This window comes from Callospermophilus lateralis, unplaced genomic scaffold, assembly GCF_048772815.1.
Source record: "Callospermophilus lateralis isolate mCalLat2 unplaced genomic scaffold, mCalLat2.hap1 Scaffold_63, whole genome shotgun sequence".
Lineage (NCBI taxonomy): Eukaryota > Metazoa > Chordata > Mammalia > Rodentia > Sciuridae > Callospermophilus > Callospermophilus lateralis.
In genome coordinates, this window is record NW_027514713.1 from 11,977,940 (window position 1) to 12,122,118 (window position 144,179).

General features: G+C 42.4%; 3 pseudogenes; 2 read left to right on the forward strand and 1 right to left on the reverse strand.

Moving 5' to 3' along the window:
* Positions 1–40,921: 40,921 nt before the first annotated feature.
* On the reverse strand, positions 40,922–58,560 carry LOC143389687 (dual specificity protein phosphatase 1 pseudogene; annotated as a pseudogene).
* Positions 58,561–60,741: 2,181 nt separating this feature from the next.
* Positions 60,742–102,063, forward strand: LOC143389686 (phosphatidylinositol 4,5-bisphosphate 3-kinase catalytic subunit delta isoform-like; annotated as a pseudogene).
* Positions 102,064–127,207: 25,144 nt separating this feature from the next.
* LOC143389685 (atypical chemokine receptor 3-like) lies at positions 127,208–128,365 on the forward strand (annotated as a pseudogene).
* Positions 128,366–144,179: the final 15,814 nt, after the last annotated feature.

Consider the following 144,179-nt stretch of genomic DNA (forward strand, 5'->3'; position numbering starts at 1 on the left):
TCACTCTCTCTTCTCTCCAGAGAAGTTTCAGTTGGGTTTTCTGCCACTTGCCATATCTTTCCATGAGTGCAGCCACGTTTCCTTTTTGGAACTTTCTAGTGTCTAGAAAGTCCTTTGCTTGGAAGGTGCCCTGCCTCTGTGAGCCAACCTGTGTCCTCTGTACTGCCATCTAGAGGCAAACAGGCAGTCCGCCTGACCAGTGTCACTGATGGAAGATCCCATCTAGAGCATCTGGTTAGCTCAGAATTCCAAACTTTGCCCAAAGTGTCTGGAAACAGTTTCATAATGAGAACAGAGAAAGGTAGTGGCAATGTATGGCTGGAGAGAGGCCTCTAGGGACAAATCGTAGAAGAATGTTTCAGGTACCAAGCTCCTGCAGAGTCTAAAAGTGTGCCACAATCCCTCCCTAGTCCCCAGAAAACTTTCTTGCTGGCTGCATCACTGAGCTTGCTGCCAGCCTTCCTGGCATTTTTCAAAGTAAGCCACATTCTGTATGCCTGTCCAGGAAAAACTGCCTGATTTATGAATTCAAGAACTCATGGCTATCTTTAATAGTTTCATCTCATAACTTGCATTCATGCATTACTGGATTTTTTTATTTTATATATATCACTCAGTCTTGGATGAATTCCTTAATTCCACTAGTAAGTATGAAGCCTGATTAAGTGCTAGGGATTGCAGGAGGTGCTGGGAATAGGGTGGTGATGGCCCTGACAGAGCTCACATTCCACAGGGAGACACTGGTCCACAAGTACATAGGCAGGGAAGCAGAGTGCCCACACTGGCCCAAATGTAGGGGAGGACAGTGCCACATGGCGCTGTCATGGAGAGTAGCTGGGGAGCAGGGACACCGCATATAGTAGGCTAGGAAAGACCCCCCATGGAGAGGACTTGGAGTGAGGGCCAGAGAGTGGAGGGGAGACGTGGTGGAGATGGGGGTCAAGGTCATGAGGGACCAAATCCTGCACATCCTGGAGAACAGGGCAGCACCTGGGTTTCTGCTCTTAGTGAGATGGGTGACCTAGGAGGGTTTTTTGGAAAAATCAATGATGGCATGTGACTTTCATCCAAGACAAAGCCACTGGCAGTGCTATGGAGGGACTGATGAGAATCAAGTCAAGGAGGGAGTGGGTGAGCATCAGTGAGTTTTCTTGACCCAGCAATGAACATCAAGCAGAATACAACATGCTCCCAAAAGGAAAAGGTTCAGGTGGAGAGGAGCCATGGATAGCCACAGGTTTGGGCCTGGGAGTTTGCAGGGCTGGTGGTCATTGCCTGCCCAGGGAAGCAGAGGGTGATACAGAGCCCTGGTGATGAGGCAAAAGGTGGTCCATCTCAGACAGATGAAATCTGAACTGCTGATTGACACCAGTAAAGACAGGTATGCCCCTGTCAGAGGCCAAGTGACCCAGTCCAGAACCCATGGGAGCCATCTGTGGGGTTGCAATGATTTAATCTGGGGCCAGCATGTGACAAATGGAGACCAATGGGAGCAGGTAAGATGGCCTAGACAGAGGGTCAAAGAAGGCCAGGGGCACCCCAGGACCAAGGGTGGCATCATTCCAGGATGAAACTTTAGCAATCCCTCCCTCCCAGGCCTCTGCCTTCCCAAGCTGACTGTTCTGTCCAAGCCTGACATTCAGAGAGCATCAGGGAAGTAGCAGAGCACAGACTCAGTTCCTCCCACCTCTTGGCCATTAGTTCCCAAAAGGCAGCTGAAGGACAGCAGAGATACTTGTGGGTCTCCATCGCAGGAAACCCTGTCATCCCTTCCAGTGTCCTGGAGTGTCCCTGTTGGCTGTTCTTTCTCTAGCCCAAGGCTAAGGAACATGTTGGGGTCTGATCTGGGCCCTGCAGAGGCAGCAAAGTAATTTCCACAAACATCTTAAGGAACACACTGTGGCCCACGGGCCTCACTGCCAGGAGCAGGAATGCTTCTGTGCCTTCTGAGGGAGGGCAAGTAGGGGCATACCCCACAACTGAAGATCCTTCCTCCAGCTGAAGCTGCAACCATTGACTGCCCCTCTAGGCTGATAGTCCCACTGGCTTGTGGCCTGCTGAGCCCAGGATGCCTGAGGGATTCCCTTTCTTTATCCTAAAGCTCTGCCAGGGCTCTGGGCCAGAACCTTCCCAGTCTGGTAGACTCTACTGCTTTTCCCTGGCCATCTCAAATGTGACTAACTGACCAGGCAGCGCTGACCAGCCTCTGCTGATGTAAAGACAGGCTTTGGGACCTTCAGTAACACATCCTGGGCAATGGCTTTCCAGGGGAACACATGAGTCACTGCAGGCATAGTGGACAGGCACTGAGAGAAAGAAGTGAAGTTGTGTCCTGCCCATTTGTGTGACAAACATCTCCCTGAGGGAACCCCAGGCTATGTGTGCCATCTTCCCTCCACGTCGACTATGGAGTATCCATGAGCTGCTCAAGCACAGGAGCCATGCCTATGAGACTGAATCTAATGACAAGATATCATCTCCCTTCTGGATACCAGAGCCAAAATTCACAACCCAACTAACCTGAGAAAGGTGCCTTTCTCACAGAAACCTCGAGAAGGCAGAAATGCACACAGTCCAAGTGTCTACCCCAAACCCAACCTGGGAGGATACAAGACCAACAGCCTCCTAAACCAAGGAGAAAGAGAAAACCTGCAGAGGTACTTGTGAGGTACGTGACCCACGATCGCAGAGGCCAGCCTGTTGCACCATGCTGAGCCAGCAGTGTCTGGGCTTGGCTCCTTGACCTGGGTTCAATATATAGATGCCCTTCTTAACTGAAATTGACACATTTCCCATTGTCCAACCTCTGTGTACAAGTGAGTGGGCACTTCAGGGTCAGAAGGAGCTCTGCCAGGGGGCCCAGTTCCCAACAGAATTCCTAGATACTCGACAGGAAGGTCCCAGAAACTTCCATCTGGCTCTGTCTATCACAAAAAGCACAAAGACCCTTCAACCACCACAGCCTCCTGGAGACCCCAGGAGTAGCGGGATGGAGGAGGCCCTCTCCTTGGCCCAGTTCTTCCGCAGGCATTTCTGTGAGCACCTTCTTGTTTCCCACTAGGTACTGCACAGGCACCACCCCTTCTCCTAGAGAAGTTGTAGTCTAATAGAAACAGACAAATTTTAAAAGGAAGGAAATGAATAAACAAGATAATTTCAAAGAAGAAAATGCCTAGAATGTGGAAAAGAGAATGGGTTGGCAGCAGACGGTCATCAGAGGAGGTTACACTGAATAGGTGAGGCCCTGATGAGAGACAAGCTAACAAAGACCCAAGACACGGGAGTAACCATAGGGTTCCAGGCAGCAGGATGGGAGTGCAAAGGCCCCAAGACAGGTGACTGGGAACAGGGAGATGATAGCAAGCGTGTGATTCTGCAGGGCCCTGGTGCCACAGCCAGGATTCCAGGCTGTGCTATAACTGCAACGGGAGCCCATGGGAGGATTTTAGGCAGGGGTCAGACTTGGTCTTATGGATAATTATATATATTTACATATATATATAATTATATATATATATATATATATATATATATATATGTATATATACAAAATTTCCACTAGAAAATTTACTAAAATAGTGCCTGAAACATAAAAAATAGTTATTTTTAAATTATAAGTTTAAATTCCACCCTCATGATACCCTCCATCATATATCATCTCTGCCATCCTGTTTTAAATTACAGGCAGCATCCAGGCAGTGTTTTCCTTCCAGTGACTTCAATGATTCTATGTAGAATCAACTTTGCACTCTTCATTCTACCACCTCCATCTTCCCATTCCCAATGTATTGGATTCTCTCCAACTGTCCTAAATGTTCTCCAGTATTATGCATCTTCAAGTGCAAAATCTCAATAGTTCCCTACTACCTACCTACCACAGGATTAGGGGATCCTTTTCCATCCAGAGAAAATGGCCACAAGGAAGTTCCCACAAAGCCACAAAGTTTGAAGGAGAAGATAGAGTTTAACCTATTATTTGAGGGAAGGGTAATAATGCAACAGGGAGAAATTCAGAGAAAAAGGCAAAGTAAATGCCATGAGAAAAAGGGCAGTGTATTCCACATCACTTCATGGGTATTGACAAGTAAAAAATAAATAGGAATACTGATTATAACCAACTAAAGGGGATGTGGAAAAAGGAATGAGTGAAAAGAGAGGGAGAGAAACACAGGATACAGAAAAAAAGAAATTTAAATAGATACAAAGGGAGAATGGGTGACTAAAAATGCCAAAATGAAATTAGAAAAGTGGACAAGAAAAAACAAGATATATACATAAACAAGGATCTTCCCAATTTTTTTATATTGTTCTTTTTGCAGAAATGGGGATTGAATCAAGGAGTGCTGTACCACTTAGATACATCTCCAACCTTTGTTGTTGTTGTTGTTGTTATTTTGTTTTACATTGAGACAGGGTCTTGATAAATTGCACAGGCTGGCCTCAAACTAGCGATTCTCCTGTTTTCCTGAATCACTGTGATAACAAGCATGTACCTCCATACTCAATAGAATTGCCACCTTGTTTGCAAAATTTTAGATGAACAGAAGTACTCCTTAATGTTTTGCTTACCAGATAATGACATCAAGGTGCACAGCCAGTAGGCAGATTTGAGATTTTTAAACTCCAGATTTGAATATCAATAAAACTAAAAGACCTGATATTTCAGAAAAGAGTCCTTTATTCATTCTGACTTAAAAATACTGTATCACCCACTAATTCCTCCCCAAGTCTTAGCTCCAGGAATTGCTCCAGCAAACAGCAAGTTATTCCCCCTCACCCTGTTCCCAAAGGACTCACCAGCACTCTAAGCTCAATCATCTCCTATGCTGAACATGATCACACCTTTTCACAAGAGCATCACTTTCCAAATAACTGCAAATTTCTGACAACCATGACTGCTTCATGTGTCATTTCTCTCTCTAAATGACGTTAGGGTACTAGTAAAGCAAAATGAGCTCTCTAAAATACTTGCTAAATGAGATTACCTCAGCTCTTCAAACCTGATCCTAGGTAGATGCCTACAGATATGATTAAACTATGATGCATCCTTCTCCATAACTGAGAATCTTCAAATACTTATTGACTAAGAGTAGGAACAGCAGTTATGATAAACCATACATTCAGTCCTACACATGATAAAGGACATAGAGCAGGTTTTATATGGGAAAATCACTAAGTATAAGGTGATTCTGAATTATTTCAATGATATTAAGATTGTGGAAATTGTGCCTAAAATAATTGAGTTTTGTTATAAATGATGAAAATTCAAATTATGTAATTAAAACAACTTTAGAAAACACATTACTGAATATTAGCTCAATTTAAAATTTGTCAAGTTTGATTACTGAAGACATTTGTGTATATATGTAAGCACTTGATCAATTACACTGATGCATAATTATTAAAAATACTAGGGATGAGTTAAAGAAGAAAAACAGGTTTTTGGTTTCAAATTAAATCATACCTGACATACAAGAAAATGGCAGTTTATGTTGCTGCTAAAATGCGAAAGATTATGAATCTTTCATAATAAAGGTGGTGACAATCCCAGCTTACACTTGTAATTAACCATGTGTCAAGCACTATTGACTGAGAATTAACCCGTTTTCTTACTGCAATATGATATATTTTATATCTCATAAGGTTGTATGAAGATTAAACCAGAAATGCAAAACTTCAGGAGTTGCAATAGGTAAGTGATCAATAAATGGTTCCTACTGTTACAATTTGGGACAGTGCAACCAGGTACCCAGGTTTATTGTGACAACCCTGAATAAGATTGAGGCTGGTAGAGAGAGAAGCTTCAAGGACAAGACCCACTACTTGTGCAGGGAACGAACACAAGAGTGTATTTGACCTTATGACCTTAGGGCTTTGTTATTAAGAGCCCACATTCTCAATTCATAGGTATTAGATACAAAATTCAATTTTATAGTCAAATAAAAATGTGACCTTGACTTTGAAAGAAAAATAGAAAGTACCTAGGGCTATGGTGAATGAGAAAACCCAAGTTCCAACTTAAGGTCCTATTACTATTATGCCCTTATTCTGAAGCTTGGTGAGTTGCAAATGATGGCATGGCCAATATCTTATTTGACCAGAGTGTTATAAGACTTCTCAAAAACAACTTAAATACTAATCTGGAGACCAGAGCACAAAAATAGAAAAGAGAAATAGGGAGAGGATGATGTATCCAACGTCCCTTAGAGCAATGCAAACAACACAAACAAGGAATGAGTTGTATACATAACCAGGGAATCTGCTTTGGTGGTCACTGTATGCTGAGCTTCCATCAGAGAGATGATAAGTGAATTGGGCTTAAGTAGCTGTGGCTAATTTAAGTAGATGTAGAACATTATGTCTTCAAAATGTAATGAAAGGTTTGGAGCATATAATGTGGAAAGAGGAGATTCAGATAACATAACCTTATAAATGACTAATCATTCTGTGAGTTATCCCTACCAAAGATGGCTATTTATCTTCACAATAGTCATGCTGCATCTTGAAAACAAAAAGAACTATTAATTAAGGATGATAACCGTCCATAATAGCAATCCTTAGAATAAATTTTTAAAGTTAGAAGAGCCTTTTCACATGAATAATCGCTCCTTAAAATCCCCTGGATTTTTCTACTACGATGTGGCCACATAAAGCCTCATTTTTTTTTTAATTTATCACTTTTAGAATTATATACAGCAGAATCAAATGTAAGTTGTTGGAAAAATTTTTAAAAAGTACCTTGGTCTATGGTAAATGAGGAAACCCAAGTTCCAACTTAAGGCAGCTACTACTATGCTGTAGAACTGCCACAGGGGTGGCTGGCCCAAGAAGGAGACCTATTAATATTAAAAGAAGCTAGAGACCTGCATTTTTATTTAAAAGTATTATTTCAAAACCTAACCCCCACATAAATATTAAGCAGGCTAAAAACAAACAAACAAACAAATAAAACTCTTGGCAAGTCATTTTCCAACACCCTGGATTTACAAATTCTATGCCCAACCACACTAGCAATTTAATGGCATTCATAATCTTCTCAGGTCCTAATTTTTCCCTAAAATTTTGCTTTCTGAAATTTGCCTCAGCTTATGGAACCAGAACAAATGAAGCATAAAAGTGTTAAAAAAATACACTTTCTGTATTTTCATTTTCTTGACCTGATTTAGAAGAAATTCCCAAAACAGGCACTGGAGAGTAAATCAAAGTAGTACTATACATAAAACTCAAACTCCTTAACAATAAGTTTTTTTTAATTAAAATATTTCTATAACAACTTCTGATCAGAAATACATTAACTGAAAATAACTCACTTGTAATGAAAAGCAGAGTGTTAAGGCTAGTAAATATTTTTCTTTATTTCTTTTCTTTTCATTTTTTTCCTGTTTTACCAGGGATTGAATCCAAAGTACTCAACCACTGGGCCACATCCCCAGCCCCCACCCCCCTCTATAAATTTTGAGACAGCATCTTGCGAAGTTGCAGAGGGTACTTTTGAAATTGTAATCCTCTCGATTCAGCCTCTTGAGCAGCTGGGATTACAGGTGTGTGCCACCCTGTGCAGCAATCCTTGCTTTTTACAAACCATTGTATCTTGTATTTTTAAAAGAATTCTTGAACCTTTAGAATCCTTAGCCAAGGACAATGAAGGAAAACACTATCGTATGGATTCTGATCAATGCTTTAATTTGGATTTAGCTCATCATCAGTGTAGTATATTTGTTATATTCTCCTTAATACCTCTTCTGATGTTATACTGACAGTTTGACCAAATAAGATAAAAAATATCCTGAAGTAATGTTTGACTGTATTTTATAAATTTACAATCACTAGTGCTTAACATATTGTTTATAATATTAGCTATTTTACAGGTCCCCATCTAAAACAATCTACTGATGGAAAAAACAAATACTGCCAATGGTTATACTTCCTCTCCTCCACAGCTTCAACTGTGCCTGAAGACTCCTTCCACCAAGTTGCAGATTATATGCATACTAAACATTTTTTCCTATCTTATTTTTGATGACTTGAAAGTCACTGACCCTGTCTTTTGGGTTGTCTTTTTGGCATGTCCACCCGCACTTGCCTCCTTAACTGCCAATTTACTTCATCCAGGTTCCATGAGTATTTGCCTGAGTATTAAAGACGCAGGTGTTCTAACAATCAATGCTTATTCTGGAGGCTCAAAGAAAGCTAGTATAGCAATAGCCGCATGGGTCAATTAAGGTATTTAGGCATTTGTTTCTCCTCTGTCTCATGGGATAATGCTATCATTATTGAATTAAGTACGATAATGTATTTAAAGAGTGCAATGCACAGACAATAGAGAATGCTATTGGCCAATACCGATTATCCGACTCCTATCAGTGATACTACCACCACCAACAACCATTTAGCATCTAAATCACAGACAGCTATTTCCTACTTCATCAGAAGGACTTTAAATCAAAATACCACACAAGACACACGAGTCTGTTTGAACTACTGCAACCCAGCTCTATTAGGAGTTTGTAATAACCATCGTAATAATTCATTCTATCTTTCAATGCAATATCACTTACAAAGTCTGAGGAGTCACAAAATCAAGGATCCTCTACAGTGTGAATACACAATGGAAAAATGAGATGCAGAAAGAGAATGTGAGGAGGGGGCACGCATATTTTAAAATAACCCTATTTCCACTTAGCATGTGCAACAACAACAAAATAAATCCCAAATTCCAGCAGCACAAACGGCTAGAGATTGTGCGGAAAGCTTAACGAAAGTAAGTCTGGATGTCTGTAAAGGATCATTCTCAAACAAACGCCATGGGAACTAGTAAGAGGCCACCCCATCCATTATTTCCGAATCCCAATCTCTCCCTGACAAAAAGTTCAGAGAGAATCCGACGCAGCACAGATCCTGTGGCACACCACAGCACTGGCAAAGAAACATGGGAACACAATGCAGAAGCAGCTTACTATTCCCAGGTGGGAAAACAGGAGGAGGCACCCAGGTGGCGGCAGCCCCCTGGGGAGCTGGGTGTCGGGAGGAATTGGGCGAAGCTCCGTGACTGGGAGGCAACATCGGGTGTGCGGGCTCATAGGAACCCCGGCCAGCGTCGCGAGACAAATGCCCCACACTCACAATTCTGCCATCCACGCTCCTTCCTGCAGCTCCCTCCAGCTCTCCTCAGTCGCTTCACCCCGTGGGTCCACGGAACCCGCCAAGCAACTGCACCCACACTGTCAAGGAAACCTCTAGAGTGCGCCTGGACCGCCTCATGTCCACCCTTGGGACAGAGCCGCGACCAGTCTTCTGCTCATGCGCACAGGGGTGCAGCGAGTGCACTCGACCAGCAGGATCCAGGTCGGAGCCAGGAGGGAATGAGGTAGCCCGCTAATCCCAGTGCGCAGGACTGAAAGGCAGTGCCTTACCCCGCCTGCGGTGTGGTGCGTCCAATCCACCGAAAAGTCCGAAACTGGGCATGGGCACTGCCTTACCCCGCCTGCGTGCAGCTGGTCCACCCCGCCAAAAGTCCGAAAGTCGGCGTGGGACGCTGCCTTACCCCCGCCTGCTTGCGGCTGGTCCAACACGAAAGTCGCAACCTGGGCGTGGATGGGCGGTGCCTTACCCCTGCCTGCGTGTGGCTGGTCTACCCTGTGAAAAGTCCTAACCTGGGCATGGGGCGGTGCCTTACCCCGCCTCCAGTGCGGGGAAAGTCTGAAAATGGGCGTGGGGCGGTGCCGCTCACCCAACCTGCAAAATGTCCCAACCTGGGCGTGGGGCGCTGCCTTACCCCTCTTGCAGTGCGGCAGGTCTACCCCGTGAAAACTACCAACCTGGGCGGGTGGCGGTGCCCTACCCCGCCTGCTGTGCTTTGGTCCACCCTGCCAAAAGTCCCAACCTTGGCGGGGGCGGTGCCTTAACCCTCCTGAGGCGCAGCTGGTCTGACACGGGAAAAGTCAGAAACTAGGCGTGGGGCGCTGCCTTACCCCGCCGGTGTGCTGCTGCTCCAACCTCCCCAAAAAGTCCGAAGCTGGCCATGAGGCGCAGTGGGACCCGCCTTCACTGAAAAATGGCTGGCACCAGGGTTTTATCGCCAGATGGTTGGCATTAACAATCGCTCAAGCTGATTGTTAAGATGATTCTTGCAATAAGTCTCTGTGTCCTGTTCTTCAATTCCTTGCATTTGCCATATGTCCCTCTTTGTTTTCGTGTTTCATTGATTTTTTTAAAAATATGTTTTTTAGTTGTAGATAGGCACAATGTGTTAGTTTGTTTTTTTAATTTATTTTTATGTGGTGCTCAGGATGGAACCCAGTGCCTCACGCATGCAAGGTAAGCCCTTTACCACTGAGCCAAAACATCAGCCCTGTTTCATTGATTTTGTTGTAATTAAAGGGAACAGATGTTGATAGCACTGATAATACTGATTGATCCTTCTGAGGGATAATAAAATGAGAAGGTGCAGAAGGAACATTATGGAGTACCCTTTCTGCTACCTAAAGCGTAGTCTTTGTCCTCATTGCCTATCCAATAAAGATGGCAGGGTTTGAGAAAAAATGGGGAAAAGAGTTTTATTGTTTTGCTAGCTAAGGAGAAACATGGCGAACTCCTGTCCCAGAGAGTGTGATTCTCTCTGCCTTGGGGAATAAAGGGCTGTTAAGAGGAAAACGGAGGCTAGCATTCAAATATGATGGGTAGATATAATTAGTGGGCATCTATTGGGTGTCCTTGACAGCTGTTGCTGGAATTCCTAGATTTGGGATAATGCAGCTTTTTATGGCTATTAGTTTTCATGTAAGCTACTACTTTTCTTGTAAGAACTGCTTCTGCTTTACTCCATAAGTTTTGCGACCTTGCATTTTTACTTTCATTTATTTCCAAGTTCTTTGCGATTTTTTTAGTTGAATTTCCTCGTTGAACATGGAAACCTACAAAAAAAAAAAAACTTATAAAAGAAAAGCACTCTCAACCCAATAATCTACCCTTCTAACTTACAAAAAAAGGAAAAGGCAAACCAGAAATCTAAGGAAAACAAAGGAAGGAAATAATAAAGTGAGAACAGACATTAATAAAATAGAAAATAGAACTTCAAAAAATATAGATAAAACCAAACATTTAAAAAAACCTTTTGAGAGGAACAATGAGTATCTAAATAATCAATATATCTAAGATGAAATCACTGGAAAAACACTGAGATAAATAAAAATGAAAATATTTAAATTACTAAGTTTAGAATGACTCATGACCAATGTTACAGAAGCACTCTACCACTGAGGGTGAAGGGTACCCCTTCACTTCGGTATTTTATTTTGACACCAGGTATTACTTGAGACCAGACTGGCATGGAGTTTGTGATCCTCCTGCCTGAGACTCTCAATGAGCTGAGACTACAGGCATATACCCACGTGCCCTGGAAAACCAATGTTATTTTCATACCAACCACCCCAAAAGACCTTTAATTATGGGGAAAAAGACTATCAACAAATGTGTTTTATAAATACTGTCTCAAAAAAATGGGGATAGCAAGTCTGGGGATATGGCTCAGTGGTTAGGTACCCCTGGGTTCAATCCTTGGTACCAAAAAAAAAAAAAAAAAACTAGCAAAAATAAACTAAAATGTTGAGTCACCACTGTATAAATGGAAGTTTAGTTCAGTACATACTGTACTCTTCTCCATTGCAACAGTGTATTATTTATTAAGATCTATCATTACTCCTAAACTAACATCTGGCTTTGTTTCAATTTTAGAGTGGCTGACCCTGTCTCTGACCCAGGGAGAACACGAGGCAATGAACTGGTACCTCAGCAGATGATAATTTGAAGGACGAGGTGTACTAGACATTTCTAAACCATAAAAAATGTATTATAAATATAAATTTTCTATCAGATAGTAGCAATTTGGCCAGATAGGTATGGCAATGGGAACCGATATTGCAGATATAGCATCAAAGCTAAGAGGGCAGGCTAAGGTTGGACAGACTTGGGTTAGATTTCAGCATTTTACTATTTCTGTGATCATGAGCACATTACCTAGTTATTCTAGATACTGTGGTATCCTGTACAGAATCCTCTCCTAAGGGCTACACATTCTTATTGCAGCTGCTGGGAATATCAGCTAGTGTTAGAATACACTAGGATTGTTCTTGGCATTAGTAAATTTCTTGCTGAAGGCTTTAGCATGCAGAAATTGGCTATGGACCCAGGGGGAAGTTTCTTAGTTCTGGTCACTTAAAATACAAGCTCTACTTCCAGCAATAGGCAGGCAACTTGAATATACTGATTTGCCATTGTATAGGGTCAATTGAAGCACAAATAAGAGTTCAAATTATTTTTTCACCTAAAACAATTGATATAATTAATGCTATAACTTTTAAATTTGTTTCATCATTGACTGGATATAATATGCCAAAGATCAAGAGGATGAGCATGCAGGAAAAGGGATGCCTTCAGCCTTCACAGAAACAACACTGTATTTCACATTTACCTTTGCTTGGTCCAAGATATACCCAATGAACGATGAACCTCTAATAGCCATGGAGGGAAGAGGCTTTCCAAAGCCCAGATACTAATGTAGCCTGATAAAATCTGGAGGACATCAAATTTGCAGAATACCTCAAGCATGACTTAAGATTTAAAGACTCTTAAAGAAGCACTTCAAATTATGCCACGTGGTGTATGCCCAGTTGCACTGAGAATGTTTCAGTTCTTAAGGAGAAAGGATATTAAGAGTTTCCGGCATGCCAATCAATAGATAATGTTTCATTCCTTCATATTCTATAATAAGTGTGTGTCATCCCAGCCTTTTTCTGACTGTAATTCATGCATTCTTAAAAACTTATTAGAATGCATTGAATGAGAGCACTGCAGACAACAAAAATAGAGACAACATTTGACAGCAAACCAAATAATGTTAGTTGTTTTTTTTTTGTATTTTTCCCCATGGCACATATAAATAAAATGTCAGACACCCATAAGTTTTTATGTAAAATTATTCATAAAGGGAGGTGATGTCTCAGGCTCTGGTAAGTTACTACCACAGCGAATTAACTCACTGCCACATGTTGCCTGTGAAGGGTTGTTTCTTCCCTAAGTGTCATGTCACATTAGCAAACATTTCAATACATATTGTTCACCATTAAACATGAGACTCATATAAATTGCCACAATTAAAATGCAGGTCTTTCACAGCAAAAATATTAAGCCTTTTCCATGGTCAACTTCATCTTTCCTCATGGGAAAAACATATGAGAGTAAGATGTAGGGTAATTGTCCTGGAAATTTGGAGGTTAGATCTTAGAGAATTATCAATCAATGAACAAGTCACATCTGTTGGATAAGGAGGGTGGAACATCACAATCTCCTAAAGAAGTTAGGAAAGACTATACAGGTTTCCCAATTATCTACAGATCCAAATAATAGAATGTTCATGTGAATTGAGGAGATGCTGGAGAGATGCAGAGGTGATACCTTGACTGCTTTCTCAATACTTGGAATTAGGGATTTTCCTTTTCGCTTCCAATTTTGAAGTAGAGTAACAATGATCAAGGACACAGCCAAATGTAGCCTGTTACAGGATATGTTTTCAATAACTAGTCTTATTTTCAGTCTATTCAAAAATAATGTCCTAATTATTGCCTTATTGTTTTTGTAGCAGGGATTGAACTCAGGGATCCTTAAGTTCATTGTCCTAGTATCTTAATATTACCAAAATTTTGAGGTAAAGTGAGAATTTAGTGTCAGTATTTGAAAAGTAAACTCTGTGTCCTTAAAACTAGTATTTAATTTGTACTTTAAAAAATAACAGTTCTAACTTTACTGGAACCCAAATCATACTGATTAAAAATGTATAAATGAAAATTGTAAATATATGATATAAAATAATTTATGTTCAATTTCCAAATTATTGGAAATTTTAGAGAGTGTTAATTCACTTGCTTCTGGGCTAATAATGATTTTCTCCAAATACAACAAAAGAAAAAGTCCCCCTTGCTTTTTTAAAACTCTTTAAAATACATTTATTTATTTATTTGTTTATTTATTTACTTATTAATTATGTGGTGCTGAGGCTTGAACCCAGGGCATCAAGTGTGCTAGGAGAGTACTCTATCACTGAGTCACAACCACAGCACTCTCCCTTACTTTTAGACTTCCAGTAAAATGGTACAAAATTTAACCAAGGAATACAGGGACAAATCTTCCTGTCTTAGACATACAATTTTGAGATTAGGATTTCATTGAGACTATAACTTTCAGAGATACTTTATCCACAACAAAAGTGTTTTATATATAATGGAACAAATGAAAGTTATAGTTAAAGTTATAGTTCCTAGTAAGGGAAATTAATTCTAAATATTTTAAGCAGTAATGAAATGTATCAAATGTTATTGGTAGCACAAGAGTCTTCAGGAGGAGCAGAACATCAGTTTTGAAGGTCATAAGGCCCAGAGATATGTGCAAATGCTACCAGAAGATGGGTCCCATTGGAGTCACCAAATGGCATCATCACGGCAGCTCACAGCTGACCCAGAAAGTTTTTTGGAAGCTTATCTTTGTTCTGAGGTGTTTCATGAGTGTGTCTTATTAGAATATCCTGTGTCACTCACTGGTTCCAATTTAAGTGGGAGGTAGGAGAAGGTGTCTGACTCTGTCACAGGAAGGCCTGGAATCAAAATTTGGAGAATTTTCCAGCACAGGAAGAGTGTTCAAAAAAGGCAGGTATCCCCAGTATGTTAACAATCTACCCCAGAGGGACTTGAATCAAGTGACTTTCCTCCTAACATCCCTATACCCTTTCCTTCTCTCTAAGAAGTGTAATGCCTGGTAATACTGAGATGATTTACCTCCAACAACTTAAGAATTTTTTAGAGTTCAATCACCTTTACAATTCTAGGTCACTTTTTAGACAGTGATTTAATAGGACAGAGCAAAGCCCATTTATCTGCAGAAGAAGAAATTAAAAACTTCAGGTATTCCAGACCTTTTAAGTGGAATATAAGCTCTTCTGCATCTGCCCCACCTAACTTTTTTTCCAAAACAGTTTTGCTTTTCTTCTTTTCATTTTTACTTAGGAGTTTAGTGATAATGGTCTACTAATAGTAATCTTTCATATCTCTTGTCAATTGATATTTCTATAATTCACAGAAAACATTTAAAAGAAAAATATGAGTGAAGGAACACTGAATTAGGTTAATATGCTTGTAAAAGTTATTTTAAAAAGTAAATGATAACAATTCTTGTTATTATAATACACAATAGAAATTATTAAAGCACAATAAAATGGAATTATTAACCAAATGGTCAGAAATTCAGAGATACTATGAATTGTATACAGTTGTATATGATAAATGAACTAGAAATTTGACGGCCTTAGTTTGGGTTCCCCACTGACAGACAAGGATTCAAATAAGAGCAAGAAGACAAGAGACAAGAAAGGTGTGGAGAGCAATGACAGAGAGTGGGAGAGCATTGACTGAGATTGGAGGTCTCTAATGACTTCATGTCTGTGGCATGTCTGCTGCCTGGTGATGGCCCACCCTGAGAGGCTCTGTGCAAGGGTCCTATCAGCTTTGACCTTATTCTCAGGTGCATAACTCCTAGGGATAGAGAAATTCTGAGCATCCAGGATAACCACAATATCTCACCAGTACTGCTACTCCTGAGCATGCCTGCTTAACCGTAACTTTAGACACTGGGCCTCTTGACTGCTGTCCAAAGCTCCTAATGTTGAACATTGCAACTGTGGTAAAGCTACATAGATGGTTCTTGTCCTGTAACTTTCTTGAGCACAAAGCATAATGCTTCTATAGTCTTTAACTTGATGAAGAGACATATATAAATAAAACTTGCTGGAAAAGCCATTTAGATACTGCTTCTTCATCAGGGAGAGGCACTCCACATGACCCCACTTATTTTTCTAAGCAGCTGAATTCACAATAGCTAAGCTATGGAACAAACCAAGGTGTACTTCAACAGATGAATGGATAAAGAAAATGTGTTTCATATATATGATGGAATATTATCCATTAATAAGAATTAAATTATGACATTTTCCAGTGAATGAATGGAACTGGAGACTATCATGCTAAGTAATAAGCCAACTCTAAAAAGCCAATGGCTGAATGCGCTATCTCTGATATGCAGATACTGACTCACAATAGGTGGCATGGAGGAGTGGAGGTCCACAGTATTGGACAGGGGGAAATGGGGAAAGAGTTGGGGATGGGAATGGGAAATACAGTATAATGAATCAGACATAACTTTCCTGCGTTCATATATGAATCCATGGCCAGTATAACTCTACATCATATAGAACCACAAAAATGGGAATTTGTACTCCATGTATATATGATATGTCAAAATGCATTCTACTATCATATATAACTAAAAAGAACAAATTTAAAAAAATAAAAATCTTGCATTCTATGCTTGGTTAACATTTCTCAGGGAGTTAATCTTCAATAACTGGAGGAACGTGGACCTGTTCCTGACATCCAAGACTGGCATAAAAACCATTGGCTTTGTCCATATGAGAGAGAGGTAGAAGGGCATGGCCAGGCAGGGCAAGATGCCAAGTGAAGAAGTCATGGGTGGGTGCAGACCAGAGGAGCATGGAGAAGGTCCTCCAGTGAGATCAACTTCTGGGTTGATGAAAAGTGCTTATGAGCACAAGAAGGGAACCTAGTCAGATAGTTACTTCCGTATTCATGCATCAAAGTGGGGTATCCAAGAAAACAACTGAAATAGAGGCATGGACAACTGTGAGGGCAAAAATGAACAAAAGAGAGAAAAGCATGGAGAGCAGAGAATATAAGAAAAGGAGAAAATCCAGAATCTATAAAAAGAATACTCCAAAATTTCTGACTCAAGACCGCTCTCTTCAGAGAAGTCTATTGCTGTTACTTGCAATAAGTCTCTGTGTCCTGTTCTTTAATTCCTTGCTGCACAGAGTCCATGAACCCAAGACTTTAAGGGAGTAACACATAGAGCACAGTAGTATCCTTTGGAAGGAGATAACTGGAGTGGAGTGAGTTTAGGGGGAAGTTGAGTTGAAAAATATAATCACAACTATTTTCCCTTAATTGGTGGAGACAGTGCACATTTTGGTGTGCATTTGTATTCCCAAATTTTTTTTTGGGGGAGTGTTACTTATTATTGTCCTACCAGTCTCATATCATTTTGAAATTCTAGTCTAGGATCTTTGTACCTACTCTATTTTTTGAGAGAAAACATATATCTGTAAGTGCACAAAATACACTGATTAAAAGTGCAGAACCATGGTTATTTACCTATGAATACACCTACTTAATCATGGTTTATACCAAGAAAAAAGGAAATATAGTTGGGATCATTTTCTGTTGATACACCTTAGGTGGCTTATTTCATTTTAATTTATTTATTTTTGGTAGCAGGGATTAAACCCACAGGTGCTTAATAACTGAGCAAAAATTCTGGCCCTTTTCATATTGAGACAGCTCTGGATAAATTGGTTAGGGCCCTTCATAGTTGCTGAGGCTGGCTTTGAGCCTGTCCTCCTGTCCTCAACATCTGCACCCACTGGAATTACAAGTATGTGCTACCATACGGGATCAGGTGGCTTATTTTAAAACTGACATGTTTTTTCCTTCTTCCAACTCTATCTTTAACACAAGGGAAACAAGATTACCATTTTCCCAGTCCCAGGCTAAGCTATCAGGCTATTCACTGTAAGATTGTCACTGCCCACAAGAAGAAAGAAAATCTCAACACTAGGAATTCCAGCAACAGCTGTCAAGGACACCCAATAGATGCCCATTAATTATATCTACCCATCATATTTGAAAGCTAGCCTCCATTTTCCTCTTAACAGCCCTGCATTCCCCAAGGCAGAGAGAATCACACTCTCTGGGACAGGAGACCACCATGTTTCTCCTTAGCTAACAAAACAATAAAACCCTTTTCCCCATTTTTCTCCAACTCTGCCATCATCCCTGGAGGGAGGAGTGATCCTCTGCCGTTGGTGCAGTGGGGAGCTCCTCCCTGACACCCAGGTCTTAGGGGCCTCCCCTCTGGAGGGGGAAGTGCCCCTCTGCCCTTGGTGCGCTGGGGAGCTCCCCCAACACTCAGGTCAGAGGGGCCTCTCCCCGGAGGGTGGAGTGCCTTCTCTGTCCTGGGTGTGCTGGGGAGCTCCCGGGACACGCAGGTCAGAGGGGCTTCCCCCCGGGAGGGGGGAGTGCCCCGATTCCCCTGGTGAGTTAGGGAGTTCCACCCCCCCACACCCAGACACCCAGGTCCAAGGGGCCTCCTCCATGGAGGGGGGAGTGCCCTCTCCCCTGAGTGCAGGGGGGAGCTCCCCCCTCCCACCCCGACACCCAGGTCCGAGGGGCCGCTCCCCCAAAGGGGGGAGTGCCCTCTCCCCTGGGTGCGGGGTGGGAGGGGGATAGCTCCCCCCCACCCCGACACCCAGGTCCTAGGGGCCTCCCCCTGGAGGGGGGAGTGCCCTCTCCCCTGGGTGCCAGGGGGGAGCTCCGACCCCCACCAAAACCCAGGTCCGAGGGGCCTCCCCCCTGGAAGGTGGAGTGCCTACTCCCCTGGGTGCCCCGGGGAACTCTCTCCAAACACCCAGGTCAAAGGGGCCTCCCCCCTGGAAGGGGGAGTGCCCCTCTGCCCTGGGTGCACTGGGGACCTCCACCAGACACCTAGGTTAGGGGGGCATCCCCATTGGTGGGGGGAGTGGCCCTCTGCTCTGGGTGCGCTGGGGAGCTCCACTGGACACCCAGGTTAGGGGGGCCTCCCCACTGGTGGGGGGAGTACCCCTCTGCCTTGGGTGCGTTGGGGAGCTTCCCCCAACAACCAGGCTGGGGGGCCTGGTTGGAAGTTCCCCCCTCCAACACCCAGGTTAGAGGGTCCTCCCCCGTGGAGGTGGGTGTGCAAGTCTGCCCTGGGTGCGGAGGTGCGGGGGAGCTCTTCGCCCCCACACACAAAGGTTCAGGGGGCCTTTCCCACCCATGGAGGAGTGTCCTCTCCCCTGGGTGCGGGGGGAGCTTCACACCCCACCAAAACCCAGGTCTGAGGAGCCTCCCCACTGGAGGGGGGAGTGCCCTCTTCCTTGGGTGCTGGTGCCGGGGGAGGGGGAGCTCTGCCCCCCCCACCAAAACTCAGGTTCCAGGGGCCTTCCCCCTGGAGTGGGGAGTGCTCTCTACCATGGGTGTGGGTGGGGGGTAGCTCCCCCCCCACATCCAGGTCAAAGGGGCCTTCCCCCTGTAGGGGGGAGTGCACCTCTATCCTGGGTGTGCTGGGTAGCACCCCAACACCCAGGTTAGAGGGCCCTCCCCCCTGGAGGGGGGAGTGCCCCTCTCCCTGGGTGAGCTGGGGAGATCCCCCCCCCCGACACTCAGGTTAGAGTGGGGGGAGTACCCCTCTGGCCAACGTGCTCTGGGGAGCTCCCCTCAAACCCTGGAGGGGGGAGTGCCCTCTGCCCTAGGTGTGCTGGGGAGCTCCTACACACACACACCCAGGTTAGAGGGGCCTCATCCCTGGAGGGGGGAGTGCCCTGTCCCCTGGTTGCGAATGGGGTGAGCCCCGCCCACACCCAGGTCCGAGGGGCCTCCCCCTGAGGGGGGAGTGCCCTCTCACTTGAGTGCGGAGGGGAGCTCCCCCCCATCCGGACACACAGGTCCGAGTGGCCTCCCCCCACCAGAGGGGAGTGCCTTCTCCCTTGGGTGCGCTCGGGAACTCCCCCCCAACACCCAGGTTAGAGGGCCCTCGCCCCTGGAGAGGGTAGTTCCCTCTCCCCTGGGTGCGGGGGGGAGCTCACCCCTCACCCCGATACCCAAGTCCAAGTGGCCTCCCCAAGGAGGGGGGAGTGTCCTCTCCCCTAGGTTCGGGGGGAGAGTTCCCCCACCCACCCCGACACCCAGGTCCAAGGGCGCTGCAGAGGAGTTAAGGTCTAGATGGCAGTCAACCAAGATGGGCCGTCCTCTCAGGTACTGTGCTGGCCCTGGGCCCGAGGATGGCAGGCCAGGCATGGCAGCAGCAAGTGTCTGGGGAGGAGTAGTAGCTGTGGCCCAAAAGGGGCTTTAGTAAAAGCAAGATAAAAGGTAAGTGATTCTAAGACATACTTATAATGGCAGAATCTCTTTAAAAAAACACTTAGAATTCCATGAATTTGAATATTTTGGATCATTCGTCTTATCTCTAGCTATGCTAAAAATACTCATTGCATTGAAGTAAGGTTGCTACACATTATGTCCTTCATTTAGGATGAATTAAATGAAATTACCTGGCACATCTGACACTGTGGTTTGAATGTGTTCTCTCCACAGGTAAGGAGTTAGTAGCATGATGGTCTTAGAAAAGGCTACATAGGCTGTGGATGTAGCTCAGTGGTGGAGCTCTTGCTTTGTGTATGTGCAGCCTAGCTTCAATCATCAGCCCAGGTTGGGCAAGCTGCACACTGTGTGAGAATGCAGCATCACCCCCCACCCCAACCCTCCTCCAGGGAAGAAGTTCTCTTTTCCAGGTTACCCAACCTGCCATCACCTGGCCTTAGACTTCCCAGCCTCTAGAACCAGGAGAAAATACATTTCTGTTGCTTATAAGTTATACATTTGTGGTATTCTGTTCTAGTAGCACAAGTGGAATAAGTCAGAGTCAGTTAATGAAGTGTTCTACACTTTATATTGAATTAATACACCTGGTGTATGGTGTAATTTTTCAAAAGTTCTTGAGCTAATCTAGTTCTTCTTTAAAGTGATTTCTTGCCCATCTTTCTCTTTTTGTATGTGTGACTTTATATTGAATGTGGTTTATACACAGCAGTCTCCCCTGCCCCTATCTGAGGTTTCACTTCCCATGGTTTCCTTTACCCCCGCCATGGTCAAGCTGTGGTTGAATTACCAGTATGTCTTCACTCTTTCCAGAAAGATTAGAGCATGTGAGAAAATCCTTTATTACAGCCTATTGTTGTGTTTCTTTATTGAGTTGTTATTAATTTCTTTTATTGAGTTATTATTGTTAATAAATAACTAATTTATAAGTTAAACTTTATCATAGGTATGCATATACAGGAAAAAACATAACATGTGTGGCATATGTGTGCACACCATGCTCTGGATAAATTTGACATAAATTTTAGATCTGCAATTTTGCTTATAATTCATATATATTTATAAATAATGCATATACATATTTATAATATATATATAAATAATATATATTTTATTATGTTTATTATACATATATATACACACACATATACATAAAAGGTAAGTTTTTAAAAACCCACTATCATTAGCTGATCTAAAATTGAATTATCATTCTTTAAACCAAAAAAGCCAATCAGTATTCAGTCTCCTTGCTTGTCTCTCTCAATGTTTCTTAACAAGTGTATGTTGCAGTTGGTTAAGATATCTGATAAGTCCCTTTTCTTCTATAGGTTTTTCATCCTTCTTGCTTTTTTAAGCCTTATCCCCTCCTTTGGTAAGTGAGGAAATTGAATGTTTTAATGTAGATTTTTTATCATTCTATATTTTGTTCATTGTGTCCCTGTGTGCTCATTCACCATGTTTCTTTTCCCTCTGAGTTTCCTGTAAACTATAAGTTAGATCTTGAGGCTTGATGAGACTTGGCTTATTTTGCAGGGTAGGAAGGTGAAATTGTTGGTGGTGTTTGGTTCTGTGGGGCATTTATTGGGAAAGTCTGGTTGTCCCTTTCTTATGTTAACCATTCATGATGGTCAGGATTTATTGATATCTGTGATTTGGTGTTGCTCCCATTGATTGTCTGAATAACTGAGTTACAGATATTTAAGACTTCTTTTAGTTTACATGACTAGACAGTACATGAGAATCATTTTAAGTATTCACAGTCAGAATTAAGTTTCATACTGTTTAGAATGTGTGTAATCATTCTAGAAAATTATAAAAAAAACATATTGATAAAATTTGTTTTCAAAATACCAGCATCTTCTGCTTTGTGTATATATTTTTTTTGTTTGTTTGCTTTGTTGTTATTTTCAGAAAAGATGTTAAGACCTCTCTAAGTTGCTGAGGCTGGCCTTGAACTTGCAATCGTTCTGTCTTGGCCTCCTAAACTGCTAGGATTACAGGCATGCCACTCTGCACCCAGAATTGTATATTATTTTTATCACACTAAAAGGAAGGTATTTTTGTTGTTTTCTTGCTTGGATTTTAATTTTATCCCTGCTAATTATTTTTGGTATACAGAATAATTAAGAGTTTTGTATTGTAACTTGAAGTTTGAGATTTTTTGAAGAGAGATGATCAGAATCATAAAACTAAATGAAGGACCTCTTATAGAAGGATTTATTTTCATTTTCTACATTACTAACAACCTTGAGAGAAATACAGAGTAAATATGACAGTTTCACCAAAAGTACTCAGTCTTACTGTGTTCGAATTGTGTTCCTTTCAATGAGAAATACGCCTGCCTGAGATTTGTACTCCTGGTGTATGGTGTAATTTTTCAAAAGTCCTTGAGCTAATCTAGTTCTTGTCTAAAGAGATTTCTTGCCCATCTTTCTCTTTTTGTGTATGTGATTTTGTGTAAGAGTTTGACAAAGCTTGGCTATTTGTGGTCAGATGCAGCAGATATCACATTTAATAAGTCATCATTGGGATAATGTTTGAATAGCATTCTTTTCTTTTTCCTTTTAAGACTTTTAAGAACCCAGTTTAAGTGATTCAGAAGAAAAGAAGGTTCAGAATGCAGAGAAGGGCTTAGAAAAGGGGTGGTGAGGAAGGAGTAGAGAGGCAAGAAAGCACACACACACACGAACATTTTCTCCCCACATATTAACTTAAAGGAAGGCATTCTTCCAACACACTGAAGGAAAAGACAAGCTATCTGCTGAACCTTCTATTTGTCCTTCAAACTAAGACTTGTTCTTCTGAGTCCCATCTGAGCTTTACACAGCTCAGATGACCTGAGGAATCATGGGCAGTGAGTGATTCTTCCACACTCTGTAGTTCACTTAGGTATCATTTGGACTGAGTGAATAGATGAGAACATTCGACTTGAAATGCAGAGTAGAGAGTCTCATCTCATCCTCCTTAGTCTAAATGTGTTCCCAATGTTTGTTTTTTAGGTGGTAGAGGTAAGCATGGAGGTCACTTTTAACATTTTCACCCTGCAGCAATCATGACAGTATATGGCAGGAGGATCTCAGGAGAATCATTTTATATCTAGCCTGTATTCCTAGGTAAGTTTTGTGAGGCTTTTCGCTGTCACTCTTTTCATAGTTCCAAGAGATGTGGCACTATGCTTTTATAAAATAGCCAGGTGGTAGCCGTGACCTTAAATGATCCTCATTTCCAATTTTCAGCTTGTGTAAAATATTCTGGGGGCCAGGACTAGAAATTAGGCAATGTGTTTTGATAGTGGATTTGGGAATCTCATTTACCTGAGACTTTATGATCCCAGTCACCTGAGTTAGAAATCCATCAGTCACCAGTGATATGTCCATCAACAAGACTTGGTGAAATGCATGGATAGAAATTGAGTGATGTTTTTGATTGTGCATTTCTGTTCTCATGCTGATATTCTGTTCTTTACAAACATTGTCTTCCTTATAGCATGAAGTTTGTGGGGGCAAAACAATCATCATTAGCTAATATCCTCTACATCAGCTTGGGAATCCCATTACATCTGAGACTCTGTTAATGATAGGAAAATTTTTCATGTGGATGCTGAAGAATGCCAGGAAATGTAATGCTGTATTTTCTGGAGAGCCTTGAAGTGGGGAGCATTGCATTGTAGGAACAGTTGTATGTGTAAACCTGAGGAGATTAGATTCTTCACTTTTACTCTAAGAACAAAGGAGATATCCCTCTCATTAAAAATCTTCATCTAGTTGTTCCAGGCATTTCTTGGAATAAAGAATACAAAAACATAGCCATGCCTGGACCAAGAGATTGGGTGTGACAGTTGGAGGCATGCTTTTCTGTAAAGAAAGGGGAACTCCTTGGGTTTCTTTATTCAGGAAACATGCAATCTGAAGAAGAGCATAGACGATGTCTTCAGTAGAGTGGGGAGGCATTTCTCGAGAGACTCAATTTGAACATGTGAAAGAAGACTTAGCAGAGGAGGAACTTGTGTAGATAGTAATGTTAAGGGATGCATTAAGCAGAAAAATAAGTGAAGTAGTCAATAAAAATGTAATGGGTTTTTATAAGTTGAGATAATTGTAACTGATCAGCCACAGTTGGTGGTTTGTGATGCTTCTCATCTGTTTAATGACACCAACCAAGGAAGACAACTATGCCCTTTAGTATCAAATGTTTGCAGTGGCTTATGGAGCTCTTGATGATTTAACCTGTTAAGGTTACTCTTGTACATTTCTATTAAATATCCTTCATGGGAAAACTATCACTGTATATCACCAGTGACTAAATAAATAGAGCCTCCTTACATATATGGAAAGCAGTTTCTCTTTTCTCGTATTCTGGTAATTCTTTGGACTGCTTAAACAGTGGAAATTATAGGTTAGGAAAAAGGGCTTATTAGTCATTTACTACTGACTATCATTTATAAATAATAATATAGTTGATATCTACCACTTCCTAAGTTCTTGCGTGCCGGATTCAGTGCTGTTGAAAAAGAAATAGCAAAATAAGGATGATCTTGAAAACAAACAAATCACAAACAACTTCTCTTGCCAACAAAAGTGGTACTATCCAGTTGGTTAATCAAAAATTAACGTTGAGGCTGGGGGTGTAGCTAGAGTGGTGGAACATGTTCTTACCATGCTCAAGGCCTTGGGTTCTACCCTAGCACCAAAATAGATGGATGAATGAGTGAATGTTAAATTTGATATCCATCTAGGTGATTTAAAAATATTTACATAATTGGAATGCTATGTATACCTTTGACAATTTCCTGTGTAGTTTTTAAATCTAAGCTGATAGAAAATATAAAAAATATTTTCTATTTCCTTAATCTCAAATAATTGGTTCAAGTAAATTTTGGATCAGTTAGATGAGCAACTTTAATAAAATAGCTTTGTGGAAAATTTTAAGCATACACACATTAGAATAGTGTAATAAGGACTCACTTAATTTGTAAATTCCTCTGAGACAGTGTGGAGCTCCCATCTCTACATGAGGAGGACCTGAGAATCTGACTGACTGACCTGTAACAATTGGTTTATCTGGATTGATTTCTCATATATGAAATGTGATAACTGTTTTAGTGAACTTTCTCACTGCTGTGACTAAAACAGCCAACAAGAACAAATTTAGATGAGGAAAAGTTTATTTGGAGCTCATAGTTTCACAGATATCTGTGCATTTCCAGCAGGCACCATTCCTTGGGAGTTTATGTGAGGCAAAACATTGGTGGGAGAATTGGTCAGAGGCCAGAAAGCACAGAACTAAGCCCAGCTCAAAAAGCATATATCCCAAAGGCACATCCCCAGAGACCCACCTCCTGCGGCCATACCGTACCTGCCTACAGTTACCAAACCATTAATCTCTATCAAGGGATTAATTCACTGATTGGGTTCAGGCTCTTATAACTGAATAATATAACACCTCTAAACTTTCTTGCATTGTCTCACACATGAGCTATTGAGGGACATCTAATATTGAAACTGTAACAGATACTGTACAATATAGCTTGGGGTCCCCTGTTTGTTGAGCAGGATTCTTCCTGCACACAGCACAGTGCCCCAGTGTAGGAACTGCTTCAGTAGTAGTATCATGATCTTCTCTCCTTTGTGCTCTCTTCCTTCATTCAGCCATGCTTTCTAGAAGCAGATTATGTTGATTTCTTCTATACACCTTCTAAAGTGTCTGTGTCCCATAGTCAAACGTAAGTGTGACCTGAGTAGCTCTGTGTTGTTTGAGGGCTATTATTAAAAAGAATAGTTAAGATTATAAATGATCAGTGTCTCTGTGCCAATAACTTAAAGAAAACTCAAATGTCCACTGTTACTGTGACAGGGAAAATCCCTATGTGCAATAGGCTGGTGTATAGGGAGGTGCTCATGCCACCTCAGGGAGCCAGAGAAAGCTTCCCTGATGAACCTAAGTCTGTCTTGGGTTCTAAACTGGATAAAAGGTATAAAATGTCATTTTGAATTTAAAAAATGTACCAGTTAAGAACTTCTACCTAGAAAGACACATGGTATCCAAAAGATACATTTTATCTGACATTTATCCATCTTACAGAAATCTATGACTAGAAATATAAAAATAGGGCAAATGGGTAGCAAAAAAAAATATCAACTAGGAACTCTTTGATTTTAAGCAGTCCATGTATGAGTGTGCATGTGCACATGTGTATGTTTAATTAGCACTTTGACAGCCCATGTTGAAGTTGAAGTGTGTTTGCCCCACATTCTCTCCTCATGCCCAGCTGGCTGCTGGGTCAATAACTTCCCTACTCTTCCTTTGAACACAGAAGTGCTCACCAGGTAAACTCATCTGCCTGCCTAGTGACTACCTGTGATTGCCCATGGTGAACAGGCCAGAGAAGGTTTATGGTGGGGTAGAAATATCTACTTCACAAATTCAGTTATCCTTGAAGGACTCTGCAATAAGGAACCCATAATAATGAGGAATAGGCCTTTTAACTGGCAGAAAAGCTTAGGGAGATCTTTTAGGTAAGTAACCTTGTACAAGTTTTTTTTTTCACTTTTGGAACTGGGGATTTAACTCAGGGGCACTTTTCCCTTTTCCACAGAGTTTTATGCCTAGTTGTTGTTTTTTTTTTTTTTTTTTGCTTATTTGTTTGATTTTGAGACAGGTCTTGCTTAATTGGTTAGGGCAGAAGTTGCTGAAGCTAGCCTTGATCTTGCAATCCTCCTATCTCAGCCTTGCCAGTTGCTGGGATGACTAAATCCACTATACCCAGCATAACTTGGTTTCTTAAAATGCGGATAAACAAAGTAGCAATCACATAGTACAAGGAAATGATAATAATTATAATAGCAGAAGCTAACACTAGAATGCTTACTATGGGTCATGAACAATCAGATGATATAAATCCCAGCAAATTCACAACATTTTTTGTCTCAGTGGTTTAATATAGAATAGCATTTCAATATAATTCCCTTTCAAACAAAATATCAAAACATAATCTTTATTTTGTAGAATTTGGCAAAGATTAAAATAGTTGGAAATGATTTAGCATAAATAGTTCTACTGCCCATCAACAGTGATGTCCAAAAGATCTCTCTCTAGACCTAGAATGACTCATAGTCTACCAGCTAGATCTGTTCCATGTATTAGTCCTCAACATGCATGAAAAACAACATAAAGATGTGGAAATGTTATGCTGCCTTTTCTTTATCTCATACAAAATGTATACACATCTGTTTGGTTTAATCAGCCTTTGTTCATTGCCCTAAATTCATAGACAAGTTCAAATAATTAAGTGACAATCTACATCATTCTTTATCAACTCTTTATGGTTTATAGCCAAAGAATAAAAACAGTTTTTAACAACAGAATTTAAAAGATAGGGTAAAGTCAACCAGATACACTAAATACCATAAAAGATTTAGGAGGATTGTAAGATTGAGTCCAGCCTAGGGAATTTTGTGAGACCTAGTATGAAAATAAAATTTAAAAAGGACTGATAATGGTGCAAAATTGTGAAAATACACCATGATCCACCTTTAGTTCAGCTCTGGTACAGTCCTTTTGTACATATTGGATCTTCAGCCCAAGTCAGGGCTGGCGCTCTCTCTCTCTCTCTCTCTCTCTCTCTCTCTCTCTCTCTCTCTCTCTCCTGCATTATTCCTTGGATGTGTATAGACCTTCCTAAAGAAGCCTTGGACAATGTCTTTTTAAAAGAAAAAGAAAATAACTGGGGGTATAGTCCTGAGTTCAATCCCCACCAACCCACCCCAAAAAGGCAAACGAAGTTCTGAAGTTGTGTGTGTAGGATGAAAGAGAAAAGCCTCATAATTGTGTATAAGAATGGCCTCAGAATTTCTTGCAAGATTTAGTCCCTACAAATAATAAGTCCCATCTTTAAGTGCCAAGCCGTCTATCACCTTAATACATTGTATTACAGAAATGTCCAACCCTATTAAAGGATTTTAGTTTTCATTATCAGCTTCATTGTGAAAATCACTGAGAATATACACAGCCAAATTCTAACCTATTTTAGCCTTCACACCCCTTTGAATCCACATATCCTTCACCATCCCTCACACAGCTGTCCCAAAAGACTCACACAGCTTGGAAGTCACATCCTCACTGAAGTCTTTCTTGGATTCTCCTAAAAGAGGTACTACATTGCCATCACTTTATTTGGATAGAATTTGTTACCTGTTATGGATTTCTTTTTCTCAAGCCTATAAGCTTCTAAAAGACAATAACTGTATCCCATTCATCTTTATCATCTCAATAAATAGTTGCTGAAGGAATGATGAGTTTATAGTTTATTTCATGGGAAATCCTTTTATAATGAGGATTTTGAAATTATTTTAGTAATATAGTATACATTGTTGGCATAATTCCAGATGATGAAAGCAAGTCAATATCTTTTACCTAAGGAATCACAAGGAAATTAAGGTCCAGAATTTATTGCCTACAAAATTTCCTTACAATGCCTCTGCTGAATTTCATCAGTAAGAAATATGTATTTTTTGTTTGCTTGAATACTTTACGTGTTTGCTGCTTCCTGAGAGTATACTTTTTCAAATGCTTTATTGATTACCTAAGAACAATTAATTAAAAGGCTCTGGAAAAGAATTGAGAGCCAACAGGTAGAAAGTGTATAGAGCCCATGAAAGAGTATTATTAATTTGTAAGTAAATCAGTATGGTAATCTCTATGTCAATGTGAAAAATTTGGAATACATTTTTCAAATATCTATAGAGTACTAGCTTGGAGATTTTTAAATTGATGTTTATGAAATATTACTTCTGAAAAATCAAAAATATTTTGCAAATTATTGGACAGAGTTTATGTCAGAGTTATGTTTTATGTACTAATATCAGTAGAAAAATCGCACTTTCTAATATCCTGATTTTTTTCTGCTTTACATCACATTGCATGAGAGCCCTTCTTTGCACTTATCCTTCCTGAATCTTTGATGTGGTCTTTTGACCCTGAACCTTTTGAGCACCTGCTTAACTTTTACTTCATTAGCCCATTAAATTGTGCAGGTAACTGATGTTCTTTGCCTCTCAGGATCTTAATAAACTCAACATCAGTTATATTCATCTCCTTTCTCTTTCTCATAACACAGTCTGTGTTTCTCAAAGCATGGCCCTTGGAATAGTAGCATAACCAACCTGGAATTGTGTTAGAAAGCCAAATTCTCAAGGTCCACCCTATTCAGTTTAAATATCAGACCTAACAGAAAGTAAAGCAGCAGTCTGGGCTTAACCAGGCTCTGCAGGTCATTCAGACACACTGAACTTTTAGATCTAACAGGACTAAGTATGGCCACACCATGGATCATGTACATCATCATCAGTTGGAAACTTTTTACTCCAAAATATCTCTTCTTCATTTTCTTGCCATCACTTATTTCCAGGCCCTTAAATTTGCTAAACTAATATTTGCTATGATCTAGAGGTTAGATTATCTACTGGCCTTGCCCTTATGCACTCTACATCCCTTCCATGATGCCTATTAGCTGGAAAATGTCACTTAGTTGGTTTTCTTCAACATAGACTTTTGGCAAAAATCTATTAGGTTGAGAAATTCAAGCTATTTTCTTTCTCTAGGCACTTGTTGCTTGTTTGTACATGAACTTTCTTTTTAAATTCCTAATATTCCTAACATCCACTCCCTTTTTTCAAGAGTGACATATCTACTTAATCTTTCACACTGTGGGCTGATGACCTTGTCTCTGGAAAAAGAACAAATTTACACAAACAAGTTCCCTCAATTTCCAACTGCTGGTCTTCAAACCACCTCTACAGAGACTTTGTCTAACATTAAGTAAAGGTGAGTTTTGTTCTGCAGGTGCTGATACCTTCCTTGTGACTACATTAACCTTCCTCCTCAGGTATAGCAGGGGAATGCAGGGTCCCTAGGAGGAGAAGTTAAAGGCCACATATTGACAGAGAGGGTAACACTATGAGTGATGACAATGTCATAAGTGAGAAATAGATCCATGGTGAGCCTGAAGAGAAGCTGTTTTGTGGTGGCTATTTGTAGATAACTGGATTTGGAAGAGAGGTGAGAAGGGAAAAATGAAAGTAGGGCATTAAGAAAATAGTAATAGGGATACAAGAGTGTGCCTGCTCCACAATTAAAAGAAATGTTTCTATGCAGCAGAGGATGCGAGTGGCAGACCACTGGTTCTTCACTGCCACCCTGTGTATATGGCTGATTTTCTCTTCTGTAAAGTCAAGCATAGGATAGATCCACTCCACAGGCTGCTCCTGGCACAAATTTTTCCAACATTTCCATCAGAACCAAAAGGATTTCTTCCCAGATCCAGTTCAATGCCATCAGGATTCTGATTGGTCCTGTCTGTTTTGTGTCCAGATCTAAGGCTACAGAAAGAGGGAGAAGACAGTCTTAAGATTGACAGTCCATAGGAAAAACACAGGATGGTTGAGAAGCTCTTCTTAACTCTCCCACAAAAGGTATGTACATTGAACTCTCTGGTTAGGAAGAACTCATATACAGGGACACAGAAACAGTATCACCTAAATGTAGTGAGTGTTGGATGGAAACCAAGGCATCTCTCTAACACTGTATATGTGAGTGTTTTATATATGTGTGTATACGCTATGTATTTTATATATATGTGTATGTATACATGTATCAAGGCATGCCTTGAGTGTGTATGCACATGTGTGGGTTTATATAGACATACAAGTGTGCTTACCTAGGTATGGGTAAATAGTTGTTGAAGTGTGTCATAGGCCACATACTCTGGAAGCAGAGGCTGAGATTGTCTGTGTATAACATGCTCATTGGTGATCTGCACTCATGATAGGAAGAGAAAAGAAGTTGTGTTTGGCAATGGAAGAAGTGAAATTTCAATGTAGCTTGACTGTGCCTGTATAAGACAGTAGAGAGTTCTGAAACAAGTGTCACTACTAAGTGTTATCTTACTCAGATGGAAATGTCTAGATCAAAGTGGCCAGGCCTTGATCTTCCTACTTCACTCACCACTGGATGTGGCCTGCCCAGAAAGGCATGATGCTGGGGGAAATGCTCTCTACAACTGAGGTAGAGACTGATGATAAAGGCTGCCATGCTGAGAGCCATAGCCAAGTAGGAATGACGCATGGCATTTTTGGGTTGAAAGGTGACCCTGCTCAGGTATTAGGGTGGCTCTGGGTTTAGGGTGGATTCTGCTGGGAATAGGGCAGCTCCAGGTTTAGGGTGGATCCTGCTGGGATTAGGGCATATCCTGCTGCCTCAGGCACCCCCTTCTTTGGAGTTCCTGTTGAGTTCTCATGGGGTTCTGAGAGTATTGGTATGCAGAGCCCGGTGGAGGGAGTGTATTTTCCCAGAATGTGCGTGTAGAGTGCTGGTGAGAGTTTGGGAATAAAGAATTGCTGTTTGAATCTAAAAGGCTGTGTGGTGGCTTGGTTATTTTGTGCCCAGCCAGACTGCGGCACTGCCATTTGCACTCCTTTGTACTAGGCAGCAAACCTCCTTGAAAGAGAAATAAAGAAGCTGCATCTGCATGGCTACAATACCTGAGTAGAGGAAGCAATTCTGTTGAATGCCTTCTCAGGCCACACTACCATGTGTCTGTTCCAGTCTGGAAGCAATAAATGTAAGCGGAGGATGTCGGGGCTCAGATTAGTCTCCAGTGACTCCAGGAAAAGTAAATTCCTAGTTCTAGTATGAGTAGGTATAATAAATTCAAAATGACTACATTTTAAAAATACATCTATCATCAAGAACTGCAGTGTGTATTGCCTTTCCCCGAATGCATTGGCCTTTGAGTGATTTGGTCTCTGGGTTATATCAGAAGTACTGTGGTAACTCTAGGTATGACTTCAAAAGTAATTACTCTCTAGAAGCATTGTGCTACTCACTATGTCCAACTGCACTGATGGAGAGATCACACAGAGGAACTCCAAGAGTACGGGGAGATGGAGAAGGACCCATGTGAGCCCAACCACCAGCCATCCTCACCAAGCTACCAGGCACGTGAGTGATGCCTACACACCAGCTAATTACCACCAGGTAAACAAGCTGATGCCCATTAGCCAAGCCCTGCTGAACACTGACAAAATGGGATGACATGATCAAATTCAGTTGTTTAATGTCCCTACATTTTCAGGTCACTACAGATATGCAGGAACAGATGACTATAAATGTGGGCAAAAACAGAGCCAAAGATGGACATGGAAAGTTCTGGATCAGTAAAGATGTAAGGGTCTCAGTGCAAGGACAGCCCAGTGAGGGTCAAGATGGGTATAAATTAATAAACAAGAAGTTGGTGGGTAGATTAGAGGGTACATATGGCACTTACCTGACTTCTGCTGAGAAGGACACCACTGGCTTCCAGACTCCTAGAGATGTAATGAATGAGATGAACAGCTGGCATTAGTAGCTGAGAGAAAATAAAACTGGCTTGGCAATGGAAAATTTGGAAAAACTAGAGCAATAATCCCAAGACAAATGAGAAACATGAATAACAGGGTCACCAAAATGAGCCCCTGAAAGTCAGATGGACAGGATTGTGACAGTCACATCACCAGCTTTCTGAGAGCCTCTGAAATGATTCTGTGACACTGGGCAGCAGATCTGGGATTGACACAGATACAGTAGGCACATCAGTCCAAAGAAGATTAACAAGAGATGTGCTAATACCGAAGACAGTGTGTAAAACCCACCAGTGCCCTCGGTTCAGCAAAACTGGTACACGAGAAAGTGGAGACCAGGGAGATCTTGGTAAAAGATGAAACCAGCCTCCCGCTCATTCATTCCTTCATTCAACAAATACTTATTGGACATCTAGTATATGACAGGAACAATTCAAAGTAACTCAGTTTCTGAGAGTGAACGAGAATGGGAAGAGATAAGTCCACTTAAGAAAAGTTGGAACCAATGGACAACTAACTCTTCTCCATTGTTTATGGAGAACAGATTTGTTTCCATTTCCATTAAGACTAAAGGGTTTACCATTTTCTAATTATATAAACATATTGTAAAAGGAGTGCTTGTAAAAATCCTGTCTGCTTCCAAACCTAGATTGCAATCTGAAATACATAAAAAAAATTAAAATATTTTTATAAATATTCTGGACTTAATATGGGCTATAAAGTATAGGAAATAAGTCCTCTATCCACTACTATAATGTAGGTTAAGTAACATAACCTTTCTGTGCTCCTATATCATTATCTCTGGCAGAGAGTTATCCTGACCATCCTGTTGTGAGTGCTTTCTGGCTTCATTCATTTGATAAATGCTTATTGAATACTCTAGTGTGTGCAAGATATTGGGCTTAGTCTCACAGAAACAGTGTCATTAACAGATATTGCTCACATCTGAGAATATTTTGGTACATATGAGAGATAGGCATATAATCAGTTAACTATAATACATGTGCCACAATTCTGAATATGTACAGTTTATTGTATTTGTGCTTCTCTCTCTCTCTTTCTCTTTCTCTCTCTCTCTCTCTCTCTCACACACACACATCAGGATTTCATCCTCTTCTGCTAAACATACATTAGATAGTCAAAAATATGCAAGTTATAACAAAAGTTAAGTACACATTTAACAAACCTATGTTCTCTAGAAGTATGTAATAGACATTAAGTGAGAGAAACCATACAAATGTAAAGAATGTGGCAAAGCATTTAATCATAGATCACACTTTACTAAACACCAAAAAATTCATAGTGGAATGAATGTGGCAAAGCTTTTAATGTTAGGCCAACCCCTATAGGGAATTAGAGAACTCACAATGGAGAGAATGTGGCAAACATTTTAATCAAATCTCAAACTTTATAATTCACCAGATAATTCATACTGGGGAAAACAAACAAACAAATATAAATATTGTGGCAAAATTTTGACTCAGACACAATACCTTTCTCAACATCAGAGAATTCACACTGAACAGATGTGATACAAATGTAAAGAATGTGGCAAATATTTTAATCAAATTTTATTTCTTGGTAAACACCAGAGAATTCATACTATAGAGAAACCATACAAATGTAAAGAATGTAGCAAAGGTTTTAATCAAATATCACATTTTATTCAACACCAGAGAAGTCATACTGGAGAGAAAACTTACAAATATAAAGAACATGACAAATATTTTAATGTTATGCACACTTATTGTGCACCAGAGAATTCACACTGGAGAGCAACCATAGAAATGTAAGGAATGTGGCAAAGAATTTACTGTTCAGTACACCTTTTATGTGCACCAAAGAAATCACACAAGAGAAAAACCAGACAAATGTAAAGAATGTGGCAAAAGTTTAGTGTTAGGCAAAGCCTTATTATTCTCAATAGAATTCATCATGGAGAGACAACATATAAATGTAAAGAATGTGACAAAGCTTTTAATGAAACATCATACCTTAATAAAATCAGAGAATTCATCCTGGAGAAAAGCCATAAAAATTTAAAGAATGTTTCAAGGCTTTATTTGAAGAGTAGGCCTTACTCAACACAGGGGAATTCACACTGGAAAAGTTGTACAAAGGTAAAGAATGTGGGGAAAATTCTATGTACAATTCAAGTGTTAGTCAAGCATGAGAGGATTCATACTTGAGCAAATCTTTACAAATCTAAAGAATGTAAAAAATCATTTATTGTGATATCATGACTTATTAATTAGTAGAAAATTCATACTGGGAAAATAGTACAAATTGCCAAAAAAAAGTGGCAAAGTTTTAATCAAAGCCAAATATTTTTAAAATGTCAAGAATATTACAGCAGTCATTAAGTCCTACAAATGTAAAGAATATGACAAAGTTTTTAAATGAAAGATCATACCTCACAAATCTCTATGGATTTAGAATTCAAGAGAAGTTTTGTACTTGCCAAGAATATTTAAGAACTTTATTCAATTTTTTTAAAAAAATCATAATCTATCCAATCCTAAGACTTATACTATCTGTAGTGAGAACCCTGTAACATGCATAACTTACATGGTAGCAAAATGTTTAGTATTGAGAAAAATGACCACATATGTGAAATACAGCAACATCATTATAGTCCATATATTTCTCAATATGAGAAATATCAGAGAGAATTTCTGTATTTATAGAGTCTGTGGCCTTCTTTTGAGCAGTTGCTTAAAATTTAATGGAGATTCTTAATTGGTGTGACAGAAATTTTTAAAAACGTACTCAAATATCAGCATAGTGCAGATAGCTCAGCCCTGAGAAGATACTTGTGTGTAACAAATCTCAAGTTAAAGAACAAAGTAAAAAAAAAAAATAGACTCAAGTCTTGAAGATTAGATGAAATATTTTTTCTCTAGGTAATGTTATCAATGTTATAGGAGTCATTTCTGAGAATTTTTAATCTGTATTTTTAGATTGACTTGGTGGAAGAGATTGAACCCAGGGATATTGCATGCTAGGCAAATTCTCTGCCACTGTGTCATATCTTCAGCCATTTTTTTCTATAGTGCATGTGTTTTAATCCTATGCAAAAGTGAATATTTCTCAATGTGTTTAACACTACCATGTATTGAATTAGATTTTCCTGAATTTTGTAGGTAACAAATAAAAAAGAATACTGTTTTGTTAATAGTTGGAGATTGCTCTTAATTCTTTAAGGCAGTGTAATTAAACTTTCAATTACTTGGATACTAATATTCCCCTAAATTTCAGTTTAATTATTTATATTTTTGTATCTACTAGGAAATGAAGACTGGCATAAAGAATATATATATATATATATATATATATATATATATATATATATATATTGCTCAGATTTCTAAATTTTTAATTACTATTTCAAAATTTTATTCTGTAATTTGTGGCTGTTTTGTTGACACCCCTTCATGTAGGATACATTGCTTTTGTTTGAAATTGATATGAATATGCACATTTTCCAATCAATGGTCCACTTTAGAACTAAGTATCATTGGAGCTTTAATTGTGCATGCATATGTGTGTTTATGTGTGAAAATGAATATGTATGCTTATGCCTCTCTTTAGAAGAAAGGGATTCACATAACTAAAAGAGAATTTTAAGATTTCTTAATGAATTACTCATATTCAATAAACGTTGAATATTATTAGCATAATTGCAGCCATCTTTCTTTTACCCATCCCTAATTCATAAATACTGTCTTTATTCCCAAGAAATATAATGTAGCCTGAGGTAAAACCTACCTGGCTGAAAATGTGCTGGTCTCTCCCTGTTCTCTCAGAGAGAGATTAGAGACAACTTGCCAGCCTCTGGTATGGAGACATACTAGTTTCCCTGTTCTCTCCTTGAGAAGACAAAACAGACATACCAGTTTCCCTATTCTTTCTCTGTGAGAAAGAAAAACTGCCAGCCTTGCTTGTTTCCTAAGAAATAAATTTGCCTTCCATAAGATCAAGGGATGCTTACTATATCAGTCAAGATTAAAACCACCCCTAGTGTGTGGCCATGTTTCTATCCTATAAAAGGAAACACGCAAGGGGGAGTTGGGTCTGATTTTCATCCTTGCTCGTTCTATTCCTCTCTTTTTGAAGAGCAGCCTTGTCACCTCCTGATAATACACCTGCTTCTTATCCCAGGTGTGTGTGTGATTATTCCTGCACAACTTTTCTTTCCCAAAATGTCCCCTTGAGGTACACTGAAAAATTTCTCCAAAATACATGCTTTCTGATTTAAAATCATGTTATTCTAATTGTGTAGTCTCTACTTTCTTGGTACTCATGGAACATATGAATTCCTCACTCATGGTTTATAACACATTGCTTTTATTACCTGTTCAGGGAATTTAAGAATAATTTTAATAAAAGAAACAGGTATTCAGAAATTAGTTTGATTTCACAGGAAAATAAATACAATGGATCAACAAACTTATGAAGAAAGATTCAATATCTTTAGCAATTAGAGTAATGCAAATCAAAACTACCCTAAAATTTTATCCCACTCCATTCAGAATGGCAATCATCAAGAATATAGGCAACAAAATATGTTGGCAAGTATGTGGGGGGATTGGTACACTCGTGCATTGGTATGGGACTTCAAATTGTTAGAAAAACTGTGAATAGCAGTATGCAGCTTTTGCAGAATACATGGAATGGAATCACCTTTACACCAAGCCATTTATCCTTGATTTAAAGCCAAAGGACTTAAAATCAGCATGCTACAGTGATGCAGTCATGTCAATGTTTATAGCAGCTCAATTCACTGTAGCTAAACTATGGAACCAAACTAGGTGTCCTTCAATAAATGAATGAATAAAGAAAATGTGGAATATATATATTTAATGGAGTATTACTCAGCTTAAAAGAAAAATGAAGTAATAATATTTGCTGATATATGGGTGGACATGGAGAATATTACCTTCAATGAAACAAACCAATCCCATGAAATCAAAATACAAATGTTTTCTCTAATATATAAATGCTAATTCCCAATAAGGTTGGGAGGCACTACAGAAGAATGTGGTTACTTCAGATGAGGTAGAGTAGAGTGGAGTAAGGTGAGAGGATATGGAGTAAGGAAGATTTGTATTATGTATCATGATTTATATATATATAATCTCATATATATGATTATATATTAATATTTATAATCTCATATTAATATTTATAATCTCATATATATATATGAGATTATACAACATGTAGAATCAGAAAAATAAGAAAATATAACCCATGTATGTATGATGTTTCAATCTGCATAAAAACATTCCACTGTCATGTATTACTAATTAAAACAAATAGCATATTTTTTTAGAAATACAAAAAAATAGTTTAAAATGGTTTGAAATGAGAATAACCTAAATTTTAAAAGTTCACATTCTTATTTTTTTTATCTATTGGAAAATCCTGTCATTTCAAATTGTTCCTTCAATTTATTGAGCATCTTATAATTTAGTCAACATATTGAGCCATCTTGTTTAGGTGAAACATGAATAGGCTTCAATAGTCAAAAGGTTTTTTAGTTTTATAAAATTAAAAAAAACAATTTAATGTATGTAATAGGTGGTCTTTAACTGAGAAAAAAAATGTTTTATAGAATAAGCTAATTGCTCCATGTGGGGAAAAGGAACCAGGTTATCCTTTCTAAGTCCCTACCATAAAGCTCTCTATTGAACGCTCCTATCCCTTAAAGATACAGTCAGAAGGCACCAGTGGTAAAGTCAAAGTGGAAATGAGTGTAAGTATTCACTCCCCCTGAAGAACCTTTGCATTATACAGAAGTAGCCCTCTGGATAGAAGAATTACCATTTTCTGAGAGAACAACTAAGAACCCACAGTGAGTGAAGTGCAGGTTATATTTCATCCTAAACTTATATCCCTTCAATAATGCTTCTTTGTTCAGAAACAGTCTATATGAGCATCCATAAGGACTTGCTGATTGTGTGGGTACTGTGTACTAGATGTTTTCTCCGAGCCTGTCTCTTCAGATGACTTAGACTGCTGGCTAGTCTGTTTTTCTGGTACTTAATGGACTGATCATAATTAAACCTCATTGAATTTGTAGTATTAAATAATAGCATATTTCAAACAAAGGCATTTTACCCATAGCCTTCCCATTTTATTTTTGTAACATCTGCTATATTTAAGAAAAGAAAAACATTCAAACAAAATTTTAATCAAATCAGATAGCTTTGGAAAGGAAACAAAATATCTAGATCCATGTCCTAAAATTAAATTATTTTAAAGAGCTTCATTTCCAACTGGACAAACTTGGCATACTTGTGTGTCAATGAGAAAGAATTACTGCTTTGTTGGTTTTATTATAGACTGTTTGGGCCACGCATGAGCCATGCAACAACAGTAGACCCTATTATCCCACTTACAATATATATTTCTGCCAAATGTGGTAAGTGTTGTGATTTAAAAGTCTTGGATTCTGTTGGTATGGTAGCATATTAAGTGCTTTTGGAATATTCTGAATTTAAAATATACTGCCAGGTTGTATTAATTGGATAATATATACAAGGTAATCATAAAAATAGAAAATTTTTGAGAAATATGTCTATTTTGATTGCCAGAACCTCATGCAAATAAAAGTTTAATTTTACATGTTAACTTTTTTTCTGGACAGTTTAGATGATTTGCTTACAAATAAAACTTAAGAGACTGGTAATCACATTACCCAACACTTAATGTTTGTAAGGCAATGTAGTAGGGTCTTTACTTGAATTCATTCCATGTAAAACAATGCTATGAGGTAGGTGTTCATCACCATCCTGATGTCCATTTTACAAATGGGGAACTGAAGTTTTAATGCACAGAATAACTTATTCATGATCCCTCAGATAGAAAATGGCACAGTGTCAACCATGAACTTGGGACTTGTCAGTCTTAGGATTTGAGCTCTCTACTACTTCTGGTATATTCCTTTCTTAATTAATGTTAACAATATTGTAAAGTAGATTCAAATTCTCAATTATACTAACTTAGTGATTTGTACAAAAACCAAAACTCCTCCTCCAGGATTCAAATTAGTGGAAATGAATAGTTGGGGCTAAACATGTGCAAATACACTTACATAAATATAAACAAATTACATTAAAAATAGTTTGGTTTGGCTAAATTTAAGCAACACATTGTATTTTTCCTTTAAGTTGAGATAAATTAATAATAGATCACTCCAAACATGGAATTATAAAAAAAATACTCATCTGTTAAGTCAAATGATGTTTAAACAGCAATTATATATTTAAATGCTTAATTTGATAGCCTTACATATCATGCATTCAAATGCATTTATTAACAAACTACACTAATTGGTATATACAATTTCATATGGCTATTCATTAATATAGAAATTGCAATACAAAGACATTGAAATCACAAAAAGTGAGCAAGAAAAGACACTGGGTGTTATAGGACATATTTCTATTTCTGCAAAATAAAAATCAAGATCTTGACCAGTGTTAATTCTTTAGAAGACATCCACTGTTCTTAGAAACCAAATTATTAATGATTTTATTATGGAAAAACTGAAGGAACTAAAAATAGGAAAATATTATTTCCATCTTGAATAAACATTTGAAAATCACAAATACCAGAGGCATGAGCTATGGGAATTTCCCTTCTGAAGGATGTGTCACTAGTTAATAAGATCAGCAGTCATAATCAGAGAGTGATGGTTTATAGTATAGTTCCACTATTGCCCATTCCTTCTCCTTATCTCTTTTCTATAATTGAAATAAAGATGCTCATGGCATTTGTTTTTTTGTTTTGTTTTGTTTTGTTTTGTTTAGAAATCACATAATTTATTCTGTTGTATAAAAAAAATTCATCCATATATAATAAAATGTCTTCTTAGAAGAAGAAATATATTATTTCAGGTCATAAATAACCAGCAAACACACAACTGTTGGCAACTAAATAAACCAACACTGGTGTTTTCCACCAATGGTAAGAACAGACCTGCTCAGATCTATTTACAAGATAGTACAGTACTGAACACAAAAATTGAGATATTTGGTTCTTCTAGGAGTAGACACATTTGTGAAGGCAGACCGCCTACGGGAAAATAAATAAGATATATTCTCATACATATATGTCATTGGGAATGTAATACTGGTAGGTATGTCAAGCATCAAGTTTCTAGAAAAAACTGAGGCAAGCAAAGAGAAAGCAGCTCACACACGAGTCCTTTCTCTTCTGCCCCGTTTTGTCAGAGGGACTTGATGTACCCACTGTATATTGGTCCGCAACGTGCTGAGTTCAGCAAAACGTCTTGACGCTGTCACCATGGCAAGTGCTCAGAACCCAGGGAACTTGGGTGAAATTAAATAAATAAGGACAAGCACCCACAAGCCCATCTCTGGAGTTACTGCCTCTCTTCTGGAGGAAGAGCCTGCAGTCCTGGAGGGATGGAAGCTCCTCCAGGATTTTTCAGTAGCTGGGGGAGGTGGTGATGGGGCTCTGAAGGTAGCTGAGGGCACTGTTCGTGGAGTGGACAGGGATGGAGCCGGGGAAGTTGAAGACGGTGGTGGCAGAGGTGCCCCGGTCTAGCACAGCCATGGCAGGGCTCCTGGCCTCGGCCGAGCAGTGCGGGGCCAGCACCTGGGACTCGAACTACAGCAGCTGGCCCATGAAGCTGAAATTGGGGGAGATGATGCTTCGCCTCTGCTTCACAAACTCAAAGGCCTCATCCAGCTTCACCCGGTTAGTTCTCATGAGGTAAGCGAGGCAGATGGTGGCTGACCGGGAAATGCCCGCCTGGCAGTGGACAAACACCCTTCCCCCTGCATTCTTGACGGAGTCTATGAAGTCTATGGCCTCGTTGAACCAGGAGCTGATGTCCGCCTTGTGGTTGTCCTCCACAGGAATGCTCTTGTACTGGTAGTGGCCCTCAAATTGGTTGGGGCAATTGGCCGAAACATTGATCAGGGCAGTGGTGCCCAAGGCATCCAGCATGTCCTTGCGGGAAGCATGGTAGGCACTGCCCAGGTACAAGAAGGGCAGGATCTCCAATGGGCCACCCTGGTCCTAAAGTGGGGTGCTGCAGGAACTGCATCCAGATTCTGCGCTGTCAGGGACACTAGTACTCAGGGGTAGGCTGAGCCCCATGGGGGTCGACTGTTTGCTACAGAGCTCCGGACAGAAAGCTGAAAAAGCTTCATACCCTCCTTTGAGGAAGAAGACTTGCGCGGCCCGCGCCTCGCGACAGAGTGCTCCAGCGGCCAGGGCCAAGGTGCTGTCGCACTTGGCGCCGTCCAGGGCAACACTGCGTTCGTCCAGCAGAAAGCCCGACCCTGGATCTCTGCGCCGAAACAGAGCCTGCTCTCAGACCTAGCAAGGGGTGCTAGCGGGACTCCGGGCCTCGCTCGCTCGCTACTATCCCATCTGCCCTGGGATCGGTCCACGGCGCCCGGCTGTCGTCTCGTCCTTCGCACTGCTGCTCGTGGCATTTGTAAATAGCAAAGATCTCAAACTGATGATGAGTACATTATATAAAATACCGATGATCCAAAATGGAAAGCTGGAAAAATAGGTTGGATCCAATAAAATAATTTTTTTAAAAAAAAGAAAGAAAACTGGTATTTACATTTAAGAAGTCAAGCAAAGTAAATCATGAAGATGTGTCTTAAAAGTAAGCACACTAAAAAAAAAAAAAAACTCAAAGAGTCAAATAACAACTACACATGAGTTCAAAAAGCCAAACACAATTTTATGTTTCTATAAATAAGTATGTATTATCTGAAAAAGGATACACTGAGTCATTTTCTATGAATACAATACTAAATAGAATACAGAAAGAAATATGTGAATTTTTTTTTTTTGTAATCAAATTGGTTGGTACAAACTCCAGGTTAATTTAAGTAGGTTTAATTTTAGCAGGAATACTCAGAGCCTCTATGGTACCTATTGCTTCTCAAATGTGTTTGACCTTGGAAAACTTCTTTTTGTAGAGAACTAATTGAGAATAGCATTAAAACCAACATCCTTGGAGAAACACTAAAAGGACAATGAATTTTGTAAATGGGACTCTGTATAAAAACAGAACATCAGAAAAGGGTCCATATAAACCCCAATTTTTCTGCTACCCTAGGAGTCTGTAGTGCATGATTACCTACATCTGATAGATAGTTCTAATTCCCCATGGTACCTTGAGCAGAGTTTCTGCTGAGCAAAATTTTGCTAAAGTACTACCATATGTGAGTTATTAGATGCCATACTCCAAGATTGGTGACCATGTTTTTAACACAGTGATAGGGTGTTGGAGGTTACTGAGCTCAGGAGCCACTCCAGTGCTGATCAGTCACTGGATTCTGTACATACATCAGAAAGGTGTATAGTGTTTTTAAAGGCTATTTGTCAAGCAATTTAAATTTCTAATAATATCACTATTTTAGGAAATTTCAGTTTGTGTTTTCACAATTAATTAGTCTTATAGTTGTGAAAATGCATCATATTACTGATATTTCATCATCACTTTAGCTTTCTTCTACTAAAATATAACACTAAAATCTTTAAAATATTTTAGGTGTAGTTGGACACAATATCTTTATTTTTTTATTTTTTATTTTTATGTGGTGCTCAGAATTGAACCCAGCCTCTCGCATGTATTAGGTGAGTTCTTTACCAATGAGCCACAACCCCAGCCCCGATATGACCTTTAAATTTTTTAATTGGACTAATTTCATATTTTCTTTGTTTTGTTGTTCCCTCAAATAACACCTTAAGCTCTGTTTAGCCCAATATTTAGAGAGTGCATCCATACATAACTATTTGTGGTATGTCCTGTGGTATGACATAATAAATAATTGAATGGATAAGTGTCAATGTTGAAATTTGCTTTTAAGTAGCATTAGCAGACAAATTGATATGCATTGTTCATTGCATTTAGTTAGGAATAACAAAATAAGGGAATATTGCCTAAACCTGTAGTAAAAACAACTGAATTTCATATTTGTGAGGTAAGCAATTTCAAGTATAAGGGCAACATCAAGGACCAGAAAAACATCATCCAAACAACTAGTAGCTTGTTCATCTCTATATCCTTAAAAATGGTGTGTAGACAATTTTGCTTAGAAAGCTGAAGTCAGGGTATTGTTCTGCAGGTCTGGCAATCAGAGAAAGTTATTACACACTATCTTTTGCCCAAGAAAATTGCTAATGAAATTTTTTATTCAATTCATGTATATAGTAACATTGATTATAGATTAATTAGGGACTAAAAACTAGTTGTACCAACGTTTTAATTCCATGTCAATGAAAGATTATAAATTAATTTATTTAAATGAAATACTGTAGTATATTGATTTACAAAATGGCTAATTAGCCCATCTAGAACTTGTAGGAGACCAATGGACTTCCCAATTAATATTTAAAGACATTAACAAATAAACAATCACCAAGAAGTTATTTCAAGAATGTAAACATTTATTTCAAGCCCTAATCAATACTGAAATAGATCTAATTTCAGTCTCAGTCCTTCCAAATCACTGCATAGCAGCCGAAAGCTCAGTACTTAATAAATAGTTCTGAGAGTTGCTTCATTTTCTTTAGTTGAGTAAAGAGCAAAAATTTTTTAAAGGATTGGGGATAGTTGTTTGCCTGTTTTCCATTGTCTATCCCAACCAGTACCCTAATCTCTGTTAAACAGATCTGGACAAAATCATTAACATACCCAAGGAGTTGCCATTAGAGAAATATTTTTTGTCTGAGGCATAAACTCATTTAGATGATGTACCTATTGTGTGAGAATTACCCTCTTTTATATATTGAAACCATTCTCTAAATGATGACCTTATATCTTTTCTGAATTGTACAACAGTAAAGAGATGGAAATACTTTTCAAGACATCAGTTATCAGAGAGTGAAGCTTGTAAATTGGGGCTCTAACAAAATAATCAGAATGACATCACATACCAGGAAGCAGTTCTGCCCTCTCCAGCAGTACCCCTCAGAGACTGAGTGGCCCCCAAAAAGCAGCTTCCAATGAATATGAATTCTATCAATCACATCCCCTCTTTTAGTGATACATTTCATGTGTCTAGAAGCCAAAGTTGACAAGAGTGCTTTATCATATCAGAAATTTTTCAATTGTTAATGAATCCTTGTATAAAATATTATCAGAGCCATAAACAACTCAAAAACAAAATCTAAGAAAACCACAGAAGCACTCATCACACTTCTGCAAATGGCATGACCCAGGATAACAAAACCACTGTGGACTTCAAAATTATTTTAAATAAACTTTTTGGAGTATTATACTCCATATCAATATTTATTACTTCAACTAATGACTGTTCAGGAATAAAGAAGGCAAAAAGCAATCTGTCTCAGTTCAATTGTGCAAGGTAATTACTTCCATGTTGAATATGGGATTTATTTCAACTTGGCTCACAAGGAAACCAGCTTACAATTTGCCAATGTACACATCTAATTAGAAGTCCTCTTCCTCTTTATCATAAATGTATCTCCACATTCAGATTGATATGTAGGATAGGCCTAGAGAGAGCTGGAATTAGCATACATAATATATTGTGTTATTTATTTTTTATTGAATTAATAAGTAGAATGATATGTAAACACTCTCAAAATTAAGGCATAAACTGAATATACATTAAAAGTTAACTTTACAAAGGGGGAAGTAGAAATATCTTGCCTCAGCTGATGACTTTGAAAAGCCAAGAAGAACCATGGAATCCTAAGAATTAGGTATTATATAGGCATATCGGCAGAATGAGGCCGAGTCACATTGGATTATGTTGTACCAATTTAAGGAATAGTAAAAGTAAAATGCAAGAAGCTCAGCTCCTGGCCTAAAGCCATAGAATCAAGGAAGGTTGAAATTTAGGATCAACACTCCAATATCTAGTCATAAAATATTTCTAGTCTTAACATTCCAAAATAGCACACCTGTTTTGGACTTTATACTACAATATACAATTTGATCAGTTCATAAATCTGACTATACCCAAAGTGCACAATACTTAGAAATAAAACTGTATGTGTTCTTGTGACCATTTCTGAACTGTTAGAGCTATGTGTTTGATTGTTTGCTTACATTTATTCTTAAAAGTCTAGGACTTAGCTTAATATATTTTTAGTAAATATTTTGTTTTCTAGGACTACTTTTTAGCCTCGTACTCTGAGTAATTTTGCAAAGTAGGCAATTTTCTGCTTGTGTGGCAGCTTTACTTTCAGAATGCAGTAATGTGAATTTAGTTTGTTTTATTTTAAACCCAAACTTATTATTTACTCTTTTTTAAATATTTATTTGTACAATTTAATTATAGAGAATAGTGGGTTTCATTGTGGAATATTTGTACATATGAATAAGGATTATTAGTTGAATATGATTAACAAGAATATTAAGCAAATTTGACTTATTTGTATACAATGATCATAAATTCCTAATTAGCAGCGGAGTCCACACAAGATCTCTCTATAGAAAACTCTGTCATTATAGTACTCGGAAAATGTTCTTTAGTACTAGGAAATCAATTCCCATCTTTAATACCAAATGTGTAGTGTTAACATAAGTATTCAATAAGCTAATTGTGTTACTCATCTTTTTTTCCACTGTGAACAAAATACCTGACATGTAAAAGTTAAAAGAAGAATAGTTTCTTTTGGCTCACAGTTTCAGAGGTTTCAATTAATTGTCAGCTCCCTCCATTGCTTTGGGCCCACGGTAAACAAAACATCAAGCTGGAATGGTATGGCAAAGAAAAGCTGCTCAACTGGACATCCAGGAAACAGGTATATGAACATCCAGGAAAGAGAGGGGAAGGGGTGGTAGAGAGAAGAGAGAGAGAAAGGAAAGGGACCATGGACCTGATACAGCATTCCAAGACATACCTCTAATTAGAACCCACATTCTATAGATTCAACCACCTTCTAATAATTCCATCAAATTATGAGCCCTGTCCTGGTTCAGTCATAGGACGAGTTTTTTTCCAATCTTACAGCTCTAAAACAGGTGTCACAAAAGGCCATGGCATGGTTCAGTCATGAGACTGAGCATGTCACATCTGACAGCTCTTAAACAGCTGGTACAGAATGCATGGCGTGGTTCTGTCATGGGAGCAATATTGTCTCATCTAGCAGCTCTAAAACAGGTAGCACCAGAGGCCCTGGTTTTGTTCAGTCATGGGACCAGGTATGTCCCATATTACAGCTCTAAAAAGGTAGCACAGGAAGCCATGGCCTGGTTTGGACATAGGACCAGGCTTGTCCCATGTTACAGCTATAAATCAGGTGGCACAGAAGGACCTGGTCTGTTTTGGTCATGGGATTAGTTCTGACATATCTTACAGCACTAAAATAGGTGATTCAGGAGGCTCTAGCTTGATTCAGTCATGAGACGAGGCTTGTCCCATCTTGCAGCTGTAAATCATGTGGCACAATTTGCCCTAGCCCAGTTCAATCATGGGACCAGGCTTTTCCAACTCACACCTCTACAACAGATGGCAGAGGAAGTCCAGGCCTAGTTTGGTCATGGGACTAGTTTTGTCCCATCTTACAGCTCTAAAACAGGTGGCAGGAGACCCTGGCCTGGTTCAGTAATGGGACCACATGCCTCCCATTGTAGAGCACTAATACAGCTGGAACAAGATGCTCTGGTTTATTTTGGTAATGGGAACATGCTTGTCCCATCTTACTGCTCTCAAGCAGGTGGCACAAGAGGCCCTGGCCTTGTTTGGTCATGGGACCAAGTTTGTCCCATCTTACAGCTCTGAAACAGTTGGCACAGGATGCCCTGGCCAAGATGGGTTATGTGACTAGATTTGTCTTAAGGTAGAGCTCTAAAACAGGTAGCACAGAAGGCCCTGGCCTGATTCATTTATGGGACCAGGTGTCTAAAACTTACAGCTCTAATACAGGTGGTACACAAGACTCTGGTCTATTTCATTATGGGTCCAGGCCTGTTCCATCTTATAGCTCTAAATCAGTTGGCACAGTAGGTCTTGGTCTAGTTTGGTCATGGGACAAGACTTCTTCACTCTTACAGCTCTAAAACAGGTGGAACAGGAGGCCCTGGTCTGGTTTGTTCATGAGACCAGGTTTGTCCCATCTTACATCTCTAAAACTGGTGTCAAAGAATGTCTTGACCTTGTTCAATCATGGAACGAGATTTGTCTCATTTTACAGCTCTAGGAGGTTCTGGCCTGGTTCAGTCATGAGACCAGGCTTGTCCCATCTTACAGCTCTAATACATGTAGCACAGTTGTCCCTGGTCTAGTTTGCTCATGGGACCATGTTTGTCTCATCTTACAGCTCTAAAACTGGTGGTATAGGAGGTCCTGGTCAGGAATCATCATTGGACCAGGTTTGTCCCATCTTACAGCTCTAAAACAGGTGGTATAGGAGGACCTGGTCTGGTTGGTCTTTGGACTAGGTTTGTCCCATCTTACAACTCTGATACAGGTGGTATAGGAGGCCCTGGTCTGATTCAGTGATGATACCAGGCTTGTCCCCTTTTATAGCTCTAAAACATGTGGTACAGTAGACCATGATCTGGTTTGGTCATGTTACAGGACTTTAGCATATCACAGTGCTAAATCAGGAAGGCCCTGTTCTGGTTTGGTCATGGCACCAGGCTTGTCTCATCCTATATCTCTAACACAGGTCATATAAGAAGTCCTGGTCTGGATTGGTCATGGTACCAGACTTGACACAACTTACAGCTCTAAATCATGTGGCATGAAACGATCCTGATCTGGTTTGGTCATGCAACCAGTTTTGTCTTATCTTACAGCTCTAAAACATGGGTACAGGAAGCCTTCATCTGCTGTGGTCATGGGAGGAGGCTTGTCACTTTTTATAGCTCTAAAATAGGTGTCACAGGAGGCCCTGGTCTGGTTCAGTCATGGGAACAGGCAAGTCTCAATTTACACTTCTAACATGGTGTGACAGGACACCTTGGCCTGGTTTGGTCATGGGACCAGGTTTGTTTCATTTTACAGCACTAAAATAGCAGGTACAGAAAGTTGTAGTCTGGTTTGATGATGGGACCAGGCATTTTCCCATCATGCAGCTCTAAAACAGGTGGTACAGCAGGCCCTGACCTAGTTTGGACATGGGACAAGGCTTGTCCAAACTTACAGCTCTAAAACAGGTGGCCCAGAAGCTGCTGCTTTTTTTGGCATTTGACCAGCTTGTTCCATCTTACAGCTCTAAACAAGTTGCACAGGAGGCCCTGGCCTTGTTCAGTCATGGAATCAGAGTTGTCACAACTTACAGCTCTAAATCAGGTGGCAGAGAAGGCCCTAGTCTGGTTTGGTTATGGCACCGGATTTTTTCCATCATGCAGCTCTAAAACAGATGGCACAAAAGGTCCAGGCCTGCTTCAATCATGGGATCAGGTTTGTTTTATATGACAGCTCTAAAATGGTACAGGAGGCACTGGCCTGGTTCAGTCATGGGACCAGGCATGTCCTATAATACAGCTCTAAAACAACAAATGGCATAGGTGGTCCTAAACTGATTTGGTCATGGGGCAAGTTTTGTCCCATCTGATAGCTCTAAAACAGGTGGCACAAGAGGACCTGACCTAGTTCTGTTATGAGACCAGGCTTTTCCCATCTTCAAGGTATAAAACAGGTGTCACAGAAGGCCCTTGTCTGGTTCGATCATGGGACCAAGTTTGTCCCATCTCACCCCTCTAAAATAGGTACCACAGATGTGCCTGCTCTTGTTTGTCATGGGAACAGACATATTCCATCTAGAGTGTGTTCCTAGTTGCTTCTTGATCCATGGTCATTCGGCTACCTTGTCGCAGGGGTAGAGATGTGGAATCAACACACAGACTCCGGGTAAGAGAACTGGCTGGAGACCTGCTAGTAGCTGCTAGCTGAGACTGAAACTTATTCCAACATTTTCTCCTTTTTTATTAAATTTGTTGCCAAAGGAAAACCATGAGGAGAGAAGAAAGGAAAAGGAAAAGCATAGAAAAAGAGGGAAGAAGCAAGAAAGAGAAAAGAGAAAACATCCAGACATGGCCCTTTCCTGTAGCTGCATTTGTTTCCTGCTGTTCTGAGAGGACAGCCACTGTTGACTAGATCTCTGTCTGTCCTTTGGGTTGCAATCTGAGCTGGGCATGGGGAGCAAAGCAGACATGGGGGCAAGAGACCTCTCTCAGAAGGGGTGAAGATTTAGACCTTTGCACAAGTTGGGGGGTTGAGGTTCTTTGCCTCACCTCTGTTGGTGCCCAAGCTTTCTCCTGATGGCCCCTCTGCAACTGTGCCTGTCTTAGGTTGTTCCTACCTTGAGGAATATTACCAGTCATTTGACTAATCAGTCATCCTCTGGGGCCAAACAGGGTGATGTGGAGTATTCAAGGCATTACTCCTGAGAGGACTGCTGCATAAAAAGGCCCTGGTTTGCTTAGGTCATGAGACCAGTCTTGTTCCATCTTACAGCACTGAAACATGAGGCCCTAATCTGATTCAGTCATGGGACCAGGCTTGTCCCATATTACAGCTCTTTAATCCTTAAGATGTAAGAAAATTACATTTTAAGGTAAGTTGCAATTCAAATGGTTTTCTGTTAAGATTCATAAGCATCTATCACATACAACAGATGCACTTGTCTTATGTACAGTCCAAAGAGATAATGCATCTGGGAGGTAAAGCATCTCTCAAGTCTTTCATGGGAGCATTACTCTCTGAAATTCTCCCCAGAGTAAAGAACCATTAAGAGTGCAGATTTGTGGCTGTCAGTCGATGCATAGAGTTTTCATTTGTGTATATTCTATGTGGCGCGAATGTGACCACTATTCTAGTCTGTGACTCTTTTCCTACTTATGACTCTATCATTTCCCTTTGCAGAGCATTATACTGCATGCAGGATCTAAGCTGACTGGACAGGTAGATCACCAACCAGAGAAGCTGTCCTCTCTCAAAGCATTTGTGTGTCCTTGAGATCTTTCCACTGAGATACAGTTATCTATACTGGGGTACATCCTCTGTTGTAGCCATGAACTGTGAACTATAATAAGAATTATAAATATCCTGCTATAGTTTTCAAAGGCTTTGGGGATAGTGTTTAGCTTTTCTTCTCTACTTTATATAAAAGTTCATTGAATACCAAGCAGAAAACTGCCTTGTGTATAGACTTCAACTTAATTTTGTCAGTTGTGTTCTACTAAATAACACATTTATTTTTTTTTTAATTTTTCTTTTTCTTTTTTTACTTTATTTGTCACTAGTAGTTTTTTAACAGCTGCTGACAAGAATGATCAGTTTTCATTTTACATGCATATTCAGCAAATTCCCTCAGGGATACAGCAACTGAAGCTCTCAACATCCGAGTAGAAGAAAACTACATGTCCACAATGGGGCTAAGGCAAGATGACCACAGCATCCCTCTAAGTAGCCACCCACATAGGGAGAAATTATAATATACACAAGAAAGTCCCTAGAAAGCCAATATCAGAGAATTGATATAGTATTGATAGTGGAATATCACATAGTAATAAAGGGAAAAATACAAGATCACCTAATAATATGGAAGAATTTCAACAGCATTATGTTCAGTAGAAAGTGCGGGTGAAAAGTTACATACTATCTGATTTCACATGTAAGTAGTTTCAAGGCAATGGAAAAGTATGCATGACATCCATCAAGTACCTGGAATGTGTGATGGTTTCAAAGCTCCAGTGAGGTGGCCTGCATGGTAGCAAGATTGACTACAAAAGGATTGCAGAAATTAGTATTAGTGATCTAGTTTTCTTCCATTTGGAAATACATAAATAAGCAAAGGCAGAACCTGTATAAACCCTATGGATTGGGCTAGAAGTGAAGGTATCATTTACACTTACTATACAGAGATCTATTTAGTATATATAGATGTGATAATTAGTTGTCCATTGCTGAAAGAAAAGACCTGATAAAACAACATCAAGGGGGAAGGAGTTAAACTGGCTCAGTCTCTAAGGTTTCAGTCCACAGTGATTTGGCCCTCTTGCTTTGGGCCTGTTGTCAGGCAAAACAGCTTGGTGGGAGGGCAAGTTGGAGCTGGGCTGCCCACTTCAGGAGGAGGGGAAAGCAGAGAGAGAGAGAGAGAGAGAGAGAGAAAGGGAAAGGGCTAGGGACAAGATGTTCTCTTTCAGGGCACATACCCTGGGACAAACTTTCTCCAACTAGTCACACCTCCTACAGATTTCTCAAACACCTAGCAATTCCTTTAGGTATGACCCCATCAAGTTGTTAAGCCACTGATGTGGTCAGAACCTTACACACATTCCTAAAGCCCCACCTCTAGCTATGGCTGCACATGGCACCATCCTGCAACACCTGAGCTTTGGGAAGCATCCCAGATCCAATGATGACCGTTGGTAAATGGGCGGAATGAGAAAGTGTATACATGTGGGTGTGGGGACAAGCACCAAGTGTCCCTAGACCTCTGTACATGGGTAGGGGAAGGAGACTAGCATGAATCCTCCCTGATCACATGCACTTGGGAAGGGGATGAGCTCACATTATACCTAAATTACAGATTCTAATTTTTATTCTCCAATGAAAGAAGCCAGTGTTCTTTGGAAAAGTAGCCATTTAAGGTACATATAACTGTACTGAGATTGAGGAAACATTTATAAAACAAATGGGAGAAGATAAAAGGTTATAGGAGCCAACTTGAAGGGAGTTTGTTGGCAAGTGAGGAAATCTGGAGTATCAGAAACAAAGACAGTAATCACTTATAAGCAACTGAAGGAAATGGGGATCCATGATACCATACTGCTTTAAATTTGTGAACACAGAAGTTGGCTTTTGCCAACTTTGGGTTAAATGCCATATACAGAGAATGGCAACATTAAAAAACAAACAAACAAAACAAAAACACTAGTTCAAAGCCATCATTGTAGTGTTATAGTTAAAGCTTCTTCCAGAGGTTTCATAAACTGACTTGCAGACCACTCACGTATAATCGAATCCAGCCTTTGTTGAAGCACACTAGTGGCGATTGACCAGAACATAAAGCAGTTCCCCTGATCATCCCGGAACAATTGAAAGGGTGCTCCTTATAAGCCTGAAAACTGCAAAAGGGATGTTCGGGGGTCTAGCCAACGCAAGCAAGCCAGGGTACAGAAGTGGGAGAATGCAGTCAAGCAGAAGGAAGCCTAACCAATCACAGCCCAATCACCCCAGTTACAGAAACAGAGCCCGTTACCCTAGTTACAGAAACAATGCCCCAGTAGGTAGTTCCATGTTCTTAAAGGCTTTATAGCAGAAGGAAAAGAACATCTTGCCCCAGTCATGACCCTTCTACTTGGCATGGTTGTTTTACAGGATGAAGTCATAAAACAAAATGGAGTCACATTTGCTTCTACTATCGCAGTAGTAATGGACCCAGATAAGAGAAAATAGAGGCTGCAACTAGGGGTGAAATTTGAACAAGATAAAGAGTGTCTACATAATTTCAAAGGAACTCTACAGATTTTTCTTAGTTAATAGATGAAAAATACTTATGAGTTAATTTTAGAGTGGAAAAAAAACTTATCAGACTCTTTAGAAACCAATCATAAAAGACAAAAATCTCTAAAAATGAGACACACCAACATCAGTTGCTTCTACATATAAATATTAGAATATAACAGAATTTTTGTGGCATTCCTGCCTTTATTCATTGGGATTCTCTAGAGGAACAGATCCAACAGGAGGTATAATTATACAAAGGGGATTTTTTGGTTGGCTTACAGGTCCAGAAGTTGGATCCTCCACAATAGCCATCTGCATGCTGGAGAGTTGCAGGAGCCAGGAGCTGCAAAGACCAAGATGCTGAAGCCTCAGAACAAAAGGGATCAGTGATGCTACCCCAGTCTGAAACCAAGGGCTTCTGTAAACTTCCTGGAGAATCCTTGGCAGAGTCTGCTTTGGAAGAGTGAGGATCTGATTACTCAAGTGATTGCAGCAGCAATCAAGAACCCATTCAAGATGAATTGAATCTTGCATCTGCACCTGCTGCGTTTTTATTGTCCCAATTTTTATTCCATCTCAGCCACCATCCTATTGATGGTAATGCCCACGTTTAGGAAGGATCTTGAATCAACACACATGCCAATCATTTCTAGGCACACCCTCACTGACACACCCAGAAGCCTCAAAATATTTTTCATCTCTTAATAAAATCATTTTGACAATTCAAACTAACTGTTATACAGCCTGAAATAAATAATGATTTAAAAATGTCCCAAAGCCCCATGTTGAGGGACCATGTGCTAAATTAGTGGCCTGTGTCTTAAAGAAGACTGCATCATGGTAGACAAGAAAAACTGACGTGCTGCTCAGACACAGACAGATGAGAGACACTTGACCAGTGTAGGCAGCACAGCTCTGAACTGGACTTGATGGAAAGGGTGATTGAAAAGGGCATTATCAGGGTCACTGAAAGAATTTGTAATGGTTTGGATGTGAGGGATCCCCCAAAAGCTCAAGTGTGAGATAATGAAAAAAAGGTTCAGGGGAGAAAAGAGTGGGTTGAGAGTTCTAACCCAAGTAGTGAGTTTATCCCCTAATATGGATTAATAAAATGTTACCTGAAGTGGTAAGTTGTGGTCCAACCAAGGATGCTCCAAGGATGTGGGCAATGGGGGTATGTATTGGAGTATTTATTTTTATCTGGTAAATGAAGACCTCTCGCTATGTTTCCTGATCATCATGTGAGCTGGTCCCCTCCCCCTACACTATTCTCCAATGATGTTCGGCCTCACCTGGAGCCCCAAGGAATGGAGCTGGCCTTCTATGGACTGAGGCCATCTAAAACCATTAGCCCTCTAATAATTTATTTCTTCCCTACAATTGTTCTATTTGAGTCCTTTTGGTCACAGCAGGAAAAAAAAACTGATTAAAACAAAATTCAAAACATTGTATAGCTGGGATGGTATTTTGGCATCAAGATTACTTTTCAACAGAAAATGTTACAGTGTAAACATTCTTGTCCTTTGAAGAAGTTTGCTGGGATTGGGCATCATGTCCACATTTACAGATGCTTCAAAACTCCACAGATGCTCATGTGGTGTGTAGGCATGTGTGCACATAAACAGTGGACATGCACAACACAGTATTTGGGGCACTGTAGTAAAGGCTTTATTTGGGTTTTTTTGTTTGTTTGTTGTGGGATTCAGTGAGAAAATCAGTTTATATTGCGCTTTTTGGGAGCAATTGCCTCACTTTAATGGACCTTTGGAAGACTCCCTCTCCCCTGTACTAGTGCTAAGATTTAATTGTGCTAAGAGTTAGCCAGAGTTGGGACTGTTCTTCATCACCTCGACCTCTGGTAAAAGAAGCTGTGTCTCCAACTTCTCAAGCTATGACAGTATTCATCTAACAGAAAACACTGCTCTATGTTGACATTGCTATCACAAAATTTGGTTCTAGAAGTCAATACAATTTTCCATTAAAAAATAAGTTGCTCAGAAAATATCATTCAAAATAGGCTATTCCAGAATTTCTTGTCAAGTAAAAGGAGAGCTACACTAATGATTTTTGAAAAATCTTCTTTTTCTGAAAAAAAAAAAGATTTCTGAAAAATGAGTTTTACCAGTAGTGAAGGAGGCACCTGGATCTTTTGGTGGCTGTGTAAAAGAAAAAATAAACAGAGTAGAATTTCCACATGATGCCCAACTTTCTAACACATTCTACTTAAAACTGCCTGCACTTCAGTTTCTACATCTGTGGAATGGAGACAGTGAGTGAGTCATCATTCTTCAGGTCATCTGGAAGGACTGAGTGACAATCTTCTCAAAGGACCCAGCATCAAGCTCCTGGCCATTCAGAGAAAGCTAAGATCTTTCTCTCTTTCCAGGACCTGGGAAAGTGGGCAACACTTGGTAATTTCTAAGTTTAAGAAACTGAATTGGTTTCTACTTGTACATACTTGGTCACCCTGCAAAACAAATATTCATCTTTATTTATATTTTCTTGCTTGGTTTTAAAGTATGGTTTTGTTCAATGAAATTGCAACCTGTTTGAAAATATTGTTAAAAAATTTTCACATGTGATACAATTTCTTCTCATCACCATTCCTGCTCTTACTGCTAATTTTCCCTGCAGAAGAAGCCTAAGTACATGTAAGAAGACAAGAAGGATGTGACTGTACTATGTAAACAAGCATAGATATAAAAAATAGTGCTCTATATGTGTAATATGGATTCTAATGTATTCTATTTTCATATGTAACAAATCAAAATATAAATTAATAAACAAATATAAGAAGAAGTCAATGATATACATTTTTAAATTATTTACACGTACCCAAAGCATTTTCTTTCTATGCCAGATTTGCTAAATCTCCCATTTGCCTCCCACCTTCTTCACTTCCTTACTGGGAAGAAATTGCTTCTGCCTTTTTCCAGGACATTCTCCTTAATTATCTAAATACTGGTTTTATTATAATTATTATTATTAAGAATAAAACTTGCATTTTCTCTAATAATCTTATATAAACATATACAGAAATTAATATTTAGCATTCTTTATATCATTATTTTATAAAATTGGAACCATTTAATACATATATTTCTGCTTCTTCAGAAAAATAACAAATATTTTTCTGTATTAGGACCGATTTTGTTCATTCAGCAAATTCTCAGGAAAATACCTGCAAGCCTGTTAAAAAAATGTTTTTTTTTCATTTTAAAAAGATTCATACTATTTCATTCACAGAGTATACAAATTATTTAGTAAATTTCTTACCATCAGACCATCCCTGGCCATTAATATATTTCTATCATGAAAATTGCTTTCCCTTTTTTCTTCGTCATAGGATAGATTTTTAGGAATGAGAGTACTAGGGTGAAAGTATAAAACATTTTTATAGAAAACATTATCCTATGTCTATCTAGGAAAACTGTAATGTTCCAAAATATACTATTCATGGAGGGAGGTGCTTTTTCCTTCATTTTCATCAGCAAACACTTTAATTCTCATCTTGAAAACTGAGAGTCTGAAGCTTTCCCATCAATACTTTAACATATCTTATTTCTATTTGATAATTCAATCATATCTTCTCATCTCTAACAGTCATTTGGATTTGCCATTCTGCAGCTTTCTTGAATTATATAAGTTGTCAGTTTTCTATTGGGATATTTTTGGGCTCTTCTTTTTTCTAAAGTTTATAAAACTTGTTTTTTTCTTTTTAATGAAAAACATTTTTTTTTCTAAATTTATCTATTTGGAAAATAAATTGAAATGAACCCTCATACTATCCAGTATAAAAATATATAATGCATTCTGGTTGAATTAAATATTATAAATAAATATTAAGATAATTGGAGACTCCTTCTGTTGTAGAAACCAAAGGCTTCTAGCCTCACCTCAGATGACACCTGAGAAAGTGAATCTGTGAAACAAAGAATTCCTTCCTCGTGGAAGGAAGCAGCTACAGAGAACTCAATGAAGAGTTTACAAATCCCAATCCACATCACAACTACAGATTGGATTTTTTGTTTGAAAAGGTATCTCAGTCCCATTGTCATTAATTTTGTATTAGAAGTTTAGGGTTCAGTCCCCAGAGAAGGCTTCCTTCATGCAAATCCAGGATGCCAGAGCAGTGTAGTGGTCGGAATGGCCTCTCCCCTGGGAGTGCCTAGCCAGTATAAAAGATGGGGAAGGGACTCTGCAGTGCAGTGCCAAGAGTTCTGCCACACAATACATACTGACAGGGAAAGTACCTGTTTCATGCTGAAAAATAGTCTGGAAAAGTTCTGTAAGGTTAGTACTGGATGCCTAAATACTGAGTGAGTGATGCCATCACAGCACACTCCAGCACCTGCAGAGCTGCCATGAAACCTGCCAGCTCTGAAAGGGAATGAATTGCTTCACTCTCACTGATGGGACCAGATAGCTGTTTTTTCACAGAGTTTCTACACAACTGAGAAGCTCAGGAGGATGTCATTTATCTGTGCAAATGAAGTGATCAGATTTCCCCCCCCTGGTACCATAGATTGAACCCTGGACATTCTGCATGCAAGGCAAGCATTCTACCAGCTGAACCATATCCCCAGCACTATCTGTGCAATTTAAATTAGTCCTATTGAAAGTAAGACTTCTTGAACATAAAATTAAATGGATCCACCACTAAAGCAAAAATCACTGGTAACCATAATACACTTCTTAAGTTATTCAATAAAATAACAGAGAAATTTCACTGTAATTTTCACATGTAAGAGAGTCGCTACTGTTCCACGTCCCATTTGTATTATCTTTATTTACTCGTTTTCTTGATACTCCTCTTGGGGGACTGGAGCCCTTATATATTGTAGACTATTCCCTATATTTGATCCCTTTCTGTGTGTTCTACAGAAGAGCTCCTTAAATTCAGCTATTAAAAGATGCTAAACCTCAATACACATAGAAAGAATGCATTCATAGGCCTGAAAAAAACAATAATTTCTATTCCTTTCTTTTTTGCATTTCTGACTGATATAGTGATGCTTCTTGCCTTGGTTTTCTTGCACAGGATTACTTGGTTATTCTAGGTTTCTCATTTTTCCAAATGAATTCATGTACTGATTGGGGTTTCATGGGAAGTACACTGAATCGATATATGGATTTTAGAAGTGTAGCCATTTGAGATATTAACTCTGCCTACCCAACCTAGGCTCTGCAAAGATGCCACTGGCTAAGGGGCTCAGCGATGCGGGGGAGGGGGTGTCATGACATCCACAGGCCTCCAGGTGGCACTCTGGTAACCACCACACTCCTCCCAGGGACGTTTAGGCAGCCCCTGTGCACCACCACACACTGGCCGAGAACGTGTCTCCTGGTGCCCCAGCCTCACGTGGGGAATGTATTGCATCAGTGGTGGCGACCTTACATGCCTGCTCCATCTAAGAGAGAACGCGCTGTGTAACTTACTGCAGGGTGTCAGCACAGGTGTATACCAGGATCCAGGAAAAGGACACAGGCGCCCCAGAGGAGTTAGGGCCTTGATAACAGTCAACCAAGAAGGGCTGTCGTCTCAGGTACTGCGCTGGCCCTGGGCCCGAGGATGGCAGGCCGGGCGTGGCAGCGGCAAGAGTCCAGGGAGGCATAGTAGCTGCGGCACAAAAGGGACTGCAGGGTGCTGGGAGCCATCCTGGCCCTTGTTCCTCAGCTCCCGGGGGAGGGAAGGGAAGGCCCTGGGTTGTTGCTGGTCGGAGCCTGCGATGCCCACAGGGCTTTCCCTTGTTCCTCCTGCAGGTGGAGCTTCAGGCTGAGGCTCCTTGCTGGGAAGCTGCGCCCTTCATGCTCCCGTGTGGGAGTCAGGGCAACTCAGGCTGGGCTGGTGGGATGGTCCCTGAGCTGAGAGGGAGGCCCCTCCACAGCCTTCTTCGGAAGTCCGGAGGCAGACTCTGGGGCAGATCTCGAGTTCCTCCTGATGGTTGGCAGTGGCCCCGGAGGGAACATCTACAGGTGAGGCTTTCGGACCAGTGTGGGCTGGGGAGTCCACGGATGTGAGGAATTCACTCTGCTGGAGGGACACAGGTTCCAGAGGGCAGGGAACTTTTTTTCCCCCTGTATTTTCTAAAGATGTGTTTGTTGAAATATCACTGACTTCACATATTTAGGAGTGTGCAGTTTGGTAATTTTGATATATGTATATACCCATGATTTATTTTGCCACAATTATAGTAAACCCCTCTCTTATTATTCCAAACATTTCTCTAGCCCTTTCCTAATGCCTTGCTAACCCCCCACTCCCCAGCCACCCACCCAAAGCAACCACTGGTCTCTTCTCTGTTGCCATACATTATTTTGTATTTTCTAGTGCTTTACCTAAATGAAACCCTACAGCATGCAGACATTGTGTGTAACTTCTATAACTTGGCATGATTATTATGATATTTTTCCAAGTTGGCCAGCACCACACCCTACATGGTAGGGGTTGGAGCTGTGCTGATGGTTGTGGAGGGGCCACAATCTTCTGTCCCAAGGTAGGGAGAACCTGTGTGGTCCCGCTCCACCATCATTTGCACCTGTGGATTCCCAGTGGTTTTCAGAGCCCTGACAGCCTCATTCTTGGTGGCAGGTGTTTTAATAAGGTGGCCTGCATTGCAGTCCCCCCAGTCGAAAGCTACATCATGGTTTTGTAGCTGGAAGAACCCAGGATCAACCTGAGTATAGTCACCGCTTTGCCTTAACTGCTTCTAAATTTCAGAGCTCTTAGGGGTTTTTCTGTTCCCTGAGCTTGGAATCATCAGCACAATCACAAGAGAAGTGTAGTTCGTGGGGAATGAATCTGAAGACCCCAGGATAACAACTGCTCTTCATGGGGAGGCCTCCTTCCCTTCCTGGACACTCCTTACTGCTGCAAATGTACCCACCTTCTTTCCCTCTGAGGTTTTGGGAGATCCTGTTCCTGAGAGGGCTTCTTACTTGCCTGGTATCATAATGCTCTTTGGAAACCAATTCAGGGTCTTTCCACAATTCCCTGACTGATCTGTGACTCTGCCCTAGGTGCGCTAGGGAGCTCCCCTCTACACCCATGTTAGAGGGGCTTTGCTCCTGGAGGGGGGAGTGCCCCTCTGCCCTGGGGGCACTGGGGAGTTCCACAGACACCTAGGTTATGGGGCCTCGCCCATGGAGAGAGGAGTGCCCTCTCCACTGGTTGCAGGGTGGGGGGGCAGGATCTCCCCCCCACCCAGACACCCAGGTCCAAGCAGCCTCCCCCCGAGGGGGGAGTGCCCTCTCCCCTTGGTGCGAGGGTTAGGGGGGAGCTCCTCTTCCCCACACACACACCCAGGTTCGAGGGGCCTCCCCCCCCAGAAAGGAGTGCCCTCTCCCCTGGGTGTAGCGGGGGGAATCGGCCCCCTCACCAAAACCCAGGTGCAAGGGCCCTCCACTCTGGAGGGGGGAGTGCCCTCTATGATGGGTGCACCGGGGAGCTCCCCCGACACCAAGGTCAGAGGGGCATCCCCTCTGGATGGAGTAGTGCCTCTCTGCCCTGGGTGAGGTAGGGAGCTCCCACAGATACGCAGGTTAGAGGGCCCTCCCCCCTGGAGGGGGGAGCCCCTCTGCCCTGTGTGTGCTGGGGAGCTCCCCCCCTACACCCAGGTTAGAGGGGCACTCCCCCCTGGAGAGGGGAGTGCCCCTCTGCCCTGGGTGCACTGGGGAGCTCCTCTGACACCCAGGTTAGAGGGGCCTCCACTCTGGAGGGGGGAGTGCCCCCCTTCCCTGGGTGTGCTGGGGAGCTCCTCAGGATACCCAGGTTAGAGGGTCCTCCCTACCTACCTAAAGTCCCTTTCACACTTGCAGTCTCCATTGGACCAAAGCAGAATGCTTGCAGAAGTCAGGTGAGCCCCAGCCTAGCCCCATGTGGAGCCAGGCCCTAAGCCCCCTCCCCCACCCTAAGCCCCCAACCGTGGAAGCCAACACTGCCCTCTGCCTGCAGTGTGGAAAGGTGCACCTTCATGGATTCCAAGATGAAAGCGCTGTGGATCATGTACAGCAGTGAGGAGGCAGGGAGTGCTGACAGCGTTGGCATCATCTTTAAGAATGGGGATGGTGAGCCAGGCTGGGCAGGGACATCCTGAGGCCTTGGCCTTCTCACCTAGGCCCATACTGCTCTATTGTAAGGCCCCAGGGGGTTCCCTGAGAAGACAGAGCTCAGATACTCTGAGCCTTCCATGGGTGTATGACCCAATAGAAACTCCTGCCCTTCCAGACCTCCGCCAGGACATGCTGACCCTGCAGGTGATCCAGCTCATGGACACCCTGTGGAAGCAGGAGGGTCTGGACCTAAGGTGGGGCCTCTGTCCATCACCTTTTTGTTTGGGTCTGTAACAGGCCTCAGAGCCTGCACCTCTGGAGGAGTTTCTGGTCTAAACTGACACCTCCATGTTGGCTATGAGAGGGGATCTTCTCAAAAGAGGGGTAGAGCAGCTGGAGGGGTTTGGGTAAGGCCATTCCTGGTGCTCAGCTCCTATTTCCTGGCTTCCTACCCCTTGGGGAGCAGTGCCACCTTCTTCCAAGCCTGCTGTCTCATTCTCTTCAGAGCAAACATGAGCCCAGCCAAGGTGTGTTCTTCATCTTGGGTGCCAGTTGTGTGTCTCTGAGGCACCTTCCCCAGGGCCCCACACCCCCCTCTCGCATCCTCAGGAACTTGAGCAGTGTCCCCTGTGATTTTGTTGGGCACCTCAATTTCCTAGAGTTCCAGTAGCCCCAGATAATGTCCTGAACCATAGTGTCTGCCTGTGCCTCCTCTCATGTGCTAGGATGACCTTCCCACTGGTGACTGCATGGGCCTCATTGAGGTGGTTCAGCACTCGGACACCATTGCCAACATTCAGCTGAACCAGAGCAACCTGGCTTCCATGGCTGCCTTCTACAAGGATGCCCTGCCCAACTGGCTCAAGGCCAAGAACCCTGGGTAGGCTTTCTTATTCTGGGAGAGGCTCGATAGAGTGAAAGGTGAGGGAAGGCCTGTGACAGTTTCCATGGTTGCTTGGCTCAGCTGAGCACTGGCCCACATCTGATATTGGGCAGCACAGAGAAGGTCACTGTTCCCATGTGTCCATTTTTCATGGCTGTGTTATGCTACTCAACACTTTGGGCGTTAAAACCACCACCGTGTTTAGTCAGAAATATGTAGCTTGAGTGGGTTCTGCTGAGTGTTTCTGCTGTGGTTTGAAATAGCTGGTGCTTTGGCTAGCATCTGTCATATTGCCTGAGCCCAGAGCATCTACCAAGGGCCCAGTCACACACCTAGGGATTTGGCTGTCAGTTGTGCCTCTTTATGCAGTCTCTCTTCATCTAACACATAGACCTTGGCTTCTCTGCATGGTATTGTGTGGAAGAAGGGGCAATTGCAAGCTGGGCATGGTGACCTATACTCCAGAATAATGCCCTCCTTGTTGATTATCACAAGACCAGATTCAAGAGGAGGGAAAATATAAGGAGCCCTGGTTTTCAATCTTCCCCACCCAGAGAAGCCCTGGATTGAGCCGTTGAGGAGTTCACCCTCTCCTGTGCCGGCTACTGTGTGGCCACATATGTGCTGGGCATTGGTGACCGGCACAGTGACAACACCATGATCCGTGAGAATGGGCAGGTAAGGGGCACTGTGTTCAGATGCCCAGTGAGCTTGTCCTACATCCCTGGCCCAGTGGCCTCTCTGCCCTGCCCGCAACCCCCAGAAGAGTGCCCCAAGTCCTGCTGACTTCCTCTAACCGGAACCTCCCTTTGTGAAGCCTATTCAGAAGCTGCCCTTCCCTCCCCTCAGCTATTTCATATTGACTTGGCCACTTTCTGGGGAACTTCAAGACCAAGTTTGGAATCAACCATGAGCAAGTCCCATTCATCCCCTCACCCATGACTTTGTCCATATGATTCAGCAGGGCAAGGCTAGTAATAATGAGAAGTTTGAAAGGTGAGGGTGCCCAGGGCCACAGTGAGGGGACAGTGTCCAGACAGGGGCAGGGATGGGGACATAACCCTCGTAACTCTTGCCTCCACCCTGGGGGTGCTGCCTTCTCTGCAGGAGCACCCCAACCCCTGAGTACACTGTTGGTCAGTGCAATCAGGAGGCCCATGGGAGGTGTAGGAGGCAGGCCCAGGCAGGGGAATTGGTTAGAGGATCTGGGTACACCCATAATATGACCAGGGGCAGACATTCAGGGGCAGGTGCTGATTGGATGCAGAACCCCTGCTGGTTTGGGGCTGGGGGTGGCTGGGAGGACCCAGGGCTTTATCTATGTCCTCCTCCTCTGCAGGTTTCAAGGCTACTGTGAACAGACCTACAGCATTCTGCGTCACCATGGGCTCCTCTTCCTCCAACTCTTTGCTCTGATGCAGGCAGCAAGCCTGCCTGAGCTCAGCTCCTTCAAAGACATCCAGTATCTGAAGGTATGCCAGCACAGGGCCACACCAGACTGGAGGCCAGTGTCCACCACATTATTCCCAAGGCCTGCCTGAACCTCTACAGCTGCAGAGAAGCCTGCCTGCCCTATGTATACTATAAAAAAATGAGCTTGGCAGAGCTCATCCTGCTCAGAGTGCATCTTGCCTGAACAGCTCAGGGACCTAGGAGATTCACCTCACAGATGGGGGCCCTCATGCCATCCCAGGACTAGCAGTCCAGTATGGTGGAAAGTACCCAGAGTGTTGCGCTTACTGAACCTAGTCCCACCCAGTTGAAGGTGAACTGTGATCTTGTTTGGTCATCTCATGTGTCCTCAGTGTCTTTCATGCATGAGATAAAGTCCCTTGTAGGTTTGCAAGACACTTTCCATTCCTGTCTTTTCAGTTGCTGAGAGGCAGAGTGGGAGGGGGTGTATTCCCTAAAGCTTCTCCTGCCCTTGGCTCAGCTAAGGTGAGGCCACCTGACCATCTGCTTGCAGTTTTTTTAGGAAGGAATTTCAACAACCTGAGGGGGCAGGAGTACAGGGAGGCAGAAGGGATTGCAGATGCAGCAGGGTCAGGACCCCTGAATGTTGATACAGTTGTGATGATTCTTTCCCAGTACACTCTGGCACTGGGGAAGATGGAGGAGGAGGGACTGAAGCACTTCCAGGGGAAATTCAATGAAGCCCTGAGGGAGAGCTGGAAGATCAAAGTGAACTGGCTGGCCCACAACCTGACCAAAGATAACCGGCAAGAGTGGCCACCACTGAGCTGCCACAGGCTGGCAAACCTGTTCTGAGGACAGCTACCCTTGGATGTCTTAGAAGGGGCGTCACACCTGAACTACACCTCATGGGAAAGAACAACACAATTGCCTTTATTTTACACTAGTTATTTAGACAGACAAGAAATGTTTAAATATGATGGGGGAATGTGATGGACATTATTATCCAAAGTAGATGTATGAAGACACAATTGGTGTAAATATACTTTGTATACAACAAGAGATATAAAAATTTTGTTTATTTGTTTAATAAGAATTTTAATATATTCTGCTGTCATATATATATATATATATATATATATATATATATATATATATATATATATATATATATATAGTCTAATAAAGAACCAAACACCAAACAGCCAGGTCTGGATTGTAAGCTTGTAAGCTCAGGAGTAGAGTGCTTGCCTCGCATGTGTGAGGCACTGGTTTTAATCTTCAGCACCACATAAAAATAAATTAAAAATAAAGGTATTTTTCCATCTACAAGTAAAAAATAACAAAAAGAACCAAACACCATAAATGCAAATGCATCCTCATGCAGAGGAGGGATGCCGCACTGTGTCCAAGCACTGTGAGTTGGGCACCTTGAGGTTGTACCTTGCTCTTGTTTTAGGATGGGCATTTCAGATTTTCTAGCTGGTGGATCTTGCCCAGCAAAGACTGACCTCCTCTTGGGGAAGGCTTGTTCGCAGGTTCCCCAACTAGCAGTTACTTGGCCTCCTGTCCACTTAGGAAACCTCAATCCCCAGTTCACCTTCTGCCACCTGTGTAGCCCACCCTGTGTGTTCTCCATTGACCAAGTCCTGGGCAGCTCCCAAAGAAGCCAGGGTACCCTGTAGCCACAGGGATGCTTGCTCTTCACTGCTAAAGTGACTCTCAGGTAGAGGATACCCTCACCTCTTTAACCTTCAGGTAAGAAAATAATACCACTCTATTTACTGAACCTCTACAGCTACAGTGGAGCATGCCTCCCCTATGTATAGTATAAAAAGTGAGCTTGGCAGAGCTCCTGCTGTCAGGGTGAAAGGTCAGAGAGGGTCTGTGTGGTGATGTGTGAATAGGTTGCCTGCTCTGGCAGATTTAAGGGAGGGATTGGGTTTGATGTCCTCGAGGGCTCACATTTGAGGAACCATCTGGGAATAATCTTGGACCATATCAGGCGGGGTCTTTCTCTCTGAGGGTACTTGCTCTGAGATAGTCCAAGCTTAGCCTCAGTAATCCCAAAGGGCTCGACAAGAGAAACTGTCCTGACTGCAGTTTCCTGTGCCTCTTTCAGCTTTCTGAAGCCCACTGTAGTGAAGCATCCAGTACTTGGGCTTTTAGAAACTCACAGTGGGCTGGGGCCAGAGCCCAGTCATAGAGCATGTGCTGAGTATGCATGAGGCCCTGGGTTTGATTTCTAGCAGTGTAAACAAAAAAATATGAAGAAGCCCCTGGTAATCCTGATGCACAGTTTGCTCACTCAGGACCTGCTTGGCTCACTGCTGATATCCCAGGTATCTCCCCAGACTCAGCAGAGCCATTGGAATCTGGCCCTTAGCAACAGAGGTGCACAGATTAAAGGAATTCCAGCTGCCAGCTCTCTCCTTTTTCAATAGCTGTTGTGCCACCAGAGCATCTGTCTTATATGCAGTAGCCATAGATGACACTTGTGTTCCCAAATAAATGCTGAATTTAATCAGGCCAACTTTCTCCTTTACAATATGAAAAACCACACACATGTCTATGTATTATGCTTCAAGGTGTGGGCTACAGACCTTGCACACCCTCAGCAAATTCTGGGTGTATTGTCTGTTGCCCAGTGAGAACAGCTTCTATCTGTTTTCAATCATTTCATGTTGCAAGTTAAATATCACTGATGTGGGTTGAGTCTGCAGTCTTTTGTCAAAAGACAGAAAGGCACATGGAAAGAAATTAAAGCCTTTCTATGATCTTATGTTCTTGGCTCAAAATTAAATCAAGGGAAAACAAAGTTTAAACAAGGCAGTAAACAGGCATTTCTCCAGCTGGAGTTAGAACCAAAAATTTACTGTAGTGTACTCACTTTCCCACCTAGCATTAATACATGCATCTGGGCAGGAACACCAAGGCACTACAGACAATATGAGAACATCCCTCTCTGTCAGCTTCTACCAGTGTCTAGATGGCATCTACACAGACTGCATGTGGATGGGCAGCCACACAACAGCACAGCCATCCTTAAGACTGGCAGTGAGGACACAGGGGCAGTGTGCAGTATGACCCCCAGATTCACAGTCTAGCATCTGACATGTACATGAAGAGCAAGGTTCTTTGTGGCTCTATCCCCAACTTCTATCTCTCCTTGACCTTCCCATGAATCAGAGCAGCAGGACTCCTGGCTACTGGAGTGAGGATCTGACCCCCATGCAGGGGAATTCTGCAGGAGCAATCCACAGGGGCTGGTTTGGGGTAGATGCAGACTGTTTTGGAACATTGTAGCCCTCAGCCTTCCTCTATTTATGAGTGCAAATCCCTTAGAAAACCACTGATATCTCCAAAACTAAGTGGTCAAGTGATCTGCACCACAGCTTTCAGTTTTAATGAACCACAGAGAACTTCACCAGCAGGAAAAATGTACATTTATGAAGCCTCAGTACAGGAACACAAAGCCTGGGTGACAGAAAAGGAAGTTTCTGGTCCTGAGAGGAGTGCATGAGAAGCCAAGGACCCCACAGCTTCCATCCCAAACATGATGCTAGAAGTGTGCAAAACCCCAAAGATGAATACCCATTTCCAGACTTCAAACTCAAACCACTACTCTGGTCTCAAACAGCATACCAAATCCTACATAGCCTCATGCCTAGACCAGAGTGAGTAGGCCTCCCCTCCTAGTTTCCAGAGGGAGAGGGAACAGAAGCAGGGTCACTGCACTTTGCATCCTAGTCCTGAGGACACTAGCAAAAAGGACACAGAGAATTACAACATATTTACAAAGCATTAAAAAGTCAGTTGATCATCTACATATTAACCCCATTCTATCACTTGTAAAAGCACTAGGTTGGAAAAAATAAATAAAGACCTTCAAAAATAAAAAGAAAAAAATGATTACCAATTTTTACTCTTTGTCAGCTAGTCTAGTCGCTGCAACTTTTCTGGAGGTGCAAGAGGTGGGAAACTCACTGGAAGGCAGGAGCCTGGAGTGCTGCAGCCCCTGAGCTGGAAAGACATGGAAGGGAGGGAAAAGTCAGCTCCCGGATTTTGGGAGAAAGAGATCCAGCAGGGGTGGGTAGATGGTGGGAGCCTACAGTCCCACACACTGGGCATGGGAGGATAATCAGCAATGGGGGTCTTCAGACCTGCTGGCTGAAAAGATTTTGTACATGGAGGACCCGCTGGCTGGGAGATGGGTAGCAGACATTCTGAGGTGGGGATGCAAGAGTCCAAATTGCACTCAATAGCTGACTGTGGAGCTTTCTTACTTCTGCTGCTGATGCTGGTTGAACTTCTGACTGTTGCTAGGGCCACCCTCCTTCTCTTCACAGCTCTCCCACTGGTCGATAGTGATGTCTTCCTCCTCCTCTTCTCCAGCCTCACACTGCTCTTCCTCTTCCTTTTCCTCCTCCTCACAACTGTGCGAGTCCTGGTAGGTCTGCAAAGAGAGGGAGGTGCGAGTCCAGCTCATGGGCAAGTCACCCAGTGTCCACCTTCCAGGAGCAGCAGCAGAAGAGAAATGTCCCCAGGTGAAGGAGACTGTCCACGAAAAGGGGCCTAGGCCTCCCTGGAAGTGGCCTCTCCATGGAGTCCAAGCATGCAGAGAGCTAATGGATGGGGATGCTCAGTACCCTCCTTGCAGCACAGTCTCTGCATAGAGTGGAAGGAGCACCAGCCTGGAGCCAGCTCATCTCTGCAGTTAGACTTACTAGGTTGTATGAACTTCAGTAAGACTTCACTGAGCCTCAGATTACCCCCCTGTATTTGAGGATCCTAGCTCACCAAGTTGTGTGGTTATAAGGTGCAGGCACATGAACACAGAGGAGCCTGGCCTTCAGTGCTCTGCAGCCTGGAGACCAGTCTGCTCCTACCTCCTTTTGGAGTTCATGGTGATGGTCAAGGCAGAGTCATTGCCATCCATCTCATTCTCCTTCACTGTGTCCTGGCCCTGTGAGGTTCACTGATGTGCAGCCCAGATATGAAACACCCCCAGGATGATTGTAAGCACCAGGAAGTAAATGCAAACAACAATCACCATGGTGGCAGGATTCAGGATGACTGTCAAGGGAGAAAATGGGCAAACAGGGCTGCAGAGAGGTCACACAGATTGAGGCTTCCCACCTGTCATTGGCTATCCTAGGTTGGCACACTCCACCTGAACTTCAGAGACTAGAAAGCACCAGGAACAGCTTTGCATAGCCTCAAACTTTCTGGGTCACTGTGGCTGTGGGCAGGCAATCATTTCCTCATGTGTGATGGGGAGTGGGAACGGTGCTTCCGTGCTCCCAGCCAGGTGGGACAGGATCATATGCCTAAACTCTGTGTGATGCTTAGTGTTTGCACCTAGGTGCCTCCCACCTCCTTTCTGTAAATGATTGAGAACTGAGCAGGTAGAGGCCTGACAGGTAAACAAAAAAGCATTGCTTAGGTTGAACAAACTGTGGTTGGGCAGCCATGTGACTGGCATGTTCCACAGGATTGGCAGCATGGATCATGTTCACCTGCAGTGGACAGGAAGAAAGAATCACTAGGGATGAGCATCCTGACTGTTTCCAAGAGGAGAAATGGGTCAGCAGCAGCTGTGAAAAAATGCTAGTCTGAGTAGCCCCTGGGCCCTGCTGTAAGAAAATGGTGCATGTGTCTGTGACCAGAAAAAAAAAAACTATTTTAAGCACTTAGATACCACTGTAAATCTGAGGTTGTTCCATGTTCAAGAAAGAGCACTTTTCTAATAATTCCTTTATAGTTAACTTTATAAAATAATCCATCCATGAAAGCAGAGTGGCAAAGCAATCTCAGGTCCTAGTCACTTGGGAAGTGGATGGTGTAGACATTTCCCCTGCTTTATCTGAAAACCTAGAAACAGGAAAGATGACACAATTCATAATCTTTTATTTCCTTTCATGGTAAAGATGGTGAGTTGCTAATAACAACCCTGGATCCAATTCCCCAGACCACAGAGCCCTTGAGCAACGAGAAAGCCCCAGAAGATGCTGATGAAGGCTTCAGAGCAGGGTGCTGTTCTCCCTGATGTTGTCTGACAGTGACCACTGCAAGCTAGGGCAGTGTTAGCCCTGTGTGTGGTGGGTCCCTGCATCAGTTCAAGGACCCAGCTTCACTGCCAACAGAGCCAGTGACCTGACACCACTATAAGGATCCTTTAGTTAACCAGCTGCTGTTCTTTATAGAAGAGCATCCTTGTGTCTCATGTGTGAAAACTTTAGCAACCACCTTGTTCCTTCCTGTGGTATTCCCTGACACTTGCTCTCTATCACCTCCCTCCAGGGTTCCTCAGGCTCTCACTCAGAATGCAGCAGATGGTGGAATGGAGAAGCAGCCCAACCTGTCAGTACAGACTGCACAGGTCTAAGCACAGCAGGCCAGGCTGAAGAAGGCCACCACTCCTGGGGTAAGCCTCATTTGCCATGATGAGTGTGCTAAAGTGTGTCTACAAACATCAGGGCCAAGAGACAGGGCCCTCTGTCACCACCACAGCTGGCTCTTCTGGGGAGGAGTCCTATACACACCTCCTCCTTAAGTTCATTGCTGAGATAGCAGCCATTTAGCTCAGAGCAGATGAGAATGAACTACCAGTTGGTCAGTTGAACTACCAGATGATCAATGAACTGCCAGATATGCCAGTTCCAGTAGCATAGGAATTACAAAGCCTTTTGGTAGCTGGCCATGGTGCCACACCTGCAGGGTTAAGAAAAGTACCAGGTGGCGCAAGATAGGAAGCTGGGTGGGGCCAGAGCAAGGGCCCCAGTGGCTAAAGGTAGGCACGTGGGTTGCTGAGCCAGCAGGTCAAATGCATGTGGTTTTCCAAATAGGGAGACAAATAGCATGCTTGGGGTTTTAGGGGCATATGCTAGTCCTTTGTAAGTTAGTGACACATGTCCCCTTCTTATTCAGAAGGGGGACACTGTGCAACAATGCTGCCTCTCCACAAGTTTGCAGATGGTGGGAGCCAGGTGGCCTCCAGCTGGCTCTGGCCTCTCACCTGTGAAAACCAAGCCCAGGTCTGCAGAAATGGCCCAACCAGATTTCACTGAGACTGTGGGGCCCACCAAAGCTGGTCATATCTAATGGACACCCAACTCAGGCTCAAGCTCACAAACGCCTTTTCAGGACAAGCAAGAGAGCTAAGGGAGAGTCAGATTCAAGAACTGGGGGCTACTGAGGGTGTAGCTCAGTGGTAGAGCATGTCCTTGGCACACACACAGCCCTGGGTTTGATCCCAGTGTGAAATAAACAAAGCAAACAAACAAATGAGAGCACTGCACAAATCCTGGGCAACAACAGCAGGAACACTGACCTCCTATAGAGTGAGGCTAAAGGCATATCTCAGAGCCACAGATCAGTCAGGGAAAGGTGGAAAGACCCTGAATTGGTTTCCAAAGAGCATGATGACACCAGGCAAGTAAGTGGCCCTCTCAGGGACAGGTCTCCCAAAACCTCATTGGGAAAGAAGGTGGGTACATCAGCAGCAGTAAGGAGTGTCCAAGAAGGGAAGGAGGCCTCCCCATGCAGAGCGACTGTTACCCTGGGGTCTTCAGATTCATCCCCCACGAGCTACACTTCTCATGTGATTTTGCTGATGATTCCAAGCTCAGGAAACAGGAAAACCCCTAAGAGCTCTGAAATTTAGAAGCAGTTCAGGCAAAGCAGTGACTCTACTCTGGTTGATCCTGGGTTCTTCCAGCTACAAAACCATGATGTAGCTTTCGACTGGGGGGACTGCAATGCAGGTCACCTTATTAAAAAATCTGCCACCAAGAATGAGGCTGTCAGGGCTCTGAAAAACCACTGGGAACCCACAGGTGCAAATGATGGTGGAGCGGGACCACACAGGTTCTCCCTACCTTAGGACAGAAGATTGTGGCCCCTCCAGGAACCACAGCCGTCAGCACAGCTCCAACCCCTACCATGTGGAGTGTGGTGCTGGCCAACTTGGAAAAATATCATAATAATCATGCCAAGTTACAGAAGTTACACACAATGTCTGCATGCTGTAGGCTTTCATTTAGGTAAAGCACTAGAAAATACAAAATAATGTATGGCAACAGAGAAGAGAGCAGTTGTTGCTTTGGGTTTGTGGCTGGGGAGTGGGAGGTTAGCAAGGTATTAGGAAAGGGCTAGAGAAATGTTTGGGATAATAAGAGAGGGGTTTACTATGATTGTGGCAAAATAAATCATAGGTATATACATATATCAAATTTACCAAAGTGCACACTCCTAAATATGTGAAGTCTATTATATGTCAGTTATATTTCAACAAACACATCTTTAGAAAATACAGGGGGAAGAAAAGTTTCCTGCCCTCTGGAACCTGTGTCAGTCCAGCAGAGTGAATTCCTCACATCCGTTGACTCCCCAGCCCACATAGGGCCAAAAGCCTCACCTGTAGATGTCCCCACAGGGGCCACTGCCAACCATCTGGAGGATCTGGAGATCTGCCCCAGAGTCTGCCTCAGGACTTCCAAAGAAGTACTAGACTTCTATGCCTCCCAGGACAATCGCCGTTGCCACGCCCAGCCTGCCATCCTGGGGCCCAGGGACAGCCTAATACCTGAGAGGATGGCCCATCTTAGTTGACTGCTGTCCAGGCCCTAATTCCTCTGAGGCACCCTTGGACCTGGGTGTCGGGGTGGGAAGGGGGCTCCCCCCTGCACCCAGGGGATAGGGCACTCCCCCCTGCGGGGGGGGGGGGAGGCTCCTCAGAGAGGATAGGGCACTCCCACCTCCAGACAGGGGGCCCCTCGGACCTGGGTGTCAGGGTGAGGGGGAGAGCTCCCCCCGCCCCGCACCCAGGAGAGAGGGCACTTTCCCCTCCAGGGGGAGGACTTTGGGACCTGGGTGTCGGGGTGGGGTGGTAGCTCCAACACCCGCGAACCAGAGGAGAGGGCACTCCCAACTTCCGGGGGGGGGCCACTGGTACCTGGGTGGTGGGGTGAGAGGCGGGGAGCCCCCCCACACACCCAGGGGAGAAGGCACTCCCATCTCCAGGGGGAGGCCCACACCCAAGGGAGAGGGCACTCCCCATTCCGGGGTGGAGGCCTCTGGGACCTGGGTTTCGGGGTTGGGGGGGAGCTCCCTCCTCACCCCCCCACACCCAGGGGAGAGGGCACTGCGCCCTCCAGGGGGGAAGCCCCTCTAACCTCGGTTTCAGGGAGGGCGCTCCCCCTTCCCCCTCTCCACCCAGGGCAGAGGGCACTCTTGACTCCAGGGGGGAGGCCCCTCTAACCTGGGTGACAAGGGTGAGTATCTCCCTGGATCTCACCCAAGGGAGAGGCCACTCCCCCCTCCAGGGGGGAGGCCTCTCTAACCTGGGTTGGGGGGGAGCTCCCCCGCCTCCGCACCCATGGGAGAGGGCACTCCGCCCTCCAGGGGGGAGGCCCCTCTAACGTGGTTGTGGGGGGGGAGCTTCCCCTTCCAGGGTTGAAGCCCCTGTAATCTGGCTGTTGGGGGGAGCTCCCCAGCGCACCCAGGGCAGAGGGGCACTCCCACTTCCAGTGGGGATGCCCCTCTAACCTGGGTGTCAGGGGGAGCTCCCCAGCATACCCAGGGCAGAGGAGCACTCCCTTCCAGGTGGGAGGCCCCTCGGACCTGGTTATGGGCGGTGGAGAGGGCACTCAACCCTCAGGGCGGTGGGGGAGGCCCCTCGGACCTGAGTGTTGGGTTCCGTGTGGGGGAAGCTCCTTAGCGCACCCAGGGCAGAGGGGCACTCCCCACTCTGGGGTTGGGGAGGCCCCTCTGACCTGGATGTCCGGATGTCCGGGGAGCTCCCCAGAACACCCAGGGCATTTCCAAACTCATGAGAATAGCATTACCTTGATATTAAAGAGGCAATACCAAAATGGAAATTATAGAGCTCTCTCTCCTGATCAAGTGAGACTTATTCCAGATACACAACATGGCTTAATACTTGTGAAACGGAGTGGAGTGCGATCCCAGAAAGAACTCCAAAGCCAATAGAACCGAATTGACAAAGTTTATTGTACAGATTCGAATCAGGGCCCAATCCTGCACTGAGGCAGCAGTGCTTGGAAATGAGCCCCGATTTTAGTTTCTTACTCCTTTTTGTCCCTCCTGATCCCATCCCTCCTCCCTTGTTTCCACTTCCTCCTCCCTTGTTCCCACTCCCTCACCCCTTGTCCCCACACACACACTTCATTTATTTAAATGACCTATTGCCTGCTGTCTGGCTGGGCACAAATCACCAGCCACTGAAGCAGGAACAAACTTTATTTTTTAACTCCACCAGCAACTCCTCCCAAATGCCATGCGGCTAGTCCAGGAACCAGCCACCGGAAATCCCTCCTCCTGCACAACCTATTAGATTTCTAAAAACAGCATGTCACACATGGTTATATTTCTACTCTAAGGGGGGCTGCTTTTTGGTTGCTAAAAAGCTGCATAACAGGCTGCATAACAGGATGCGGTAAAATGTTCCAGGATGCATGGTTTCAGCTGCACAATTTGCACCTGGGGCTCAACTGCTAACCTGAGAAAAACAAAACTGAGAAAAACAAAATTTATGGGCTATGTCCTATCTTTCATTCCCTACTGGTATTCTAAGGGGATTCAAATCATTGAATCTTCCACCTGTGAGATCTCTTCATCTTCTAATCCTAGGCTGCTATATTGGGAGTGTACCATGAGGACTTTTAAGCTTTGGACCCAGCTCTGAATCAGGTCTGTCAGGCACCTAAAGATGCAGGGTCTGACCATAAGGGCCAGAAGTAGGAGCAGGAAAGGCCCTGCTACTTCACTGATCAAAGTGGTCAACCAGGGTGACCAGGAAAACAGATTTTGATACCAATTGCCTTGTTGTTGTCTCTCTTTTTCCCTGTCTTCTAGCCTACGTTGTAACTGGCTTAGGCTTTCTCTTATAACTCCAGAATTATTAGTATAGAAACAGCATGCTTCTCCCAGGGTGAGACATAATCCCCCTTATTTGAGAAACAATAAGTCTAAACCCCATTGGTTTTGGAGGACAAACTCTGCGAGGAAATCGAGGGACCTCTCAAGCTGGTGAATTGTCCCCTCAAGAGTTTTTAGATCAAGATATACTTGGGCAGTTAATTCCTTGAGATCAAAATCCTCTTTTATGAGGGCAGCTGTTCCCATGCCAGTGGATCCAGTGATTCTTAAATCTAGGAGAAGGGGAATAAGGATTGGGGCACGGGCCACCTGATGGTGTCTGGGAGACAGGCCAAGGTGTTCACGTCACCCCTCACCTGAATAATAATAAACCTGTGGGAAAACAACAGTTAGAACACAAAACTCTGGTTGCCCATAAGCAAAACCTGTGGAGGAGATACATTTAGTTAGCCCTGATATACATGCCCACCAAGTTCCTTTAGGTGCTACCAAGAACCATGTGAAGTCATCATTGCTGGGAACCTGTGTTTTTTCCAGGCAAGAGTCTGCATAGGAAGATCTTGGTAGAGAATATCCTGAACAGAAACAAGTCCCTTGTCCCTGGAGGTCATCCAGAGTTAGAACAGGTTCTCCTGATGAGCAGTGGAGCTGAGATAGGTGCGTGATGTTTTTAATCTGTCCGCAAGAGGATCCAATGGTACGGTCGACAGCAATAGCCTGTATAATATGGTGGCTCAGGGTTTAAACAAAGCCAACAGTCATCAGTCATATCGGGTGAAGTCCAATTAAGAAACCTAAACATGGCGTCCAGGGTCCCTAATAAAGTAGGGTGATGTTGTGGGGTTGGTGGTACAGAGGCAGGAGAGTGAAGGCAGGCATAAATGGAAATCAAACCAGAGGGTACAAGAGGAGGGGAGGAGGGACAGCGGTAGCATCTGGAGCATAGGTAGTACCTGGATGAGTATCCGAAGCCATTGGCAGTGGTGGCTTAGTAGCTAGCGCAGGAACTGTAGAATGGGTACAAGCTGGCCGATGGGTCTGAGATTGTGTAGGATTTTATATTTCTGAATAGTAAACAGGACTCCTGGGTCATGTCCTGTCACATAGAATATGAATCCCCAAGTTTTCCCTCCTATCCATTGGTCTTGAGTCCATTGTTTTACAGTGACCTTTACGGGGTTGCATCGGCCCAGTTGTGAGCATCCAGACGTGATAGGTCACTCAAAATCAAGCCAACTGTCTTTTTCCACCCTGCTATAGTTTCACATCACCAAGAGGCACAAAAGAAATCATCCCTTCCTCCACATTTAGGAGGGCCCTCTCTGGGGCATATATAGAACTCAGTTCCTTGTAGTCATTTTTCTAAATTTAAAGTGCCACATCCATATCCTTCTACTCCTGCTCATCCTCCCAGAGCCGTGGTTGGGTTAGGAGTGTTCCAATGGCTACCCATAAGGTCACATAAATCAAAATGAAACACTGGCTGACTGAAGGTGGTTAGATTGCCAATCTGAATACCATCTTCCGTATGGCTTAACTTCCATTGAGAATGGACAGGTTGGTGGGGGTTATGGTGAGTCAGGAGTACAGGTTGAGTCAGTAGTATAGAGTCTAGGAGGATGATGGGGGTGAGGGCTGTCAGGTAAGCTTTACCTTGAGTGGATCCGAAGTTTTTTGTACCTTCCATACCTGCTGTTGTTCTGTTGCCTTCTTAAGTCTGGAATGGTGAATCCAGTGTTGTTTACCAGCCACTCACACAGCGGTTGGTGTGCTCAGGATCAACATGAATGGTTCAGTCCACTTGGGTTCCAGTTGTCCTGGCTGTAGTTTCTTAACCCAGACAAAATCACCTGGGTTTGCAATCGGGGGACGATCAGATGAGTTGATCTTGAAATGTTCCCAGACTATCCCATGCATGGACTGCCGTATAGCTTGCAGGGCCTGTAATGACTCAAGGAGGTTTTGGTTATTAATGACCTCTAATATTTCATCCCCAAGTTGGGGGATGAGGGGAGGTGGCCTTCCAAACACAATTTTATAGGGAGTGAAAGAATTCACGTAAGGAGTACACCTAGTTCTGAGAAGAGCAAAAGGGAGAAGGTTTACCCAGCTACCACCAGTTTCTAATTTTAATTTAGTGAGGCAACTTTTGAGAGTCTGATTCATCCTCTCTACCTGTCCAGAGCTTTGCGGCCGATAGATACAGTGTAATTTCCAACCTACCTTAAGGAATGAGGCCAGATTTTGGCTAACCTGGGTGATGAACGCCATACCATTGTCAGACCCCAGGCTTACTGGTAGGCCAAACCGAGGGAGAATTTCAGACACCAAACATTTAGCTACTTCTGATGCGGTCTCTCGTCTGGTTGCATAGGCTTCCAGCCAACCTGAGAAGGTAACAACATACACTAACAAATATTTATATTCCCCCTTGGTGAGGGGCAATTCAGTAAAATCAACTTCCCAATGTTCTCCAGGAGCGGCTCCTCAGAACCGGATTCCCAGTTCTGTCACCTTAATAGGGTTAGGGTTGACTTGAGCACAAGTTTGGCACTGCCAGGCTGCATCCTGGGCAAACAAGTGTAGGTTGTGGATATGTTAGGTCCTTTTCAGCAGATCAGCAAGTTTGTTTCCACTCAGATGAGTCTCTTGGTGAGTTTGTGATATCATTTGTCTTCCTAACGTCTGGGTAAGAAAAGTCCGACCATCAGGAAGTTTTATCCATCCTTGCTCATCCAGTTTTCCCTCCAGTTTGTGACTGAGGTTAAGGTCCTCCTGAGTGTAATGAGGGACAGGGTTTGGTTCAGTGGCTGTCTCCTTGCAGAGGGCCAAAACTTGGAGTGGCCCTACTGGTCTTCTTGCTGCTTCCCTCGCTGTTTGATCAGGAAATTTATTTCCTTGGGCCACATCAGAATTGTCCCTTTGATGACCTCTACAGTGAATGATGCCTACAGCCTTAAGGTCCCAGCTTGAGGCCAGCAGATCTAAAATTTCTGTGGCATTTTTTATGTCCTTTCCGCCGGTCGTTAAGAGACCTCTTTCTTTGTATAGCGCCCTGTGTGCATGGGCAGTGGCAAAGGCATACCAGCTGTCAGTGTAAATGTTTACTGTCTTTCCTTTGCTCCAGCGGAGGGCCTGGGTCAGGGCAATCAACTCGGCTTTTTGTGCTGAGGTCCCGTGGCTGAGGGATTGAGCCCATATGACTGAATCCAGAGTAACAACAGCTGCCCCTGCATACCTGACACCTTGGTCCATGAAACTGCTCCCATCTGTAAACAGGATGGCATCTACCACCTGGAGGGGCTGGTAAGTCAGATCTGCTCTGAGAGATGTCAGTGCTGTTAGTATCTCTTCGCAATCATGGAAAATGGGGTCTTCTGATGGGTCAGGCATTAAAGTGGCAGGGTTTGAGGCAGTAGTCTGATGGAAAGTAATCCTTTGAGGGTCTAGCAAGAGAACCTGATAGTGGGTAATGAGAGCATTGGATAACCATCTCTCAGGGGGAGATCGGAGAAGCCCTTCAATGTTGTGGGGGGTGGTGACAGTAAGAGTCTGCCCAAAAGTCACTTGAAGCCTCTTTTACCAACAGGGCGGTTGCTGCTATGGCCCTCAAGCATTTGGGCCAACCGGCTGCTACCGGATCCAGTTGGTTAGACAGATATGCAACTGTATGTTTCCAAGGCCCAAGCATCTGGGTGAGCACCCCTTTGGCTATACCTCTGGCCTCGTCCACAAACAGGTGGAATGGCTTATCCAGGTCTGGGAGTGCCAGTGCGGGGGTACTCACCAGTGCCTTTTTAAGAGCCTGGAAAGCTGATTCTTCCATCTCAGTCCAGACAAGTTTTTCTTCTTTTCCTCTAGTAGCTGCATATAAGGGCTGGGCGAGCTCTGTGAATCCTAGAATCCACAACCTGCAATACCCAATTTCTCCAAGAAACTCCTGTACTTGTCTCTTAGTACTTGGAGTGGGGATCTGTAGAATTGCCTAAACCTGGTTGGTGGATAGGGTCCGGTTTCCCTCTTTGATCTGGTAGCCCAAGTATGAGACCTCTGTTTAGCATAATTGGGCCTTCTTAGCTGACACCCAATAGCACAAAGTTCCCAGAGTTTTTAAGAGACTCTGGGAGGCCTGATAGCAATCCTCCCAGGACTCTGCAGCTAGCAGTAGATCATCCACATATTGGAGCAAAGTAACCTGTGGGTTTTGAATTCGAAAGTCTCTCAAATCTGAGTTTAGGGCCTCATCAAATAGGGTAGGAGAGTTTTTGAATCTTTGGGGTAAACAGGTCCAAGTCAATTGGCCAGAATCACCTTTTTCTGGGTCCACCCACTCGAAGGCAAAAATGGGTTGGCTCTGAGGAGCCAGTGGAAGGCAAAAGAAGACATCTTTCAAATCTAAGACCATATAGGTCCTCTGAGTAGGTTTGAGCCTACTAAGGAGGGTGTATGGTTTTGGAATCATTGGATGGATGGTTTCCACCCATTTGTTGACCTCCTGGAGGTCCTGAATTGGCCTATAGTCAGTTGTTCCTTGCTTCTGAACAGGGAGAATAGGGGTATTCCATGGGGATTGGCAAGGGACTAATATTCTGGCATCCCTTGATCTTTGGTTGTGTTTGGTTATCCCTATTTTGGCCTTGGAGGGGATCGGATATTGTCAGATGCGGACCGGTTGGGCAGTGGCAGTCAGTTGGACCACAATTGGGATTTGGTGTTTTGCCAATCCAGGTGGATTATTTTTGGCCCAAACCTCAGGAATCTCCTTTTCCCATTTGGCCAGGAGGTTGGTAACTCCAGACAGGTCCATGATGGGATAATCCTCTAGTAACCTGTATTCCTCCTCCTGTGGGAAGGTAATTGTCAAAATTTTGCTTTCCCCATTACTCACTATGGGAGGGTTGTCAGTGAAAGTGATGGTGGCCTTCAGCTTCCGTAGAAGAACCCGTCCAATTAGTGGGTCTGGACATTCAGGAATGATCAGGGAGGAATGGGTTACAGTCTTTTGCCCCAGATTAGATATTCAAGCCTTAGACCAGGGGTACACTTTAATCTTTCCTGTGGTCCCCCTTATAAGGATCCTGTCTCGAGAGAGTGGCCCCTCTGGCTGTTGTAAGATCAAATGAGTGGCTCCAGTGTCAACTAAAAAGTCAACAGGCTTACCCCCCCACAGTTAAAGTTAGCCAGGGCTCTTGGGGAGCTTCAGAGCCCTGACCCCCTTAGTCTTCTTCCTCCACTAGAATTGGTGCGGGCTTGAAGTTCTTTTCTCTGTTTTTGAGTCTTTCTGGGCCTTCATTTTTCCAATGTCCACTCTGCTTACAATAGGCACATTGGTCTTTCTCAAGGGGAACTCTCCTTCATAGGGGTACCCGGTTCATTCGGTTAGGTTGATCCCCTTTTTCCTTCCCTTCACTCGTGGCCAGGAGAACCTTGGCCATTTTTCTGTTTAGAGCCTTCAAAGGGTCTTCTCGGTTCTCCGAGACCTTTTGGGCCACAGCTAGCAACTCAGACAGAGGTTTCCCTTCAAACCCTTCTAACTTCTGTAATTTTTTCCTAATATCAGGGGATGACTGACCCACAAATTGTAGGACAAGGGCTGTCTGATTTACCGGGGCATGAGGATCAATGGGTGTATTGGTGCAATACGCCTCAAAGAGTCTTTCCAGGAATGCTGAGGGACTCTCATTAGGCCCTTGCCTGGTCTTTGTTATCTTTGACAGGTTGGTAGGTCTGCGAACCGCTGCCTTTAAGCCTCCTACAAGAACCTGGTGATACTGATTCAGACCCTCTCTCCCAACATCCGAAGTAGGATTTCAATTCGGGTGCCTCAATGGAAACGTGGCCTCAATAAGAGGTCTCTCATTAGTGGGTTCTTCATTGGGGCCCAACACCTGCTTCTGACTCTCTGCCTTAATCCTCTTCCTCTCCTCTGTAGTAAAAAGAGTGTTCAATAGCTGCTGGCAGTTATCCCAAGTTGGTTGATGAGTATAAAATACCGATTGGAGAAGACTGATCAATCCTTGTGGGTTCTCTGAAAAGGGAGGTTTCTGATTCTTCCATTTATAAAGGTCCTAGGTGAAGAATGGCTCCACCTGGTCCCAGATCATTAACCTCTCTCAGGGGAAGAATGGCTGCCGGGGGCTCAGGGTGGTTGAAGTGCCAGCCAGACCAGATATGAGAAGGACTGAAAGGATTCCTGGGGCTAAGGGTCAGGGGATCAGAAGGGTAAGTGACCTCCGGAGGGTCTTGAGGAACATAGGGAGGGGGTCGGGGGTAGAGGGGTTCCTCGGGATCCTCAGGCAAAACTGGAGGAGGCTCAAGATCACGCTGCTGAAACCGAGGACTCTGACTCTGACTTTGACTCTGACTCTGACTCTGAGTCACTTGGATAGAAGAAACCTTCTTTGTGTCCTTAGAGGATATATGACATTTCAAGTACTTAGGTTTTTCAGTCACAATTTCTATCCAGACATCAATATAAGGAATTTGATCGGGGTGACCTGGCTTCCCATAGATCTTGCATCGGACAGCCCAACACAGATCCAGGTCACCGGTTCCCGTACTCGGCCTATTAAACCCCAAAGACCGCCAATCAATCTCACAAAATTTGCGGAGGGTGAAAGCGTCTATGGAAACCCCATACGCACCTGCCCTCTTCTGGAAATCCAAGAAATTCTTCACAATTGAGTCTAATGTGGTTTTCACACTTGATTGAGAATTACCCATTTCAGCCATGACAAAACAGAACAAAAAGACCAAAAACGAGACAGATGATGACAAAGATGTGATCACAGAAAACGAAACCAAAGAAAAACCTCGTTCGCCGTTCTCGTCGAGAGAAAGAGAGAGAGAGAGCGAGAGAGAGCGAGAGAGAGAGAGAGAGAGAGAAAACAGAGAACTCTGGGACCTTTATGGTCCTTACCACTTCTGTCATGGACTAGGAGTAGTGCGGCATCCTGCCTCCCGAGGTCCGAACAGAAACAGGCAACCAAACCAGGAATCAGAAATCAGGCCTGACTTACCGAGTACCTATGCAGCGCCCAGGACAAGCAGGAACTGCCGGCCAAAAAAAAACTCCTTATGGAGATAATTTAGAGTTCATTGGGGGACTCCAAAAGAGTCCCAGGGGACCTCGCTGGGGCCTCCAACATGAAACGTAGTGCGATCCCAGAAAGAACTCCAAAGCCAAGGGAACTGAATTGACAAAGTTTATTGTACAGATTCGAATCAGGGCCCAATCCTGCACTGATGCAGCAGTGCTTGGAAATGAGCCCCGATTTTAGTTTGTTACTCCCTTTTATCCCTCCGGATCCCCTCCCTCCTCCCTTGTTCCCACTCTCTCCCCCCTTGTCCCCACACACACCTTATTTGTTTAAATGACCTATTAGATTTCTAAAAACACCATGTCACACATGGTTATATTTTTACACTAAGGGGGGCTGCTTTTTGGTTGCTAAAAAGCTGCATAACAGGATTCAGTAAAATGTTCCAGGATGCATGGTTTCGTCTGCACATTTTGCACCTGGGGCTCAGCTGCCAACCTGAGAAAAACAAAACTTATGGCCTATGTCCTATCTTTCAATTTGGAAATCATTCAATGTAATTTAATTCAATGTTTTATATATATATATATATATATATATATATATATATATATATATATATATTAGTTTCAAATAAAATAGAAAATCTTGATGACATCAACAAATTTCTACAAACTATGATTTCTACAAAGATAACTGAATCAGGTGGACATATACAATTAAAATAGATCTTTTTAAAGATTTTTTTGTAGGTGGACACAATGTGTTTATTTTATTTATTTACCTATGTGATGCTAAACACCAAACCCGGTGCTTCACACATGCAGGTGAGCACTGTGCCACTGAGCCACAACCCCAGCCCTTAAATAGATCAATTTTAGGCAAGGAAATAAAAGAAGCCATCAAAAGCCTATTAACCAAGAAAAGCCCAAGACCAGATAGATTCTCAGCTGAGTTCCACCAGACCTTGCAAGAGGAACTAATACCAATATTCCTCAAATTAGTCTATGAAATAGAAAAGGAGGGAACCCCTCTGAACTCATTCTATGAGGCTGTTATCACTCTGACACCAATTGCAGACAAAGACACATCAAGGAAAAAACTTAAGACCAATACCCCTGATGAACATAGACACAAAAATTCTCAGTAAATTCCTGACAAATTGTATACAAAAAACACACTAAAATACAGTGCACCATGACCACGTGGTGTTCATCCCAGGGATGAAAGTTTGGTTCAACATATGGAAATCAATAAATCTAATACATCACATCCATAGACTTAAAGACAAGAATCATACAATTTTCTCTATAGATGCTGAAAAATATACAATCTTTCATGTTCAAAACAATAGAAAAACTAGGAATACTAGGATCATACTTCAACATTGTAAAAGCTGTCTACACTAAGCCCAATGCCAGCATCACTCTAAATGGAGAAAAATTGGAAGCATTCCTCTAAAAACTGGAACTAGTCAGGGATGCCCTCTTTCACCACTTCTATTCAACATAATCATTGAAATTGTAGCCTGAGAAATCAGGTAAGCAAAAGAAATTAAATGGACACACATAGGAAAAGAAGAATTCAAACTATCACTATTTGCTGATGACATTTATAAGACCCAAAAAATTCTACCAGAATACTTCTAGAACTAATAAATGAATTCAGCAAAGTACCAGGAAACAAAATCAACACCCATAAATCAAATGCATTCCTATATATCAGTGATGAATCCACTGAAAAAGAAATTAAGTAAACGATTTCATTCACAATAGCCGCAAAAATAAAATATCTGGAAAAAATCTATCAAAAAAGGTAAAAAAGCTCTACAATAAAAACTACAGAACCTAAATAAAGATATTGAAGAAAACCTCTGAAGATGGAAAGATGCTCCTCAATAGGCAAAATTAATATTGTTTAAATGGCCATACTACCAAAAACATTATACAGAAATAATGCAATTTCTATTAAAACTATGACATTCTTCATAGAAATAGAAAAGGCAATTATGATATATTTTTTGGTAAAATAAGAGACCCAGAATAGTAAAAGCAATTTTTAGTGAGAAAACTGAAACAGGAGGCATCATAATACCAGACCTTAAACTATACTACAGAGCTATAGTAACAAAAATGGCATGGTATTGGCACCAAAATAGACATGTACATCAATGGTATGGAATAGAGGACACAGAGACAAACACACATAATTTAAATATGGTTATCTCATACTAGACAAAACAGTCACTGGAAAAGAAAAGATATCCTATTCTTTCAACAGATAGTGCTGACAAAACTGGAAATCCACATGTAGCCAAATGAAATTAAACCTCTATCTCTCATTTGATTTGATTTTTGTGCAAAATTAAAATTTTGATTTTGCACAAAAAATCAAATCAAATCAAAGAGGATCAAAGTTTTAGGCACTAGAACAGAGACCCTGCACCTAATAGAAAAAAAAATAAGCCCAAATCTTCACCACTTCAGCCTAGGATCTGACTTCCTTAACAAGACTCAAGAAGTGCAAGAAGTAAAATCAAGAATAAATAAATGGGATGGATTCCAATTAAAAAATTTGAATCAGCAAAGGAAACAGTAAAGTGAGGAGAGCGCCTCTAGACTGGGAGAGAATCTTTACCACATGCACCTCTGATAAAGCCCTTATCTCTAAGATATATCAAGAACTCAATAAACTTAGAACCATAAAAACAAATAAACCAACAAATAAATGGGCTAAGGAACTGAACAGATACTTCATAGAAAAAGAAATACAATTGATCAACAAATACATGAAAAAGTGTTCCAACACCTCTAGCAATTAGAGAAATACAAATAAAAACTACTCTAAGATTTCCTCTCACTTGTGTCAGAATTGCAATCATCAAGAATACAGGCAACAATAAATGTTTGTGAGGATGTGGTGAAAAAGCCACACTCATACATTGCTGGTGAAACTGAAAATTGGTGCAACCACTATGTAAAGCAGTATGAAGAGCCCTCAGAAAACAGGGAATGGAACCAGCATTTGACCCAGCCATCCCACTCCTTGGTTTATATCCAAAGAACTTAAAATCAGCATATTATAGTTCCTGAATAGATGAATGGACAAATAATATGTAATATATATGTGTGTTTGTGTGTGTGTGTGTGTGTGTGTGTTTCAATGGAATATTACTTAGCTTTAAAGAAGAGTAAGATTATGGCATTCACTAATAATAGCTGGAGTTGGAGAATATCATGCTAAGCGAAATAAGATAAACCCACATAACAAAAGGCTGAATGTTTTCTCTAATATGTGGATGCTATTTCAAAATAAGGTGGCAGCACTAGGGGAGAATTGTATTACCTTAGATTATATAGAGAGAAGTGATGGCAGGGGAGGGCAGGGGATGGCATGTGAGGCTAGGAAATATAGCAGAATGAAACAGACATTATTACTATATGTATATACGTGATTACATGACGAATATAACTCTGCAACAAGTACACTCAGAAAAATGAGAAATTATATCACATCTATGTATGAGATAGCAAAGTACATAACTGCATTCTAATGTCATATATAATTAAAATAAATTAAAAACTCATTAAAAATTGAAATAGATAAATGTAAGTCAAATAGTAAAATAACTCAACTAAAAAAAATGATAATACATTGAAAATCACATGAATGGACTCATAAGAGTTTACAGTAACAAAAGACTATTATAATTTGCTATTTATATACATTTTATCATTCAAGCAAATTTTAATTCACAGGATGGAAAAAATGAGTATAAACTGATATGTAAACTGCTATAGGAGAGTTCTTCCTTACAGAATTCACATTAATGAATGAAATAAGGCAATTCTTTAAAAAATCACCATTACAATACTGTAAAAGTTGTTGCAGGAAATGACCACAATGGGTGCTAAAAATAATGGACAAAAGATTAAGGAAAATCAATATATTTGCATGGACTAAAATGAACATCAACCAAGACAATTATTAATTACAAAAGAAAATTATTAACTTTAAATTGGAGAATCAGAGGAATCACCAATAAACCAGGCATGGTGGTGCACACCTATAACTTGAGAGTGTGAAGCAGAGGATCACTAGTATGAGACCAGCTTCACACCCAGCCTCAAATAATAAACACGACTGAGGATGTAGCTCAGTGGTAAAGTGCTCCTAATTTCAATCTCAGTACCCAAAAGAAAGAAATCACCAGTATATGACTTATCAACATTATATATCCTCTGATATAATTCATTGAGAAGGGCACCGTAATCACTATTATGTTATTTTCAGCAGAAACAAATATACTCAAAGTAGTCACAAAAAAATATACTCAAAGTAGTCACAAAAAATACCATAGAAACCAAAAATGAGTGACACAGTCCAAAATATCTGAGCAGGACTTTTTAACATAGCAAGGTCATAAAAGAAAAGGAAAGGAGCCGTGATTGTGGCTCAGTTGTAGAATGCTTGACTAGTATGCATGAGGCACTGGGTTTGATCCCTGGCACCACATAAAAAAATATAAACAAACAAAATAAAAATATTGTGTCCATCTACAACTAAAAAAAATCTTTAAAAAAGGAAAGACTTTTAGTCCTTCAACTAAAAGACTTTCATTGTTTCAAATTTTCACAGATTGGAGGAGGCTACAGACACATGACTATTAAATGTAATGTGGAATTTTGAAACATAAATTGGAGATTAGATAAAAAAAAACAAGTGCAATAAAACAAATCATTAAGTTAAAATGATTGCAACAATTTTAATTTCTTGATTTTCAACATTATTTGTTAATATTAGGGCAAGTTCAGTGCAGGATATATGAGAACCTTCTGCTGGTTTTACAGTTTTGCTGTAAATCTAAAATTCACTCAAAATGAAAAATAAATTAAAGATATTAGTGATACATTAGAATTCCTTTTGACATGGTTACAAATGCAGGGGTATGATTTGTTCCAGTTCTGTACTAAATTCTTACCCTCATGCTCTCCTCCTGTTCCTTTTCCTTTAATGATCTTTCTGCTAGTTATTTACATTTATTTTTCTTAATTAGTGTATTGTGGATACACATATGGATATACACTGTATTATTGTGGATATACACTGTACTATATTAATATTAGATTTTTTGAATGAAAATGTAAGATCTTTCAAAATAAAAAATATATATTTTCCTATGGCATTGCTGTTTAACAAAGCTCTAATATGACAACCTTTAGTGATACACTAAGTAGAAAGTGATATGAATTCAAAGTCTTCAGATAAAAAAAGAAAGTCAGAAAATGGGCAACTATAGCCTTAATATATCTAGTATAAATAGTTAGATGCTTTAAAAACAAATGACAACTTAAAAATTAGTCAAACATTTTCAAATTCTTTTTCTCCAATGAAAATCAGAACAGATTCAGTTTGTGATAAATGTCTAATTACATCTATTTTCTATCTTATTTTTAAGCCTATAAAATAATCTCAAGTAATGTAGCATTAAGTAAATCACAGAGAAAATGGAACTTACAAAAAAGTATAAAGAACTTTTGTTTCAGATTTTTTTACACCATAACTTTAATTAATTAACTTATTTATATATGGCACTGAGTATTGAACCCAGGGCCTCATATATACTAGGCAAGCATTCTATCACTGAGCCATAACCCCAACCCATATTAGGAATTTTCTGATATAGAAAAGCACTCAAAAATTATTAATCATAAAACATACTAAAATCAAAAGCAATAATTCAAATCCTCTTACCAATTTCAGCAGGTCTGATTTTGTTCTCTCAAATGCTAAGTTTTCTGAGTTTTGTTTTTCTGAGTTTTTTGTTTTTCTGAGTTCAGGTTTCTTATGTCCTTTTCTACATTAATTATACCATTAAAGTGAAGGTAGAGAGTGGTGAGAGAATCTAACCTATACACCATTGAAGGAATTTATGTCAGTTTATTATGCTGTACATCAAGCAACTGCAGCTTTCCATGTTATCAAGAGAGTCAGGCAGACTGGTAAGTTAATTTTTACTTAGAGACAGTATCATGAGATTTACTAGACAGACCACGGCTGCTGGGAGGGACTGCAGTTTGTTACTGTATATGTAAAGTTCTGTTAATTGAGTCAAGTGTTTGATTGATGCTGGCAATATGTGCATAGACCTCTTGGATAAGTCCAAAAACACTGAATTCTCTTCCAGGCATATATTGCTCTTTAGTCACTTCTGCATTACTGGATTTTTTTCCTAGTCCCATGTGCAGGACTTGGCCACTCGATCATATTGTCAACTGAAAAAGCCATCCCTAGTTGGGCAACATTGGAGACTTTTTGTCTGTCTTTGTCATCTTTCCCTTTGGTTTTAGATTCCTTTTCATGGTTTTCTGTCCCCAAATCTCCAAAGGCCTTTGCCACCTTTTCTCTTTTCTTGACTGATGGCACTTTGGGCTCTTTCTTTTTAGAGTGTTTTATTTTCCTAAACTACTAACTCATGGTGACTTAAACTTGGAAAAAACCACAAACTTTTACATTATTTTCTAGGAATCAAATTCAAAGATGAACAGACACCTTACACAACACCTGTCTGTCACATGTTGGATCTAAAAGCACTATTACCATTTCTGACACCTCATTCCAACTGGTAAAATGGTGCTATCCAATCAATAATTTATTAGAATTTCTGAAATATAATAGAGAATATTAAATTACCTTCTGTTAAAATTTACATTAAGTAAATAGCTTCAGAAAAAAAATCTTAAAATGAAGGTTGCTGTGGAGAGCAGTGACAGAGAATGGGAGATCTGTGTCTGAGATTGGGGTCTCTGATGACCTCTTGGCTGTGGCATACCTGTTACCTGGGAATGTTTCTGTGCAAAGGTGCCAGAGTCCCTGTGGCTATACACTGCATGAGGAGACTCTATCCTAGAGACTTACCAGCCTCAATCTTGATCTCAGACACACAGCTACTGGGAACAGAGGAACTCTCTTGCTAGAAAACCACAATGTTTCACCAGTCTGCTGCTCCTGAACCTGTGCACCTAACAGTAACTTCAGACAATGGACTTTCTTGAGAGCTACACAAAGCTCCTCACATTGCACACTGCAATTGTAGAATGCAACTGTGAATAGTTGCATGATGTTGCTAGCCATACAAATATATGAGTACAAAAAAATATGTTGATGAGGAATATATAAATAAAGATTGCTGGAAGTTCTTTAGACCTGCTTCCCCTTCAGAGAGCAGCATTCCACCTGACCCCAGCTTTATCTTCAAAAACATTTGTCTCTGTGTGAGTTTTTATTTATCTTATCCTCCTTTGCATACTAATTTTATATATATATATATATATATATATATATATATATATATATATATATATATATAACAGTGCTATGACAATGCAGTACAGAAATATTTTTAGGTAACTAGTTTTTTTTATCTTGTAAAAGAAAAAAAAGAAAAATTTAAAATGAACAGCATATATCCACAGCCTATATTCCTAACCAGCACCCTAAAATTGCTCTATCTTCAACTAACTATAGCTTTAGAAAACAGGAAGGAGAGGGTCATTATTATACAAAATACTTGTATGAAGATGCAAATTTGGTGTTAACATACCTTATATACAAAAAGATATGATAAATGGTGGTATAAAGGTGAATTAAGAATTGTATGCAAAAAAAAAAAAAAAGAGAAAATAGGAAGGGTTTCAAAGTTGATAAAAGAATGGACCAGCAGTGGGAAAAAAGAACAAAAGGAACAAAAAGATATGAATGGAAAAAAGTAAATAGTTCAGGTAAAAGAGTATTAAAGTATGTACTTTAATAAGCACTCTAATTGATTCTCATACAGGTATATTGGAGGGCTCACTAATGACCAACCATGACACAGCAATCTTCAACAATGTCTGTATTCTAGGAAACAGGAGAAAGATCAATAACAGAAAAATTACAAAAAGTTCACTGGTGAAGAGAAGATAAGTAAAACCTTTGTGAAAGGCATCAGTCCTCTCTAAGCATTTTTAAATTTAAAATAAATTATTCTTATTTTTAATTTTTGTTAACTCTAACCACTTGGTTGGCATGCATCAAGACTCTGGGTTTGATCACAGGAATGGGGAAAAATATTGTAGGCTATGGCCCCTCTGCCACACAAGACTGCAGGTTAGACTGTTAGAACAATCATGACAACTAACTAGGTAACATAGTATATTAATTCCTCTTAGGGTGAAACAAGATATAGAACTTTTGAGACAATCATTATCAGTGAAAACCGGTGAAGAATCTTAGGCTAACTGGTGCTTTATTAATGGGGTAGAGTTCAAACAAGGAGAGGTGGGTGGTACATCATGAAGGGGAACACTAAGAGAATACAGACCATTTGAGGTCTGGGAAGGAACACCAAGGCACTACAGACCATATGGGAACATCTGTGGATATATGCTGTTCATTTTAAATTTTTTAAATTTTTTTTTTTACAAGATAAAAAAAACTAGTTATCTAAAAATACTTCTGTGTTTCATTGACATAGAACTGTTATATATATATATATATATATATATATATATATATATATATATATATAATATATATATATATTTATATATATATATATATATGTTTATATATATATATGTTCTATGTCAATTATATATATATATATAATTAATATGCATATTAATTTGCAAATTTTGTTAGATTACAAATTTCTTGATGGGAAGGCCTGCTCTATTAATTTTTAATGGATTTTACATAATAAAGTGTTCAATAAATAGTGTAACACTCTCTGTGTTACCTTCTACCACTGTCTAGACAGCATCTACACAGACTGTATGTGGATGGGCAGCCACACAACACACAGCCATCCTTAATACTAGCAGTGAGGTCAAAGGGGCAGTGTGCAGGATGACTCCCAGGTTTACAGTCTAGCATCTGACATGTACATGAAGAGCAAAGTTCTGTGTGGCTCTAGCCCCAACTTCTTTCTCTCTTTCACCTTCCCATGGATCAGAGCAGCAGGAATCCTGGCTACTGGAGTGAGGATCTGACCTCAATGCAGGAGCATCCTGCAAGACATCCCACAGGGACTGGGATAGGGTAGATGCAGACTGTTTTGGAACATTCTAGCATTCTGTCTTTCTCCATTATGAGTGCAGATCCTTTAGGAAACCACTGTTATCTCCTAACCAAAGTGGTCAAATGATCTGCACCACAGCTGTCTGTTTCCATGATCCACAGAGAACGTCCCCAGCAGGAACATGTACATTTATGAAGCCTCAGTACAAGAACACAAGACCTGGGTGATATCAAAGGAAGCTGCTGGTCCTGAGAGGCCAGGGACCCCACAGTTCCCATCACAACCACAATGCTAGAAGTGGGCAGAATACCAAAGACAAGACCCATTTTCAGACTTCAAACAAAAAACACTGTTCTGGTCCCAAAAAGAATACCAAATGTTACATGGCCTCATGCCTGGACCAGAGTGGGAAGACCTCCTCTCTGGTTTCCCAAGGGGGAGGGAACAGGAGCATTGTCCCTGAACTTCACCTCATAATCCTGAGTACAGTAGCATAAAGGACACAGACAATTCCAATGTATTTAACAAGTAGTAAAAAGTCAGTTGATTATCTATATATTAACCCTCTTATACCACTTGTAAAAGCACTAGTTTGGAAAAAAATGTAGACTTCAAGAAAGAAAAAAATGATTACCAATTTTTACTCTTTGTCAGCTAGTCATGTCATTCCAACATTTCTGGAGGTGCAAGAGATGGGCAACTCACTGGATGGCAGATGTCTTGGGTGCTGTAGCCCCTGTCCTGGTAGGAGGTGGCAGGGAGAAAGAGCCAGCTCCTGGCTTTGGGGAAAAGAGATCCAGCAGGGGTGGGCAAATGGTGGGAGCCTACAGTCCCACACATTGGGCATGGGAGGATAATTAGCAATGGGAGTCCACAGACCTACTGGCTGAAGAGATTTTCTACATGGAGGACCTACTGGCTGGGAGATGGGTAGCAGACATTCTGAGGTGGGGATGCAAGAGTCCAGATTGCACTCAGTAGCTGAGTGTGGAGTTTTCCCACTTCAGCTGCTGATGCTGGTTGGAGTTCTGACTGTTCCCAGGGCCAACCTCCTTGAAGCTTTCCCATTGGTCCGTAGTGATGTCTTCCTCCTTCTCCTCTTCCCATTCACGTTGCTCTTCCTCTTCCTCACCACTGTGGAGGTCCTGGTAGGTCTGCAAAGAGAGGGATGTGCAAGTCCAGCTCATGGCCAAGTCATCCACTGTCCTTCCAGGAGCAGCAACAGAAGAGAGATATCCCCCAGTGAGGGAGACTGTCCAGGGAAAGGGGCCTAGGCCTCACTGGGAGTGGCCTCTCCATGGAGTCCAGGCATGCAGAGAGCTCCTGGATGGGGATGCTCAGTTCCCTCCTTGGAGCACTGTCTCTGCATAGAGTGGGAGGATCACCAGCCTGAAGCCAGCTCATCTATGCGCTTACACTTACTAGGTTGTATGAACTTCAGTAAGGCCTCACTGAGGCTCAGTTTACCCCCCTGCTGGATTTGAGAATCCTAGCTCTCTGAGTTGTGTGGTTATAAGGAACAGGCACATGAACATGGAGGAGCCTGGCCTGCAGTGTTCTGCAGCCTGGGCCGTGTCTGCTCCTACCTCCCTGGAGCTCATGGTGATGGTCAAGGCAGATCATTCCCATCCATCTCATTCTCCTTCCCTGTGTCCTGGTCCCACATGATTCACTGATGTGCAACTCAGATCTGAAACACCCCTAGGATGATCATAAACACCATGAAGTAGATGCAAACAACAATCACCATGGTGGCAGTAATCAGGAAGATTGTCAAGGGAGCAAAAGGACAAAGAGAACTGCAGAGAGGTCACCCAGATAGATGCTTCCCACCTGTCCTTGGCTATCCTAGGTTGGCATACTCCACCTAACCTACAGAGAGTAGAAAGTACCAGGAACAGCTTTCCCAGCTTTGCATGGTCTCAAACTTGCTGGGTCACTGTGGCTGTGAGCAAGCAATCATTTCCTCATTTGTGATGAGGAGTGGGAACTATGCTGCCGTGTTGCTAGCCAGGTGGGACAGGGACATCTGCCTAAGACCTGTGGTGTTTCCACTTAGATGCCTCCCGTGACATTGCTGCAAATGGTTGAGGACTAAGCAGGTTGTGGCCTGACAGGTAAACAAAATAGCAGTGCTTAGGGTGAACAAACTGTGGCTGGGAAGCCATGTGGCTGGTATGTTCCACAGGATTGGCAGCAAGGATTATGTTCACCTGCAGTGGACAGGATGAAAGGACCAATAGGGATGAGCTCTTCTCTCCATTGTCAGTGGCAGAGTGGCGACCCCTGAGCTGGTGGGCTGGCTGTGACCCTGGTGCTGACCCATGGGGTCCTGTGTGGCAGCCAAGACCCTCGTTGGTGGCTGCAGATGTTGGGCAAGGCTGGCGCTCCAGCACCACCTGTTCCAGGGAAAGGTAGGTGGCTGTGGAGATGGCACAACTGGGGGGGCTGCAGGCCTGCTCTGGGCCCAGATAGGGCGGTCTCAGTTGGGCACAGGCATGGGGTGCCTCCTCATTGGGCTTGGATGAGCACAGAAGGGGTCCTGCCAGGGTGGCCGAGGGTCGGCACTGGTCAAGGTGCTGCCTGCGTGGCCTAGGATGGGCACAGGTTGGGGTACTGCCGGCCTGGCCTAGGGTGGTCGCAGGTGCTGCTGGGGTGGCCTAGGGTGGGTGCAGCCTTGGATACTCTGCGGTGCAGGGAGGGCCCACATGGTGAGCTTTAATTGCATCATTTTCTGGTCCCCAGGCATAAGCAGGTAGAGTTCTCTTGCCCTTCCTGCAGAGCCTCATTCTGTCTATATCCCTGAGTGATAAGTTGTTCACAGTATTGTGCTGTTCCACTTGTCTTTGAACAGTTGTACATAAGGATAGTTTCATGTTTGACCACCTTTCTGGAAGTATGATTGTTGTAGCAAAGGACTGCAGTCTTTTCAATATAAAATCCCTGATACAAAATCATTTATCCTTGGTTTTTCTTTTACCACTCCCAATACAATTTACCATTATTCTTCTTGTAAGAATTGCTGTTGAGTGCAGACTTATTGCTCACCCAGAACATTTACTGACCCTGATAACTGGCACTTGAATATTTACAGTATTTAACACTGTATTTAACAATTAAATTTCATAATGGGAAATTCTAAAAACAAGAGGTATGTGCCCATTCCAAATGATCTTTTATCTTCAACTGAAAATCTTAACATTGATGTGAGTACTCAATGTGTTTAGATTTTCACATAAGGGAAAACAGGTCCGCAGGCGGTTAAGGAAGAGTGCCTTCCTGCCTTCCACAACCACTTACTGGTCTGCATGCCTGCACATGACCTTCCAAATTTTCCCTTTCCTTCCTTTTTTTTTCAATGAGAGTAGTTGCAAGGATTGGCTTAAATAATGTAAAAACCCCACCACACTATTACCGGTTATTATTTACTCTTAATCTGTTATCATCTTTCCTTTCCTTTTCTCCCTTTGAAGGATCAAGAACATGCTTTCTCCTTCACAGGTTTTCACTTTTCCACCCAGCTAGAATAACCTCTAATGTCTTATAGCATTTTTCTAAATCTTTGTTGTAGTAGTTGGAAGCTTCTGTCTAGTGTTAAATATAAATAAACTCCTTCAGACCACAGATTGTCTTTCTTAGAGACTTCAGGACATTTCATGCTCAACCAGTTAGAGCTGAGCTTTTTGAGCAAATTAATGTGTAAGATGACATTAACTAGCCAAGTTTGATTTTTCCTTTTCTTTTCTGCCACATATGTATAGATGTTCTCCAGGTTCCACCTGTGACCTTTTCTACCTTGTAACTTCATCAGTTCTTTGGTGCTATCATTACTAAACAAATGGATTCACCAGTATCCTCATATTTAACCTTGGATCTGATTTAACCTACCATACCTCAAATGCAATACTCCACAACTAAAGTCATCATTGCATTATCTAGAGTTGCATCTGACCTAGGGAAATGCTTTTGTGACTGTTTTTTTTTTTTTTTGGTGCTAGGGATTGAACTCAGAGTTGATTATACACTGAGCCACCTCACTAGCCCTTTTTACATTTTTTTTTCTCTAGAGACAGGGTCTCACTAAGTTGCTGAGGCTCCTTTTGAGCTTGCAATCTGCCTGACTCAGCTTCCTAGGCTACTGGAATTACAGGAGTGTGCCACTGTGCCTCTCCTGGGGCTAGTAGTTTTTGGTTTTGGAGTAAGTACATAAATGTTTGAAGAGTTTTTCATCTATATTTTTATCTTACTTTTAAGGTGATGTTACTCAGACTCTTTTGAAAGCACTTGTCTGATCCATTGCTGGCCCCATTGTTTTTACATGGAAAAAATCACCCTTTGTGAAAATAATCTCTTCAGCAGAGGCTGTGTCCTATAGAGGGAAGACTGTCTACTAGAGAGGGGGGACACAGGGAAAAACACCTGACATGCAGAGGGGTGTTTTGAGTATTAAATTGACAATGCCCTTTCCAAACATGTAAGGAGGACTTTCAAATGACAATCAGGATAAGAGTGAATCTTTATGGAAGATAAGAATGAGGTTTAACATTTAGGATACAGAGGAAGAGTTACAGCATCAGTACAGGGCAAAATAAAGTCTGAACTAGAAGGCAAGATAAATAATTATGTCATTTCTGCATTTAGGAAAAAAGGAGATTTTAAAAGTACCTGTTGTGACTAGTTTTGTGTGTGAGTGATAGAGTGCCTACCTAGCATGTGCGAAATCCTGGATTAAATCCCCAGTACTGCAAAAACAAAATATTGGTTCACACTGTTAAGTACTGCATGGAGTTCAAGGAGTGTGAGGCCTAGAAGGCAGTCAAAATCACTTTTTAGTCTTAGATGGTGAAATTTATTTACCTTTGGAGTGAAAAGCAATCAGTTTAAGTTCAATTATAAGAAATTGGAAACTTTCTTAAAATGCTTTACTTCTTATATTTTTTTAATTGAATTAGTAGTATAATTTGGATCCTGAACTTATCCTTTGACTTTTCTTCACATTTACAATTCATATGTTTTCTAATTGAAAATTCTAATATTGAGTAATAGGTGACATTTGTCAGCTCAGAGCTCCTGTTGCAAACCTCAGATGTGTTATGTATCTGTGATTCTTCTCAGCAGAACTTAAATGCAATAGGCATGTTGCCATGAAGTGAAAAATGTACAAATGCTCACCTGGAAAAGCTTTCTTTTAATGCAGTACATTCTCTTGTTCATACTGATTCTTCTCATTTTTATTGCATACTTTATATCTCATCTCTTCATATTTTTTTAAAAAATTGTCACCTGGTTTGACTATCACTTGAGAACAACAAACTAGGAACTTTGGAGACTAACTTGTTTAATTGCTATGAGGGCTATATAGATAAGTAAAACTGTCCATATGGACCTCATTTAATGCTATGTCAGTAGTCCAGGTTTCTTTTGTTGAAATTTTAATCAGGACAAGTTTATTTACATATATTTCCTATAATTCTGCCAGTCTTACCTCTAAGCTTTACATGAGATAGAACAAGTAGTCCCTTTGAAAAAAGTAAAGACATCCACCCTTTTTGGTCTGGTGTCCAGCATCCTCTGTGCTACTCTTGATTTTGAAGTGTATCTCCTTCCTATCCTGGCAGAAATACTCAGCAATAAGGCTTGCACAGGGATTTGTGTGTGACAAGTCTGCCTGTGGCTCTCCTGTTTCATTTCTGCACATCACCTACAGGTTACAGTCTGTGAAAGTAGTGTTCTCTGAGACTCCTACATAAGAACTGTGCCTGTTATTGTTTGTTGGGTGCTGTGGGATTTATAACACTCATTTTCTCATAGCTTTAGTGTTCTTATTTGTAAGATTGGAGTAACAGTGGCCATGTCAAAGGACTGCTGGGAAAATAAGAGATAGAATGCATGTGCAGGCCACTGCCTGTCTCCTGGCACAGGGTGAGCACTCCAGAAATGTGCCCTGTTCAAGATTACTGAGCACAGCACTGGGGCTCTTCCTTTATCCCAGGGCTTGTCAGCCAGGTTCCTAATCTACTCTGCAGCACTTTCCAGCCACACCCAGCCATATGCCATTGTGAAATGCCCACCCTTGCATCTAGGTGGGTGTGGCGTGGTGATTGCTCCTTGCCCTTCTATCAAACATCATCTAGTCTTGGTGCAGGGCATATTCCTCCAGGGTATATTCTCTGTCCTAACCACCCCAGGCAAAATGTGGTCCTCCTTGCCCTTAATCCCCAGGCTTCCTGTGAGTCAGTGCTACAGGAATTGTCCCAGTAAATTTCAGTCCTTTCTTGGGTTGTGGCTTTTTTGTTCACATTCTGATAACTACATACATTTTAAACTATTCAAATTAATTATTTTTTGAAAACTTCTAAGCACCAGATATTTCATACATGTAGGCATGCATGACCTGACACCAAGTTAAACAATTATAAACATTTTGAATTACAGTTTTTCACACAGCCTGATGTTCTTCCAGCTCGTTTTTCTTTCTCTGTTTCAGAGCGTAGCCGACAATGGAGCTGCTCCTTCTGGTCCATGTTTTGTATATTCTAGCACATATTCTCATTCATTCCTGAGATTCTACACAATGGAATGTCATTTGGCTATGTTTAAATGTATGAAAATATTTCTGTTCTGGGAGTGGGCACTCTCAAATATTTAGCACACATAATTGACTTAACAGAGTGGAACATTAACCAACATATCCTGAACTGAACCTACATCCTTTTCGTGGTGCCATACACCTGTAATCCCAGTGACTGAGCTAGGTTCAGAGCCAACGTGAACAGCATAGAGAGGCCATATCACAAAATAAAAATTATAATGTAACAATAAGTCACAAGGGGGACTCATCTGTTATCTCTTTCACGTTCTGTTTTTGTACCAGGGATTCAACACGCTGGAGCCTATCCACAGAGCAAGTACCCAGACCAAGCGGGCTGCAGTTTCCAGCGCAGGTCCACAGGGGTCGCAGCCAGCGCGGGAGACCGAGAAATTGCAGGCGGGCGGGCCTGGTGAGTTTGAAACTAGCCTTGCATGAAGGGGCGGGTCCAGCGCTAAGAGCCCTCTCTTTGCTAATCCTCCTCAGGCGGGTGTAGAGGTCCCACCTGAAGGCAGGCATGTGGGCAGGCGATCTTTCTTTTCAGCCTAGAGTGAGAGCAGCTACCAGTGCAGGTGGCCTGGGCTGAGCTAAGCATTTTCCCCAACTTCTCTAGGCCATTTCTGAGTCCCAGGCCGCTGTAGCTCAACCTGCGTCACTGCCTGGCTGAGATCTTTCCCACCAAGGGGCAGCTGCTGGGTCCCTGCCCACGTGGGCACCCAGGACCCCTGCTCCTGGTGTTCCAGCTGTACCTGTTCCAGGTCAAGTTATGAGGGAATGGGCATGGGCATGGACACAGGTATTGCGGGGTCCCGGTGGGCGCAGGCCTGGAGTGCCTCTTTGGTGGGCTTAGGTGTGCACAGACCAGGATCCCCACCTGGGTGGCCTAGGGTGGGTGCAGGCTGGGCGGAGTCTGAGCTCATGGTTGTGAGCAGAGAACCAGCATCTTGAACTTTATGAGCATGAATTTCTGGGTCACTGATTTTGCCCGAACCACTGTAGACTTTTGGTAATTGTCAAAGCAGCACTTTGGTAAGTACGGAGAATTTCACAAAATAAATAAAAGTACTACTTTTCAATGTGAAATTGATAAACTCTTCTATTGAAGGTGAAGAGAAATGAAAACTGTAAGCCATGGCTGTTATATTCTCAGAGTAAAACACATATGAGCCATATCATTATGTAGAAATTATAAAAGTGCTCTAAATTTAATGCCAAATATTTTGCTTGAATAGAATGTTGGAATTCCTATGTGGATTGTTATTGTTGGATGTTGCGTAATATCACTGGCATACAATGTGGAGGCCAATTAATCGAGTGAGTACATACACACAGATATTTATGGTACTGTTGAAGCCAGGCTGTGCAGGATGAATCAAATCTTGGCCATCTGTGTGGTATGTAAGGGGGAAGGTTGCTCGGTGAAGCTCTTATCCACGGAAATCTCAAACTAAAAAATATTTTCCTTACTAGTTCCTATTTAGTAATCCATGCCATGAACTCAAATAGAGGCATTCAGATGGTTGTGATAGATTGTCAGCTATGTTTGCAGCACAGAAGGTTGCCATTCTGTTCTAATATGTTAATAAAATAGATCTACTGCTGCTGTGTTCATATAGAAAACACTGGTGGCTTATATATTTTTGGTGATGAAGATAAACATAATTAAATTAATTAAAATGAAGCAACTAGTTATATGACTTTCCATCATGCTAGGGGACAGGGAACAACTTGGGAGGCATGAGGAAGATGAGATTCTGTCCCCTGGGAGTAGGTGATATTCAATGCCTCTCAGTGAGCATCAAGAAGGGAAAATTCATCAAGATCACCTCCTTAACTTAGCCAGATTTGAGAACTAAGTTTCAGCATCAAATAAATAATAAAAAGTGGGTGAAGTACTGATTGCCTGTAATCCCAGATTCTCTAGAGACTGAGACAAGTCCTAGGCCAACCCCAGCATCTTAGTGTGACCCTGTCTCAACATAAAATAAATGGGGATGTGGTTCAAACAAACAAAAAACAACAAAATACATAATACAATGGGCTAGACATGAGGAATACCTCATCCAGTCCCCTAGGCACTGAAAGGGATAAAAGTTCAAATCAACTAAAACAGTTTGTAGCATTCATGATAGTAGGAAATTGGAGAGAATGATTTATTTTTGTCAGAAGGGAGGCATGATTTTGAGGACCCTGCATTAGAAGTCGCTTGCTATAAATCATTATTCTAAGAGAAGAGGAGGGATAACTAATCCAAATCAAATAAGGTGTTCTGGAAATGATGCTCCTAATATTGAAAAAGGACAACATAGCACAATGTGATGATATATAGATAGAAGGCAATTCTGGCAAATAAAACAATGTGAATAAAAGTCACAAAAGCATAAAACGAGACAAAGAGTGACAGAAATTATAGGCAGTTGATTGTTGCAGTACAGAGATTAAGATAGGCAATATTAAAAGATGAAACTGGAAGGTACTGAGAATTATGCACAAAGAATTAACATGACTTTTTGGCCATTAGGAGATTCCTGGTATTGCCAGAAGAGGAAAATTAAAGACAACCTGGCAGGATTATGAGGGAAACCTCTTCATTAATACAGTTGGTTCTATGACTTATATTGTGTGTGTGTGTGTGTGTGTGTGTGTGTGTGTGTGTGTGTATAATCTAAATGTACAACTTTCCATAAAATAAGAGTAGAAAAATGTCTTGTAGCATTTTTTAAAAAGACAGTTTCATGGAGAAACCTACCAAGTATTTATGAAACAAATAATTCCAAATTTTTAAGTTTTTAAAGAGTATTTAAAAAGAAGGAAAACATCCATTTTTTTTCAAAACAGACATTACAATGATTATAAATCCTGCCAGGAGTGCATTATAAAAATCAGATCAGACACTAATATTACATAGTGTGTATGGTAGGTGTCCCAAGACGATTTTTGAATGAGTTAAAATATCCACTTCAAGAAGGCTGAAATGAGATAACATAGTTGACTTCAAGCATTTGAAGGGTTTCCACATGGAAGACACTTGTTCTCTTTACTTCATTAGGTAGTATTAGGATCATTAATGGCTGGAGTTGTTCATATTTAGACAACTACCTAATGAAGCACTGACATTTCCTTGTTTCTTTTTGTAGCACTAGGGATGGAACCCAGGACCTTGAGCATGCTAGGCAAGAAATCTATTACAGAGCTATATGCCCAGCCCCTTCTTGCTCTACAATAATTTAAAGCAGAATATGAACATATTGTAGGATGCTATAAAATATTGTGGAATTGAGTTTTCAAATGATTTTTAGGCTGTAATCCTTACAGGATTTTATTATGGTTTGGTCTCCATTGTCCTTCAAAAGTGTCATATACTGAAGGCTTGGTCCCAGCTGATGGCACTACTTCCAGGAGGTGGACCCTGTAGGAGGTAGGATCTAGTTGAAGGAAGTGAAGTCATTGGGTTTGTGCCCTTGAAGGTTATACTTGGACCCAAGGCCAACCCTTCCCTTTCTCTCTCTCTTTCCTGGCAGCCATGAAGTGAGCAGTTTGGTTCTACTACATTCTCTTTGCCATGATATTCTGTCTTGCCACAAGTTCCAAACAACATATCCAAGCCATCGAGGGCTGAAACCAAGCTGAAACAATTCTTTCCTCCTTTTAAGGTGATTTTCACAGAAAATCTGATTAATGTAGATTCTAAAGAGTCACTTCAGAACTAGGAGAGGGGTGAAGGTAAAGGAATAGAAAAGCTAATCAAATAAATTTTTAATACCCTATTTTTCTTTTGTAATAATAGTTTTGACATTCTGGGATTTCTGCTACAATAAAGAATCAATAAAGAGTCTTTTAGGGCTGGGGATGTGACTCAAGTGGTAGCGCGCTGGCCTGGCATGCATGGGGCACTGGGTTCGATTCTCAGCATCACAAATAAAATAAAGATGTGGTGTTCACCGTAAAATAAAAAAATAAATATTAAAAATTTCTATCTCTCTCTCTCTCTCAAAAAAATTTAAAGAGTCTTTTACATTCAGATTTGATGAGGACATACATAGCATGTGTGTTTGCTCCCTCTCATGCTCTCTCCTCCACTCACTCTCTCCCTGTGCACACACACACTCACACATTGCTTGCTTCAACTTTAGGCAGTAACAGCTGTGTCTCTGCTCCACCCTCCCATGGTGGTGCCACTCCCAACCCCTGAGGGGAGAGAAGGGTGTGACTGCAGGATGGCACACCTGTCCCAGAAACACTGTGAGACTCCAGGCCCAGAGGGCAGAGGCAGAAGCAACAGGGCTGGATCAGAGTCCCTGAGCCTTCCCATTATCCAAGTCCACTCTGTCCTGGTTTTGAGGGTACTGTGAACAGGCCTACAGCATTCTGCAGCACCATGGGCTCCTCTTCCTCCAACTCTTTGCTCTGATGCGGGCAGCAGGCTTGCCTGAGCTCATCTCCTCCAAAGACATCCAGTATTTGAAGGTATGCCAGCACAGGGCCACACCAGACTGGAGCCCAGGGTCTACCACATACTTCCCAAGGCCTGCCTGAACCTCTACAGCTGCAGAGGAGTCTGCCTCCCCTATATATAGTATAAAAAAATGAGCTTGGCAGAGCTCATCCTGGTCAGAGTGCATCTTGTCTGAACAGCTCAGGGACCTAGGAGATTCACCTCACAGGTGCGGGCCCTCATGCCATCCCAGGCCCAGCACTGCAGTATGGTGGGAAGTGGCCAGAGTGGTGTGCTCCCTGGGCCTGGTCCCACCCCATTGCAGGTGAACTGTGATCTTTTTTGGTCATCCCATGTGTCCTCAGTGTCTTTCATACATGAGATAAAGTCCCTTGTAGGTTTGCAAGACACTTTCCATTCCTGTCTTTTCAGTTGGTGAGAGGCAGAGTGGGAGGGGGTGTATTCCCTAAAGCTTCTCCTGCCCTTCTCTCAGCTAAGGTGAGGCCGCCTGACCATCTGCTTGCAGTTCTTTTAGGAAGGAATTTGAACAACCCTAGGGGGCAAGAGTACAGGGAGGCAGAAGGGATTGCAGATGCAGCAGGGTCAGGACCCCTGAATGTTGATACAGTTGTGATGATTCTGTCCCAGGACACTCTGGCACTGGGGAAGATAGAGGAGGAGGGGCTGAAGCACTTCCAGGGGAAATTCAATGAAGCCCTGAGGGAGAGCTGGAAGACCAAAGTGAACTGGCTGGCCCACAACCTGACCAAAGACAACCGGCAATAGTGGCCACCTCTGAGCCACCACAGGCTGGCAAACATGTTCTGAGGACAGCTACCCTTGGTTGTCTTAGTTGGGGCCTCACACCTGAACTGCATCTCATGGGAAAGAACAGCACAATTGCCTTTTGTTTACACTAGTTATTTAGACAGACAGGAAATGTTTCAAGATGATGGGGGAATGTGATGGACATTATTATCCAAAGTAGATGTACGAAGAAAGAAATTGGTGTAAATATACTCTGTATACAACAAGAGATATGAAAAATTTTTTTCTGCTTGTGTAATAAGAATCGTAATATATTCCGCTGTCATATTTGAAAAAAAAATTAAAAAAAAAACTCTAATAAAGAACCAAACAGCCAGGCCTGGGATTGTAAGCTCAGTAGTAGAGTGCTTGCCTTGCACGTGTGAGGCACTGGTTTCAATCTTCAGCACCACATAAAAATAAATTAAAAATAAAAGTATTTGTCCATCAACAAGTAAAAAATATCAAAAAGAACCAAACACCATAAATGCAAATGCATCCTCGTGCAGAGGATGGGTGCTGCACTGAGTCCAAGCACTGTGAGTTGGGCACCTTGAGGTTGTACCTTGCTCTTGTCTTAGGATGGGCATTCCAGGTCTTCCAGCTAGTGGATCTTTCCCAGCAAAGACTGACCTCCTCTTGGGGAAGCCTTGTTCCCAGGCTCCCCACCTAACAGTTATTTTGCCTCCTGTCCACTTAGGACACCTCGATCCCCAGATCACGTTGTGCCACCTGTGTGGCCCACCCTGCGTGTTCTTTATTGACCAAGTCCTGGGCAGCTCCCAAAGAAGCCAGAGGAACCTCTAGACACAGGGATGCTTTCTCTTCACTGCTAAAGTGACTCTCAGGTAGAGGATGCCCTCACCTCTTTAACCTTCAGGTAAGAAAATAATACCACTCTATTTACTGAACCTCTACAGCTACAGAGGAGCATGCCTTCCCTATGTATAGTATAAAAAATGAGCTTGGCAGAGCTCCTGCTGTCAGGGTGAAAGGTCAGAGGGGGTCTGTGTGGTGATGTGTGAATAGGTTGCCTGCTCTGGCAGGGTTAAGGGAGGGATGGGGCTTGATGTCCTCCTAGGGTTCACCTTTGAGGAACCATCTGGGAATAATCTTGGACCATATCAGGTGGGGTCTTTCTCTCTGAGGGTACTTGCTCTGAGATAGTCCAAGGTTAGCCTCAGTAATCCAAAAGTGCTCGACAAGAGAAACTGTCCCTACTGCAGGTTCCTGTGCCTCTTTCATCTTTCTGAAGCCCACTGTAGTGAAGCATCCAGGACTTGGGATTTTAGAAGCCCACAGTGGGCTGGGGCCAGAGCCCAGTCATAGAGCATGTGCTGAGTATGCATGAGGCCCTGGGTTTGATCTCTAGCAGTGTAAACAAAAAAAAAAAATATGAAGAAGCCCCTGGTAATCCTGATGCACAGTTTGCTCACTCAGGACCTGCTGGGCTCACTGCTGATCTCTCAGGTGTCTCCCAAGACTCAGAAGAGCCAGCAGACTCTGGCCCTTAGCAGCAGAGGTGCACAGCTTAAAAGGAATTCCAGATGCCAGCTCTCTCCATTTTCAATAGCTGTTGTGGCACCAGAGCACCTGTCTCATCTGCAGTAGCCAGAGATGACTCTTTTGTTCCCAAATAAATGCTGAATTTAATCTGGCCACCTTCCTCCTTTACAATATGAAAAACCTCCTTTACAATATGAAAAACCACACACATGTTTATGTATTATACTTCAAGGCGTGGGCTACAGACCTTGCACACCCTCAGCAAGTTCTGGGTATATGGTCTGTTGCCCAAAACAGCTTCTTTCTGTTTTCAATCATTTCATGTTGCAAGTTAAATATCACTGATGTAGGTTGAGTCTGCAGTCTTTTGTCAAAAGACAGAAAGGCACGTTGAAAGAAATTAAAGCCTTTCTATGGTCTTATGTTCTTGGCTCAAAAATAAATCAAGGGAAAACAAAGTTTAAACAAGGCAATAAACAGGCATCACTCCAGCTGGAGTTAGAACCAGAACTTTACTGTAGTGTACACACTTTCCCACCTAGCATCAATACATGCATCTGGGCAGGAACACCAAGGCACTACAGACAATATGAGGAAATCCCTCTCTGTCAGCTTCTACCACTGTCTAGACAGCATCTCCACAGACTGCATGTGGATGGGCAGCCACACAACAGCACAGCCATCCTTAAGACTGGCAGTGAGGACACAGGGGCAGTGTGCAGTATGACCCCCAGATTCACAGTCTAGCATCTGACATGTACATGAAGAGCAAGGTTCTTTGTGGCTCTATCCCCAACTTTTTTCTCTCCTTGACCTTCCCATGGATCAGAGCAGCAGGACTCCTGGCTACTGGAGTGAGGATCTGACCCCAATGCAGGGGAATTCTACAGGAGCAACCCACACGGGCTGGTTTGGGGTAGATGCAGACTGTTTTGGAACATTGTAGCCCTCTGCCTTCCCCTATTTATGAGTGCAAATCCCTCAGAAAACCACTGCTATCACCAAAACCAAGTGATCAAGTGATCTGCATGACAGCTTTCAGGTTTAATGAACCGCAGAGAACTTCACCAGCAGGAAAATGTACATTTATGAAGCCTCAGTACAGGAACACAAAGCCTGGGTGGCAGAAAAGTAAGTTTCTGGTCCTGAGAGGAGTGCATGAGAAGCCAGGGACCCCACAGCTCCCATCCCAAACATGACGCTAGAAGTGTGCAGAACCCCAAAGATGAAGACCCATTTCCAGACTTCAAACACAAACCACTACTCTGGTCCCAAACACCACACCAAATCCTACATAGCCTCATGCCTAGAACAAAGAGAGTAGGCCTCCCCTCATAGTTTCCAGAGGGAGAGGGAACAGAAGCAGGGTCACTGCACTTCGCATCCTAGTCCTGAGTACACTAGCACAAAAGTCACAGAGAATTACAATGTATTTACAAAGCATTAAAAAGTCAGTTGATCATCTACATTTTAACCCCATTCTATCACTTGTAAAAGCACTAGTTTGGAAAAAATAAATAAAGACCTTCAAAAAAGAAAAAGAAAAAATGATGATCAATTTTTACTCTTTGTCAGCTACTCTAGTCACTGCAACTTTTCTGGAGGTGCAAGAGGTGTGCAACTCACTGGATGGCAGGAGCCTGGAGTGCTGCAGCCCCTGAGCTGGAAGGACATGGCAGGGAGGAAAAGTCAGCTTCTGGCTTTTGGGAAAAATAGATCCAGCAAGGGTTGGCAGATAGTGGGAGCCTACATTCCCACACACTAGGCATGGGAGGATAATCAGCAATGGGGTCCTCAGACCTGCTGGCTGAAGAGATTTTGTACATGGAGTACCTGCTGGCTGGGAGATGGGTAGCCGACATTCTGAGGTGGGGATGCAAAGTCCAAATTGCACTCAGTAGCTGAGTGTGGAGCTTTCTTACTTCAGCTGCTGATGCTGGTTGAACTTCTGGCTGTTGCTAGGGCCACCCTCCTTCTCCTCACAGCTCTCCCACAGGTGGATAGTGATGATTTCCTCCTCCTCTTCTCCAGCCTCACACTGTTCTTCCTCTTCCTCATCCTCCTCCTCACAACTGTGCTAGTCCTGGTAAGTCTGCAAAGAGAGGGAGGTGCAAGTCCAGCTCATGGCCAAGTCACCCAGGGTCCACCTTCCAGGAGCAGCAGCAGAAGAGAGATGTCCCCCAGTAAAGGAGAATGTCCAGGGAAAGGAGCCTAGGCCTTGCTGAAAGTGGCTTCTCCATGGAGTCCATGCATGCAGAGAGCTCCTGGATGGGGATGCTCAGTACCCTCCTTGGAGCACTGTCTCTGCATAGAGTGGAAGGAGCACCAGCCTGAAGCCAGCTCATCTCTGCAGTTACACTTTCTAGGTTGTATGAACTTTAGTAAGCCTCAGATTAAGCCTTCACTGAGCCTCAGATTACCCCCCTGGATTTGAGAATTCTAGCTCACTGAGTTGTGTGGTTATAAGGTGCAGGCACTTGAACATGGAGGAGTCTGGCCTACAGTGCTCTGCAGCCTGGGGCCCTGTCTGCTTCTACCTCCTTTTGGAGTTCATGTGATGGTCAAAGCAGAGTCATTGCCATCCATCTCATTCTCCTTCCCTGTGTCCTGGCCCTGTGAGGTTCACTGATGTGCAGCCCAGATCTGAAACACCCCCAGGATGATCATACGCACCAGGAAGTAAATGCAAACAACAATCACCATGGTGGCAGTATTCAGGATGACTGTCAAGGGAGAAAAAGAACAAACAGGGCTGCAGAGAGGTCACACAGATTGAGGCTTCCCACCTGTGATTGGCTATCCTAGGTTGGTGCACTCCACCTGAACTTCAGAGACTAGAAAGCATCAGGAACAGTTTTGTGTGGCCTCAAACTTGCTGGGTCACTGTGGCTGTGGGCAGGCAATCATTTCCTCATGTGTGATGGGGAGTGGGAATGGTACTTCTTTGCTCCCAGCCAGGTGGAACAGGAACATATGCCTAAACTCTGTGTGATGCTTAGTGTTTGCACCTAGGTGCCTCCCACCTCCTTCCTGTAAATGATTGAGGACTGAGCAGGTTGTGGCCTGACAGGTAAACAAAAAAGCATTGCTTAGGGTGAACAAACTGTGGTTGGGCAGCCATGTGGCTGGCATGTTCCACAGGATTGGCAGCATGGATCATGTTTACCTGCAGTGGACAGGAAGAAAGGATCACTAGGGATGAGCATCCTGACTGCTTCCAAGAGGAGAAATGGGGCAGCAGCAGCTGTGAAAAATGCTAGTCTGAGTAGCCCCTGGGCCCTGCTGTAAGAAAATGGTGCATGTGTCTTTGACCAGAAAAAACAAACAAACAAAAACAATACAAAACAAAACTAAACAAAAACTCTTGTAAGCACTTATATACCACTGTAAATCTGAGGTTGTTGCATGTTCAAGAAACAGCACTTTTCTAATAATTCCTTTATAGTTAACTTTAAAAATAATCCATCCATGAGAGCAGAGTGCAAAGCAATCTCAGGTCCTAGTCACTTGGGAAGTGGATGGTGTAGACATTTCCCATGCTTTACCCGAAAACCTAGAAATAGGAAAGATGACACAATTCATAATCTTTTATTTCCTTTCATGGTAAAGATGGTGAGTTGCTAATGTCAACCCTGGATCCAATTCCCCAGACCACAGAGCCCTTGAGAAAAGAGAAAGCCATAGAATATGCTGATGAAGGCTTTAGAGCAGGGTGCTGCTCTCCCTGCTGTGGTCTGACAGTGACCACTACCGGCTGGGACAGGGTTAGCCCTGTGTGTGGTGGGTCCCTGCATCAGTCCAAGGACCCATCTTCACTGCCAACAGAGCCAGCGACCTGACACCACTATAAGGATCCTTTAGTTAACCAGCTGCTGTTCTTTATAGAAGAGCGTCCTTGTGTCTCATGTGTGAAATCTTTAGCAACAACCTTGTCTCTTCCTGTGGTATTCCCTGACACTTGCTCTCTATCACCTCCCTCCAGGGTTCCTCAGGCTCTCACTCAGAATGCAGCAGATGGTGGAATGGAGAAGCAGCCCAACCTGTCAGTACAGACTGCACAGGTCTAAGCACAGCAGGCCAGGCTGAAGAAGGCCACCACTCCTGGGGTAAGCCTCATTTGCCATGATGAGTGTGCTAAAGTGTGTCTACAAACAGCAGGGCCAAGAGACAGGGCCCTCTGTCACCACCACAGCTGGCTCTTCTGGGTAGGAGTCCTCTACACAACTCCTCCTTAAGTTCATTGTTGAGGTAGCAGCCATTTAGCTGAGAGCAGATGAGAATGAACTACCAGTTGGTCAGTTGAACTACCAGTTGGTCAATGAACTGCCAGATATGCCAGTTCCAGTAGCATAGGAGTTACAAAGCCTTTTGGTAGCTGGCCATGGTGCCACACCTGCAGGGTTAAGAAAAGTACCAGGTGGCTCAAGTTAGGAAGCTGGTTGGGGCCAGAGCAAGGGCCCCAGTGGCTAAATGTAGGCTCATGGGTTGCTGAGCCAGCAGGTCAAATGCATGTGGTTTTCCAAATGGGGAGAGAAACAGCATGCTTGGAGTTTTAGGGGCATATGCTAGTCCTTTGTAAGTTAGTGCCACATGTCCCCTTTTTGTTCAGAAGAGGGACACACTGTGCAACAATGCTGCCTCTCCACAAGTTTGCAGATGGTGGGAGCCAGGTGGCCTCCAGCTGGCTCTGGCCTCTCACCTGTGAAAACCATGCCCAGGTCTGCAGAAATGGCCCAACCAGATTTCACTGAGACTGTGGGGCCCACCAAAGCTGGTCATATCTAATGGTCACCCAACTCAGGCTCAAGCTCACAAACCCCTTTTCAGGAAAGCAAGAGAGCTAAGGGAGAGTCAAATTCAAGAAATGGGGGCTACTGAGGGTGTAGCTCAGTGGTAGAGCATGTCCTTGGCACACACAGGGCCCTGTGTTTAATCCCTGTGCAAAATAAACAAAGTAAACAAACAAATAAGAGCACTGCACAAATCCTGGGCAACAACAGCAGGAACACTGTCCTCCTAGAGAGTGAGCTGAAAGGCATATCTCAGAGCCACAGATCAGTCAGGGAAAGGTGGAAAGACCCTGAATTGGTTTCCAAAGAGCATGATGACACCAGGCAAGTAAGTGGCCCTCTCAGGAACAGGATCTCCCCAAACCTCAGAGGGAAAGAAGGTGGGTACATCAGCAGCAGTAAGGAGTGTCCAGGAAGGGAAGGAGGCCTCCCCATGCAGAGCGGCTGTTACCCTGGGGTCTTCAGATTCATCCCCCATGAGCTACACTTCTCATGTGATTGTGCTGATGTTTCCAAGCTCATGGAACAGGAAAACCCCTAAGAGCTCTGAAATTTACAAGCAGTTCAGGCAAAAAAGTGGACTCCACTCAGGTTTATCCTGGGTTCTTCCAGCTACCAAACCATGATGTAGCTTTTGACTGGGGGGAATGCAATGCAGGGCACCTTATTCAAACACCTGCCACCAAGAATGAGGCTGTCAGGGCTCTGGAAACCACCTGGGAACCTGCAGGTACAAATGATGGTGGAGGGGGACCACACAGGTTCTCACTACTTTGGGACAAGAGGTTCTCACTACTTCGTGGCCCCTCCATGAACCACAGCCATTAGCACAGCTCTCACCCCCACCATGTGGAGTGTGGTGCTGGCCAACTTGGAAAAATATCATAATAATCATGCCAAGTTACAGAAGTTACACACAATGTCTGCATGCTGTAGGCTTTCATTTAGGTAAAGCACTAGAAAATACAAAATAATGTATGGCAACAGAGAAGAGACCAGTTGTTGGTTTGGGTTGGGTGGCTGGGGAGTGGGGGGTTAGCAAGGCATTAGGAAAGGGCTAGAGAAATGTTTGGGATAATAAGAGAGGGGTTCACTATGATTGTGGCAAAATAAATCATGGGTACATACATATATCAAATTTACCAAACTGCACACTCCTAAATATGTGAAGTCTATTATACATCAATTATATTTCAACAAACACATCTTTAGAAAATAAGAGGGAAGAATAGTTTCCTACCCTCTGGAACCTGTGTCCCTCCAGCAGAGTGAATTCCTCACATCTGTGGACTCCCAAGCCCACACTGGGCAGAAAGCCTCACCTGTAGATGTCCCCTCAGGGGCCACTGCCAACCATTGGGAGGAGCTTGAGATCTGCCCCATAGTCTGCCTCCGGACTTCCGAAGAAGGCTGTGGAGGGGCCTCCCAATCAGCTCAGGGACGGTGACACCGGCCCAGCCTGAGTTGCCCTGACTCCCACTATGGAGCATGAAGGGTGCAGCTTCCCAGTAAAGAGTCTCAGCCTGCAGCTCCACCTGCAGGAGGAACAAGGGAAAGCCCTGTGGGCATGGATGGCTCTGACCAGCATCAACCCAGTGCCTTCCCTTCCCTCCTGCAGGAGCTTAGGATCATGGGCCAGGATGGCTCCCAGCGCCTTGCACATCCTTTTGTGCCAAGGCTGCTATGCCTCCTTGACACTTGCCTCTGCCATGCGCTGCCCTCCATCCTCTGGCCCAGGGACAGCGCAGTATCTGAGAGAACTGCCCGTCTTGGTTGACTGCAGTCCAGACCCTAATTCCTCCACTGCACCCTCCATCCTGGATGTCGGGGTGGGGGGGAGCTCCACCCCCCGCACCCAGAGGAGAGGGCACTCCCCCCTCCACAGGGGAGGCCCCTCGGACCTGGGTGTCGTGGTGGGTTGGGAGCGAGCTCCACCGCCCCCCGCACCAAGGGGAGTGGCACTCCCCCTCCTCAGGGGGCAGGCCCTTCGGACCTGGGTGTCGAGGTGGGAGCTCCACCACCACCCCCCCACACAGGGGATAGAGCACTCCCCCCTGGGGGGGGTGGCCCCTCAGACCTGGGTGTCGGGGTGAGGGGCGGGAAGCTCCAACCCCCGCCCCGCACCCAGGGTAGAGGGCACTCCGCCATCCAGGGGAAGGCCCCTCTAACCTGGGTGTAGGGGGTGGGAGCTCTATCTCAGCACCCAGGGGAGTGGGCATTCCCCCCTCCAGGGCGGAGGCCCCTCTAACCTAGATTTGGGGTGGGAGCTCCCCCCACATCCAGGCGAGAGGGTACTCCCTCCTTGGGAGTCGCAGCCCCACTAACCTGGGTGTGAGGGGGAAGCTCTTCCTCAGCACCCAGAGGAAAGAGCTCTCCTGACTCCAGGGGGGAGGCACCTCTAACCTGGGTTTGTTGGGGGGAAGCTCCCCATCCTCACCCAAGAGAGAGGGCACTCCCCCCTCCAGGGGGGAGGCCCTTATAACTTGGGTATTGGGGGGAGCTCCCCGCATCCACAAACAGGGGAGAGGGCACTCCCCCTCCAGGGGCGAGGCCCCTCTAACCTGCGTGTTGGGAGGAGCTCCCCAGCGCACCCAGGGTAGAGAGCACTCCTCCCTCCAGGGACATGGCTTCTCTAACCTGGGTGTCAGGGGGAGCTCCCCAGCGCACCCAAGGCAGAGCGGCACTCCCTGCTCCAGGGTGTAGGCCCCTCTAACCTGTTTGTAGGGGAGAGCTACCCAGGGCACCCAGGGTTAGAAAGGCACTCCCCCCTCCATGGGGTAGGCCTATCTGACCTGGGTGTGGCAGGGGGAGAGCTCCTTCCCCCCACCCCGCACCCAGGGAAGACGGCACTCCCACCTCCAATGGGAAGGCCCTTCTGACCTGGGTGTGGGCAGGGGTCGACGCTCCCCCCCCTGCACCCAAGGGAGAGGGCACTCCCCCCTCCGTGGGCGAGGCCCCTGGGACCTGGGTGTCCCAGTGCATGGGTGGGGAGCTCCTTAGTGCACCCAGGGCAGAGGGGCACTTCAACCTTTTGGGGGGGCCCTTCTGACCTGGATGTGGTGGGGGGAGCTCCCCAGTGCACCCCGATCATTTCCAAACTCATGAGAGTAGCATTACATTGATATTAAAGAGGCAATACCAAAATGGAAATTATAGAGCTCTCTCTCTCCTGATCAAGTGAGACTTAGTCCAGATACACATATGCATATTAATTTTATATGGATATATATAAAAACAGCACTATGATATATATATATATATATATATATATATATATATATACACACACACACACACATACATACACACACACATACACACACACACACATATATATGTATATATGTATAAAACAGTACTATGATAATGAAGCACAGAAGTATTTTTAGGTAACTAGTTTTTTTTATCTTGTAAAAGAAAAAAAAACATTTAAAATGAATAGCATATATCCACAGCATATATTCCTAACCAGCACCCTAAAATTGCTCTATCTGCAACTAACTACAGTTTTAGAAAACATAAAGGATAGGGTCATTATTATACAAAATACTTGTATGAAGATGTGAATTTGGTGTTAACATACATTATATACCGAAATAGGATAAATGGTGGTATAAAGGTGAATTAAGAATTGTATGCAAAAAAAATAATAAGAGAAAATAGGAAGGATTTCAAAGTTGATAAAAGAATGGACCAGCAGTGTGACAAAAGGACAAAAAGAACAAAATGATATGAATGGAAAAAAGTAAATAGGTCACGTAAAAGAGTATTAAAGTATGCACTTTAATAAGCACTCTAATAGATTCTCATACAGGTATATTGGAGGGTTCACTCCTGACCTACCATGACAGAGCAATCTCCAACGTTGTCTGTATTCTAAGAAACAGGAGAAAGATCAATAACAGGAAAATTACAAAAAGTTCACTGGTGAAGAAAAGGTAAGTAAAACCTTTGGGAAAGGCATCAGTCCTCCCTAAGCATTTTTAAATTTAAAATAAATTATTATTATTTTTAACTCTTGTTAACTCTTATAAAACCGCTTGGTTGGCATGCATCAAGACTCTGTGTTTGATCACAGGAATGGGGAAATATATATTGTAGGCTATGGCCCCTCTCCCACACAAGACTGCAGGTTAGACTGTCAGAACAATCATGACAACTAACTAGGTAACATAGTATATTAATTCCTCTTAGGGTGAAACAAGCTATAGAACTTTTGAGACAATCATTATTGGTGAAAACAGCTGAGAGGATCTTAGGCTAACTGGTGCTTTATTAATGGGGTAGATTTCAAACAAGGAGAGGTGAGTGGTACATCATGAAAGGGAACACTAAGGGACTACAGACCATATGAGGTCTGGGAAGGAACACCAAGGCACTACAGACCATATGAGGACATCTGTGGATATATGCTGTTCATTTTAAATTTTTTTAAATGTTTTTTTTTCTTTTACAAGATAAAAAAACTAGTTATCTAAAAATATTTCTGTGCTTCATTGTCATAGTACTGTTATATATATATATATATATATATATATATATATATATATATATATGTATGTGTGTGTGTATCTCATAGGGATATATATATATATATATATCTCCATATAAAATTAATATGCATATTAATTTACAAATCCTCTATCAGATTACAAATTTCTTGAAGGGAAGGACTGCTCTATTAATTTTTAATGGATTTTACATAATAAAGTGTTCAGTAAATAGAGTAACCCTCTCTATGTTAACTTCTACCACTGTCTATACAACATCTACACAGACTGTATGTGGATGGGCAGCCACACAACAGCACAGCCATCCTTAACACTAGCAGTGAGGTCACAGGGGCAGTGTGCAGGATGACTCCCAGGTTTACAGTCAAGCAACTGACATGTACATGAAGAGCAAAGTTCTGTGTGGCTCTAGCCCCAACTTCTTTCTCTCTTTCACCTTCCCATGGATCAGAGCAGCAGGAATCCTGGCTACTGGAGTGAGGGTCTGACCTCAATGCAGGAGCATCCTGCAGGACATCCCACAGGGTCTGTGGTGGGGTAGATACAGACTGTTTTTGGAACATTCTAGCACTCTTTCTCCATTATAAGTGCAGATCCTTTAGGAAACCACTGTTATCTCCAAAACAAAGTGGAAAGTGGTCAAGTGATCTGCACCACAGCTGTCAGTTTCCATGATCCACAGTGAACATCCCCAGCAGGAACATGTACATTTATGAAGCCTCAGTACAGGAACACAAGACCTGGGTGATATCAAAGGAATCTGCTGGTCCTGAGAGGCCAGGGACCCCACAGCTCCCATCTCAAACACAACACTAGAAGTGGGCAGAATCCCAAAGACAAGACCCATTTCCAGACTTCAAACACAAAACACTGTTCTGGTCCCAAAAAGAACACCAAATCCTACATAGCCTCATGCCTAGACCAGAGTGAGTAGGCCTCCCCTCCTGGTTTCCCAAGGGGGAGGGAATAGGTGCATTGTCCCAAAACTTCACCTCCAAGTTCTGAGTACACTAGCACAAAGGACACAGACAATTCCAATGTATTTAACAAGTAGTAAAATGTCAGTTGATTATCTACATGTTAACCGCCTTTTACCACTTGTAAAAGCACTAGTTTGGAAAAAATGAAGACCTTCGAGTAAGAAAAAATGATTACTAATTTTTACTCTTTGTCAGCTAGTCTAGTCACTCCAACTATTCTGGAGGTGCAAGAGGTGGGCAACTCACTGGATGGCAGGAGTGTGGGGTGCTGCAGCCCCTGTGCTGGCAGGAGGTGGCAGGGAGGAAAAGTCAGCTCCTGGCTTTGGGGAAAAGAGATCCAGCAGGGGTGGGCAAATGGTGGGAGCCCACAGTCTCACACATTGGGCATGGAAGGATAATTAGCAATGGGAGTCTGCAGACCTGCTGGCTGAAGATATTTTCTACATGGAGGACCTACTGGCTGGGAGATGGGTAGCAGACATTCTGAGGTGGGGATGCAAGATTCCAGATTGCACTCAGTAGCTGAGTGTGGAGTTTTCCCACTTCAGCTGCTGATGCTGATTGGAGTTATGGCTGTCCCCAGGACCAACCTCCTTCTCCTTGAAGCTCTCTGGTCAGTAGTGATGTCTTCCTCCTCCTCCTCCTCTCAAAACTCATGCTGCTCTTCCTCTTCCTCCTCCTCACCACTGTGCTGGTCCTGGTAGGTCTGCAAAGAGAGGGAGGTGCGAGTCCAGCTCATGGCCAAGTCATCCAGTGTCCACCTCCTAGGAGCAGCAGCAGAAGGGAGATGCTCCCCAGTGAGGGAGACTGCCCAGAGATAGGGGCCTAGGCCTCACTGTGAGTGGTCGCTCCACAGAGTCCAGGCATGCAGAGAGCTCCTGGATGGGGATGCTGAGTTACCTCCTTGGAGCACTGTCTCTGCATAGAGTGGGAGGAGCACGAGCCTGAAGCCAGCTCATCTCTGCACTTACACTTACTAGGTTGTATGAATTTCAGTAAGGCCTCACTGAGCCTCAGATTACCCCCCGATGGATTTGAGGATCGAAGCTCTCTGAGTTTTGTGATTATAAGGCACAGGCACATGAACATGGAGGAGCCTGCCCTGCAGTGTTCTACAGCCTGGGGCCGTGTCTGCTCCTATCTCCTGGAGCTCATGGTGATGGTCAAGGCAGAGTCATTGCCGTCCATCTCATTCTTCTTCCCTGTGTCCTGGTCCCACATGATTCACTGATGTGCAGCCCAGATCTGAAACACCCCCAGTATTATCTAAAACACCATGAAGTAGATGCAAACAACAATCACCATGGTGGCAGTAATCAGGAAGACTGTCAAGGGAGCAAAAGGACAAAGAGGACAGCAGAGAGGTCACCCAGATAGACGCTTCCCACCTGTCCTTGGCTATCCTAGGTTGGCATACTCCACCTGACCTACAGAGAGTAGAAAGCACCAAGAACAGCTTTGCATGGTCTCAAACTTGCTGGGTCACTGTGGATGTGGGCAGGCAATCATATCCTCAAGTATGATGGGGAGTGGGAACTGTGCTGCCATGCTCCTTGCCAGGTGGGACAGGGACATCTGCCTAAGACCTGTGGTGTTTGCACTTAGATGCCTCCTGTGACCTTCCTGCAAATGGTTGAGGACTGAGCAGGTTGTGGCCTGACAGGAAAACAAAAAAGCAGTGCTTAGGGTGACAAACTGTGGTTGGGCAGCCATGTGGATGGTGTGTTCCTCAAGATTGGTGGCATGGATCATGTTCACCTGCAGTGGACAGGATGAAAGGACCACTAGTGATGAGCTCTTCTCTCTGTGGTCAGTGGCAGAGTGGCAACCCCTGAGCTGGTGGGCTGGCTGCGACCCTGATGCTGACCCACAGGGCCCTGTGTGGCAGCCAAGACCCTCGTTGGTGGCTGCAGATGTTGGGCAAGGCTGGCGCTCTAGCACCACCTGTTCCAGGGAAAGGTAGGTGGCCATGGAGATGGTGCCACTGGGACGGTGCGAGCCTGCTCTGGGCCCAGATATGGCGGTCTCAGCTGGGCACAGGCATGGGGCGCCTCCTCATTGGGCCTGGATGAGCACAGAAGGGGTGCTGCTAGGGTGGCCTAGGGTGGGCACTGGTCGGGGTGCTGCCTGGGTGGCCTACGGTGGACACAGGTTGGGGTGCTGCTGGCCTGGCCTAGGGTGGCCGCAGGTGCTGCCGGGGTGGCCTAGGGTGGGTGCAGGCTCGGATACTCGGAGAAGCAGGGAGGGCCCACATGGTGAGCTTTAATTGCATTAGATTCTGGTCCCCAGGCATTAGCAGGTAGAGTTCTCTTGCCCTTTCTGCAGTGCCTCATTCTGAAGATATCCCTGGGTGATAAGTTGTTCACAGTATTGTGTTGTTCCACTTGTCTTTGAACAGTTGTACATAGGGATATTTACATGTTTTTCCACCTTTCTGGAAGTATGATCATTGTAGCAAAGGTCTGCAGTCTTTTCAATATAAAATCCCTGATACAAAATCATTTATCCTTGGTTTTTCTTTTACCACTCCCAATACAATTTACCATTATTCTTCTTGTAAGAATTGCTGTTGAGTGCAGACTTATTGCTCACCCAGAACATTTACTGACCCTGATAACTGGCACTTGAATATTTACAGTATTTAACACTGTATTTAACAATTAAATTTCATAATGGGAAATTCTAAAAACAAGAGGTATGTGCCCATTCCAAATGATCTTTTATCTTCAACTGAAAATCTTAACATTGATGTGAGTACTCAATGTGTTTAGATTTTCACATAAGGGAAAACAGGTCCACAGGCGGTTAAGGAAGAGTGTCTTCCTGTCTTCCACAACCACTTACTGGTCTGCATGCCTGCACATGGCCTTTTAAATTATCCCTTTCCTTCCTTTTTTTTTGAATGACAGTAGTTGCTAGGATTGGCTTAAATAATGTAAAAACCCCACCACACTGTTACTGGTTATTGTTTACTCTTATTCTGTTATCATCTTTCCTTTGCTTATTACTTTTCTCCCTTTGAAGTATAAGGAAGATGCTTTCTCCTTGTCAGGTTTTCACTATTTCACCCAGCTAGAATAACCTCTAATGTCTTACAGCATTTTTCTAAATCTTTGTTATAGTACTTGGAAGCTTCTGTCTAGTGTTAAACATAAATAAACTCCTTCAGACCACAGATTGTCTTTCTTAGAGACTTCAGGACATTGCATGCTCAACCAGTTAGAGCTGAGCTTTTTGAGTGAATTAATGTGTAAGATGACATTAACTAGCCAAGTTTGATTTTTCCTTTTCTTTTCTGCCACATATGTGTAGATGTTCTCCAGGTTCCACCTGTGACCTTTTTTACCTTGTAACTTCATCAGTTCTTTGGTGCTATCATTACTAAACAAAAGGATTCACCAGTATTCTCATATTTAACCTTGGGTCTGATTCAACCTACCATACCTCAAATGCAATACTCCACAACTAAAGTCATCATTACATTATCTAGAGTTGCATCTGACCTAGGGAAATGCTTTTGTGACTGTTTTTTTTTTTTTTTTGGTGCTAGGGATTGAACTCAGAGTTGATTATACACTGAGCCACCTCACTAGCCCTTTTTACATTTTTTTTTCTCTAGAGACAGGGTGTCACTAAGTTGCTGAGGCTCCTTTTGAGCTTGCAATCTGCCTGACTCAGCTTCCTAGGCTACTGGAATTACAGGTGTGTGCCACTGTGCCTCTCCTGGGGCTAGTAGTTTTTGGTTTTGGAGTAAGTACATAAATGTTTGAAGAGTTTTTCATCTATATTTTTATCTTACTTTTAAGGTGATGTTACTCAGACTCTTTTGAAAGCACTTGTCTGATCCATTGCTGGCCCCATTGTTTTTACATGGAAAAAATCACCCTTTGTGAAAATAATCTCTTCAGCAGAGGCTGTGTCCTATAGAGGGAAGACTGTCTACTAGAGAGGGGGGACACAGGGAAAAACACCTGACATGCAGAGGGGTGTTTTGAGTATTAAATTGACAATGCCCTTTCCAAACATGTAAGGAGGACTTTCAAATGACAATCAGGATAAGAGTGAATCTTTATGGAAGATAAGAATGAGGTTTAACATTTAGGATACAGAGGAAGAGTTACAGCATCAGTACAGGGCAAAATAAAGTCTGAACTAGAAGGCAAGATAAATAATTATGTCATTTCTGCATTTAGGAAAAAAGGAGATTTTAAAAGTACCTGTTGTGACTAGTTATGTGTGTGAGTGATAGAGTGCCTACCTAGCATGGGCAAAATCCTGGATTAAATCCCCAGTACTGCAAAAACAAAATGTTGGTTCACACTGTTAAGTACTGCATGGAGGTCAAGGAGTGTGAGGCCTAGAAGGCAGTCAAAATCACTTTTTAGTCTTAGAAGATAAAATTTATTTACCTTTGGAGTGAAAAGCAATCAGTTTAAGTTTAATTATAAGAAATTGGAAACTTTCTTAAAATGCTTTACTTCTTATAATTCTTTTAATTGAATTAGTAGTAAAATTTGGAGCCTGGACTTATCCTTTGACTTTTCTTCCCATTTATAATTCATATGTTTTGCTAACTGAAAATTCCAATATTGAGTAGTAGGTGACATTTGTCAGCTCAGAGATCCTGTTGCAAACCTCGAATGTGTTATGTATCTGTGATTCTTCTCATCAGAACTTAAATGCAATAGACATGTTGCCATGAAGTGAAAAATGTGCTAATGCTCACCTGGAAAACCTGTCTTTTAATGCAGTACATTCTCTTGTTCATACTGATTCTTCTTATTTTTATTGAATACTTTATATCTCATCTCTTCATATTTAAAAAATGTCACCTGGTTTGACTATCACTTGAGAACAACAAACTAGGAACTTTTGTGACTAACTTGTTTAATTGCTATGAGGGCTATATATTTAAGTAAAACAGTCCATATGGACCTCATTTAATGCTATGTCAGTAGTCTAAGTTTCTTTTGTTGAAATTTTAATCAGGACAAGTTTATTTACATATATTTCCTATAATTCTGCCAGTCTTATCTCTAAGCTTTACATGAGATAGAATAAGTATTGCCTTTGAGAAAAGTAAAAACATCCACCCTTTTTGGTCTGGTGTCCAGCAACCTCTGTGATACTCTTGATTTTGAAGTGTATCTCATTCCTTTCCTTGCAGAAATACTCAGCAATAAGGCTTGAACAGGGCTTTGTGTGTGACAAGTCTGCCTGTGGCTCTCCTGTTTCATTTCTGCACATCACCTGCAGGTCACACTCTGTGAAAGTAGTGTTCTCTGAGACTCCTACATAAGAACTGTGCCTGTTATTGTTTGTTGGGTGCTGTGGGATTTATAACACTCATTTTCTCATAGCTTTAGTGTTCTTATTTGTAAGATTGGAGTAACAGTGGCCATGTCAAAGGACTGCTGGGAAAATAAGAGATAGAATGCATGTGCAGGCCACTGCCTGTCTCCTGGCACAGGGTGAGCACTCCAGAAATGTGCCCTGTTCAAGATTACTGAGCACAGCACTGGGGCTCTTCCTATCCCAGGGCTTGTCAGCCAGGTTGGTAATCTAGTCTGCAGCACTTTCTAGCCACACCCAGCCATATGCCATTGTGAAATGCCCACCCTTGCATCTAGGTGGTGTGGCGTGGTGCTTGCTCCTTGCTCTTTTATCAATCATCTTCCAGTATTGGTGAAGGCCGTATTCCTCCAGGGTATATTCTCCGTCCTTACCACCCCAGGCAAAATGTGGTCCTCCTTGCCCTTAATCCCCAGGCTTCCTGTGGGTCCGTGCTACAGGAATTGTCCTAGTAAATTTTAGTCCTTTCTTGGGTTGTGGCTCCTTTGTTCACATTATGATAACCACATACATTTTAAACTATTCAAATTAATTATTTTTAAAAAACTTCTAAGCACCAGATATTTCATGCATGTAGGCAAGCATGACATGACACCAAGTTAAACAATTATAAACATTTTGAATTACAGTTTTTCACACAGCCTGATGTTCTTCCAGCCCATTTTTCTTTCTCCTTTTCAGAGCTTAGCTGACATTGGAGCTGCTCCTTCTCATCCATGTTTTGTATATTCTATCTAGCACATATTCTCATTCCTGAGATTCTACACAATGGAATATCATTTGGCTATGTTTAAATGTATGCAAAAATTCTGTTCTTGGAGTGGTCACTCTCAAATATTTAGCACACAAAATTGACTTTACAGAGTCTAACATTAACCAACATATCCTGAAATGAACCTACATCCTTTTCTTGGTGCCTTACATCTGTAATCCCAGTGACTGAGAAGGCTGAGCTAGGTTCAGAGCCAACATGAACAGCATAGTGAGGCCAAATCACAAAATAAAAATTATATTGTAACAATAAGTCAAAACGGGAACTCGTCTGTTATCTCTTTCACATGGTAGACTTTTCTTTTCTTCTGTTTTTGTACCAGGGATTCAACACGCTGGAGCCTATCCACAGAGCGAGTACCCAAACCAAGCGGGCTGCAGTATCTGTCGCAGGTCCACAGGGGTCGCAGCCAGCGCGGGAGACAGGGAAATTGCAGGCGGGCGGGCCTGGTGAGTTTGAAAATAGCCTTGCACGAGGGGGCGTGTCCAGCGCTAAGCCACCTCTCTCTGCTAATCCTCCTCAGGCGGGCGTGGAGGCCCCACCTGGAGGCAGGCATGTGGGCAGGCGATCTTTCTTTCCAGCCTAAGGTGAGAGCAGCTACCACTGTAGGTGGCGTGGGTTGAGCTAAGCATTTTCCCCGACTTCTCCACGCCGTTTCTGAGGCCCAGGCTGCTGAACCTCAACCTGCGTCACTGCCTGGCTGAGATCTTTCCCACCAAGTGGCAGCTGCTGGGTCCCTGCCCACGTGGGCACTCAGGACCCCAGCTCCTGGTGTTCCAGCTGTACCTGTTCCAGGTCAAGTTATGAGGGAATGGGCATGGGCATGGACACAGGTACTGCGGGGGCCGGTTGGGCGCAGGCCTGGTGTGCCTCCTTGGTGGGCTTAGGTGTGCACAGACCAGGGTCCCTACCTGGGTAGCCTAGGGTGGGTGCAGGCTGGGCGGACTCTGAGTTCAGCTTGTGGGCAGAGAACTGGCATCTTGAACTTTCTGAGCATGAATTTCTGGGTCACTGACTTTGTCCCAAACCACTTTATGCTTTTGGTAATTGTCAAAGCAGCACTTTGGTAAGTATGAAGAATTTCACAAAATAAATAAAAATTACTGCCTTTCAATGTGAAATTGATAAACTCTTCTATTAAAGGTGAAGAGAAATGAAAACTGTAAGCCATGGATGTTATATTCTCAGAGTAAAAGACATATGAGCCATATCATTATGTAGACATTGTAAACGTGCTCTAAATTTAATGCCAAATATTTTGCTTGAAGAGAATGTTGGAATTCCTATGTGGATTGTAATTGTTGGATGTTGCATAATATCACTGGCATTCAATGTTCAGGCCAATTAATCTCGTGTGTAAGTACATGCTGATATTTATGCTTCTGTTTCAGCCAGGCTGTGCAGGATGAATGAGAACTTGGACATCTGTGTGGTATGTAAGGGGGAAGGATGCTCGGTGAAGCTGTTCTCCATGGAAATCTCAAAAACATTTTCCTTACTAGTTCCTATTTTGTGATCCATGCCATGAACTCAAATAGAGGCATTCAGATGGTTATGATAGATTGTCAGCTATGTTTGCAGCAAGGAAGGTTGCCATTCTGTTCTAATATGTTAATAAAATAGATCTACTGCTACTGTGTTCATATAGAAAACACTGGTGGCTTATGTATTTTTGGTGATGAAGATAAACATAACAAAAATAATCAAAATGAAGTAACTAGTTAAATGACTTTCCATCATGCTAGGGGACAGGCAACAACTTGGGAAGCATGAGGAAGATGGGATTCTGTCCCCTGGGAATAGGTGACATTCAGTGCCTCTGAATGAGCATCAAGAAGGGAAAATTCATCAAGGTTACCTCCTTAACTTTGCCAGATTTGGGAACTAAGTTTCAGTGTCAAATTAATAATAAACAAGTGGGTGAAGTACTGATTGCCTGTAATCCCAGACTCTCTAGAGACTGAGACAAGTTCAAGGCCAACCCCAGCAACTTAGTGTGATCCTGTCTCAACATAAAATAAATGGGGATGTGGTTCAAACAAACAAAAACTAACAAAATAAATAATACAATGGGCTAGACATGAGGAATACCTCATTCAGTCCCCTAGGCACTGAAAGGGATAAAAGTTCAAATCAACCAAAACAGTTTGTAGCTTTCATGATAGTAGGAAATTGGAGAGAATGATTTTTTTTGGTCAGCAGGGAGGCATGATTTTGAGGACCATGCATTAGAAATTGCTTGCTATAAATCATTATTCTAAGAGGGATAACTAATCCAAATCAAATAAGGTGATCTGCAAAAGATGCTTCTAATATTGAAAAAGGACAACATAGCACAGTGTGATGATATATAGATACAAGGCAATTCTGGCAAATAAAACAATGTGAATAAAAGGCACAAAAGCATAAAAGAAGACAAAGAGTGACATAAATTATAGGCAGTTGATTGTTGCAGTACAGAGATTAAGATAGGCAGTGTTAAAAGATGAAACTGAAAGGCACTGAGAAATATGCACAAAGAATTAACATAACTTTTTGGCCTTTAGGAAATTCCTGGTATTGCTAGAAGAGAAAAATTAAAGACAAACTGGTGGGATTATGAATGAACCCTTCATGAATACAGTTGGTTCTATGACTTGTGTGTGTGTGTGTGTGTGTGTGTGTGCACGCACGTGTGTGTGTGCACGCACGTGCGCGTGTGTGCGTGTGTGTGTATAATCTAAATGGACAACAACTTTCCATAAAATAAGAGTAGAAAAATGTCTAGTAGCATTAAAAAAAGACAGTTTCATGGAGAAACCTACCAAGTATTTAAGAAACAGATAATTCCAGTAATTTTTTAAGTTTTTAAAGAATATTTAAAAAAGAAGGAAAACATCCATTTTTTTTTCAAAACAGATATTTCAGTGATTATAAATCCTGCCAGGATTGCATTATAAAAATCATATCAGACACTAATATTACATAGTGTGTATGGTAGGTGTACCAAAATGATTTTTGAATGAGTTAAAATATCAACTTCAGGAAGGCTGAAATGAGACAACATAGTTGACTTCAAGCATTTGAAGGGTTTCCACATGGAAGACACTTGTTCTCTTTACTTCATTAAGTAGTATTAGGATCATTAATGGCTGGAGTTTTTCAGATTTAGACAAATACCTCATGAAGCACTGACCTTTCCTTGTTTCTTTTTGTAGTACTAGGGATGGAACCCAGGACCTTGAGCATGCTAGGCAAGAAATCTATTACAGAGTATATGCCCAGCCCCTTCTTGCTCTATAATAATTTAAAGCAGAATATGAACATATTGTAGGATACTATAAAAATATTGTGGAATTGAGTTTTCAAATGATTTTTAGGCTGTAATCTTTACCGGATTTTATTATGGCTTGATCTCCATTGTCCTTCAAAAGTGTCATATACTGAAGGCTTGGTCCCAGCTGATGGCACTACTTCCAGGAGGTGGACATTGTAGGAGGTAGGGCCTAGTTGAAGGAAGTGAAGTAATAGGGTTTGTGCCCTTGAAGGTTATACTTGGACCCAACTCCAACCTTTCCCTTTCTCTCTCTTTCCTGGCAGCCATGAATTGAGTAGTTTGGTTCTACTACATTCTCTTTGCCAAGATATTCTGTCTTGCCACAAGCCCCAAACCTCAGATCCCAGCCACCATGGGCTGAAACAAAGCAGAAACAAATCTTTCCTTCTTTTAAGGTGATTTTTCTCAGAAAATCTGATTAATATAGATTCTAAAGAGTCACTTCAGAACTAGGAGAGGGGTGAAAGGAAAGGAAGAGAAAAGCTAATCAAATAAATTTTTAATCCCCTATTTTTCCTCTGTAATAATAGTTTTGACATTCTGGGATTTCTGCTACAATATAGAATCAATAAAGATTCAATCTTTTAGGGCTGGGTATGTGGCTCAAGCAGTAGCGCGCTGGCCTGGCATGCACGGGGCACTGGGTTCGATCCTCAGCACCACATACAAATAAAATAAAAATGTTGTGTCCACCGTAAACTAAAAAATAAATATTAAAAATTTCTCTCTCTCTCTCTCTCTCTCTCTCAAAAAAAAAAAATTTAAAAAAGAGTCTTTCACATTCCATTGATGAGGACATACATAGCATGTGTGTTTGCTCTCTCTCATGCTCTCTCCTCCACTCACTCTCTCCCTGTGCACACACACACACTCACACATTGCTTGTTTCAATCTTGGGCAATAACAGCTGTGTCTCTGTTCCCCATCTCCCATGTTGGTGCCATTCCCAACCCCTGAGGAGAGAGAAGGGTGTGACTGCAGGGTGGCCCACCTGTCCCAGAAATACTGTGAGACTCCAGGCCCAGAGGGCAGAGGCAGAAGCAACAGGGCTGGATCAGAGTCCCTGAGCCTTCCCATTGTCCAAGTCTACTCTGGCCTGGAGGATACTGGAGGTTCCCAGCTGCCAGGTGCAAGGGATGTGTCAGAATTGATCTGTGGAGACTGGAGGGGCCTAGAAGGACACTGCTCAGCCCCATGAGGAGGTTTCTCTTATTCTGTGCCCTTGCCCTTGTCTGGGACCATTCTCATTGGACTGCACCAGGGCCACAGTGTGCATGCCCTGGCAGGAAAGGGAGGTCAGGCCAGAAAAGCATCCCAGGTGTGAGGGAGTGGCACATGGGTTAAAATCCTAGTGCAGGCTATCAAAGGCTCAGGGTCCTTCATTTCTTTGGCTCTAGGATTTAATGCTGTCCCTGCCAAGTACCCAGGCTATGCCAGTAGGGCAGAGAATTGCCACAGCCACCTCCAACAGAGCATTCTTGGGTTTCCATTCCTGTGGGGCTCCTCTACTTCCAGTGACTATGAGAGCAGATGAGATTTGGGGGAGAAATAATACCTTAAACTAAGTCAAACTGCAAATGTGTTTCATTTTAAGGAAATGGGAAGGAAGAAGCAGGGCTTCTACCAGGGGCCTCTGCACTGGAGCCATGTGAAAGAGCAGGGGCAGTATCCATCTGGGTTCACAGGTGCAGGATGAGGGTCTGTGCAGAAACTTTGTGTCCTAGAGGAGGTGGCAGGAGTATCTTCAGGGAAGCTTGGGGCTGGCTGGATAAACCGAGGCCAGTCTGGGAGGCCAGAATCCCATCTTCTAGCATCACCTTCCACAGCCTTGTTAGGCAGATATCCTTTTGGAATCCTTGAAGCTGTCTTAGGACAGGACATCTGCTGATGAGGGTTTGTTTGTCCTGATTCCGTGTTGTCCCCCTGTAAGTGGCCTCCTGTGCCTGAATGTCAGCTTCCAAACACTGGAGGTCACTGGGCTGTGGGGACTTCCTGGCTGCTGGACCGGGGACCCGGTTCTAGAGCAGAGGGTATATCACTACCCTGGGATGCTCAGGCCTTCTATCTGCACATGGAGCCTGGGTTGGACCACCAGGAGGGGATCCTACAACCACCTCCATCCCCTACCTCCCACAGAGGGAGCTGCCAGGCCTCCCACAGTCTCCCTGTTGGGATTCAGGAGTGGGCCCCCTGTTAAGTTTTGAGGCTGTGGAGGTAGACAGTAGGTGTCCTCCATAGTTAGGGACTCTGTTCCATGCTTTCCTAAGGAGGACCTGATTTAGCTGCATTTTCTCTGTGGGCTCCTGGGCCCTCTTTGTGGGTGGATGTTATGCAACAATAAAAGCCAGTTTCCCAAGTGGAGAAGAGCCAAGATGAGGTTTTGCATTTCTGCTAAAGAGGAGAAGCTGATTGCTTCTCTTGTACAGTTGCAGGTGACAGGTCTTTGAGTAATATGTATCCCCCTACATATTTGGGGATAGGCCCTTTGTCCCTAAGGTAATGCAGAGGTGGGTGAAGCTGTCCTAGTGCAGCAGACACACTCAGGATAACCAATACATCTTATGTTGGACACTATTGGGTGGAAGAGCCATAATTCCAACCTTGGAATGTTCCTGCTTCATTTTATGAAACAGTTGGCAAGGCCACCTGGCACACATTGACTCTTGTCCTGGATCCTGCAGAAGTTGCTATGTGTAACATGGAGTCACTTTGAGTAACCCATGGTAACCTGAATCTTGGCTAGTCACCATCTGTGGCAAGTGACAGAACTGCCACCTACTTAGAGGGGACAAGTCAGGTCTGGTGTCCCTGTCTATCACTCCCCACAGCATGCAGTGAGGTTTGAGGGGGTACCACATCCTGGAAGGACTTCAGGTCTGTCAAGATACACAAGGACACTCAAGGACAGCTCCTCTCACAGAATCTGAGGAAAGTCACTCTAGAACCAAGGCTACCTTTGGCCAAAACCTTGCTGGCTATGAGAAGCTGACCATTGAGCTTGCTGGCTGTGAGGAGCTGACCATGGAGCTTGCTGGCCTAAGGTTGGATTAGCAGGTAGAAGCTGGCAGATCATCATCCCTCCAGAAAGGCAGTAGGCAGTGACCTCTGTGCTTTGGGTCTAGGCACACATTGTTCCTGAAGCAGTTGAATAAAGAAAGAAATGGAAAACTATGCGAAGGCCTGGGCCTGGGGCAGATGGTTGGTTGCCCCAAGCTGATGTGGCACAGCCAGCCCCCAGCCTGTGGTTTTAGAGTGCATTTAGGCTATGGGGCATCGAACACATGCTGGCCAAGCTCCAATTGGCCTCATGGCTTAAGTGAAGTTGCTAATGATCTAGGTTTACACATGAGGTTTCCAGAAAGGTTATATGTGCTAAGTCATGTTTTAAATGCAAATTGTGTTGAGGATTTTAAAATACTCTCATCCAGACACTGAAGTGGCATGCTTATAATTCAGCATTCCAGGGATAGACCAACCTGCCATTCTTGGGGGAATCATGATTCACTGTTGAGAAGCAGCAGGCCTCCAGCACTGCTGTGGCCAGGCTCAGCAGCCTAATGTTTCTTTGGCCCTGTACCATGTTGATTTCACACTCTGGGCATAGCCAGGCTGATGGTGTCTGGAGAAGACAGCCAATGAAAGATAGAAAACCAACATTGTGTCTGTCTTTGGACACTGTGTCATCGAGACTCTGGCTGTTTGTTTATGTGACACAGTTCTCGTGTGATTGATTTCTTTTCTCCTTTCTTTGTGAGACACCTCAGAACTTGGGCAAAACTGCTGGGCCTTATAAGGACCCCATAAAAGTGTTTTGACTGTAAGTCAAGGTTCCCTGATGAGTGATTTCTCTCTCCCATCTCTTTGGGTTGCTGTAGGTACTTCTCACGCCCTCTACCATGGATCTGCATCTTTTTGACTACACAGAGCCAGGAAACTTCTCTGACATCAGCTGGCCATGCAACAGCAGCAACTGCATCCAGATCGACACAGTGCCGTGCCCCACCATGCTCCACAAAAGCATACTGCTCTACATACTTTCCTTCATTTACATTTTCATCTTCATGATCGGCATAATTGCCAACTCTGTGGTGGTCTGGGTGAACATCCAGGCCAAGTCCACAGGCTATGACACCCATTGCTACATTTTGAACCTTGCGATCACGGACCTGTGGGTGGTCATCACCATCCTCATCTGGGTAATCAGCCTGGTGCAGGACAACCAGTGGCACATGGGCGAGCTTACCTGCAAGGTCACGCACCTCATCTTCTCTGTCAACCTCTTTGGCAGCATCTTCTTCCTCACGTGCATGAACATTGACCGCTACCTCTCCATCACCTACTTCACCAGCACCTCCAGCAGCAGGAAGAAGATGGTGCACCACATCATGTGCGTTCTGGTGTGGCTGCTGGCCTTGTGCATGTCTCTGCCCAGCACCTACTACCTGAAGACCGTGGTGTCTGCTTCCAACAATGAGACCTACTGCTGTTCGTTCTACCCTCAGCACAGCATCAAGGAGTGGCTGATCGGCATGGAGCTTGTCTCTGGGCTTCATTGTCACCTTCTCCATCATCACTGTCTTCTACTTCCTGCTCTCCAAGGCCATCTCAGCCTCTGGTGATCAGGAGAATCAGAGTATCCGGAAGATCATCTTTTCCTATGTGGTGGTCTTTCTTGTGTGCTGGCTCCCCTACCATGTGGCAGTGCTGCTGGACATCTTCTCCATCCTGCACTACCTCCCCTTCACCTGCCAGCTGGAGAACACGCTCTTCACAGCACTACATGTCACACAGTGCCTGTCCCTGGTGCACTGCTGTGTCAATCCTGTGCTCTACAGCTTCATCAACCACAAGTACAGGTACAAGCTGATGAAGGCCTTCACCTTTCAGTATTCTGCCCAAACAGGCCTCACCCAGCTCACCAACACCACCAGAGTGTCGAGACAGAGTACTTGGTGCGGAAGCAAAACTCCAAATGGCCTGCTCTTCAGAGGCCACGTCATGGAGCTTGTGAACATGGTTTATGGTCTTTTCATAAGAGAGCAAGGGAGCTTTGAGTTTTGAGGCCCAAGTGACAGGAAGAGGAGAAGGCGTGACATTTTGCATCTTCATCTCTGTCCAGTGCTGTGTGTCAAAGTCAGCTTCAGAAAACGCTTGACTGGACATCTATAAAATAAAACCTTCTGCTCTTCCTGAAATCTTTATATGTTGAATTGTATTTGAGTCTTCATTTTCTCACTATTGGCATACTGCATAAAAAGTATTGGAAAGTTAAATGTATTTTAAATATTGCATAGGAGGTATAATCCTGACATTTTCCAATTGTTGTAGTTTTAAGATTAGTTTGACTTTAGTTTTCACTAAGGGTGTCATTTTTAACTAATTTAAAATTATGTATTTATATACATGTATATGCATATATATAAATGCATACCATTCTTCACTGAAATGTTTTCTTTATAAAAGTTTTATATCACTGTGGTGGGTTGTATTTGCACAGGATATGGAACAAAAATGGCTTCATAATGCTGTTTGGGACATTAATAGTTTTGCAGAGTTACATTTAAAACAAAAGAAGACTGTTACAGGCTACAAACATGTGCATACAATGAACAGAGTTCTCTTCGTCTGTAAGTTATTTCTTTAATAAAGAACTTTGTTTCCTAAAATTTCACTCCTGAAAGTGTGGAAGTGTGCCCAGCATTGAGGTAGCATTCATGATGTTGCTATGTGGACACACCTGGCACACACAGTCAAGCTGAGCAAGAATAAAGAAAGAACTGCCACAGAGCAAACTGGAGGGTTAGTGTGGGTGAGTGGCATGGAAGGCACAGCATTCAAAGTCCTGAGCGTGTTTTAGAAGCTCTTCAGGTGGTGTTGGCGAGGGAGGTGGTGGGCAGTGAGATATCTGGAGGCAGAAATGCAGGAAATGTGAGCCTGGATTGGCCAGGGCTCCTCTGCTCCTAGCACCAGTGTGACATCCCCTCACGCAATCCCTGCTGAGAGTTGAAGGCAGTGCTGCTTTCACATTCTTAGCAGACCTAAGAAAAAGCTGCACAGGAAATGCATATTTTCTACTTACCATAGACCAACTAATTACATTTGTCCCCTGTCATCTTCACCAGATATGTCCCAAGATCCCCTGAAACCTGGAAAGTATCTGACTCATTGTGTATATTTTATGTATTTACTATGCATTCTCCTAGACATACACATCTACCATACATTTTAATTTATAAAGTAGACACAGAGATCAACAATTTTGAAAATTAGAATGACTATATAATTTTCTGTTATAAAAGTTATTTAAAACTTAGGAATTATGTACTTCTAGAGTATCCCATTTAGCATTTTTTTGGGCTGCAAGTAACTGAACTGCAGAAAGTGAGCCTGTAACTAAGGGAAGGCTATTGACTGTGCTTGGGGCAGTAACCAAACTCTGGGTTCTGCATTTCCACATGAACCTTCACTGGGAAGACTCCTTGGAGGAGCACTCTCAGAGCCACAGGAGCCACAGACTTCTACAGACCTGACTTTTAGGTGGGAGCTCAGGGAAGTGTCCTTCCCCTCTTAGCACAGGTGAGACCATCCACAGGTGGGTCTTCTTGAGATCCAGGGGCTACTGACCTTTTGGAAACTTCCTGAACATATGGGCTCACCCAGACTCACAGCCCAGGGGTCTATGGGGGTTACAGATAGCACCACTTGCAAAGGCTGCACAATCTGAGTTCCGAGGCCAGGCAGTGTGGCATGCTGACTCCAAATCACTTGACACATGTACGCAGGTGTATGCACACTGTCATGAATGCTGTAATAATAGAGGATCAATAAGTGAAAATGCAAGAGAAAGGAAAAATAACACAAGGAGCTCACAAACTTGGGGAGAATCATGACGTGATTAACACTTATTACCATTAAAATGTGGCCATGTTTGCCCTGAGGTTTCTACAGGTCAAGTTCAAACAAAACTCCCAAGCAGTGAATTGAGGATGAGAATGGAGAACAGAAAAGCTGAACTTAAGTTCAGTGTTCAGGCCCCTCCCACTCAGTGTGGACCCCTCCTAGCCCAGGAGTTCAGGTATGTAGATGCGTAGTGCTGGGTTCAGGTGGGGTTCCTTATCCATTCACAGAGGTCTCCTGTGCCACCCAACTTTAGTGACTCCTATTGCCCTTGCTGAGTGGGACCATGGACTACTTTCTTACCACTCTGTAGAGCCAGATGACCACTCAGTTGCTTACACCCACTCCACTCAGTTGCTTACACCCACTATGAGGTGCAGAGCAGTTAGGAGGTTTGTGGAGAGCAGGCTGTGCTGGCTCCAAGCCATTCCACACTATGCAGAAGAGCACTGCCCAGACCTGAGGTACCCTGTTTTATAAAGCAGCAGATTTCCCTGGGCTACACACTTCTGAGTGCAAGTGATGAGGCAGAATGACTCATGCCTTGACAGACCAAATGGATAACCACCAGATGTTGGGCATACAGAACTTACTGGAAAGAATTAACCCAACTGGACACAATGGTGCATGTCTTTAATCCTAGCCTCACATGAAGCTGAGGCAGGAGGATCACTGGTTTCAAGCCAGCCTAGGCAACTTAGTGAGTTCCTGTCTCAAAATAGAAAATAAAACTCTGATAGGTAGCTCAGTGGAAACATGCCATGCAACGAGGTTCAATCCCCAGAACCATACACAAATAAATAAGAAAGAAGGCAATGACCCAGCTGTGCATCGGCAACATAAGGCACAAATGGATACATAAGTGAATCAGGTTAGTAAAAAATTACTCCCCGTGCATTCACTAAATTAAATCAGATACACATGGACTCCTGGGCACATGAGAACCTCATCCAGGAAACCAGGACCATGAGCTTACCAGACACTGCAGACTCATCACTGGAACACCAGGAGAGGCACCTGGGACTGTGGCAGTGATATTTCCTTCTTCATCTTGTGTTTTAGTAATTTGAATTTTTTCTCGTTTTCCCTTCATTAGCATGGACAGAGGTTTATCTATTTTATTTTTCAAAGAACATCTTTTTGTCTTGTCATTCATTTCACTTGTTTTTTTGTTTGAATTTCATTGGTTTCAGCTCTGATATTATTTATTTCCTGTCTTTACTGCTTTTGGTGTTGATTTTTTTTCTTCTTCTAGGGCTTTAAGATGTAGTGTTAGAGATTTTGATATGTTGTATAAGTGTTCCCATTTACCTCTTAGAATTTTTTTGTATTTCACCCTTGATTTCTTCAACTGTCCATTCATCAATCAATAGTGTATTATTTAGTCTCAATTTGTTAGATATTTTAATTTATCATTGATTTCTAATTTCATTCCATTGTGATCTGAGAGAATGCAGAGTATTACTGTTATTTTGTATTTATTAGGACTTATTTTGTGTGTAATTTATGGTCTACTTTAGACAATGAGACTTGCTGTGGAGAAAAAAGTATATTTGCTCATTGATGGAAGAAATATTATATATATATATATGTGTGTGTGTGTGTGTGTGTGTGTGTGTGTGTGTGTAATATCTGGCAATTCTAAATTATTGATTGCATTATTTAGTTCTACAGTATATTTAATTAGATTTTTTTGGGAAAAAAGACTTTGCTAAGAGGAAAAAAGATGAGCAACTGAATTGGAAAAATATTTAGAAATTAAATATTTAAAAATTAAAAAAATATTTAGAAAATATAAAGAATTTGTATCTGGAATGTATAAATGCACATAGAGATGAATACACAATTAAAGTTATTGAGGTGTATGTGTGTGTGTGTGTGTGTGTGTGTGTGTGAGGGAGAGAGAGAGAGAGAGAGAGAGGGAGAGAGTGTTTATGGATAGAATTTTATTTTCAAAATTAACCTCTAAATTATGTTTAATTGCAGGTGAATATTTATGTTGTTTGAAACTTTCTGAATGTTTTGTGGTCCTGGTAGTTGTACACAGGGACATGTGTGTTCTTGGCAATAACAACAGCACTTACATTACATCCCAAGCCTTTTCATGTTTGGAGACAGGATGTCTATATATTCCCTGGCTACATGGGAAAATGACATCAGCCTGCCTCAGCATCTCAAAGATCTGCAAATACAGATATGGCCCTCTTCAGCCAGGGCATATTGAGTTATTTAAGGAGTAATTGGACTCAACCAATACTTAAGAGACACTAGAAATTATCATGGTCAATGCATATGGAAATTTTTCTGCTGAAGGAAATATTAAAATTACAATGGAACCAAGGAACTTCACACAGTTTACTATGTCATGTTGTAATAGTAATTTTCCAAGGAACCCTGCACATCATTTTTTGTGACACACACACACACACACACACCCACACATACACACAAAGAAATCATACATATACCTTTACCAGTGAGCTCCATTCTCCTTTACTTTCCTTCCTCTTTATTTCTTGTATTGGGATGCACACTGTTTTTTGAAGCCTCCCTCCTTGTGCCTATTATACCTGACATATACTGTCTTTGCCTCCCTGGTGTTACCTCAGATATTAATCTGCTTTTGTACTAGGTAGTAACTTCTATCCCTGTAACTTATACCTTTCCCTCTCTAGTCCCTTAGGGTATAGACTTCAGAGAGCTGCTTTTCCACCACAATGCTGTCAACAGTTTATATATTTCCACTGAAAATTGGGTGTGAGGTAAGAGTCTGATCCAGTATCAGGTGCCATGGAGGGTGACTGTTCTAGACGTAGGGATGTACAGAGACTTGATGAGTGATGGGATCAGCCAGAGGCAGGGAATGTTGAAAGTGCAAAAGGCTCGATCATAACGTAGAGACAAGGATTAGCTCTATTTATTTGTCTGATGGTAATACAAGTATGATATTGCTCATGGCTGGCCTGTTGAACCACGTCCCCAGCCTTCCTTACCATGTAAATATTCTTGCAAGGAAACATGGACCATTTGGGGTCAGCACCTCATCTATCTTCTGGTTCCTTTCATGTTTTCTGGAACCTAGTCTGAAGCTTAATGCAGCTTTGTCTGAGCAGATATCAACAGTGGTCAAAGAGATTAGGGAACAAAAAATAAAAAGAAAACCAAGGATGTCCACAAATCACCCCAAACTGGCCTGATCACACTATTATTCAATAATACAAAGAATATATTTGTTCTTTAAGTCATTGTACTATTGGATTCCTTGCTATAAGAGCTTGGTTATTACCCTAAAACATGCACTCCATATGCTATTCATAAAAGGAAGTTGTGTTTATTAGCGTTCTGCTGAAAAAAAAATGAGAGCAATAATGAAGTTTAACTGTATAATAAAGAACTAGGATGACATTAAACAGAATATGTGCATGTTTGTGTGGCACACACATCAGTTATTTATTCTTCTAATATCCTTTAACCTGAACTTCCATGGGGTACTTTTTATTGATATTCTTTACTTAGTCCACAGTCCCCTTAATAAATGATAATCTCCTTCCCAAGTTCAATACTGCATTGCTCATATTCTATGTCTCATTATAGTGTGTGACCCAGTGTCAAACTTTCCTTTATGAGAAATTTTATTCTCAACTGTTAGTTTGCCTTTTAAGCACATAACAGTTACTTTTCTGGCCTTTCTAGATACTTTTTCAAAGAGAATCCTCCTAAGAGTCCATTTTTGAATTTCTCCTTTTTGTATTACATAATTTCCCTGGTGGTTCATGTTCATTTTCCCATTCCTCGGATTATGAGTTATATGAGGATGGTTCCCAAATCATATTTCTATGTCTAACTTTTATGTCTTGCATTTCCAACTGCCTAGCATATATTTCCAAGTAAGTGTTCAGCCAGTAGAGCAAACATAGATATTCATATATTGGAAAGATTTTTAAGGCACTTAATAGCAGACACTGTGCTAGGCATTATAATGACCAGTAAAAAGCATAAGGCCCCTGCCCTATGAAGCTTATATACTATGGGTCAGGAATTACCTAAAGAGCCTATGGGAAGGGGAACAGAAAGTCCAAGGATGTAAAGATCAAGATCTTTCTAGATGAAGGAAGAAGTAATGGAACACATAAGAAGCAGGCACAGGATAGATTTGCATGACTTGTAAGCCAGAAATGTTTAAGCAAGCTTGGTCATCTTTGCCTTGAAAAGATTACTGTGAATCTGGGAATGTATCACATGTTTGGAGAGCAATGGTGAATTAAAGATAAAGGTTATTTGGAATATTTTGTAGGAAAAATGGACAGGATTGAGTTATAAGTGAATATGGGGTGTAATGTAAGAGATGACTTGAATCATTTCAAGGCTTCTGGGCATGGAAGGTTTGTAGTACCATTCACTGAAGTGGGGACTGTTGGACAAGGACCAGGTGTAAAAGCTAAGATCGGTGCTAAATAGGTAGTTGGATATCTTGACTGATACTTTATAGTATCTGGTGTGGAGATATAATTTTTAAGTTTTATATGATGATGATAACAAGGCTTGGGTGTGATTTCCTAGGAAAACAGTGTATAGTGAAAAGGAGCAAAGTCAAGACAAAAACTCCAGAAACCAAGGCCTGTTAGAGATTGTCCCAGAAGATATGGCTGAGAAGGAGGGGCCCAGAGTAGCAGGAGAAAAACCAGCGGTGGAAGACAATGTTTTCAGAAGGAGGAAATACTCAACATTGTACATGCAGTTCAATAAATTAAGGAAGAATTCCAAAATAGTCAAAGGACCTAGTGGAGTAGAGGCCTTGAGACATTAATACTACAGATGGAATGATGGTGTGGAAGCCAGTTCAGAGATACCTGAAAGGGAGGGAGAGAGAAAAAAGGAGAGGGCCAGCATATGTAGCTCTGGAAGGAAGATGAGATAGGAAAGATGTGAAGACGAGACATAGTGTCCGTGGTGGTGTGTCTTAATGGGAGCTTCTGGGACACATTTAAATGTGCATAGGAAGGGTCCACTTAGGAGGAAAATGGAGATTCATAAGTTTTCTAAGAGGACTTTGCTTCGAATTCCCAACTATCCAGTCATCCATAGTCCTCTCAGATTACCCCATCATCCATAGTCCTCTCAGATTACCCCAAATGGAGATTTCTATTCCAGTACAAGTGTGAATACATTTGTAATAAATATTTTAATTTAATTCTTTCAGATTTACCAAATAGAAATTAAAGGTATTTACTGAGAGTGATAAAAATTCTGTGAATGTTTATGTGTGAATATGTGCACATTAGGCATGTTTGGGAAGGGGTGTTTGTAAAAGTTTCAAGACTCTAGGGAAGTAGTGTAGTCATATGTCACTAATTTGAAGTTTTGAAAACAATTTCAAAATCAGTTTTATTATTCATTTATCTTTCACATAAAAAAGCGCACACTTTGAAAACCTTAAATTGTTATCACAACTTGAAGCAAAACAATTTTCAGGGAAAAAAGGAACTCTTTTCCATTTAAATCAGTCTTGGTATTTGCAGGTAAGACTGCAGATGTCATAAAACTTGAATGTCTAAACTTTTGTTTATCAAATGTAAATACAAGAATACTTAAGGAAATCAGCTTACATCAAGGAAGAGGTCTATAGTATACTGTCACCCATACTTAATAGTCCACATGGAACTCCTTCTTAACATAGACTTGGAAGAAGGGATGTGAAAGAATGCTAAGGAAAGCCATCTACCCTCAGGGGTAGATGGGGTTTAGTCATGGTCCACCATTCTGACTTGCCACACCAAAATTTATTTCCACAATGCTGACTGGATGCCTCTAGAGCAAGACTGGCACAGAGTCAAAGAAAGAATTGCTGAGAAGACAAGATCATGAAGAAATTTCACTGTGACCAGAATCTGCAAAATTATATACAGTACCACTGGGAGCCAAAGAATGATCTGCATGAGAAATAAAACGACATAAGTTAGACATTCTAGGTTCACAACATCACAATGAAGTCCACCAAATACAAGCAACAAAGAAAGTAGCTGTGGATTATCACCATTGAAGTAGGGTTTCATTAACAAAGTGAATACAACATTAAAGTAAGTGTTTAATCTGATGGAGCTAAATCATGTAATTAAATGTTAAAAAGGGACACATACATCTGTGTTTGTGTGTGTGTGTGTGTGTGTGTGTGTGTATGTATACTGTCATAAGTGTATGTATACTGTCACAAAAGCTATGAAATGATGCAGAAATGACGGCATAACTTGAGTATTTTTAGCTCCCTTGGCTTTGAATTACACTACTATTATAACCCATAAAGGGACACTGGGTCTGGGAGCAGTGACACATGCGTGCAATCCCAGCAGCTCTGAAGGCTGAGGCTTGAGGATCATGAGTTCAAAGCCAGCCTCTGCAAAAGTGATGTGCTAAGCCACTCAGTGAATCTCTAAATAAAATACCATATAGTACTGTAGATGTGACTCAGTGGTTGAAAGCCCCTGAGTTCAATCCACATCACCCTCCCTATGAAAAGTAGAAATTGGGCTGGAGACAAAACTCAGTAGTGCTTGCCTAGCATATACCCATGGCCTGGGTTTGAATTCCAATATTGGGAAAAATAAAAACAACTGAGGAGATTTGAAAGTGAGATTTTTTCCAAACTTCAAACTCATTAATCTTGTTTTTAATTTTTAGAGTGATAAGTGCAGCAGAGAAAAATTGAACTGAAGATTGTCTTCAAAACAATAAGAAATAACTCCTGAAGAGTGTCTCTTTGGAATTTTGCTACTCATTTTTCAACATTAAGAATGTATTAGGAGTATGGGGTTGTGGCTCAGTGGTAGAGTGCTTACCTAGCACCTGTGAGTCCCTGGGTTCCATCCTCAGCACAAATAAAAATAAATAAATAAAAGAAATGCAATGTTTCCAATCACAACTAAATAAAGAAATACATAAATAAGTGAAGAATGTGTTAGCTGAATCACATGAAAAGCTAATTGTCTAGGATACAATGTGTACTTTCCCCAAGACCATCATTGTAAAATGCCTCAACACATGTCCATTTCCTGTCCTAAAAAGATCATATAACATTATGAAAACATAAAACATGCTGATACTCCAGATTTATTTTTTCATTATATTAATATGAGGCTTGATTATCTTTTTATTGTTATTTTTAAAGAGACTACATTTTAGGCAATCAAAATTTTTTCCTTCTATGGGCAACCAAAATCTTTTCCTTCTATGGATTCATTCTTATATTAAAAATAGTTAATTTTCTTCCACATAATTCTCCAGGTTCACCATGTCCTTAAATCTCTTTTGTTACTAAAATATTTGTGAAAATCTCAAGGAAGAGGCTTGTCTTGATATGTTTAATAGAAAAGAAAAGCAAACTTTCTCAGGATTTACTTTTTTTCTTTTCTATAATGTATTAAAGACACCACAGTAGATATATTTCCTAAATATATTATTTTTATGTATAAATATTCAGAATATATATATATGTATTGTTAGTGCTCCTAACTGAAGCATGTTTGCAACTATATAATAAACAGGTATTTACTCATTTAGAGTTTACACCTGGGTTTAAAAGATTTAACATATTCTTATATGAAATATATTTTTATAAACAAAAACTACAAATTCTAATAAGCAAGATTTAAATCCCTCCCTGAAATTTTGCCAAAAAAAAACACAAACCCAAACCAAAATCAAAACAAAAAACAATAAGAAAGAAAACACTGCTTAGAAAAATCATCACTCAGATGGAGCACCTGACATTGGAGGAATTCTCCCATTTCCTTCATCTTTTGAGGTAAAGCAAAACTGGAGTGGGAAAGAGAGGAATCATCCCATGGGTCGGTGGTGCCTTGGTTTTCTAATTACTGTTTTCACTCTCAAGAGAAGAGGAGGTACTGGTTAATACCCAGAGCCAGAACATCTTAGCTGACTTCCACTACCACCTAACAACCAGATGAAAAATGAATTGAGACATATCCACCATTTAACAAGGGCCTAGAACTGACACCCACACAAAATGCACAGATGCCTGAAATGTATACAAAGAAAAGCAGTCATTTTTTTGAGTGAGTGAAATCTACTACTTGATTAACTTTTTAGATATTTCTCAAAATGAAACTAATTCCTAGCTCTTTTACTAATGATTGACACCCACCCTTTCAATGTAAAGGGCAGGAGGAGGAAGGAACATGGAGAGCTATGGGGAAGAGAATTATAATCTATTCTAACATAAAAAAGTATCCATATAAGGAGAATATTTAGATTGCCTAAAACACAAGAACCATATTAACACAGTGAAAATATAAATCAGGAACATCAGCATTTTTTTTGTTTCCAAAGAGCTCTTTTTCTGTATTAATGTTTTTTGATCAAAATTAGTTATAAGGAATTTTTACATAAAGAGTATCTTTTTATACACAGGGCCAATATAAACCTTAAATTTTAGAATGATTTTATATTTATTAATTTAATTCTAAGTCCAAGTATAAAAAAAATAAAATGTGATGGATTTCAAATGCCCAATCTCCAAACCAACTTATGAGAGGTTCTTGAAGGTAAGGATTAAGAATCAGATAAAATAACTGCTCACTGAGAGTTAATGGCAATCTAGCAAGGGTTTGATTACCAGCATGGTGTTTAAAACCTCAGTCATTTATAAACTACCACATTTTAAAAAAATATATGATGTCCCTAGAAGGAGATGATTTCTAATCTGTAACATACACTGAATCTGAAGACTGATATGTGCTCTTACCTGATGATTGCAAACATTGAATTAAAATTCTTGCATTCCCTAAGGTGCAATGCTATCTTGATAAAATGCTTAATGAGCTTCATCCTCTTCAGCTGGTTTGTCTCTCGAAGAATTTCAGATGCCATCCAAAATTTCTCCTGATTAATGACTTCTTCATATTTCTTCAGGTTGTGACAGCTGGATTTTGACTTAAGTTTAAATAAATCATCTATATATTCAGTAGGCTCAATGTTGCAGAAGAGTTCAAAACTCTGCATGGAGAGCTGGGTGGCAACTTCCACACTACTGAGCTGAAGGAGGGAAACTTGATCCTCTTGCAACAACTCCTGAGCATCCTCATCTGAACAAAGCACTTCTGTCTCCATGTTGTTTTTCAGATAATACCTGTGAAAACAGAAGTGTGTTAGATGTAGTCCAACCTAAGCAGAAGCCTCATGATATCTGTAAAACGTAATTCTACTTTCTAGGGGAAGCTTGACAGAATACAGAATTGAAACCTGGAAGAGCTCTGTTTACCCATGATGCACAGTGCAGTTGCTGAATCCATTGGTAGAAAACAGAACCCAGAAGTCAGAAAAGGAAAATCACTTGGGATTTCATGATTACTGACTGAGGTACTTTTTCACCGTTCCTTTTCTGCTGTCTAAACCATTCCATCTTTTTTCCTACGGATGTGAGAAAATAGTTATTTCTAAGTTTAACAAAAGGTACAGGGTCTATGTGTGAGCAGAAAAAGTCAGATCAGGGACATTACTCCATTTTGAAAGAATAAAAAGAAAACCTGACCATTGAGGGGCCCAAATTAGATCAGTTCAAGATCATTTAATTAAGAAAAATCCCCAATAAACCTAACAGCTATTCTTTCATGAGATCTTATGACAACAACCCTAAAGCAGAACTCAGAGCTAGTCCATCTCATTTTAAGCAACTTATTGAAAACAGCATTTAGTTATTTGCTATTTTCGATTTTCTCCCTTCATCCCAGCCTCCTTCCTTTCTTCCTTTTTGGGAGAGCAGATGTTTTCTCTAATCAAAATTCTATAAATGAAGAAAGAGTGGAAGTCCCATTAAGCTGGTCTTTTGCAAATTTCACAAAATATCTATGGCAGATAACAATACATACTGGGCTTTTGACATTCACAGATTGAATGCTCTCCATTTTGATTACACATTAAGCCTATGACAGAGATCCACACACATATTTTTTGAATAATGAATGTGAATCATGAACTTGCAGCTCAATAGTGATCTGAAGAATTCCATCATGATTACAAATATATCAATGTACATTCAAATAATAATTGAGAAAAACCAACTTCCTAAAATAAAACTATTTACTACTGTTGAGGTTGGAAATAAAACTGAAGATTAAGAACATTATAGTTGATAGCTATAAAACAAATTTTGAGAAAAGTCAATGGTAGTTTAGATCTATAACAAGAAAAATTTGAGCACAACAGAACCCTCCAGAAGAAAAATAGAATAATGTTATTTTTGTGAAAACTCAATTTTCAGTCTGTATTGGATCTAGTAATTATTTGAGTTCCAAAAACTAGGTACTGCTTTTCAGCTTCTAGTTAGTTGTGGTTTGAAAGTAAAATTACATATCCCCAACAACAGAAATGTCACTGAAAAGAATGACAAAATCAGCACTGCCTTCTTCCATGTACCATGGGGCACAGGCACTTACACGGCAAGCAACCAAGCTCTGTAGCAACTGGAATTTGGTTCCAGCATTCAGGGGTGGTTTCTGTAGTGTAATGCACAATGATTGACTGGACAGTGTTATTCTGTAAAATACACTGTCATAGATATCTCAGTCTAAAATAATGAAGTTATTATTATTTTAGGTCTGTGGGAGCATATGATGGTTGAAAATGATTAGAAGCACTGTTTGTGAATGCACACATATTAATAGGAGGAAGCAGTGGGCTCTACTCTGCGACTGCACCTCAAGCTCCCTCTGTTTTATCAGCAGGTATTCCAGAGGGCAAGCCACGGGGGAGGTTACAAAATCACTCCCAGGAACAGACACCAGAGGCTCTGGGGCAGTTTCACGAAGATGGAGGTGACACCTCAAGGAAGCCACTGCCACACATGCAGGGCCTCTGTGCTGCTGCTGCTGCTGCTATGGCATCTGCTGCACCAGGGCTGCTCCCTGTGGGCCTCCCTCCCCAGGAGGGCACGTACCATGGCTGGTGGGCAGGCACAGAGGCTTTGCTTGCTGTGCCCTTGTTGGTTCTGCTCTTGGCGAAGGCACTGAGCTCTTGTCACTGTCCCACGGCAACCCTGCTGTGGGCAAGGTGGGCTGCAGCACAGAGAGTCCCTTCCCTGCCCACTTCAAGCCGTGAGATTCCTCTGAAAGGCAGAGAGGACCAGCCCTGGGCCTTCCACCTCACGAGTCAATCCAGCATCTAAGCACGCCGAACTCGGTCCCTCCTTCCCACTTCACTTCATTCCCTCTTTGCCTAATTCCTTCCAGGTTGTCCACCCCGCTGGATGATACTTCCTGTTAGAATTATAAACATATGATTCTATTCCCAGAGAGACTGCTCCAGGGTCCTACTCAGCCAACACCTGTCAGGGTGCTAATGGGGTCTGGGAGTACAAGGCTAGAAGGTAGGGTTATTCCAGTTGCTCACTGCACAAAGTCCCCCAGCCAAGACAGTAAACATCACATATTATATCTGTCAATATTACAAAGTTAACAATTTCCATAACTGTCACACAATTTTGTCTATCAATGAGGATGATAGAATAAATAAGAACAAATATTCTTAGAGTCATTATATTGAACTCCTTATTCACCATTTGAGGTTCTCCTCGTCTGTTCCTATGGATGTGAGATGCAATCTGATGGGGTTTCTTACTCCTACAACAGCTTCGCTACTGTATGCTCCCTTTGTGCTGTCAAATAATTTTTTCTTTCTTTTTTTTCTTTTTGGCATGCTGGGAATTGAACCCAGGGGTGCTCTACCACTGAGCACCATCTCAGCCCTTTCTATTTTTTATTTTGAGACAGGGTCTCCACTATGCTGCCAGGCCTGGCCTGGAATTTACCATCCCACCTCAGTCTCCCAAATTTTGATGGCAGGCGTGCACCACCTCACCCCGCTAATTACATTTTTGTATGTTGTAGGTTCAACAATACAATTATATATTGTTCTATGCAATTGCTTTTTAAAATCAATTAAGAGAAGAAAGGAAAATACACTTATAGAGTGTCTTTTCTAATTACATCATTGCCTTTGTTGGAATTCTTTCTTTTCTTTTGTGGACTTGAAGTGCTGTGTGGGGTCACTTGCTTTCAGCTGGAGGAAATTTCTTTAGCAGCTCTTGTCAGGCAGATCTGCCAGCCACACAACCTCTGGGTCTAGGATATCTGGGGATGGCCCACCTTCATTTGGATGTGTCTCAGATGTGCAGATGACCATGTTTCTCTTTGAGCACATCATTCACTGCCTTCTGGGAGCGAGAGCTTCTAGTTCTGGTGAATATGAGCAGCTTTTCTCTTGCTGGTTTCGGCTCTCTTCTTTGTTTTTCAGTGGTTTAATTCTGATGGGTCTGCTGGGGCTCTCTTTGCACAGGGTCCTACTGGGTGTCATTGAGATGAATGGTTTTCCTCAAATCTGGGAAGTTTTATGCCACTATTTCTTTCAATATTTTTCCAGCTTCTTTCCCATTCTCCTTTCAGGCCCTCTCATTATGTGGTGCACTTAGTGGTGTCCCCATTCTCTGACACTATTTCTTCTCTCTGGGGGATTATGTAAACTGTCAATTTGTGTTCAGATTCACAGATTTTTTTCTTGTGCCAGTTCAAATCTACCATTGTGTCCCTACCGTGATTTTTTTTTTTTTTTTTAGTTATTGTACTTCTTCCGAATTTTCATTGGATTCATTTTTTCCCCTTTCTGTCTCTGTTGGTATTCTGTCTTCAATGAGACATTTTCCTCATACCTTCCCTTACTTCCTTAAGTCGAGTTTGCTTTAGTTACACATGTATAACGCTGCTCCAGTCTTTGCTAATTTGACATCTGGGCCCTCTCATGAGCAGTTTCTGTCACCTGCTTCTAATACTGCTATGGATGGATGACACTCTCCTGCTTCTTTGACCCTCTTCTATGGTAGTTTCTTGTTAAAAATTGATCATGTTCGTTTATGTATCACAGTAAATCTAGATGCTGAGTCCCCTCATTCATCCTTCCCTGGGCTTTGATTTCCTGTTTATTTATTTTGTGACTTAGCTGGACTATTGTAGTGGAAACAGTTTTTCTTAGTGTGCATGCAGTCTCTGATGTTGATGCTCAGCAATTACAGCCTCGAGCAAACAAACCGCTCCTAGGGAAGACAGCAGGGCAGATCTCCAAACCCTGGCTCAAGTGATCCCATGGGCTAAGCTTCCTCTTGACTCTCCTTGCTGAGCCTCTCTGTAGGTCTCACTTTCAACTGTTAATTCCTACTAATGGCCAGATGACTGCTCATCTGTTTTTGGCAATGCCCTGGAGCAATTAAATTCATATGCCTTTGCAGGGTGGTTTTGAGACAAGTTTTTGAGGTGTGACACTAAGATGACCCTTTTGCTCTGGCTTTCCTGGTGAATACCTAGCTGGACTGTGGTCTAGCCTGTTCTTGTGAAGTGAAGAGTGTCCTCTTTTTTTAAATTTTTTTTTTAATATTTATTTTTTAGTTTTCGGCGGACACAACATCTTTGTATGGGGTGCTGAGGATCGAACCCGGGCCGCACACATGCCAGGCGAGCTCGCTACCACTTGAGCCACATCCCCAGCCTCAAGAGTGTCCTCTTAATTACTGGCCACCCAAATCTCCACGCCTTCTCAGTGCCTGCAGACTTGACTCTCGCCACACTCTGTCCTGATGAAGTCAGTTCCCTTGGGCAGAGCTCCAGAGACCTTGTTCTCCTGGCCGCTCTCCCCCTGGCCAGAATTCAGCACCACTACTGCCTGGGCTGGGCTGGGGGCCAGGTGGGGAGAAGTGCAGTGGCCTGCCCCCAACCCAGGTAATGCAGCAGTCCTCAGCTGCGAGTCCAGGAAGGGGATCTATGTCTTGGCTGCACCCACCCAGAATGGAGCCCCTTTCACAGTGCAGCAGGGGTCAGCAAGGAGGGCAAGGGAGAAGCAGGCTGTGGCTGAAGGCCATAGGCTCATTGTTCTTATTACGAGTTAGTAGATTTTCTTGATTCAATGGTTTTTTTT